We start from the raw sequence: 144,179 nt of genomic DNA on the forward strand, positions 1-144,179 counted from the left end.
GTGAATGTAAAAGCAAACACAAAGAAAGGAACTCACAGTTTACTTTGAAAATTAACTTGTAAGTATCTTGTAAAATTACAAAGAGGAAACTGATGAAATTGAATAGCTCTCAGACAAGGCATGTTTTCTGAATGAGATGCTACAGTATTCTTTCTATAACACAGGTGAAAATTGATGTATTTTGTTATTCTAGAACTTCAGGTACATCCATCGACTCCATAGGATGATGAGAGTCAAAACCAGCCTACATTTCACTGTTAATATCCCAGGTGATTTTGATGGGCAGGGTCTTAATTTTCTCATTAAGTACTTCATCAAACCTTTCACTCTGCGCCACTGTCATCATATTTTTCCAGTCTCCAACAGTGCCTGAAGAAAGAAGCAACAAAGGGGGGTGAGAAGCAGAACATGCACCTGTCTGAAAGCCCGTCTGCTGACAGCGAGCGCTATCCTCACGAAGCTCTTCCTGGCTTCCTCAGCATCTCTGAGCTGCTGGTCCCCTGGGAGAGACTCCGTGTGCTCTTCGGAGGACTCACTTCCAAGTCTAGGTGATGTGAATATAGCGCAGCATATAGTCCTGTCTCTCCATAACGTTACTCAGCTCACTGGTTGTGTTTTTTAGTGATTCCTTTGAGATCAAATATGAGATGGGGGAAAGTGTTAAAAGTAACACCTATTTTTTTTCTTCTTCTTCTTCTCTGACTGCACCACTCTTTAACCCCTAGAGCTCTCATCCTACACTGTGCATCAGGCCATCCTAAGAAAGCCCAGGATGCCTCGTGTTTACCTTGAGGGTAGTTGATAAAAGAGGCTATGCTCATACTGTGAAGATGACTCTTGCCTTGAAAAGTAAGAAAAAACACATGTGAAGGAGGGCTGCACTGTTTTCAGCCTTAAGCAGCCTATCCTGGTAGACCGTCACTGTTCAAATCAAATTCACTCTTGTGTCTAGATGGTAAGTTGGTAAGTCTCTTGGAGGCCTAGAAGCACCACCTTTTTTTTTTTTCTTTTTTTTTTTTTTTTCTTTTCTTTTTTTTTTTTTTTTTTTTTTTTTTTTTTTGTCTGAGAGATGCTTTTCTCCCCAGTGAAAGCTACCTATCCATTTAGCAAATTGCTCATAACCATATCAGCCCCCAGTGAGAACCAAGGGTAACCTTACCGCTGGTTCAGCACAACCCTCAGATCTTCTCTGATATCGTGCAGGCTTTCTGCAACTTCTGTTGCAATCAGTAAAACACAATGTTTTATCATTCTTAGGAAAATGTGGTAAAATCAGTGATGCCTTAACAATAAAACAGCTCTTATGAATTTAATCATGGCTAACCTGACCTGTCCCTCTGATGATGGGGGCATTCCAGCTAAGTTCGTAAGGCCTAGGTACATCTTGTATCAAGAAGAGGAATTAGGTAGTTGTTACATTGGACTGCTTCCATTTTACCTTTTCGTAGAAATCTACCCTTGCTTTTGTCTGCGATGTCATCTGGCAGGTTCTCGTAGTTTGCCCTGGGATCTTTCTTCATGTTCTCAAAAGTAGCCTGTCTCACAACACTTTCTATTTCCTCTTCACTCAGCTTCTTGCCTAGGAAGTTGCAGATCTTCAGCACAGCACTTCTGAGATCCTGCAATAATGTTACTTTGAAGGGTCTTGATGATGCAAAGAACTAAATACAGGATCATAAAAGGGCATGAATTTGGGTTCAAAAGAGGCCATGTTTTTTATGAGAGCATAGTCTCACTTGCATGTCTTGAGCTCTCGAGTTAGGGATGCTGTAGCCTGCTATGGCAGCGAGCTGCCTTGGGGAAAAGAGAAGTTGCACAAAGACACAGGAAGACCCCATAGAGTATTAATTTTCTTTAGTGGAACTGTTATGAGCATATTTTTTTGTTATTCACAAAAGTCTTGTCCTATAATATTTCAGATTTTTTTTTTACAAAATTCTTGTCCTGTACTTTTTCAGAAAGTTTTTTGGTTGGTTGGTTGGTGGTTTTTTTTAGTTGTTGTTTGTTTGTTTGTTTGTTTTGGGATTGTACAGAAGATTACTTTTGTCCTAGTAGAAGGTGATCTAACCAATAATTCTTTAGTGGTTGATACAATCTTGCACCAATTAGAAAAAATGACTTTATTCTGTCAAAAATCTCAATTTGATTCTGCTCCATAAGGGACTAAGCACTTTCCAATATAAAACATAGTTATAAAGAACAATCTGAAAATGCATTTGATATGGGAGGCTGTCCTGGTTTCAGTTAGAACAGAGTTGATTTTCTTCCTAGTAGCTGGTGGAATGCTGTGTTTTGGCTTAGGATGAGAAGAGTGCTGATAACACCCCAATGTTTTAATTGTTGCAGAGCAGTGCTTATACCAAGCCAAGGACATCTCAGCTTCTTGCTCTGTCCTGCCAACAGGCAGGCTGGGGGTGCAGTAAGAGCTGGGAGGGGACAGACCCAGGACAGGTGACCCAAACTAGCCAAAGGGGTATTCCATACCATCTGACGTCATGCTAAACAATATATAGGGGTGGCTAGCCGGGGGAGGGGGGCCGGACTGCTCGGGGTTAGGCTGGGCATCGGTCAGCGGGTGGTGAGCAATTGCATTGTGCATCCCTTGTTTGTACATATTATTAGTAGTAGTACTATTATCATCATTGTATTATTATTATTATTATTATTATTATTATTATTATTATTGTTGTTGTTGTTGTTGTTGTTGTTGTTGTTGTTGTTGTTGTTGTTATTGTTATTTTCCTGTCTTATTAAACTGTCTTTATCTCAACTCACGGGCTTCACTTTCCATTTCTCTCCCCCGTCCCAGAGAGGGAGGGGGAAGGGTGAGCGAACGGCTGCGTGGTGTTTAGCTGCCGGCCGGGTTAAACCACGACAGAGGAGAAAACCTTGAATGCAGTGATATAATTGACCTCACCTTTTTCATGTCTTCATAGGTAAGGAAGAGTATATTGAAATCCTCCGCATGGCCATACCAGCCTGCAACGTGATCAAACCAACAACTGGCAAGCACTTGCCAAAGGGAAAATAATTGAGAGAGAGAGAGAGAGAGAGAGAGAGAAATGTTATTTACAGCTAACAGTAAAACAGTAACAGTATCAGTCATTTTTGGGCCTGTGCAGTATTTTTGGGGAGAGGAGCGTAGGCATTCCTCTCTTCTGTTCCATTTTCCCCAAGACTCAGAGGGCAGTTATGCCCATAAAGGCATAATGAGATGGGCTTTTTACAGGGGGTGTGGGATGTGTGCTCACAGCCTATGGGTGACAATTCTTTATGCTCATGTGGCAAACCACCTCTGGTTTCTGGCAATCTGCACTAATAATGGCAGAAGCAAAAATGTACTTCCTGTTTTTCCTGTACCGTGTCTTTTCCTATGGGTTCAGCTCCACTAACCAAGTGCAGAAGGTGTTAAGAGCTCCTCAGTCATAATGACTATATTCTGAATTGGTATCCAATGCAGATGAGACAAGCAGATTGCACATTGCTGGGGAGCAGCAATGCCTTGAGTATGCTACCACCTTTGGACCCAAGTTAATCAGAAAATGGTGCTAAGCTCAGGCAACCTCTGAAGCTTTGGATCCAGGTTACAGCATAGCTGAGGGTTCTGGGTACTTGTTATTTATTGATGAAATTAATCTCTATTCAATCTGAGGGCATGGGCCAGGATTTGGACTCCTTAAGTAAGAAAGATATCCTACCTTTGCCAGCTAAAAACCTCTCCATGAAAATGTTAAAATCTGGAACTTCCTCTAGTGTTGTGATGAATTTGGAAAAGTGGTAGTAAGAAACCAGCACATCCTTGGGGTTCCTGGTAACATAAATAATCTGCAAAACAACAGGTCTCAGAGATGTTACAGGGCTCTGTTACCCTGACCATCAGTGCAGTTGTCCATAGATGTCCTTACAGTTACCACCAAAAGTGTGAGAAACCAGTCTCAATGTGACTATCATGTTAAGCTTACAGGTAGTATAGCAAATCTTCCCTTTGTGGTGTACTTTCTGTAGGTACTCATGAGGAAATGTACAATAATTTATGGTAAATCAAAACTCAGGTACAGTGTTAACAGCATTCATGCTCTGTGACCTGAACTGCTGTTCCATGGTGCTGGTGCCAGAGGCAGAAGATTGTGAATGACAAGGGGGAGTCCCATCGTCCTAAAGGAAATCCTTGTTACTGTCAAGGGTTATTTTGGCTCTTGCTGACTTCTGCCTCAGGCAAACACTGGGCACCTCCAGTAAGATGGGAACCCTCCTGCCTCTCAGATGGGCACATTGCCCTTATGAGGCTACAGGTGTTTGCAGGGAGAGAGAAAAACCCTGCTCTCAAACTGCATTTCTAACTGGGTAAAATTACTGCATTAGACTCCTGTTAACTGAAAAGTTCTCTGATTGCCTTTAGCAAAACAAAATTATTATTTCCAAGGTGTATTTCCAATAAGGATTCCTAGATACAGTGCAGGAGAACTCAATGAACTCAAATTCAAAAGCTCTGAGTTGAAATCACAGAGAAAAAAAAAAAACTTTCTATGGTTTGCTATAAAATAAGAACAAACTGAATTATGTATTCCAGCAGAGGGGGGACAGATGCCCCCAAACAAGATTTTCCTGAAATCATAATATATTTTCTGACATGTGTAGCCTGTGTGATTTTGGTCAATTTTCCCATTCTTTGCTGGGCATCATTTGGATTTCAAATCCTCTTTTCTTCTTAGGATATTTCTCTTTCAAATTTCACTGGGATTGAGAAGAAAGTGGTGAGAACTCTGCAGTTTTCCACTACACCTGTATCTGTGAAGAACCTAACTGCAGCACTACAGGCTTGCCTCCACAGCTCCCGTGAGCACAGCTCTGCCACAAAAATCACTGAGGCAAATTTTCATCATTGTGTTTAAGTACATTGCAAAAATAACATCACTTACACGCCCTCTTTTGTTTCTCAGGTCTCTTGGAAGTAAGTAGTAAGGCAGGTGCGTGGCAAAAGCACGAGGCACAGGAAGACTTGTATAATCCTTATTTTTTATATTGTATTCCAGCCATGGGATTCTGTCCATGAGCTCCATATCTTCTGTTCCATTTCGGTGGCCTTCATGAAGTATCAAGCTCAAAATGTTCTGAGTCCACACGGTTCCTGAGAAGAAAAGCTTTTTGTTTGAACATTGTTTGATTATTTATTTTAATTTTTATTTAAAGACAATATATTGCCAAAAACACAGCCTCTGCACAGTTGTAGGTGAATATGAATACTTTATATTCACTTTGTGAATATAAATACAGCTTTGCATACTGAAGATAATAACCATAAAAGCCATGGCAGGTAACTAAGCCTTCAGTTCTTTCACCCAGCATACTCAGCTTCCACACAAATTGTGTCTTTCCTCAGGTTGTTGTAGCAACATGAGATGTTTAATTTCTGTGGTCCACACTTCTAAAATATTTTCAGAGGGAAAGATGTGAATGGGAAGGAGACAATATTCTGTGCAATTCATAACTCAGAATCATCTGCCAACTCTTTCCTGTCAGTGGGTGCTACATCACTTTGCAACACAAAGCTCTCGCTTCCAAAGATGTGCTCATCTGAGTGCTGTTACAGCTTTGTCCCTTAAATGCTGCCCTCCCATCCAGACCCTCTGCCTACTTGTACGGCTTGCTCCAGCACCACCTGATGATGAGCTAGCATCACTTGGGCTTTCTGTCCCCTACCACTGCCACTCAGGACCTCTCCATGGGCTTCTTGTACCTTCAAGAGCTCAGCTTGTTTTGGCCATAGCTTGTTCTGAGCACGGAGTCCAAGAATGAGGTAGATCAACTCAGTTGGACAAAAGCAGGCATCCTGTGTCCTGCTGTTCAGGCCATGGCTATGCAGGATTTGTACTTAATGCTGCACCACATATCCTCAGAGACGGTTCATGTCTAAAAGCAAAGCTAACAACCTTAGGCACAGCTGCGATTAGGTGGTTGAATAAAGGCAGATTTATTTCCTCTTCGGAAACAGTTCCATTCTTACCTGATTTGGGATAAGTAGCTATAAATATGTCACTGTCTTTGATTTCAAAATTCTCCAGAGAAGCTACGTGCTCGACTGAAGTATTTACACCAAAGTAAAATCCTTTGTACTTGAATACAAAATCTTTTGATGGTTCCATTGTTAATCTTTAGTCTCTTAGTGGTGAATAAGCTGCAATAAAATAATATGAAATTATAACTTCTTGTTTCATTGTCATCTCACAGGAAAAGAAACAAGCAAACAAACAACAACAAGAAAAACCCCACCTCCCTACAAAGCAAAACAAAACACCAAAAGTGTAATTCAAACAAACAAACAAACAATTGGTTCTTGCAAATTTTGGAAAACTAATTTTGCTACAACAATACACTGAAATTTAACTTTTATATTTTCACAAGAACATCAGCCTATTATCTCTACTAATAATAACAACAACAAAAAAAATTATATATAGCATGATCCTTTATTCATATACAAGTGTATGTTATACACACATAAAAACTAACATAACTAAAGGTAACCTGTGAAAAAAATCATTTGTCAAATTTTCTCTAGGATTTGAGCAACTACAAAGTTTCCTTTGGATTCTCATCATCTCTTAAAAAGAGCTGGCTTAACCAAGCTCTCTTTCTAAATGTTTTGACTGAAATTGTGTTCTGCATGTTTTATTTTAATTTATGTCTCCTACTTATTCTGTCTCCTTATCAGTGCTTCTCCCATAGTAAGCATAATTTCTACAAACAGGGATGGGTAGGCATAAATGTGAGTTTTTAAAAATGCCTACTGGTTTTATGACATATTCTTGTATCTTAATACCATTGCTGTATATTTGCCAGAAAAAAAAAAAAAAAAAAAAAAAAAAAGTGTTAATTATCATTGTTGTGATGGACAGGGAAGAGTGAACTTCCTGACAGCAAGAGAAGCAAAGGGAACAGCAAGAGAAGCAAAGGGAAAAGACTCTTCTAGCTGAGCAAGAGCAACATAAACATCGAGGTTTGAAGGTTTAGGTTTGTGTCCCTGCTACTGCCTTTGAGCTGGACATCCATGGATTTCAGTGGCTTGAACATCCAGGGCTCTCTCTCCCAAGTGAGCACATGTACTTTCAACAATGTACAAGCCTTAGGAGAAACGACCTGAGCAAGTCCATTTTCAGACTTGGATATCACAACCATTATTTTATTTGGGCTGAAAAATATTTGGAAAAAGAGACATTTCAATCAGGACTTTTATTCAGGTTGCTGTTCCCTGCCTTCCCCCTTGCAAAGTATACGTGATACGTCCTTTGTCCTCTCTGCCTGCAGTGTTTGCCCTTGCCTCATCACCTGGCTATTTACTGTAGCTCAGTTTTGCCAGATCAGCAGCTTACGCAATTCCCACCGGCCAAGTGACCCGGGTTCATCGTGGCAGTCAGTTCTTGGAAATGAGGCCACCAATCCTATCCCCTATTGCCCAGCTTCTCTCCTGTTTAGGCTCTCCTGCTCTGTGAGCTCAGCTGGCCACAGGATTGCCCAGCAGTGTTTCTGTGTGACGTGTCTGCCAAGCCATAGCCAGGTACCTTGAGAAACACCCTTGGACTGCCCCTGGTGAGGCACGTGCATGTAGACGGACACCACCCATGGGGCCTTTGCTGCCATTGGGCCCTTGGCGGCTGCTCCACCAAAACGCAGGTGCCAAAATAAAGCAGCAAGGGGCACACAAGCTGCTTGTCCAGGTAACCTCTTGCCATGGTATAGCCTCAGGAGGACACATGGATGTCCCTCAGGCTGGTTCCGTGGCTCAGCCTAGGGCTGATGCTCCCTGCTCTCCTCCAGCTGCCCACCACCAGCATCTGTAGGGGAACTGCATGCCTAGTTGATCTCAGCCACATCACTGGAACAGCCAAGCAAAAAGTTTCAGTTTTAACTATTTTTTTTATATACCTGGGTTCTTTTATAGAGCCAGAATAAATAACCGATGAGTCATTAACTGCACCAGAAACAAGGCTGAAGAGTAGTAGCAGCAGTAACCCCACTTAGAGACCAAGGATTTGGTACACATTTGAATTCAAGTCATGACAACAAAGCTGGGGAAGTCCTAAGACTGAATGGATATGGGGAATGAGGGAATATTTGAGGGAATATTTTTATGGCTACCTAGAGGAAGAATGAAGAGTTTCTGAGAAACTAAAGGAAGAAACACTAGAAGACACATTCCATGTACACAGAAATATTTCTTGATCTTATTCTGTAAAAAAATAAAAAAATAAATAAAGGAGCTTTCTTACACATATGTAAGAAAGCTTGTTTGGAGATCCTATTCATGGTCTAGCATATCTGATGGAAGAAGAAATAGGCATTCAAATATGCTCTTACCAGCCAGATATGAATCTGAACAATGTGTCGAACATTCTGCCTGCAGTTGCAGACAGAAAGGTGTCCCCTGATTCACCTCCTGCACCCGCAGTGACTGTACACTTCAACTCTGCTCATTTGACTGCCTCACAGCCACAACTCCAATCCCTTGCTGAATTGTACAGAAAACCGATGTAAAACTCATCATCCTGCACCAGCTGTCAGACACCTAGCTCCTCACGGCCGAACTCCTGCCCACACAGCCCCTGTGCCTATGCATCTCCTTCCCACAGCGCTTCTCAAAATGTTCGACAAAAGAGGTCCGTGCACAACTATTCTCGCTTTACTGGCAGGGTTGTATAGCATCATTCAACTCACAGATCTACAGTTGCAATAATTAATTTCAGGCCTGCTTACCTTCTCTGCTCTCTTTCTGGTGCCCACGGAGATGTATGTTATTCCTTTCCCATTCGGTGACCACAAATACTTCGAGAGAGTTTTGAGTGGTCACGTTTCCTTTTTAACCAAGGTGTACACCCACAACCACCTTGCTCTTTGGCTTCCATTCAACGTTTGCTTATCTCTAACACAGAGATTAAAGAACTGACATAACCCATGAAAAGGTTAAAGCAGTCCTGAGAGACTGGTGTAATTATTCAGTTGCTTGATTTAATTTTTGTTCCTCTTTTTATCGACAACATTAGTAATTAGGAGCAGAGAGGAGCAGAAGTTAATACAAACTTTTATTTTTATTTTTATTTTTATTTTTATTTTTATTTTTATTTTTATTTTTATTTTTATTTTTATTTTTATTTTTATTTTTATTTTTATTTTTATTTTTATTTTTATTTTTTTTATTTTTATTTTTATTTTTATTTTTATTTTTATTTTATTTTTATTTTTATTTTTATTTTTATTTTATTTTTATTTTTATTTTTATTTTATTTATTTTTTAACTCCACTCCCACTGAACTTTTGCCCACAGTGGTTTTACCTCAAACTTTGAGTTCCAGTAGTTCCATAGGACAACCTGAATCCACTGCCCTACATCTCAGTGGGGTCGAACCGTTCCAACCTGGTCTCAGACAAAAAATGGACTGTTTGGGTTCAACACATGCATGTGCTCCTGTTAAGCTTTTCTGTGAGACAAACTGAAACAAAATCTTGCCTGAGACCTTTCTCACTGCAAGCTGCTTGCCAACCATATCACAAAGAAAAAAAAAAAAAAAGAACATTTTGTTCCCCTGTATTGTTCTGTGTTTTGTGTAGGATTACTTTTTAACCTGGATCAATTCCCCAAGTAGTGCCTGAACTTGCACAACAGATCAGTCAGGTTGGGCAGCATGAAGATGGGCTAGAAAGTGAAGTAGGGCTTTCTTTTTCATCACAGGGGAAAGCCTCAAGCCAAAAGATTAGGCCTGCTCTGCTTTGCTTTCTGCTCCAATCAGGCATTCCTCTAGTATTTTGTAACTGCAATTTCTTCTCTACGCGGTTAATAATAGTGAAAGGCAACAGCTATTGATCCCAAAACTAGGCAGGGAGTTGCTCCACAGGCATTCAGGTACTATGACACACACATCAGCTTCGTGATGTAGCTGGGGAGCCAAGAAGTGTGAGGTAGGGCAAGAAGCAGCATTCTCCAGTGAAAACAAATAGCCTGTAAAGCTACTTGGTCTTTGGACAGTTGGTGAGAGGGGAAAACATACAAATCCCAAAGATATTTTAAAGTGTCCTGAATTAGGACTTGTCCCTTGTCAGTAGCTCTGAATCACAGTCTGTCTGCATGTAATTGTACATAATCTCCATGTGCATTATCTGTTTTGGGACGAATAGTCCATTACAATATTAATGATTAACTATGGGATCCAGATACCTGACATATAACTACCTTATAGGTACAGTTGCACAAAGTTCAGTTTGAGACTGTCTAGGAAAGTAAATTTATGGTTTATTGTATGGTTTAAACTAAACCAACATTCTCAGTGCCATTAACATCTGCCTCTTATGTCCTTCTCTAGTTGCTTCCCCTGGTACTTTCACACAATACATTTCTGTTCATTCTAATACTAGCTTTCCTTTCACAAGGTGTTACAGCAGTAGTAAACTGGTGGACCTAAATAAGCACCCAAGTTTCCTAGACACACAACAGAAAAAGAATCATCTCCTGCCTACCGATACAGTAAAGTTAAAAAGTAAAGTGAATGCCTAAGTTACGCACATAAAATCCCCCCAAAAAACTTTCATATGTTAGTGCAAAATACATTCAACACATCATAGCAAAAAGACCTAATTAGGCCACTTCAGCCCTCATTTTAGGTATGTGTATAGGAAGAGATTGTTGCCCCACCAACTGAGAAGAAAAAAAAAAAATAAAGTTTGTACTATATTCCTTTGTTTTAGACGTTCTTCAGGTACTATGACACCCCAACAACATTCTTGTGTTGCCTTTTACTGCACTAAATCCATGCCAAAGATACATGACACCTGAGTGCCAAAGATACATGACATTAGAGAATTTTCTCAAAAATGTGTATTACCTAAGAGCAATAGACAGAGTCACAGGTTAAATGCAACCATTTCTCATGAGTATGGTGTCTGCTTACTCCTACGGGATTTCTGTCACTGGTATGCTCTGTCTCCCTCTTTCTTTCACTACTGTAATTCACAATTGAATGTGTCTTACCTGTGTCTCTTGTATCCAAGTTCCTATGTTTAGCAAAGGGAAGGGGGTTTTATACAATCTGGTTATGTCCAGATTGTATACGTATGTATATATATATATGCATATATACACAATATATGTATATATAATCTAGCTCTATTTTACAAAGTTCTAATTTTGTATTGCATGAATATCATTACCACTAGATAACTACACTGGCTACTCATTCTTCAAGAAAACATACAAAATTTTCTTCAGGTAAATACGTATAAAAGTGCAGTTTCCATGTTTAATGTTATGAAGTGTATTGTAAAGGATAATTTGACTAACTGGAATTAGAAGCAAAACCGAATCAAAGTATTTTATCTCATTTAATATTTGGAACACCTTAGCAATATTATATTATAACACATTATTATATGTATCATATATGTATGATATATATATACTTTAATGTATAGCAATATATATAAAATATATATTATATAAAATATATATTGCAAGAATATATTATATTAATTATATCAATATGCTCCATAGCCAGCCTTACTATTCTCATTGAGGGCATGTGTCTTGTTATCTGTCATAAACAGATTTAATTTACAAATGCATTGTCAAATGCATTGTCAAAATTACTGCCAATATTATGTATTTTGCTCCACTTATGCTTTACACAAGCTATACATATGCATATTACATATTCCATTGCATAACCAGGTTGTAACTGGCCCCAAAAGTACTCACAGTGCTTTGTGATGATGTCAAATAATTTGTAACTGCAAGTTTTTATGGCTATCTACCTCCAGTATTCTTCTACCCTTTCTCTAAGGATTAAATATCAATTAAAGATTACAAATAGATAGTAGTTCTTCAAGATATGTGAGAAGAGCAGAAAAAGTATAGAAAAACTGCATGAAAATAATTTATTCTTTGCTCATTTATTTTCTGTTTATTCATGAATTAAATCACTAAATGTCTGAATGTCTAAAAAATAAAATTTACCTTTTATTCAATCTTCCCATAAAATCTGGACTGAGTAAGTAGAACCAGAATAAACAGTAAGCAGAATAGATCTGTACTGTTCTCTGAGGAACAAGACCTATGTGGGTTTTCAGTCTTTAATTAACTTTGTTAAATGATCAACTCTCAAAATTCTGAGTATATAAATTTGGCATTCATTAGCTTTATTTTGTCACCAGTGTTTAATTCCTCTTTCTCTCTCTCTCTCTCTCTCTTTTTTTTTTTTTTTTTTTTTCCCATATTTTCTGTGAAAGAGAAAGCTACAACAGGGAATTGTTAAAATTTGAACACAGAACCTGAGAACATCATGTCCATGAAAGCAACCATCAACTGGAAAATGGCTTTTTAAAACATTTTAATGACTTTTTCAATAATTTAAAATACTGAAGTCCACTAGGGTAAAAGGAAACTGAGAAGAATGTTGAAAACTATAAGCATTACATGGTCTTAAATATGTCTGGCCTAAGAAATGTGACAAAACCAATTATGCAACAAAGCCAATGATATGACAATAAGATAATTTTTGAATTATGCCTGAAACGTTCTTTTTGAACAAAATCTAACCACTTACTTTGGTTAGAACTATGCACAAAAATCTCCTTTTCATAAAATACTGTGGGACTATCTCCTTGTGTTTCCTGCCTTACAATAAAACATAACTGTGGTGACAGTTATCCATGTATTTAATTCACACAGAATGTGTGTGTGCACATGTGCATCTTTCAGCAGAAGAAAAGAACCCTTTCAAAGGTTGGGAATGGAGAACTTGATTTTCTTTTCTCTCAGCTGTAATAAGGATCCCAAATCCTTTCAACTGTTTTGCATGCCCAGAAGCTGAAAAGCATTACACCATCTACATATTTTTTTTTCTGTACATACAGCAAAAATTATCAGCTAGATGTCTTATTACTTTTGTCTTTTCCCCTCTAAAATTTCCAAAGCCTACATTTTCTTTAGAACTATTTAAAGTGCTGCTGACTTATGCTGTTGTAATATTATTTGCCTAACCCTGTTACACTTTCTCATATTCATGGTATTTACAAGCACTTGCCTTTTATTGCTCTGCTTTTCTCCCTTTATCCTGATTCAGCTTCTGATATATCAGCTTGTCACTCTTGTTTGCCTTTTGAATAAGAAACTTTCTTCTTCAGCCTCTTTGGCAAGGCCTCATAGTTTGCCTTGGGATCATTTTAATATCTTCACATGTAACCTGTTCACACCACAGCCTTTGGTTCATTGTTAATTTAGTTTTTGTTGTTGTTGTGTTTTTTGTTTGTTTGTTTGTTTCCTTTAGATCCGTAGATTTGCAACACAGTGTCTCTGAGATCCTGCAGAGGACAGAGTAGCAGGAGTTTGGAGCAGGATTCAGTACTTAATGTACTCCATCATGTCCCATTCAAGACCAGGTTTGTCAAGGCAGTGCATTTTAGTTCTCAGTACCACTTTGAACGAGGTTAGATGCCAAAATCTATGTTTTGAAAAGAGCAACTCTCAGTGTCTCTGGCTTAGAATCAATTAATGAGAGGAAAAAAAATATGGAAAAATTGTGCTTAATCTGTCTGCTTCAATACAACTCTTCTCAAAGTGAGCCACCAGATGCAGGCACAGGCTGGAAGAGGAGTGTCTGGGGAGCAGCCCAGCAGAAAGGGACTGGGGGTGCTGGTGACAGTGGGCTCAGCATGAGCCAGCAGCATGCCCTGGCAGCCAAAGGGCAAACAGCACTGAAGGGTGCATTAAGCACAGCACAGACAGCTGGTCAAAAGAGGTGATGCTCCTTCTATATTAGTGCTGGTGTGGCGTCACCTTGCACATTGCATGCGGTTCTGGCCTCCACAATATAAAAAAGAATGCTGTGGTCCTTGAAAGCATCCAGAGGATGGCAACAAAGCTGGTAACAGGGTGTGAAGGCATGTCCTGTGAGGAGAGGCTGAGGACATTTGGGTTGTCTGATCAAGAGGAGACCGAGAGGCAACCTTGCTGCTCTCTGCAACTCCCAGTGCAGGGAAAGTGGGGAGGGAGGTGCCGGCCTCTGCTCCCTGGTCACTGATGGCAGGACATGAGGGAACGGTGCAAAGCTGCACCAGGGAAGGGCCAGGCTGGGTGTTAGGGAAAATTTCTGTACCATGAGGGTGGTCAAACACTTCAACAGGCTTCCTAGGGAGGTGGTTGATGCCCCGTGCCTGTCAGCATTCAAAAGGGTTTTGGACAATGCTCTTAATAACATGCTGTAACTTTTGGTTAACCCTGAAGTGGTCAGGCTGTTGTACCGCACGATCTTTGTAGGTCCCTTTTAATTGAACTATTCTGTTCTGCTCTGCTCTGCTCTGTTCTGTTCTGTTCTGTTCTACTCTACTCTACTCTACACTACTCTCTGTTCTGTCCTGTTCCATTCCATTCCGTTCCATTCCAAATTGCTGAACATCTAAAAATAAGGACAAGACTCTGCACGTTTTTGACTGACAAGTGTTGGACACTGTGGTCCAACTTAGGGTATGATTTTTCCTATGTTAGCAAGTTACCTGCAAGTTAAAGATGCAGCCCATTACCTATATTGCACTGTAAACTGGAGGCAAAATGCAAAGGAGAAAAAAGCTGTAGTGAAAACAGGGTCTGCAATTATATCCTTGTGAATAAAATCATTGCCTGAAAAGTGCACACAAAAGTAAACTGCAAACTACAGAGAGAATTTACCCCATCATCCTGCTTCTGAGGGCAGCAAGGGAAGAGATCAGAAGGGTAACAAAATCCTTCCTTGTCTGTTTATTGTGCAATTACTATGCATAACTATCATGCAGTTATCCTTATTAATCATAGCTCATTTAATTATTCTTCTGTTACAAATGTTCATTTTTTTTAATGCATATTTTATTTCTCCAATACTACCATGTTCATGGATGGATGCTATTAAAAGCTGATAAAGCCATAAATATGAGTTCATATATACTCTTCCTTACACACAAGGAGACTAAGAAGGAAAAGACAATTAATATCACTGTGTTTAACATCTTATATCCCAGATTTGTTCAGCCAACATAGCACCAGACCCAGAGTACAACAAACTGAAATACATGAAAGTCTTGAGTAAGAGCTAGTGATCTGTTTTGCATAAAGTCTGGTTTTGTTTAAAGTTTTTTGTTTGCTAGTTTGTTGTTGTTGTTGTTTTTTTTTTTTTTTTTTTTTTTGTGAAAACAAAAAGAAACAAATGAAAACACACACACACAAAGATAAATAACTAGAGTGAGAATAAGGAATTTTGTGGAAAAAAAATTCTATGAGTTTTAGACAGGGAGTCCTCCGCACAGGACAGTTATAACAAAAGATTCAGGTAGTTCTTATAAGCTATAAATGATTTTCTAAATAGTGTGTGCAGAACATGTCATTTAGATGTTATTTTGATTATTTTATAGATATTTATTTATAATAAAATGTCTACATTGGTGAAAATACCCAAGCTGAAAAGAAATTTGGGTTTTATTTAGTATATCTCACCTTGAGGTCTCTTCCAACCTAGGAAATTCTGTGATTCTGTGATTCTGTGATTCTGTGAGTAAGTGACACAGTACTTCCCCTGCACCATGCACCTTCCATACAGAAACCTTTCCTTCTGTATTAAAGAAACCAATGCTACCATGAATGTCAAACATTCCAAAAGATGGAGGAGGATGTGAGATTGTTTCTCACTGTGTCTGTCACCCCAAAACCCACCTTTCCTGCTGGTCCAAGACTGTAGGCATGTTGTACCCAATGTGGTGGGTACAATATCGTACACCTATATGAGCTGCAGTGGTAACCATACTGTGATTTATAGTGTACAGACACACAAGTAAACCTTCTAGCAAAAATCACTTATTTATCAGACCACATCCAAGAAAATAGTTCCTTGGCCTAAAAATTTTATTTGTCCAATTGGTTTTGCTTATTTTTATTTTCCTTTAGGCAGGCAATCGAGGGTGAAGAGAAGGAAGGACTATTTTATGACCATGTTTGTTCGGGGGTAATAGCACGTCATAAACATGTCTTAACAGCTACCTTTGGTTTCAGGTTATCTAAGTCAAAGTGCATGTTTAAAGGTAAAAAAGTGATAAATTCCTAGTATACAGGAAACAATACTAGAAAGTATTATTTTTTGGCAACTATGATAGGACTGCAGATCAGCCATGGCCTCAGCTATTACTTGACAAGCATTATATGGCCAGCCTCCCCAATGGGGCAGCAAGTACAAAGCAGTGAGTTTTCTCCCCAGTTTTTCTGCATGCAAACTTATCTCTGTAGGTACAGTTTATGGAAGGGATCACTGACATATGATATTTTGTTTTTCAAGGCATTTGAAAATACTATTGGATTCAGAGGAGCCTGAAAAGTATTGTGGACTGCCATGGACCAACTGGTGTGATTAAATTGTCAGAGCTCAGCGCAGCCCTTGAGGCAGCCAAGGCAGAGGAAGGAGAACATCTAGAGGATACTGCTATTACATTATGCTCTTCCCTGTGCTGTCCCAAAGACTGAGCCCTGGTAGAAGATTAAAAAAAAAAAAAAAAAAAAAAAAAAAAAAAAAGCTAGTTCTTAGGGTGCTGCAATAGTGCAATAGGATTTGTTTTATAGCACCAAGCAGGTCCTGGAGGGCAGAGGCATGGGCAGTAGGAGCCTTGCTGGTGCAGCACAGTGCTTGTGCAGCACTCGGTGGTGCTGCTCTCTGGTGGGAGAGATGAGGTCTCGATGAGCAGCCCTTCCATTTACATGAGCTGCAGCGTGCCGTTCTGCCTACATGGTAACTCCTTTTACTGTCTACAGACACATAGTAGGGCTTATCAGAACAGGTGTATTTGGCAAGACAAAGAAATCATCCTGGTGTCAGGTCACTTTGTCCCGATATCATATCAAAGTGTTCCTATCAGCATTGTCTCATTTCAACAAGCCAGTAATATACTTAGAGGTCCTATGTATCAGCAAAAGATTCCCCACAGCTGGAATTACCAGTAAAATAAAAGTTTTAAAGTGCAATCTGAGCACAGATAAGCAATGAAGCTGTCTGTGCATCCAGTTACACTAATGTGTAGGATTGCACTGGCCAGAGTGAGCCGATAGGAAGGGCTGTGGCAGTGTTGTGGCTCTTTCTGCTTTAGCTGTGATGATAACATGGTTGGGGCTCGTAATGTCTTTCTGGTGCCTCAGGGGGTCCAGAGGGATTCAGCGTACCTGCCAAACGGTTGTGCTTCTGCAGGAATGGCTTGGAGAAACACATCTCCTAGGCACTCATGGGTTGGAGGTACGGGCCGAGCACCTTTAGATTGCTGGTTGCTGGATTTTAGGATTCTAGAGTCATGGGTAAACTGATAGGTACACTTCATTGCCAATAATTTTCATGCACATGGACTTTCATATTTCTGCTACAAATGTCTACATTTCAATCATGGGATCCTTCATATAGTATAAAGAAGCAGGTTCCTTTATGTTTAGTGTTTTGCTTTACCAGAAAAAATACTTTTTTTTTTTTTTTTCCAAAAAACAGTCATTGCTCTTTTTGGCTGTTCACCTTTGATATAAGCATTTTGACCATTATTACCTTGTTCTTGTTCTGAGAAATGAAGAGAATGGAAAACTCAACCTCATGTGAGTACCTGCCCTTAAAATGGTCAAACCACAAGCTTCCCACTACTGCTAGCAAACTGAGGTGGCAAAATACGCTAATAACCCATCCTGCCATCTTGTAAATTATTTCCCAGATTCTCACTGGGCTACAAGAGGTTGCACATGGCTCATGACAACCAGCGGCCAGTTCATCTCAGACTCACTGTGATTCACACAGCCAGTGGAAAGGCTAAGACTTCTGTCTATGTACCAATTCACACAGGAGACATTGCATTATAATAACAGTGTCTAAATCAGAGTGGTCTTCAGTCTCTAACAATGGGTAGGTACATTGCAGGTGCTCTTCTTAAAACCATCTTTGGGCAAGCTGGGTCTATTTTTGACCCTGTCACTTTGCATAACAATTGTAATTTAGCACCCTCTAATTCCAGCATCCTCTTCTTATTTTCTCCATGTTTTATTTAGGTTTTACTTTCTTTACTTTCCCACATCCTCAGCATTTCTAGAAAAGATTAAAAAGTGTGTACTCTTAATATCAACAACTTCAGCAGAATTATGTTATACATGAACTCATGTAAATATGCTGAAAGATATTTTTGGCTCTTCTAATAAATAGTACATGCAGGTAAAGCTTGTTTCCTGAAGTTTAACTTCAAAGCCATACATCTTCAAACAAATCATATACTTTTCTTCAACAGCTGAACAAAACAGATGTACCTGTCATTTACCTGTGCTATTTTTCTTTTTTTTTTTTAAGTGTTTTAAATGCTGCAGCAGCAGACTCAAGAGAGACAACATTCAAATGAAGACACCAGGTATAGAAAATGCCATGGTGTCAGTCACTGTGCTGCTATGATCAGAATAAAAACGTATAAAGAAATAAAATGAACATAAGCTGGTGCACAGATATTTCAACAAAGTTTTTTTTCTATAAAACCAACAGCATGTAACTGGCCTCTATTTAGAATTCTGCTTGGAGTTTCCAGGCAATATCTGGAAGGTGCATAAAGAAAAAAAGGGACCAAAATCAGGAAAAGCAGGATTAGTCTTATTAAGGTTTCACATGAAAGTTACAGCTCCTGCTATGAAGGTTTGTGCACATCTGAATAATTTCTGTTCATCATTTAAAGAAACATCATTTGCACTGAGGCAAGAATTGTCATTGTACCACTTCGTAAGTGCATCTCAGCTGCTGATGTGCTTTTTTGCACGTCTGGTTGTAAAAATAGCCATAGGCTCTGTAATTTCTTCCTAAGAAAGGAAAAGAGTCATTCCTGTACATGTACTAACCTTTACCTTCATCTAACAATGAGTTTGCAAATAATGAGTAGAAGGGAATAGAAGAAATAGAAACAATATTTTACTGCGCATACTAATGTCAAATAATAGCATGTGAGTTCCACCAGCCAGGAAGGATATCAGCAGCAAAGTACTGCCTAAAGGGACTTCCAGCTTTTACAGAAGCATAGACTTCTCCCGTACAACACTGTTTTTGTTTGAACATGATGGAGAGAGGGAAAGGAAAAGTCCAGGAAAAAGAAGAGTGTTCTAGAAATACAGATTAGAGAGAAGGAACTGAAAAATAGTTTACACTAAAGGAAATTTTAAATTATTTATTTTTACTTTTGGACTCTTTACTGAGGCATATAAAGAGGTTATTTATTCATCTTGAAAATATATATTAACAAGAAAAATGCCACATCACCAGCATTCACTGACAGTAATGGTAGCACTGCATGAAAATCAGGAAGCTTGATAAAAGAGTGGTTATATATCAATGTTCTGTTCCTGTTTCAAGCAAAATCTTTATATCTCCTCTCATATTTATTTAGGAGAAACCTACTATTTTGCACGGTAATAACTTCTTCACTTTACTTACAATAGATAAAACTTTATGTGTTCTGTCTTCAGAAAATTCTCCAGATTTGACTTCTCTAAATTGGTTATATTTTTGATGAAATGAAAAATGAGATAACCCATGAATTTTCATAATTTATTATTTTTTTTAACTCATTGAAGATACATTACCTCAAAACATTAATTAGGTATGATTGGGGAATGGACACATCCATAAGCATGAATTTATCACCTAAGATGCCAGAACAGGCAGGGATGAATAATGACTTTGTGCTGATGCTAGAATATAATGAAATGCTGATGTATGGCACCTGGCAGCTTTTAGGAAATAAATGCTTCCCAGCTGGAAAGCAAGCCCTCTCAGCATTTGCTGCTACTTGGCAATATACGTGGAATGAAGAATCTTGTTTTCTAGATAGCAGTGTGTCCTGGTTTCAGTTAGAACAGAGTTAATTTTCTTCCTAGTAGCTGGTAGAATGCTATGTTTTGGCTTAGGATGAGAAGAGTGCTGATAACATCCCGATGTTTTAATTGTTGCAGAGCAGTGCTTATACTAAGCCAAGGACGTTTCAGCTTCTTGCTCTGTCCTGCCAACAGGCAGGCTGGGGGTGCAGTAAGAGCTGGGAGGGGACAGACCCAGGACAGGTGACCCAAACTAGCCAAAGGGGTATTCCATACCATCTGACGTCACGCTAAACAATATATAGGGGTGGCTAGCCAGGGGAGGGGGGCCGGACTGCTCGGGGTTAGACTGGGCATTGGTCAGTGGGTGGTGAGCAATTGCATTGTGCATCACTTGTTTGTACACGTTATTATTATTATTATTATTATTATTATTATTATTATTATTATTATTATTATTATTATTATTATTGTGTCTTATTAAACTGTCTTTATCTCAACTCACGGACTTCACTTTCCATTTCTCTCCCCCGTCCCAGAGAGGGAGGGGGAAGGGTGAGCGAACGGCTGTGTGGTGTTTAGCTGCCGGCCAGGTTAAACCACAACACAGTGTTTTGTCAGAGCAATACCTTTCTCTAAACAATTCAGTGTCTGGAATAGGATCAAGGTTTAAAAATAAAATAATTCTCTATTTGCTATGCTTGCATTGAAAATTCATTGTAATCTGTAGGTGTCTGATAGTTCTCTGTACGAGAAAACTGTTCTGAAATAACCAGGAGATGGAATTAAAACTTATTACTTCTCTTTGGTCTATGGCTGTCTCCTGCAGGACACCCTGGCACGTCCCTCATGCCACCTCTTAGTACTCCCAAGGGGAGTACTAATACTGAAAAAATAAGCTAGAAATCACACTGTACAGGTGAACTGTTGTATGCATGTAGGAAATCATCACTTTCAAGGCTGGAAAGTGAAATGAAATTCACTGAAAAATAATTAGACTCTGTTAGTATTATTTTTGTGAGGAAAAACATAGGGCTCACCAAAATCCACATTTTTCACTGGAGCCTTCAGGTAGGAATGTTTATCTAAAAATGCCTAACTATAAAGCACTGTGAATTAGAATTAAAGAATAGAATTAATAGAATGTCCCTAAATTACCAGAATTACTGGAATATTACTAGCATACTAGAATTATATGAGCTGATTTTTTATTTCAAATAGTGTTCAAATAATAGTCCCTATAAGTGCTTAGTATTACAGTATATACAAATATATATATATACAAATATTTAAATTATATATAAGATTAATTGAATATAAATAAGTAAAAATGATTCATTTTGGTAAATATATATATATACAGTTGGGTTTTTTTGTTTGTTTGTTTGTTTTTGAATTTGGAAAATTTTAACATATTTTCCAAGGAGAAATGAATGCATTTTTAAAATTATAGTAAAACAGTTGCTGTTTCTGATGAACCTGAGTGGTAGTTTACCTGAAGTTTTTTTTGAGTTAGGTAATAGCACATAAAAAATCAACTGCTTTAGCAGTCAGTGTATGGCAGACATAGGAGGCATTTTGGTAATCATGTTGTGCTGTTTTGTGTAGATTCACAGACATTCCTTCAATGCTTTCTTAAGTAAATACACTTTGCAGCTGAATACGAGTGACTAGGACAACCAGAGAGGACAAGTGTCTGTGATTTACTTCTGGTTATAAAACTGTACTACTCCTTCTATTGCCCCACTGTCTACAAAGAGAAAACTGGATGAAAGTAATTCATGGAATTTTGGGAACATACTGTAAGTTTCTTCACCCAAGTGGTTATTCAAATATTCATGATCTTGCGAATTGATCCAAATAAGATCCAATTGTTCCTTTGACGCAACTATTTGCAAAGAAGATAAAAAAGTTCTATTTCTGTGAACCTAGTGGAGTCTGATGATAAGAAATAACATCCCTTAAACAGTTATTTCAGTCAGGATTGTGACTAAACATACTCGTTCTGTCTCTCAGGGCAACCCTTGAGTAGCAAATCAGGCTATTTGTCTAGGGTCTCATTAGGGTTATTTTCTGTGGGTTTTTTTTTTTTTTTTTTTTTTTTTTTTTTTTTTTTTTTTTTACCCCACTGGCTTCTTAGTGGCTCCCAGATAATGTTTGAAAGTTACCCATTGCTCTGCCCCAGCTGCAATTCACTGAAATTATCATTCCTAGAGTCAGACTGAAACAATGAGACACCAGTAGATTGACCCTAGGAAATCTGTAATTAGGCCTGTGTTGCTCTGACACTCACAGAGTGCTTGCTAAAACAAAATAAACTCAACTGAAGTTATTGAGAGCTTGGCATAATGTCATGCTGACACAGGGAATCAAATATCCCACAGCATTGGTTGCTGTCCAGATGGTGTCAGGAATTGTCATTGCAGGGGCCCTTGCAGAGGTGTCTTCATCTGGATCAGGTGAGGTTCCCATTCTTTTGCTCACTTACAGTCCCCCATGGTCCTGCACGTGTATGATCCATCAATGTTAATCACCTTAAACAAAGGACAAACATCTAGATATCTGAACTACATACAAACGTTTGTCCTAAGTGATTATTTCTGCATCTGCAGAAACAGTTTCAAAAGCACCTGATCTTGACATAGTTGGTGAATAGTAGGCAGCAAGAACTGCCCAGGGGAAGCTTCAGGAAGTCCAGGTTTCCCACCTGGAGAACTCCTGCACTGGTTAGTGTGCAGGCTTTGCTGTGCAGGTGCCTGGGGGTTCAGCTAGCACCTTTTCCGAAGGTGGTCCCTTACTTCAACTCAGTCCTTTATCTCACGTCAGTTGGCAGACCATGCAGGAAATTAATGACTTAAGTGCCCAGAATATGCACAAGGCACAGCCCTGGTGCCCAGAGACACAGTAACTGTAACTCACATGCCCTGGTTCTTGCTGAGAAATGATGACCACAGAGCTTTTTGGAACAGAAAGTCAGAGCCCATGTGGGAACACTTTGAGATCAGCAGCCAGCCAAACTCAACATATGAGTTGTTATCACCTGAGCACTGATGTCTGTTTGGGGGTGGGATTCCTTTCCCCATCCTGAAAGCAGCAGCATGGGTGAGACCTGAGGTCAGCAGCGCTGTGCCAGTGTGGCCCTCAGGACCTCATGTCAGACCCACTACATATTTGGCCTTCACTTTCCAGTTTCCTCAAAGGTATACCACCTTTGCAGAAACTTAGCCCCTAGCCGCCACTTTCTTGTGTGTGAATGTAAAAGCCTAGGCCATGCAAACTACCAGCAAGTGTAACTCCAAGGCATAGTCAGCATCCAGGTGGTTTTGAGATACCTCACCCACACTGGCAGGCACACAGTTTTCTCTACCTCCAGTTTGGGGTGTCATTAGTGTCCTACAGAACTCTACATTTATCTGCATTGAATTTCTGCTCCTAATTTATTACAACCCCCTTGCCCCCCAATCACTCAGTCCCATCTGGCCCTGCTGCAGTTAGTTTGTTTTCTATTATGCTGAGCAGAAGAGATCAGAGCACTGCACCCTGTAGAACCTCCATCACCCACTGCAGAGAGGGTAGGAGGGGTGGTGGCATGGAGGCACCATTATTTTGCTATTTTCTACATCCAAGGCAAGATATGGAGCCCAGCAGGCAGATAGCCACAGTTCTGTCAGTACACAAGGTGAAATGTACTCAAGTACACATCCTTTTTTTAGCTGAAGGGATAATAATAGAGATGTTTCTCAGTTATACCGTTCACAAACATAGAGGTGTGTCATTTGGCCTTACAAATTAAATTAATCATTATGTAATTATGAATTAATGAGCCATTACTAATCCTCAATGCAATTCACAGTAGCATGTTTTCTCATGACAGAATATGCAGTGGGGTTATCTGAAATGTATGTTAAAAGGTAAGTAACATTAAAAGTGTCAAAGCTTTGTAAGTCATGAAAGTCTGGTTTTAAAGTTATTCAGCCCTTTGTACAGGCAGCCTGACAGCACAACTGCTCGCCAGTTCCCCTGTGAAACCACTGCCTCCTGCAGGGTACAGGGAGATCATAAAAAAGGAAATAGTCAGGGCTGGGTCTGCAGATTCTCTGACTGCTCATTGTACTTGATGAAAGGTGTGCGGGGAATAAGGCAGAGCGCTCGAGTGCAAGGACAGAAAGGAGCTAAGAAAGGTAAAATAGGTTCTGTTCTAAAGAAGAATGTCTTTCTTTCCTGGGCACAATGACCCTAAATAATGCTGGACCAAATCCTTGAGATGTTTGTTAACTAGAAGGCCTTTATTTTCAGTGCCCAATATGAGATACTTAAAAAAAAAAATGTAGAAATGCTGAGCATCTTGTTGGCAATTAAAATTAGTTAAACTGCATCTTGAACTTCTGAAACACCATAAGAATACTAAGAATTTTAACAGACCAGAATGTAGTTTTATGGCATCAAAGATTAGAACTGTAATTCACACAATGAGAGCAACAAGATTTTTGGATGGGACTGGAAGGCAAGCAAAAATTCATGTTTTCTTGCTAGAATTAATACAAAATACATCACTATAAAATTAAGAAAATGTTCCAAGACTGCAAAATTGTATCAAGCAGGGAACTGCCCCTTCCAGAATACTGAAGTCATAATCAAAGCTGTAAGGTACGTAATAACAACATATCTCCTACTGTGTGAAGTTCTGCCACCAGGGGAATTGTGGCTTCCAGACTGAACAGCATCAAAGATCATCAGATAGTTTTAATGGGAAGCATTACAGCTGTATCTCACTTCTGTTACCAGGTTTAAGATGTAAGGAGACATTAGGAGGAAATTCTTCACTCAGAGGGTGGTGAGGCACTGGCACAGGTTGCCCAGAGAAGCTGTGGATGCCCCATCCCTGGAGGTGTTCAAGGCCAGGCTGGATGGGGCTTTGGGCAACCTAGTCTGGTGGGAGGTGTCCCTGCCCATGGCAGGGGCTGGGACTGGATGGTCTTTAAGGTCCCTTTCAACTTGAGCCATTCTGTGATTCTATAAGGTGAAAAGGCCCTGTCATCCTCCCCCAGGATTAGGGAGGCCAGGTTTGGCCTTGTCCTAGAAGCGAGCAAAAGGAAAGCAGGATGTGGTGACAACCTTGGAGAAGTACAGATACCTCTGATGGATAATAGCAGCTGCAAAGTATTTTTTCTTTATAGAGTGAGTGCTTACCAGGAGCTGAATTATTTCTACTCCCTCATGCTGCTGACAGTATTCAGATTTACTGTGTTAGCCCTCAGATTTTACTGAATTGTTTATTTTATTCCATTCCTCCAGAAGGTGGGCAAAGAAAAAAATGACATCCTAGATGTCCTGGCTTTGGCTGGGACAGAGTTACTTTTCTTCATAGAGGCTAACACGATGCTGTTTTTTTGGATTTGTGATGAAAATAGGAATGACACCAAAGGGATGTTTCAGTTGCTGCAGAGCAGTGCTCGCACAGAACCAAGGCCTTTCCTGCTCCTGGTGCTGCCCGGCCAGTGAGGAGGTTGGGGGTGCCCCAGGAGATGGGAAGGGACACGGCCAGGACAGCTGGCCCAGGCTGCCCAAAAGGATGTACCGCACCGTGTGGCACTGTGCTCAGCGATAGCAGCTGGGGGAAAGAAGAAGACGGGGATCGTTGGGGTGATGGCATTTGTCTCCCCAAGGAGCTGTGCTGTGGGGTGAGCCCTGCTCTCCTGAAGGTGGCTGTTGAAGGCACGTAGCAAGCAAAACCAAGCCTGACAGGACAGAAGATGCCCTCCTCCCATTGAGAGGGAAACCTACATGTAATTGCCAGAAAGACAACAAACAGAGCTGTGCTGAGCACTTAAAACACAAATTCACAGTATTAGTCAAAGTTTTTTTTTCCTAAGTGCTCAGTGACCCATGGATGAAAGGCAGACTCGAAAACCCTTAGAGCTGCAGTTAAATTTACTGGCTTTTGGATGTGCAATGCATGTAAATGCAAGGGCACTGAGTCACACTGGGCAGAATATTCAGTCTGGCTTGGAATTAGCACTCTTAACCAGGAATAAACAGCTTCAGTCAAAGGGTGAGTGAGTAAACAGTGCAGAAAGACTGAAGCATATCTGAGAGGGTCTTAGTGATAGTATGGCAGCAAAACTTCACGTGGTGTTAAGAACATGCCACACAAGACCAGTGCTAATAGGGGAGTGGATAGATCACTACTTCCCAGGAAATCTGTCCCTAACATCAGCCACTCGAGGCAGTGTCCTTTATATTTAACCTTTTTCCAATATATAGGTCACTTCCATATACCTGCCAGAAATTATACATTCCTATGATTAAGTTTTTTGTTTTTACTTTCATGCATGTTTGAGATGTTACTAAGGTGTGGATTGCAACATCCTTACATATCCATTCACTAGAGACTACTAGCTCTGAGACAAACAGGTTAATGGTAAAACTCCCAACACTTACATCAAGGCATCAACACGCAGCAATCCAAATGAGAGGCAAGTACCTAAACTCCTTAATAAATGAATGTCATGGGATGATTCAGTTGCTTAACAAAACATCTAGAGCTATTTGCAACATGAGACCCCCTGCACCCCACCCTGGCCTCCAGCTACCAGGCTGGAGAAGCATGACTTTTACAGTCAGAGCAACATCTTAGATACACTATAGCACCTCTAAGACCTAAGGCGCCTGTTTCAGCAAATGGCTCCGTTGTCCTCAATGGCACTAAGCCCGTATAACAGAGCTCCTGCCCAATAGTCATGTCTCAGAGCCCCCTTTGAGCTATAAATCAGAAAACATAAATAGAAATTAAAACCAAAAAAGGACAAAATAAACAATGTTTTTTTAAAAAAAGTATTTTATTTATTCACAGTACAAAAAATACTTTCTTTCCACGCCCCTGCGGTTTGTCTTGCACACACCCCTGGACCACACACACACACCACACTTTGGACACCACTGTCTTCGGTCTCATGCCCCACACTAACACTGACCCACCTCATAAGCACGTTTGTGTTTACAGGTGGTGCATGTAGAGAAGCCAGCTAATTAAAAAGAAGTGCAGTAGCAAATTAATCCCTGGTGGAACAAACCATGCCACGTCAAGTCAGCGAACTGTCTCTGTACTTTGCAAGTAGTTGCAGGAGAAGTTGCAGAGGATGTAATAGATATTTGATCAAATTTTGTAAGAGATGGAGCATTAGCCATAGAGGTGGTATAAATATATTTACAGAGGTAAATTTCAACAGGCACTCCAAAAAAAAGGTAGCTTTTTAAAAAAAAGGTATGTTTACCCACTATTTATTGACAGTGAACTATGGTAAATAGTTTGGTACAGGAAGGTGGGTATTAATTTGCAGTTTAAGCAACTAAGAAAATACCCAGATTTCTACTAAGGTAAGAACTAAAACTGAAGAGTTACAGATTCATCTGGACAGAAGTGTTTTGACTGAAGATCAAAACTACAGGTTAATGCCAGTGTTGTGCTTTTCCAGGGCCCCTGAAACTTAGTTCAAGGCATAATTTAAGTCCAGAAAATGTTACGTTAGGGTCACAGTCCATCCATTTAATGTTTCACACCCAACAGATTCCAGGAAGAGGTAGTAAAGGCATCCTTTAAGGAATCTTCTCTGATGTTAAGACCCGAGAAGCATGGCAGCGAGCCTAAAAAAAAAAGTGTGGGTAGGGGAGCGAGAAAGGAGAGAGAACAGTTTAATGAACTATTACACCATTTTAAACCATTAACTTGAAAAGTTTACTAACATATAAGAGGTTATATTTCATCTGTGATTTTTCTAGATAAAACTCAAAACAAATACAATTTTAAAAATTAAATCAAACCTTTGGAAGGAAGAAACACCCAACCCTACAAGACACACTCCCTTAATTACAGTGACCTGAATTCTAATGCTTTTGCCAGTAAGGGTAAGAGAGAGTGTGTGTCTTGCTGCTATTTCTGACATGTTCAGGGACAGGAAGCACTTAGATAATGTCTCATTTCAATATACAGCTGTTAAAGACACTTCAGCGGGTGACTCAGACAACAGTTATTTCATAATTTACACATAAAGTCTGTCCTTAAGTTTGGAGATGCTGAATACCGTGCATAAGATACCACGGAATGAGAACATGGATCCAGCAAATCGATTTGTTAATGTAGTAAAGTGGAAATTTAAGAAAAAGATTACATCTGACATTCAGCTGAAAGAACTTCAAGGTCCAAAGAACTTACAATGCCCAATGTGAATCATCTAGACAGGATTTATAACAAATGTTGACAGCTTGAACATATTAAGGTAATCAATCAGAGCTGCATGTTGAATACTTTACATTCTAACTACTCTTAGAAAGCAGAACGTGCTAGTTCTAGTACCCAAGATGAAGAGACATTGAGTGGTTAGGCTTCAGTATCCATGTGCCTTTTTCTTCAATTATCAAATGCTGATAGATGTCACACAGCTTTATAAAGTTGAAATAGAAACACCCTGAATGTACTTTTGTGCTATGAATGCTCTGCATGTAACTTATATGCCTATGATAAGCTATTTAGAATACTACAAAAAATGCAAAAAAAAAAAAAGCCTAATTTACATAGACAATCAAGTGCAAGCTTCATAAGAGATTTCTAAGCTGTCAGTTATATCAAGGTAGCACCCATTTACATGCAAAACTGTTCTGTTCTGGATATCCTAATGATTACTCAATTAACAGAGAATATGCAGAAAGTAGAGGAAACAAAGAATGAGGAAACTGAATAGGTGAAAACAAATCACCATGTGACCACACACACATTTGAGTCTGAAAGAGGAGATGCAGATTCTTGTACATTTTCTTACAAAAACTATTTCCTGAAATACTTACCGTTTTCTCTTCCAGTGTGAGGATGCCATCTACAGCAACTATCTGGTACTGCTTTTCTTTTAAGCCACCCACAAATCTCCGAAGTAGTTTGAGACCAGTACCATCAGTGCTTTGTTTTAAGAGTTTCTGCATTTCTTGAGAAGGACATCCCGGGTCAAACAGTAGTAAACATAAGGTTTTATTTTTCTTCTCTTCTATTCCAACAACAGTACGACTGTGACCTAATTTCAAAACAGATTTTCAGTATTTTAGACACACATAAAATCCAATTTACTTGTTTGTAGCATACTATTTATTTTCAAATCAAGGAACATAATACTTGAAATTTAATAAGGTAATTTTAAGTATAGAGCAGACGTCAACATGCTGAGATCCTGCTCATGCCCAGCTTTTCGTTCAGTAAAAATAAAAGCTTTTTAATGTTACATTTACTTCCTAGAAGTTTAACAGTAAACAAAGCTAGGCCTTCAATTAAATGAAGATGGAACGTATGACGCTGCTCTGAATTGCAGCACATATAGTTGAAGATAGAGGATAGTAAGAAACCAGTACACTGTGATGCTGACCTTGATGCTGCAAGTAGACAGGTGGTCTGGAAGTACACACTACCTTTGTAGCACCTTCATTATCTGTAGAATAGTAACGCAAAATCCACTCAAACAAACGAGGGTGCGTACCCGCGGGACCAGTTGGTTTGTGAAAGTCAATAATTTGACACCTATAAAACATTTAAAATAAAAGCAACAGATACATTTGAAGCAGGTTGGTTTTTTTGTTGTTGTTGTTGCTGTTTTTGTTTTAAATTTCACTTCAGTCCCTTCCTCCTACACCAAAAATATTTTGTAAACAACAGTAATTGCAGGCATCAAGTGGTAATTGTCACTATTTTTTTTTAAATAAATACAGGCTTAGAAGATATATACATGTAAGTACAAAGCAATGCAGTATGCACTGTTCAAGACCACAGTATTTACTCAGTGGCAAAGAATTACTCTACTCTGTTCAGCCTAATAAGCTTATGAAGTCTGCCAAAATTAAAACATTTTATTTTTGTAGAATTACAGCACAGAGACAAATTAAGAATTCTAAATACGCAAAGTGACTGGCTGAAATTCAGATTCTTCTTGAGACTAAACCTAGAGCGAAAGTAAGCTTTTAATATTTGATTTTATGTCTATGTGGCACAATTCCTCAACCAAGTCTCAATGACCAAAACAGTTAATTCAATTTACGTATCTGCGTAAGTAGATACATACATTCACACTGAAGTAGATACATAAATTCACAGTAGATACATCTTCACACTGCACTAAATCTTATCCACTTATAGGCAGTTTAAACATAAAGCCACTATGATGGCTTCTGCTTAATAGTTTAATTCTTACCTTAATTCTGACCCTTAAAAGATACATGCTTAATTATCACTTAAAAAAAAACATCAGAAAAAGTAATACTTACTTTATCCTGAGACTGGTTAACAGTGAATAAATTTCACATGCTCCTATCCATGCCTTGGAACCACGTAATCTGTTGTTGAAGTGAGATGCCCCATGAGGATCAAAGCCTTCTTTCCAGGCATCTTCAATCATGGACTGAATCTTCGGTATACTAGGAATTAGTGCAGTATCTGAAACAGAAAAGCTTTTGAACTGTAGCAACAGTTACTGAAATAGCATATCAAACTCATCCAGCCTCTTTTGTAAGAGCTAATTGACGTTACAAAGATAACCCCCCAAAAAAAACCCAAAGGTTAAGCTTCAGCCACATAATGCCTTGCCAATAGTCATGCCTTTGATTCTTTTCACAGTATGGTCTAGTGTCAATAGGAAACATTTAATGGGATACTCATTAAATGGTATAAAAATGGGTATCCCAATGGGTATGCCACTAGTAAGCCTTGTTGTATAAATGAAAGAGTAAAACACAGATCAATAGGTTGTCATTGAAGACGTGCAAAATAAGTAGTCAGGATTCTGATTAATACCTCTCAAGCAGTCACTATACAAGCTGTTTTGCAGCAGCGAGGAAAGGAGCATTTGGAAATTCCTGTAACCACAACCCCAGCCTTTGTCACCCAAAGATGAGTGGAAGTGATCTACTCCTGCTGAAAGCCAAACACGTCTCACATCTTTGTTTTCATTCTGATAGTACTTGCACAATGCTTCAATTACTCCTAGAAGAACAAATATGAAGTTTATCTGTAAAAAACATTACTTTTCCAGAAACAGATTACAACTAACTGAAACACGATATAAAAAGCAGCTATGAATTTTAACAGCTAAAGTAGGTTAGGAAGCAAAACTAAGTAGCAAACAAGCATATTCCCAAAGACAACCTTCATGCAGTAAGAGATTTTCAACTTCTGATACATATTTTATTTGGGCCCTTACCTTGCTTCCAAGGTTTCACAAGTCTTCAGGTTCGATAAAGGATTAAAAATATGTCAAACTTAAATTTAATTATTAAACTAAGTTGTCACAGATTAATATTTGCATCCTAATTCTAATCCTAAGTAATGAAATAATTTGTTAAAAACTGCTTTGGTCATCAAATGCATTGACTAAAAGCTACATGCTTAGTTGCTGAAATGCATTTGTACCTGAGGTTTTTGTTTTCCCATCATCTATACCAACAGCCAAACTTTCCATCATGTCAGCTTTTCTCTTGTGATATTCAAAAGGCTGCATCCTTCCTCTATCAACTTCCCTTTCCATATTCTTTAGGAATTGTTGCTTGTAGCCTCCAGAACTATCCAAGCCATACTGCCTCTGTTAGGGATAGAACGTGCATGATTAAAATCACATTTTAAAAATTCTTGTTTAATGATGTAAGAAGCTGCATGCACAATCAGTAACAATGAAAAGCAGTGAACACTGAGACATAAGATCTTCAGATTTACGACCTTTTAGAGCTGAAGACCAAGCTTCACTCCTGACTAGAAATGCAGAGTTAGGACAGCTATCCCTGGAAGAGCAGACATCTCCCTGCTCCCCCTTGAGCTGACAGCCATTGGCAGAGGCAGTCAATTACCAGGAGGTAGCACGTGCAGAAACCGATGCTATCAGTGCTGTCAAGTAGTAGACAGAGGGAATCTAGTGGTGGGGTACTCACTAAAGCAGATGATGGTGTCCAGAAAGAGGACAGCCAGGATGCTCAAGGCCTCAGGTACTCTGCCAGGTAATATACTCCAGGCTGTGCCAAAAGGCAGAGCACTAGAGCTGGGTGAGGTGCAGTATGGGGTGGCAGGGTGCCTGGTGAGAGCAGTGCAACACGCACAGGTAGCACCTGGCCCAGGGTAGCAGTAAAGTCAAGTAGCTTGAGGTAGGCATGCCTCACACCAGTGCCAAGATCAGGGTTGCTGAGAATTTGCCTGCAAGCCACTCCTGCACCAACACTTCAGCACAGTCTGCCTGACTGGCATTACTAGGTCACACCTGTGCATTCTTATTTTCATGTAATCCAGGAAACAAAACATAACAAATTCAACATGATCAGCTTCTAATGGCACATCTCTTCAACATTTTGCCATTTTGAAACATTATGGTACCTGTAGCTTTTTAAATTCTTCCTTCTCCCGCTTCTCTTCTTCGAGCCTCTGCTGCTTATCTTCTTCATGTTGGAGCTGTTGAGCCAGTTCTAGATCTCTCATGTTTCCACCTATTCAGAAGTAATGATTCAAGAACAGAGGACTTGATCAGGAGGTTAACAATGCTTTGATGGATCATTTAAAGATTCTTTTCTAAGCAGACATAAACTAGGCACTACTTTTCAGAGAGGGATCCCACAGTGTATTAAGCTATTAGCAAGGAGTACTAAACAGGACTGACAACATTCAGTCTACTAAGACTCAGACTCCTGACTTCCACAAAACGTATGCAGAGTCACAGAGCTGTTGCTTGGCAAATAGTTCAAGTAACACCTCTACTATTAGTAAAACTTTCGTTTACTATGTTTCACTTAATTATTAGCAAGAAATCCTAGTTTCCTGAACATCACAGACCTATTAGCTTCTAGGATTGCTGTTAGCAACCTCGTAATGCGGGGACAAAAAGAAACAGGTTCAGAGGACTGGGTAAGGAATCTCTAGCTTATTATTAGCCATGCAAATAAGGCAAACTTATTTTGATTCCTTTACCTTATCACTATGACTGTTGAACAAGCATGAACATTTGGAGTAAAGAATTGAGTTAAAAAAAAAAAAGACGTTATCAAAAGGTATAGATTTTAAACTCTTTACATGGATATTTACCACTCTAAACCCTGTACCATAGGATCACTGAATGGTTTAGGTTGGAAGGAACCTTAAAGACCATCTAATTCCAACTCCCTGCCATGGGCAGGGATGCCTCCCACCAGACCAGGTTGCTCAAAACCCCACCCAATCAAGCCTTGAACACTTTCCAGGGATGGGACAGCCACAACTTTTCTGGGAAATATGTGCATAATCCTCCAACAGAGCTAGGAAAATATATGTAATACTGCTATCTTTTACATATTTTCCGCTCTAAGTTTTAGTTTTGTCTAACACATAGTGAACTTATTTAACAAGCATGGATAGACATACTTCTGCATATGTAGAGCACTTGGGCAAGCAATAATACTTAGTATAAATTTCATTACGGGTGTATTCAGTTCTCTTTTTATAGAAACGCTTACTCTACATTTTGTATGAAATTCTATACTGCAACATGCAAATACTGCAAATGCTTTCAAAGATTATCAAGCTTGTATCCTTTCACATACCTTCTGAAAAGCTATGTTCCTCTAGGTGTAAATCCACGTGTTCTTCAAGAAACTGAAGGTTTGTACAGGTAAGACTGCATATGGGACATTCGTATAGCTGTTCACCATTTCCCGTGTCTAAAAAAGAAATGCAGTTTCTTGCTTAATGCAATTCCTGGTTTTGTGTGGTTTTCTTTTTGAGAGAGAATCATCCCCCAATTGATATATACCGTCTAAAATAAATATACAGTAAGAAATTTTATATTGCCATTGAAATTCCTCACAGAAAGGCAGCACATGCTAAACAGCTATTACTGTTAACCATTTTACAACTCATAAATACCTGACAAGTCTGAAAACCTTTTCCTTCTATTAATCAAGTTTTATCCCATTTAACTTACTACGGTCCTTGTAACATTTTTATTTAGACGTGCCTAGTCTGAATTGCCAGATCTTTAAGAAAAATATCTGTGCTGTTGCTGGAAGAATGCTTGCTTACAAAAATTTAATGTTTGAGTGATAATGGTTAAGTAAAATAAAATAAAGCTGTAATTCCTTGTTAATCTCCCTGGGTTTTCCTCCTGCAGTTTTTGTATTATTATTGAAGAGTACCATAGAACAGTTAAGGCTCAAAAGAACTTCTGGTGATCATTTAGTCCCTCAGATCAGGGTCAAGCCAGACAGGTTCAGGTACTCAGGGCCTTTTCCAGTCACTTTTCAAGTAACTTCAACGACAGAAACATCACAACGTTGTTGGACAACTTGTTCCAGTGACTGACCACTCTCACAGTAAGAAGTGTTCCTAAGTTTAAGTGGTATTTCCTGTATTTCACTCACAGCCTGGCATCCTGTCTGTCACTGGTCAGCACTGAGACAAAGCCAACCCCATCTTCAGCGCTCTCTTTTTGAGTCACTTCCACTTTCTTAAATTCACAAAACACAGGATGTAATATGCTTATGTTAACTTGTTGTGGAGAACATTTGCCCAAGCTAAAAGCTCGTGACTGGCTGGAAGGGAATTTGATGTTATAATAACCTGAGCTCACCTGCAACGTTTTGGATAACACTCCAAGTGTTTCAGGAACCGACATGAATGCATTACGTACGTTTAAAAAAACAAAACAAAACAAAACAAAACAAATAACCACCCTTAATACAGATACTTTGAAAAGAGAAGTTTGTACGTATGCAATTAACTTATTCAAAGCCTGCATTATTTACACCAACAGAAATAATATATAATCGCTACCTCCAGCTGAGAGCCGACCAGTGCTGCAGGCACCCCAGCACCCAGCCGGTTTCAACCCTCACGACCACCGCCACCCCCCTCAGCGGGTCCCCCCCATCCCCTCCGCCGCTCACCCGCAGCGGGGGCACCCAGCAGCCTCCACCCGTGCGCTCCCGGCTCCCTCCCCGCCGCCTCCGGCCGGGCCGTCACTGAGGGCCGCCGGAGCCGCTGACAGGGCGGGCAGCGGGGGTGCCGCCGCGCCGCCTCGCAGGGCAGCGCCCGCCCGCAGCCATCGCACACCAACATGGCGGCCGCCGCCTCAGCGCCTCACAGGGGCCGCCGCCATTCCCCAGCGGGACGCCGAGCCCGGTGCCGCCTCCTCCTCCTCCTCCTCCCGCCGAGGCTGCTGGGAGCGGCTGAGCCCGCCCCCGGGCGGGGCGGCGGCCGCCATCTTACGCCGGGAGCCGGGCGCCGTTTCTCCTGTGGAGGCGGCGGGCGCCGAGCGGCTGCGCCTCGATGGGTGAGTCCCCGCTCACCGCCTCGCGGGGGTGAGGGGCTGCGGGAGCCGCTGTGCGCCCCTGGCGCGGGGCGGGCGTCCTGCCGGGGAGGGGTCGGAGGCTGCTGCGAGGGGAGGGGAGAGGGCAGCGGGCTGAGGGAGCCGGGCTCGGCTCGGCTCGGCTCGGCTCGGCCGGGGGGGTCGGGCCGGTAACGGGGCGGTGCGCGACAGGTGGGGGGGGGCCGTGCTGAGGGCCTGTTTCCAGCCTGTGTTTGTTACTAAGCAGTCCTCGGTACTGCTGCTATTGCAAATAAAAAGACAAGTCTCACTGCGGAAGTTGACAGAGCCGTGTGGCACAGCTGTAAAAGTGTAGTTCAGGTGTTCTTCTGCATGTGGTCTTGTTGTGAAAGAATTTCATACGACTGAGTTTGCTTGGAGTCTTGAACCGTATTTTTGACGGTTAATTATTCCTCAGATGAAGGCTTCGGTTCTAGCTTTGAAAATTAGCACTGGGTTATTAACAACCTTTCTTCAGTCAGTTTGATCATTTTGGTGACAGATCACGTTGTATCGCTTTTATCTTTCCACAACTGATGCGTCTGAAATGATGGGCAGATTCCCGTCCTCTTTATACATCAAAAGAGATGTTAATTAAAATGAGCCAATTTTTTTTTTAACTTAGAATTGAAAAGGGTATGCCTTTCTGGGTGCTGCTGACCCCCTTTTTTCTGTAGAGTTTTTTTCTGTATACAGATTAAAAGGAGACTTAGCATAACCCTTAGATCCTGCTTTGTTTGTGCAATTGGCATTAAAAAAAAAAAAAAAGAAGCAGTGCAGTGGGATGTTAAATGAAGCAGTAATTACTGCAGGTTTTCTTCTAGGATTTGCCCTTATTTTTGAATACACTTGATGTCTACTTTCTGAGAGGGAAAAACAAGCTCCTGTACTTGCTGACAGTTCCTTCAAATCTATGTCAAAATTCAGCAAAATAGTGGTTTTGCTTTTACTGTGTAAAAATTTACAGTTTGCTCATAAGATCAGTAACTTCATCTGGCACTAGCTTATGCCCCTTAATGAAGCGTCTGATCGCTGAGATGACCTGCAATTTAATCTGCAGTTTAGAAATGACTGTCTAGGCAAAGATTTTTCTCTGATTTCTCTCTTGGAGATTTTTGTTGACGAACTGGATATTGCCAACAGCTACAGGTGTACATATAGGTGTTGTTAGATACTTCTGTAGCACAGGAGATGGCAGGTTTGCTTTCTTGTCCTCTTGAAGTAATTCTTTCTCTTTAATAGACAACATGTCAAGCCCGGGGAAGGATAACTTCAGAATGAAAAGCTACAAGAATAATGCACTTAATCCTCAAGAAATGCGCAGACGAAGAGAAGAGGAAGGAATCCAGCTTCGGAAACAGAAAAGGGAAGAACAGGTAAGCACCTCCATGAACTGTTGCCTGTTAAGTGCTTGTGAAATTAAATTCACATATGTGAAAGGCCTTGACTAGATTCTTCCTGTGAAGCAGAATCCAAAGCATGAGGTTTTCTGTGCAATCTTGGGGAGCACCAGGTACCTCTCAGTCAGATCATAAAGCAAAAACAGTGAGCCGAGGCCCTTCTAAATCAGAAGGGTACACGAGGAGATACCTGTGGCTTAAATTTAATCTCTAATCTAGGTTTAGACATGTAGGACTGGGCTGAAAGATACCCTTGTATCTAATAAGGATCAGAAAACCTGGATTCCATTCTAGAGTTTGGACCAAAGATGTAGTGCTAGGGGTGAGGGCAGCTTTCATCTTTGAAGCTGTACTTCAGGTTGTTCAAGGGCTTTTATCAGTAGCCTAGTAAAGTAGCCAACAAAATAGCGGTCTCTAGACTCTCTTTTTCTAATATTTGCAGCTGTCCTTACCGAATTATTAGTGATCCGAGTACATTATATAGTGTTATGGTTGGTGGTAGTTCCTTTTCCAAAGTGTTTAGTAGTTTGTCTGGAAAGTGAGGAATACAGTTTGTTTTTCTGCTTGGTCTAAAGTGGCAGACTTGTGTCTCCCAACACCTAGAGAGTGTCCCAGGCACTGATCTACAGTCTCCTCTGAGGCGGGAATGCTTACCTTTCTCCTGGGAGAGTGGTGCTACTGCTTGGAAAAAGAATTTGTGTTAGTTGGGTCAGATAGGTAAGAAAAGGAAGTAGAATCCTACTGGAGTATTTATCTGTGAATGAATTCATCTGAATTGCAGCTTCTGGTGAAAGTTTTGTGAATTTTGTAATAAATACTACATAGTTAAATTTTATATATAAATAAAGGGGTTGTTTCCCATGCTGGTTTTTGTAACAGTGAGAATGAGAATACCTTAATCTTAATCGTTAGACTAGTGTTGTCAGCAGTTTTTGCACTGTCAGGAACAAGTTTATGCAGGGAAAAGAGACTGTTTTGCTCCAGTAAAAGTTATAAATTGTAGATAGGCCGTGTTCCTGAACAAAAAACAGTTTATGTTTCAAGCAGGATCTTGCTTGTCATTGCTGAATGTTAGAAAGAACAGCTGGTCCTCTAAAAAGAGGAATATTGTTTCTTCTTCCATTTGTGGATTTAAATGTAATTAAAACTTGTTTGTGTCCAGGATTCTGCAGTTGTTTAGTGCCTAGGTTTGTGCCCAATCCAGAAATGTGTTGAATGAGGGAGATAATGCTTTGTTTTAGGTTCCTGTTTGTATGGCTAGATATAAACGTGGAGCTGCTTACACAGTTTTGGGCATATGTGACAGCTGAAATGTAGATATCTATAGACAACTTTCAGGACAAAATGTTCTTCAGAACTTAGTAGGAGGTTTCACTGTTATGCTTAGAGGTGAAATCTGAGACACTCCATGGATTCTCATGTTTATTTTTTAAGGATACCAACATCATAGTCTTAGAATTATTGATTATTACAGACTGTAAGTGTAGTAGTGGATTCAGGACTAAACAAAATAATAAATAGGTTTGGTTTCTGGAAGAAAACAGGGTAATGAATGCTATGTTTGCATGCCAGAAAATGATGAGGCACTCATTAAGTATAGCCTGTTAAACACTACAGTGCAGGTATGTATTTTAAGCATAGTCAGTTCATGAAGCCAAAGTGATTTTTGGACACACAAAACATTTAAGGTTACATAATTCGAAAGTTCACCTTGAAATTATACCATGTTTTCCTCCAACTATATTAAAAGTATTTTATTTTTTCTAAAACTGTGTGCTAGATGTAGGTACATAGGTACATAGAGTTTAGACTTTCCCCCTTTAACAGAATGTGATGTGCTGAAACACAGACTGTGGCTCTGTGTTGATGATTTTGGCCTACGAACGAAGTAGCTTGTGGAATACTATTTTCTGCTTAAATACATGTATAAAGAATTATGAGGGATAAAACAATGGAAGACCTGCATCTGGCTTGCTGGAGTTAAAGAAGCATTTGGACTATGCTCTTAGTCATGTGGTCTGAATTTTTGGGTAGACCTGTGTCTACCAGGAGTTGGGCTCGATGATCCTTGTGGGTCCCTTCCAACTTGGGATGTTCTATGATTCTTTTTCTTACATTTGAGACATTTATAGATCTTTTCTAATTAAAAAAGAACTTGAGGGTTTCCCTCGAGGCTTACAGTGCTGTTTATGTATAGGTGTGTTTTTCTCCTTTCTGTTCTTCAAACTTTACTGTACTCAGCTGTTTGCATGGATGATTGGGAAGGTGAGTAGTTGAAACACTTTGGCTAATATTGGTGGAAACATTTGCTCAAGTCATCAGTACCCTTTCTATGCTAAGTTTTGAGATATTCCCAACATTTTTTTCTTTGTTCAGTTGTTTAAACGCCGAAATGTTTCTCTCCCGGGAAATGAAGAATCTATGGTAGAAAGTCCAATTCAGGATCCTGATGTCAGTTCTACTGTACCTATTCCAGAGGTAATTACTCTAGAATATATTTAGAATATTAGCTGTTTATGTGCTGTGTACTAGACCTAAGAAGTCCTCCTTTCATTTCTAGGAAGAAGTTATTACAGTAGATATGGTGCAGATGATTTTCTCAGATGATCCTGATCAGCAGCTCACAGCAACTCAGAAATTCAGAAAATTGCTATCTAAAGGTATGTAAACATTGCTTTTTTGTTTGTTTATTTCTATGTTGTTATGATTGCTAGTCATATAGAATCAGTTAACATGTAGTTTTGTTTCACTTTAAAATAGTTTGCTGATGCTTCAAGTGTTGTTTATAGCAAAGCATTAACAAATCCATTCAAACCTAATGGCTAAATACAAAAGACATCATTATTCTAATGTTAAATTTTTCAGGCAAAGTAACAAAGGCAAGGATGCTTTGATTAAAGTGTCCAGGGCAGTAACAAACTGCTCACTAACAGTACTTAGTGCTTGTGTCAGTGATTGAATTTCTGATTCTAGTTCTGTGTTTGAGGGGGTAAAAGTGATGTGCCTGTCAAAGAATGGTGTTAACTTTGTTGTTCTTAAAATTCAAGACGTTAAATAAATAGACCAGCAGTCTTTAATGCTGGTATTTGTACAGTCTGCTGTACAAGGGTATGTTTGTTCATATAAAGTAGTATGTAACAGTAACTGCTGATCTGAGTTCCTGATTGAAGGAACAGTGTTGTAACAAGCTACTAACATGCCAATGGGTAATTGTGTGTGTTACTATTATTATACACAATAGGGTGTTTACCGAATTATAGCACTTCATGGAGATGATCCAGCAGTCTTCTGAAGCCAAAAATTTAGTTCTCTCTTTTGAGATTAAAATGATTGCTAAACGTTTATGGTAAGAACTTCCTGAGAATCATATTCTTGCTTTGTGTCGTACTGAAAAAATAATGTCTGTGGTCTTTTCCATTAGACTTGCGCAAATATGTTTGTTTTTGTAATCTAGAACCTAATCCACCCATAGATGAAGTCATCCAAAAACCAGGAGTAGTACAGAGATTTGTGAAATTTCTAGAGAGGAATGAGAATTACACACTGCAGGTGAGTTTGGCTGGTACTAATTTATGGTTCGGAATGGGATTAGAAACATCCATAACAGTTTTGGAAAGCATAATTAAATTATTTTTGTATATCCAAGCTGTAAGTTTTAGTTGTCTGAAGCGTTAATTATTGCCACTGAAATTGTGGCCCAACTTGTGAATTTCACAGTAGTCTTTAGGGTGATGTATTCAGCTGGTCAAATTCTTGGATGTGGAAAACAGGCTTTGCTCAAGAGAGTGGTGTATTGAGAGCATCAGCGTTGATGTGTGAGTGGAATCTGCTTTATGTTTTGGGTATAGCGTAGTACCTTTTTTCTTTCGTGAAATTTTAGCTGTAAAAATACATGAAACCAAAAGGCTAAATTCTTAGAAGAAAATTAAATAACGTGTGATAGGTGTAATCAGTAATTGCCTATTTCTGGTAGCCAGCTAAATCGCACTTCGGCCTGGTGCTCGTGGATATTAGAACAAATAATTCAACTGTATGTAGCATAAACAAAAGGAATTTGTGCCAGTCAGTAAAGATTATGGTAGTTTCCATAGAAGAAAATAACGGTAATAACCACATTGCAGTGGAAAGGAAAAAAGTTGGAAAAGTCACCTCTGAAACTCTCATGTCAAACTGTTTTCAGTGAATTTATTATTTTTTATGCTGAGTTGTTTGAGATAGTATTCTTTCTGCTCCTCAACAGTTTGAAGCAGCTTGGGCTTTGACAAACATAGCCTCTGGAACTTTTCTACACACCAAAGTCGTAATTGAAACTGGAGCTGTTCCAATTTTTATTAAGTTGCTTAGTTCAGAACATGAAGATGTCCAGGAGCAGGTAACTGTTTCCTTTCAGTGTTTTGTAACTATAAAATTAATTTATGAATTTTTTTTTTGTCTGGTTAAAGAGGTCTTGAGTTCCATTTTACTGATCTGGCTCCAGAAAGATAGGAATTCACCTTCAGTGTATTTCTTTCCCTCATGCTATTTTTTCCCTGTTTCTTTCAAGTCCCTTTGAACCTGTTTTTTATTTTATGTTACTGAATACTTTTAAAAGCACCTCACTTCTTGTGCTATTTATAGGCTGAGAGGATCTAAAACACAAAAATACAAAAAATGTAGTAGAAAACAATGTTTGTGGATTTTTTTTCTAAGTTTCCATGCAGCTTAATTTCCTATATCCTTCTACCTTATTGTTTTACAGTCTTCATTAATCTTTTTTTTTTTTTGGCTTGTTTGTTTTTCTTTATTTCTTTTTATGTTTAAGAGAGGCTGCAACTTACTGGCTTTTATTTAGCATGAGTTTGGAATGTTTGAAAATTTAAGTTAGTGATTTAACTTTTTAATTCCTTAAACATTGTGTGCAGCTTTGAGCCAGCTTTAGTACATCAGTGAATGCATAGTGAGCAAATGTAACTATTGAAAAGATTTTATATATGTTTTTTATTGAAAAGCATCTAAATCAGTGTACTTTCAGAACAGAAGACTCTGTTTTCTTGAAAGTATAACTTCAAATGTAGGTAATTTTTTTTTGTGAACTTACACAAAGTCCTATATAAATCAGTAGTCTTCTGAAATTTTATAGTCAGAGTGATGCTGCAGACTTTCATGATTCCATAGCATTTGCTGTAAAAATACTTACATTATCTGTAAATGTTGATTTGCAAGCGTGTATAAACTCACTTGGGTGCTTTACTTTTTAAGGCAGTGTGGGCTCTTGGTAACATTGCTGGTGATAATGCAGAATGCAGAGACTTTGTTTTAAACTGTGGAATATTACCACCACTCTTGGAGTAAGTATTTCAAATTGTTACTGATATAGGTAATGCTAAACTTCAACTTAAAACTTTAAGGTTCTTGCTAAATTGAGAATATTTCTCGTTTTATTTCTATGAGCCTAACATTTTGGATTATCTGAGCTTCGTGTATATCTTTAATTCATCTGTGACTAGAAGCTTTCAAATATCTGCAAAAAGAGAATAGTTTCATATCACTAGTATGAAGTTTCTGTGATGTGTGGAATTCTTTCAGAGTTCTGGATATGTAGACTGGGAGAGAGGTGGTTTAAGTCATACGTATGTTTCTGTGATTCCAGCTGGTTGTGCGGTAGGCTGTCCTCCCTGGCTTCCCTACTCTTGTCCAGTAGCTCCAAGCTCCAGTCCTGCTGTCTATTTGGTTGTTGAGATGAGCTGTGTGGACTAGTTGTTACACCAGAAGGTTCCACTAGGATTATTGTTCCAGTATTTACTGTACACTTATAACGAGATGTAAAGGAGCTTCATTGCAGGGAAAAACTTCACCCAACACAAATACTCTTCAATTTATTCTTGCTTGAAATAAAAATAATAATAAATAATAAAAAATAATATAAATAATATATAAAACATTTGTAAAATAGCTTAAAATTATCTTCCTCAAAGACTTAAGGGTTTAAAGATTTCAAACAATTTGGTATGTATCTGAAAGTGAACCTGATTTTTCAGGTATTGAATCTTTCACAGTCTATTCAGCAAAAACAGTAAAACATTAGTGTGTTTTTTGTTTTTTTTTAGGTCTTTTAAGTTCTGATATTTTATGGACCCTTTTAAAAATTATTAATTTCATCTTCTGAATGAAAACATCAAAGTTAACTTGAAGGTGTATTGTGTTTCCAGATTCCCTATCTGAAAAGATTAAACGATTTACCACCTGAGCAGTGCTTTGCTTTATATGCATATATACTTGATTTAGGAATGAGACGTCCATACAAAATATTCTGTCCCTTCTAAGAGAATACTTGCATCATGTCAGCTATGAAGAGAAACAAATTGAAACTAGTACCCAATAATAGGATTTTTTTCCTGTTATGAGGCATTGTTGGTAATAATAGAAGAGAAAAAGACGTAACTTTTTCAATGAAAAGCGACTATTTTTTAATTAATATTATTGCATCTCTTTGACAGACTGTTAACAAATTCAAATCGTCTTACAACAACTAGAAATGCAGTCTGGGCGCTCTCAAATCTCTGTAGAGGAAAGAATCCACCTCCAGACTTCAGTAAGGTATAATGAAGTACTCATTTCAAGAAATCAGAAAAATGAAGATTTACATTTGTAATATGTTGTTAGACACAATCTTTGAATCTGGAGATAGACTTGATTTTATCTCGTCAGTGTGATCACACAGTTTTGTCCATCTCTTGTATCTGCACAAAATCATCTACTTTGACACCTGTCAGGCAAAAAAAATTAAACTACTTAAAAGCCTGAGATCTTACTTAGTCAGATGCAGGTAGTCATTCATTGCTATGAAATGATGGACAAGTAATTCAGTGAGGACCAAACCCCTTTGAGCTGTGTTTTCTCCAGAACTTTTTAGAGGATGTGAGTTATAACTAAAGCTTTTCTTCTTTATTAATTTTATGGTTGCTTAATAAGATGTGAGTTCATGCTGCAGAAATAAGGTATTTCTTGTAGTCACAGAGCAGAAAATTGAATTAATTCAGACTGCTATGATAGAGGTCATTTGCTTATATGCTCTCCACTTCCACCTCTCTCCAGTTAGGAAGGCAGTGATGTAAAGACTAGTAGAGGTATTAGCTTCTTATTTTGAGTATGAAATTAATTTCTGGTAATGTTAGTGACAATATAAGATAGAATTGAACACTGGATATTATGGTAGATTAGGCCAATATTAAATACTCATTAAAGGTAATTTGGAGAGAACGTGCTGAAAGTTAGGGAATAGTGATTACTGTTATTGCTACTTAAAAATTCTTGGAGAGAGGTTAACAGGAAGGGGGATCTCTGATGTCAATTAATCACCTCGCTATTGCTCTACCCAATTTTTATATATGTAAGTAGTATTTTGTTCCAGTAGCAAAAAAGCAAGGTTTCTTGCTGCTTAAACCTTTTTAACCTTGTTGGAAAAAGGATAGCCTGTGGGTAGCTGCTAGTAAGAATAACTTCAATAGCACCAGCTGGATACATAAAGGAGGCTGAATTGTATAACCAAGGCAAGGTAAAGAATTAAGTTCTACAAAGAGTGTGAGATTGTGAGATTCATCTGTATAGCTAAAACATGTCAGGTTTCAACTGATAGTAAGATGGTCTGGTTCAGTTTGCTCCATATGTTTGTGTGGAGGACATGAGGGTCAGGGCTAACAGTTGAAATTAGGTTAGCCATAGCTTATTTGATTTATTCCAGTGAATGTTGATTTTACTCTGAGATTCTTTATGTTAAAACAACTGTAAACTGGTTATTATAAATAACGTCTGGTACTTCTATATCAAAAAGCATTGTTACTGTGAATTTCTATTCTCTAAGTGATTTTAAAAAAGGATCAGTAATTTCTGATCATCTAGTTACATGTAAAAGTAGGTTTTGTTTTAAGCTGTGCAATTACGTAGATACTACACTAGGTATATAAATAAGTAGTCTCTTAAAAACTTAGCCAATCCACCAATTTGATTTGGTTATCTTGTTTAATCAGGATATGTTTCACCTAGGTCCTAGTTCATTATTGAACTCATGTGCTTTGGCAGTAAATAGTTTTGCAGAGTTATTCCTTTTCAGAATGTTCTCTGAAAGATTAAAAATATAAAACACTGAATTTTGCAACATTTTTCTTTAACCTAGGTTGCTCCTTGCTTAAATGTTTTATCAAGACTGTTGTTTAGCAGTGACCCGGATGTATTAGCAGATGCTTGCTGGGCCCTCTCTTACCTTTCAGATGGACCTAATGATAAAATCCAAGCTGTTATTGATTCTGGAGTGTGTCGAAGATTGGTGGAGTTGTTGATGTAAGTCCCCTCTTCGCCATTAACTGTCCTATAGTGATATTAATATTAAGGAGTTCAAACTTAGTTTTGTTTTTTCACTTGAATTCACTTGAATTTATTTCATGAGGCATAATGAGCTTGATTTCAGTCTGACACCTTTTCACTTGCTTGCTAGGTTTCTTGACTCCTGGAAATTTTCCAGGAATCAATGAAACAATGAAAAATGCTTTCTCTAAAGTAGTCTTTTATATTTCAAAAAAAAAAATAATTCTTCTACATAATTTCACTTACGTGGAAGAATAGGAAGGTGACAACTGAAGATGAAGCTTTAATTGTAACTAAATTTCTCAGCTCAAGTGTTTTAATGTTGTTATATTTTGTTTCCTTACCTTTCTAGGAGATGTAGTTGAAAGAATTTTTGAACTCACAAAGTCTAGAGACAGGCTTGGGCTGCTTTTGAACTATTCCAGTATGTTTGTTTTATGGTTTGTTATTTTCCTAGAAAGGGAGACTAAGTTCCTGTGTTTACGTGGGGACTACAGAGTAGGTCAGAGATGGTACTTCCCAACACTGACAGTTTAGCACAATTCCCTGTGAAAAGCTCATTTGTACAGCTCTCAGGAGAGGGCGAGGTTGCTTTCTCTTGTGTAGATGCTGTAGGACAGCTGAATAGGTTTTCTTCCCCTACATACCATATACTTGAATGTGGGAATGGGGGCTTCAGATACGGGTTTCTAAGATTATTGACTTACAAAAGGGGAAAGTTCTCTTACAAAAGAGGGCTGCTAAGTTTTAGTACACACTTTCTGTGGATGATGCAGGTTCCAGTATTGTATTCAATAATTGAGCTGGGTGAAGTGAGTCTATTGAACAGATAAATTACTCTGTTTTGTCATTCCACAGAGGTGCCCTTTCTTTGGTTGCATTTCTTAAACTTGGTTAAATAGGACAAAATAATGCTGTTTTCTCTATAACTAAAAATTTAGTACCTGAAGTAAACATTTGTTCACTGAAAATGCAAAATTATGCTGTAGCACTTGGTAATACCAAGCAATATTTCTCTCCAGGCATAATGATTACAAGGTGGTATCCCCTGCATTAAGAGCAGTTGGAAATATTGTTACGGGAGATGATATTCAAACACAGGTAAGACTAATTCATTAAAGAAAAATAAGTTGGCAGGAAGAAAAATGGTTACAAATCTTTGTATAAATTATTTTTTTAAAAGCTTGCAATAAAATACACACCTAATACAGCTATTTGTGTGCATCAGTGAAGGAAACTCTGTCCAAATCTATGCTGTTAATTTGGCAGTCAGTTTGAACTGGTATTTTAATCGTTAAATTACTGCAAGAATGAACATTTTCTTACAGCACCGTGTGCAGCAGATTACTTCATTTCTGTATGCAACATTGAATGCTGATTTCCGTTGATAAGGAAAAGAACTTTTTTCCCTTAGTTGGGATTCACTTTTCCATTCTAATTCCCTTTTTCAGGTATTCAAATGTAGTCAGAGTTCTCATTTTTTGGAAGCAATACTCATACTTGATTTGTCCTTGAATTTTGTATGTATGATACATGGTATCTATTTGTATGACAAACCGACTGATGCAATTTGTTATAAATATTTATTTTTTAATCCTAAAAAACAGAATTGAGCTTGAAGCTATGCAGGAAAATTAAGGTCCTTTTTTGAAGAAAATTGTGCTTAAAAGGCTTATAGTACTAGAGTAGAGGGTAAATAATGAAATCAGTTAATTACATAATTTATTTTAAGCTCTTTGGGAGTGGACTTCACTAAAGACTTAAATAGAAAATATCTGTTGCTTTAAAAACAAGTGAGCAAGCAACTGAACAAATAAAATTTACAGTTCTTGGTGGTGTAAAAGTTGATACTCAAGTCTTAAACAGCCTTACATAGCCTTCCTGTCTTTATTCTTCTGGTGTTAACTTAGTTGAGGGCATTCTTTCCAATTTATCTATCCAATTGGATTGTCTATTCAAACACTACCATATTGAGCATTTTAATTTTGCAGGATGTTATCTTTCATACTTCTAAGTAGTGTAAATGTGTTGCAAAATACATTTCTTATGAAGTTATCCATAACGTGATTTATATATGCATATACATACAAAACAATTTTCAATTCTCAAATTTTTCTAGGTGATTCTGAACTGCTCTGCGTTACCCTGTCTCTTGCACTTGCTTAGTAGTCCCAAGGAATCTATTCGGAAAGAAGCCTGCTGGACTGTTTCTAATATTACTGCAGGAAATAGAGCTCAGATTCAGGTATAGCTTGTAAAAGCATTGTTATACATTGTAATATACCTGTTATTAAAGTAATAAGCAATTTTACTTTAAAAAAATTGGAATGTTTCACTGGACTAGTTTGTGTGAAAAGGACAATTCTACCAATTCCACCTATTGGGAAATGTTGAGCATTTGGCTGAAATTGGATGATGTCATCAGTACTGAATTACCTTGTCGTTAACTATGAAATCCTGCCGGTTTCTCTAGGTGTCTGGAATTTCCTGGAAAAAAAGGTTCTGTTTGACAAAAATGAGAAATCAGAATTGGAATACATTTCAGTATGATTTTTTTAATTCTCCTTGAATTAGAGATGAAAATGTTATACAGTCTCCAATTACAGAAATGGTCTTTTCTATGGAGATGACAAACCTGAATAAAATGGCCAAACTTTTGCTGAGATCGAGTGAAGCTTGATCTCCAATTCAAAAACTCAGATTTAGAGCTTATGTTACATGATCTTTTAACAGGTCTATCCAGTAAAAAGGTCATCAACTGTTCACCAGAGAGAAGCCAACAAATTGCAATGTTAGAGTAGTTAGAATTTCGGTTTAGCATTTCTAATTAGTGTGGTGCCTTCTAACAAAACAGCGTTTCTTTTGCTATGAAGAGGCATTACTGACTTCTGTAGTGAGGGTATTGATCTTCTTGCTCTTTGTATACTCAATCTTTAGTAATTATTATTAAATGTCCTCATTTTATCTCTTAGGCTGTTATAGATGCAAATATTTTTCCAATATTGATTGAAATTCTTCAGAAAGCTGAATTTCGCACCAGAAAAGAAGCAGCATGGGCCATAACTAATGCAACGTCAGGAGGAACCCCTGAACAGATTAGGTAAGATTGTGTATGTGTTTTTTCTGCCTAAGTACCTTTTCTGAGGCATTTTTTTTCCTGCAATTGAATCCTAACAAACGAGCAAGAAAAACCTGCAAACTAATTTCTTGAAGCTCTGTGTACATTGACAATCACCTAGAAGCTCAGAAAGATAAGTAGAATATATGCAGTAGAATTGATAAATTGACTGAAGCCATTTGGTTTCAGGGGTGTTATGCCTAAAGCCTTCATGAAGTTATTTTACAGAGTTTGTATTATGTTGTCAGACACAATTTCAACAGTTAATGAACAGTTTCAGTGTTTGGAAATTGAAAGCCTTGGGAGAGTTGTTTAGAAAACTTATGCAGTTGGATTGCATCTCTCTGTGGAGAGGCTTCAGCAAATTTAATGTTTTCTTTGCACACTCTAAAGTCACTGTCAATGTTACATTAAAGCAGATACCTGTGTTTTTTCCAAAATGGAGTTTAATTAAAATTCTACTCTCCGTGGCCATTAAAAATACTACAAAGAGTGGATTTCTTGAATAACCGGAATAAAATGCTCTCTAGTTTTTCTGAATGCCACTAACATACTAAACAATTTGAGTCAGTAGTTCATCTTGAAATGACAGTATAAAATATTAAAATTTAAAAGCCTGAAAGTCCAGTTACGAATATGCATATCAAATTTTCCCATTAGGATAAAGTAGAGTATTAATTGTATTTCAGACTAAGGTTTTAGAAAATTTTTATTTCAGACTTTTTTTTGACAAAATAATAACCAATGTGTGTGAGAGTAGTATATCAGAATAAAACTACTGGTTTATCAGTCCTCCTTCCCCCACCTCCCCTAACCCCTTTTGTTCTTCTGCTGTTCTAAAGGTATTTAGTCGCACTAGGTTGTACCAAGCCTCTTTGTGACCTCCTGACTGTGATGGATTCAAAAATAGTACAGGTGGCTTTGAATGGACTTGAAAATATTCTGCGTCTTGGAGAGCAGGAGTCTAAGCAAAATGGAATGGGCATTAATCCTTATTGTGCCCTTATAGAGGAAGCATATGGTAAGAAATTACTTTAAAACTGCACACCTAAATTTCTATATTTTGGGCTCTAAATCCCTTATGAACCATTTTGAAATTTGTAGGTGAGTTTAATGTAATATTTCTTCTTTTCAAGCATAAGTGGACATTAAATGACTAAAAAAAATAACAGCATGGTGGGAAAAGTGATTAAATACAGAAAATGTTAAGATGTTTTTGTCTGCAGTCAGTTTCTGAAATGTGCCTTAAGTGAAACATTTTCAGAAATATTTAACGAACAGGTAGGTTTTCTAGTCTATTGGAACCATGGTTTGCAAAACTATCGCCCAATCCCAAAATATAGTTTAGTATATAATCCTGTCTGGTAGTTTCATTACCAATAGGGATGAGAGATCAAAGTTTGTTTTACTTCTTCACAAAGTCAACAACTTCTTAGTGTAGTAAATATCAGTACTAGCAAGAATCCACTTCAGATGATAAAATTACTAAGCTTCTGGTTTTTTGTGAAAGTACCTTTTTCTGTTCTTTTGTTTGTTATTTTTCTAAGACTTGGAGTTAAACCGCATATTAAAAGCAGATTATCAAAACTAAAATTGCATTTGTAGAATTTAATGACTGGATACTGCTGATTTAACAAAATTTTTGTTAAAACTGGCTCCTAATGAATCCAGCATTATTTATGGAGGCTTATCTTGTAGTTTCTGATGAGAAAGGAATTGGTAGGTGTTTGTGTTTCAGTCAGCTAGAACTGTTAATAGCTGATGCTATGTTACATCTGACTAGATAGTACTAATTTTTCTGCAAAGTAACCAGTAAATCTGAATTCCCTGTTAAGGAGTTGTATTTCTAAAATCATGCATACCCGAAGAACATACTTTTGCAATCTAATGTATAAGAGGAATAAGTATTGGAGAGTTTAAAGGAATTTATTCTTGTCAAGATCTTGAGTCTGTTCAAAACTTCACCTACTGAATGTTTAGTTCCTTTTTTTGTTGTTAGTTGAGTAGGCAACTGAAACTGTAGAGTAGAACAAGTTCGGTAGGGGAAACAGCTGATGACATCACCCTTATTTCTTTGTCGTCTGTTTTCATTGGAAGGGTTTCTTACAAGCTCTTCCTAATCCAACATAAATGAAAACTGAGTTATCTTAAACAGCTAGAAAGGAGTTCTGAGTCCTAACCTAACTCACCTCCAGGCACTTTTCTGCCAGCAGAGCAGAGGTTATTCCCTCCAGCTTGCAAATGATAAGTCTTTGGAAAAGACAGCATTTTCAAATCATAGAACTAAATTTGAAAAAAAGTAACAGGCTGTGCCCAGAGACACCTCCATAACAGGAGATAGAATTTAGAGTTGTGGAAGACTGCAGGAGTAAAAGAAAAGAAATGGGGATTTTGGAAATTGCTACAGGAAGCAGTGTGTTATCCTGACTCCCTACTTTGCTTTCTTTGTACATAAGGAATGCTTCTTTTTAGAAAGGGTAGCTGCCGTCGCATCTTAACTGCTACTCATTTGCTATAGTTTTAAAACCAGTTTGAACAGCAGAAGGTGCTGCAAAAAATTAAACCTAGAAATACATGGGTTAAGGTATTCCTTAATTTATCCATTAGGATCATTTAGCATGGAAGAAAAGGCATATTACTTGGCAGAAAGAATGGAGAGAGAGGAAAAAAGCAATTATGTGTGAAGATCATTGATATTGAATTAATTTAGATGGTTTGGGGTTGCCTTTTTATTTTAATGTGAGTACCACCACTAAGTCTTCGTACTTACATTAGCCTTTGCATTCATTATTCTTCTGAAGCAATTAGATTTTGAAAATGTTTTGTTTTGAATTTAGGACTTGATAAAATTGAATTTCTTCAGAGGCATGAAAACCAAGAAATCTACCAAAAGGCTTTTGAACTCATAGAGCATTACTTTGGTGTTGAAGAAGAGGATTCCAGTATTGCACCTCAGGTGGATGAAATTCAACAGCAGTTTGTGTTCCAACAGCAGGAGGCTCCAATGGAGGGATTTCAGCTGTAAACTATTAAAGTGAAGACAAGCATAAAATGTAAACACATGTAGTTTTTTTTTTTTTTCTAAAGGTCTTTTCTTTATGGCCAAAGTTAGAGAAGTTGAGTATGTTTTGCAGAAATAGATGAAGAAAGCAGCTCATGCACTTTTATATATTGTTAGATACAACTGTTCTTTGTTTTGTATTTGTGTTTTTTTCATTCTCATATGTACAGAAAACAACCGTGAGTAATGTCTAAAGTAAAGCATTTAAATGTGATTTAACAAGAACTGTTAAGCTAAGACTCGGTAGGATTTTAGGCAGTGGTTCTGACTCTTTCATGTAGTCTCAAACTGCATATTAGCAATACAGTTACTGACAGTTGTGTTTTTGGCAGTAGGCTTGACTTGCCCAGTCTATCAAATCTACCTCTTGTATTGAAGCGAAAACTTTGCTTCAGAACTAAGGCATGAAATAAAGATGAGCTTGTAAGAAGCTGAATTGGAATGTGAAAAATATTTATTTAAATTGTGAAACTTCTTACATTATTTACTTTACAACACACTGTTGGAATTTATTTATAAAATGTATTTAAAGACATAATAGATATATATATAATGCTAATTACGCAATATAACAAACATATTTCTGAATCATTTGGGAAGAGAACTGTTTCAGAGGTTTCCAAATTGGAATCAGCGGAGAGCTTGCTTGTCATTTGATGCGTGCTCTGTAACTAAAGCTGCTAAATGGCATTAGAAGTTAGCCACAAATACAGTACTTTGCTGTGAAAGCAGTTGCTGTAGTTACCACAAGAATGCTGCAATTATGAATGACAGAGATGGTCATCTGCAAAGCTGGAAATACAAAGCGGATGGTTTACAGCTGTCTCCTGCCAAACACCACTTTAGTTTGAGAAACATTGCAATGTTTGCCTCTCTAATAACAGTAGCCTCTTAAAAGTTGAGACAGTAGGTGTTACGTTTTTGACCAAATACTGCTACTGCCACTTGAATTGCTCTTTCAATTAGATAAGTCGGTTTTCATTTGGTTAGAAATACTGCGGTGAAGAATGAATAGAGAATCACTCCAGCTGAATGAAAACTTGTTGTACTGTAAATAGCATTAGGTGTGTGGACACCAAAACTAACTAGAAGTTACTGTATTCTAAATATTTAGGCTCTACAATACACAGTGTTTGCTGTTTAAACACTAAAAGAAACAAAATTCTAATATTGGTATCAACAGTTTTGAATACAGAAAAATGTATGCTGTGCTTGGACTTGCATATAGTGTTTCTGGAATATTAGTAGTATGTCTCATTTGGAGAAATTCTTTGGGTTAACTAAAGTATGTTTCTTTACCTGTAATTAATGTATTAACATCGAACTCCTGGGTTAAGTGAAATCTTTGGAATATGGCAGCATTTCATACTTCATAAAAAGCTGCAATTCAAACACCAAATTACTTATCCTATGGCACTGTGCTTGTCACTAATCAGTATCCTAATGCACTGAAAAATACAGGTTCAAGGTGGTATCATTTACCGTATCATTTTATATTTAGAATTTTTGTATGTGCAAGTTAAGATTCTAAGACGTTTCACTTTGATGTTACAGCAATATATACTATATTGTATTTGAATGTGGGACTTGAAGTGGATTTTTTAAGATTAATGGTCAGTTTTGACTAAGATGTAACTGGCAAGAAAGAAACCTCTTTTTGAAGTCTTTTTACTGGAATTTAGAGGTGTAAGAAGTGTGTATATAAGGAGTGCTGTTACTTCACGAACTCTGGATAATGAGATATTTTAGCAAATGACACTTTAAACCTAGATTTGTACAGCATACAACAATTTTGAGTAGTGTGATAATACTGAGTACAGCTGCCAAATTTTCAGATATTAGATAATTGTATTTGTGCCCTTTTTATCCTTAGAGTTTTAGGATTTCATATACTGACCTTCCTTCCCCCCATTGGTTCAAAGTACAGGGTAGTGATCATGGAAGTCTACCAGGATTACTAGTAAGTGCTAAATTCCAATGCTCTTCTAGTGTTTAAAAAATATATAAAAATTATTCAGGTAACAGGGTATTCCATTGTGTCTAACAAACTTGTTTTGATAATGTTACATAACCAGCTGTGCCTGCTTTTATTTGGAGGACCCTGTAAACATTACATTTATAAGCCCCTCTGACTTAAACCAAATCTGAACTATAAAGATCTTGATTAAAAGACTTGAAAATTTAAGGAGGGGATATATGAAGTATTATATTTGTTTTGAAAAAATGTCTTCACTTTTGTGGATATATTAATCTGTGAACAGTTAGTGACTGCACTTTATGCATTTAGAAAAATATATTTCATGCCTCTGATATATTTAAGTGTAGTAGTTTAAAAGGGAACTAAAATTGATGGACTTTGGCTAATGAAACCATTAATTAAACTCAACACTTGCTTTACCCTAAAGTTAAATATATATATATATCATTAGTTATTCTTTAAACTATAAAATACGATATGGCCTTTCCTGTTTTATCATTGGATTTATTTCATATTTTGTTTAAAAGCACATTAATTAACAGTATAAAGCCAGAGATGATGTCTTATGGACAGCTCTGGTGTAGTCATTTGCACGTAGGGGTGTGAACATGAAAATAGGAGAGGCAGGGGAGTATTTGGGCATTTTATGATGTACTGAAGTGCCCCATTATTTACAAAGTTTGTTTCAAAATCCAGGGTTTTGGTTTTGGGGGGTCTTGGTATTAAAAGGGTACCACTTGTTCTGCTTAAATGTGAATACCAGCTAGCTAATCTATGCAACTATGCAAAGCATAAGATTATTTTTCAGTTCCCTACTCTTGATACACTGAATCATATCTAATTTCTTCATCATTGCACTTTTCTCTGAGGACTGGTTCATACAGCTTTTTAATTTTCTAGTATTTGCTTTAAACACTGTTGCTAGCAGCAATCAGAAAACAGTAATAATGTTGGCACAGAAATAAGTTAGCTGTAGAACAAGTTTGCAACTGGAAAATATTTATTGTCGGGTCTGTCTTCAAAAAAATAAAAAAGATGCACTATTGTCTTTCTTATTATTTCTCAGTTGGTTTAAAGTTATGAAATTTTACAACTGAGGACTTTTGTAATAGGTCTACCAATTGATATGTAAAGTTTAACTTCGACCTCAAGAGTTCACTGAAATTTCAAATGAGATATTTTAGTTACTTACAGCACAAGATCTTCATATAATGTGTAGAAACTAAAATACCTGTATTGACTTCAGATAGTAATAGTGCATCTTTAAATCCAGGCCAAAGGCCCATTACTGTAACAAAACACATGAGTAGTATGCAATATTATGGAATGTTAAATCTCCAAATACCATACAGAAAACAATAAAACCTATTTTGCAGAAGTCTATTGTATTTATTTAATGTTTTAATAAATGCGGCTTCTTAAACTAGGAAAAAATGCAATTTTGAATACAACATTGAGGCAAATGAATTCCAAATGGCTGTTTTCTGCACTGTAAAGCTATGTAGTACCACCAGACAGAAACCTTCTTGGTTAGATATTTACAAAACATATTTAAACACATGCTTATATGATACTCACAGCCCTGTCTTCACATGCAGAACCAACCACTTGTGGGAATTCTCATGAATTTTGTAAGGACTTCAGAAATCATGGGATTACCAATCTGTTTCCCTTACCCTCATTTACCCCAATCTCCCTTCAGTATATGAAACTCGAAATGTTCTGGCTGATAAATTTGTTATGTACTTAGAATTGCATGTCTTATTTTTGCAATTTCAGTACTTTCATAGAAGGGCTTGGATTGGAAGGGACCTCAAAGATTATCTAGTTCCAACCCTCTTGTCATAGGCAGGGACACCCACTAGATCAGGTTGCCCAGGGGCCTCATCCAGCCTGGCCTTGAACACCTCCAGGGATGGGGCATCCACAGCTTCTCCGGACAACCTCTGCCAGGGCCTCACCACCCTCTGATTGAAGAATTTCCTCCTAGCCCTTAATCTAAATCTCCCCTCTTTTAGTTTAAATCCATTCCCCCTTGTCTTATCGTTATCAGACTGAGCAGAGTTACTCCCCATCTTTTGTAAGTCCCCTTCAAGTACTGAAAGGTTGCAATAAGGTCCCCCCCCCCAGACTCTTCTCTTCTGTAGGCTGGACAGCCCCAGCTCTCAGCCTTTCTATGTAGGAGAGAACTGCTTGGTCTTTGCTGTATTTAATCTTTCATTCCAAAAATACAACTAATCTTCCAGTAAGGAACTTTAATCTGTGTAACAGAGCTCAAAATCAAGGCTGAAAGAAGAGTTTTAGGGCAGACAGTGGAAACTAAGTCAGCCCATTACCTTCCATACTTGGGAAACTACCTCATCATCTTTGATATTAATTACTGGTTTTAATCATATGCAACAGGTAGGTACAGTATCTTTTAAGAAGACCTCACTTTCTTTCTGTGATCTTGTAATTACTATTGTTAGCTCCGTAGTGTGTGTAATAGTGCAGTAATAGTTGCAGTTGGTGAAATCCCTAACTGTTCTTGATAACAGTTAACTTTCCTCGTACAACAACATTTGGCACCTCACGTAAAGTTACTTCGTCTTTGACTCCGCTGCTAGCGCAGCCTCTTCCCGCCACTTGGCCTTCTTTGCCAAATTCAAGCTTGTTAACGACTCGTGACGTGCAGCAGCCTGCAGAAGGAAAGCACTTCCTTAAGAGTAATGTTGTGAATACCATCACCTGGGGAATGCTATCAGATCTTGGGAACCACCACCCACTTACTGCTTTATTTCCAGGGTAACAGGAACATTACCTGAGATTATGGCAGCTGTAAGTTGCTGCTCTTTGAATTTTCTCCATTAATTTCTCTCTGAATTACATCATTTCTAAATATGCTACAGATTAGCTATCTAGCAATGTACTCACCTTCTTTGCTGAAGCAATCACTGCAAAACAGGCAACAATGGAAAGGCCAATCATGATGTAACAAGCTTTAACTCGAGCTTTGTTCCTTGCCCTGTCTAGCATCTCTGGCCTGCAATTAAAGTTTTTGAGTTGAATCATTTAAAAAAAAAAAAAAAAAAAAAAAAAAAAGCATTTCTAGACATCACAAACATCACCGCTACAGAGTAAAAAATAAAGTGGCTTGTAAAGCAAGCATCTTTAGATTGCTATGATGTTTAGTTTTGTGCCACCCACGAGCTTTGTATTTTGTGACCCTAATCCATTTCCAATAGAAAAACAACATCTAGTGCATTCAGGAACATTTTGAGCTAGGAAAAAAATGTTTATTGGTGTAGTAAGTATTTGCACTTAAATACTTGGGCTAATTGTACCAGAAATCCCACCTTAAATTCTATATAAACATCGTGAAATGGGGGGAAGGTTATCTATTTTAATCTGATAGAAGAATACATGTATATGTGGTGTTAACAAGAAATGATGGAAGCAAGTTCCATGATTATTCAAAATAATCTTTATAAATAAATTGCTGTCGTACCTAACCTGTTAAGATGTCATCCTGTACACTGTAGGTTAGGGACTTTACATGCTTAGATATGTGATTATAACAGTCTGTGTTGCTCTGAGCTAGAACTTTTAGTCAGTTCTTTAAAAAAGCCGCAGCTTTATTGTTTAAAGTTGGCAGTTGATGTCAGCCTGCTTGCTATTACAAGAACGCATACCTAAAGATTAATTTTCCTCATCATCAAAGGCAAAAGTAATGAAATCCGCCCTTGCTTTTGGCTGTAGTTGCTGTCAGAGAGGCATTCTGCAGCCCAGCAAGCTCTGTTGGTGCAGCTCCCGCTCACACAGTTTTTGGTTCCGAGTTTTTGGCTGCGTGCTGCTGAGCACCAGGAGTGCGGGACGTCTCCGTATCACTACAGTCCTCATAAGGCTTTCAGCTAAGCCATCTCCTGAGCCAGGAGTTATACTTGGGAGTACTGTTTTTAGGATTTTCCAATGTAATACTGGCTAGTGTGCACAATTTTCATATTTTCTTAAATTGACTTTATATATGCACGCATATATCCATTACTTCTCTAGAAGGCTTAATGGAATGGTGGAGGACAAGTCATGAGCAGCTATGCCACACTACCCCCATGCCCAACAACACACACACACACACACACGTTGTGTGTGGCAGGTTTCTTGTTGATAGCTGACAGTGCCTGCGGTTTTAAGTCACTGCTTCTGTGGTGTACAGTGGTAAACACAACCTCTTTACAACAAACCACACTACAGATCAGTGCATAAAACCATTAATCTAGGATCCATTTGTAAGAACAAAAGCAAAACTGCAAATGTTATTAGTCTGGCTTATTAACGTAATCATATTTCGTAGTACACTAATTGAAAATCTTCTGAAGCAGATTTTCACTTTCTCCTTGCTTTCTGCCTCTGCTTTAAGGAAAGCAGACCTTATTATCATCTCTAATTGCACATTAGGGCCTGTGTTACTCAACCCTTCATCGAGACTCTGGTTAAACCTGTGAATTCATAACAGCTCTTTGCTGTTTTTTTTTAAACATTTTGACCAAGGGCTACAGATTTGAGCCTTAGTACAAAATATCTTCAGTGGCTAGATTTTGTTTAAAGGTAACAGTATCTTGCATTCTTTATTGACAGTTAAAGCAGTGACACTGTTCAGCTTCAATGTCATAAAATTAGCTTCATTTAGCATATTATGATGATTTTTAAAAAGACATCGCTTGTGCGGAAAACAGAAAGTGGTGACATACCTGTGAGGCCAGAAGCAAGTTGTTTGCATGTGTGTGGATCAGCAGAGGCATGTGCCTTTACAAACACCTCTCCACTATTTCAATTGTCCAACCACTCAAAGCTTTTATAGCTGCCTGAACCTTTCCCTAAGGGAAGACTGTGGGATAAACACGGAGCAAGAGATGTCAGACCCTCTAGAAAGCTGCTGCCCAGCTTGGGAAACAGCAGCATTGCAGTCAGGAACAAACAGTAAGAGGAGCAGCTAGAGGATGCACTTGCTGTGCATAGCTCTGTATGCTGCTTGTGCTGAACCTACCACCCTAGGCAGGGACATACTGCGATGACAAAAAGCCATGTCCCGGACAGAGACACCATGGCAAGACACCACAGCCTAAGAAAAAGGCAGCAGTTGGCACTGCAGGGGTTTCATACCTTCCCTTGGGGAACAGTAACTTCCACCAAGTTGAGGTGAGAAGCAGGTCAACGCAAGGCTAAGACCATGTCAAGTACTTGGTTTTCCTTGGATTTGCCTTGGGGAGGAAGAGATGTTTTTCTCATAACCTTTGTATCTATTTTTTTTTCCCTCAAATTCTTCTTCAAGCAATAATAAATTCTAATTTGGTTGATGTAATCATTCTGGGACTGTCAGCTCCCTTAGAGCCTTTATGGGAGCTATAAACAGAACACAGTTTACTAACAACTTCCTTCTCTGGTTACACATTAGGAATAAACAAAATAAACAAGCCATTTTATATACACACACACACACACATTATCTACATAAACATACATGTGCACACAAACACACACATATATATATGACCAAGGCTATCTACCCATGACCCAGTTCTTCAGCATAGGCTATGAGGTCTCCAGTAAGGGATTCTTTTTCTTTCTAACCTATAACCTGCACAGGAAACTCTTCTGCCCTCTAATTTGTCTCAAAGCTTTTGGTATTGGAGCTGCTGGCTGGTTCAAACCCCTCGGAAAAGCTTCAGCTCAGGCACACCCCACCTCTTTCCCTTCGGCTCAGCAGGACCATGTCAGGACACTTACGGGATCCTTGGAGGAATCTCTTCTTCCGTCTTGAAGCGGCCGGTCCAGAGGAGGATTTTTCTGTCGAACTTGGAGGGTTTGTAACTCGCAACCACCTTGTGAGCCTGCTCAGCTTGGAGATGAGAAACAAACAGCCCATGGCACCGAGGGAGCCTGCCAAGGGTGGGGTGGGAAGGGAACCCCCTCTTCCAGCCCATTCTGGTCTCTGGGGGACTCAGCCCCCAGCGGGCATCTCCGGGGCTCTCCCCCTCCCTCCCACCTCACCTCTGGCCACCTGGGCCAGGAGGCGAAGAGAGGCGAAGAAGCCCCGAGCTGCCTCGCCCCACACCGTCCCCATCCCGCCTGGGAGCCCCGGTCTGACCCCGGCCCCCCGCAGCACCCCTGCCCTTACCGCGGCCGGCTCCGGGTCCCCGGGCGGGCCCCCCTCCGGTGGCGGCCGGGCGGCTCGGCGGGGCCGGCAGCAGCCGCCTGGGGCGGAGGCACGGCGGGAGCATGGCCAGGCCTGGCTCTGCACGGCGGGCACGGACACCGACACGGACACGGACACGGACACCGACACGGCCCGGGCTCCGCCTTGAGGGGCCGCCGGGGAAGCCGTCCCCCGAGGGGGGCCGCGGGCAGCCCGCTGCGAGGGGCGGCCCCTCGGGCCTCGAAGCCGGCCCCGAGAAGCCGCCTCTCGCCTCGCCTCGCCTCGCCTTGTCCGGCACTGCCCTGCAAACGTCGAGATGAAAACCACGCGAAAAGGGGGCCTCGGCTCAGGGTTGGCCCGGGTCCCTCAACACAGACCCGCGCCCATCACTGCCCCCGGGGGTCCCAGCACTGCCCCCGGGGGTCCCAGACCTCACACGACACTCTCTAGTGCTTATTTTAGTTGGAAAAGGGGGTTTTGGTGCTGCGTTGTTTTGCTTTGGGGATTGGCTAAGTATGTATTTGCTTTCAAGTCCTGGTCAGAGTTAACCTTTATTTCAAATAAAGACCAAAAATATCATCGGGGAAAATAAACAAGCAAACAACCGCAACAAATACTAAGAGAAAGACAAAAAGTCAGTGTAGAACTGAAGGCACGAGTCTGAAGCCTTGCATCGTTGGCAAGCCAGAACTTTGTTCCCTGTTTTCCAGCAACAGAGCCTGAGGTAGACAGCTCTTTCTGAAAGCAAGTTGTTGAGTAGAGAAAATCACGATCTTTTTCATCAGAATGGGTTCTAGCATCATTGATATTAATCTATATATATACATATATATCTTTTGAACAACATTTCATTCTCGAAAAACATTCAAGAAAACTATTTTATTTTTTTTTTATTCAGTAAATAGTCCTGTGTTGATATTTTCTTACTCACACGTAGTTTGCATTCTGAAATCATCAAAATAACAAAATGTCCTTATTATTGGAAAACCATCAAAGCCATTCCATTATCTAATACAAAAAAAAAAAAAAATCCTCCCACATTTTATTTTGGAATTGAATTTCTTCCTGAAAACGAGCCATTATACATACAGAAAAACACGTTTCTTTGAGCCCTGTATAAAAGCCACACTCTGTCTTTCTCTTGTCTATGAAAAATACTGGTGATGAAGAACAAGTGCCTCTCTGCACACACACAGAGCAGCTCTGCCTTGTTTCAGAATGTCCTGAGGGAGACGGAGGAGCACCAAAAGAAACAACCTAGAGGATAAGACCAGGGTTATAGTCTGCCTGTAGCTCTTCTTCCAGCTCAGAGAGGCATAACATCATTCCTTGCTCCTGGAGATCCAGCTGGGAAGGGTGGGAAGATCCAGAATGGCTGGGGTGGGTCTGCTCAGCTCCACACACTGTGAGCAGCATCCCAGATCCTGCTCTTAGTCACTAGTAATGCTGGCACCCTGTGCTTTCACTCATTGCTGTTCCAGCTGCAGTTGGCACAAGTGTAGGGAGGAAGCCTAGAGCTCAGGTAAGCAGTTCACAGCTGTTGCCAAAGGACATCAGAGCACAGAATGGTGCCAAAGATGAGGGACACCTGTGCTCCTGACATCTGCTGCTGCTGACATTGCTGCAGACATCTTCAGGGAATTGTGCCCTGGAGGAGAGGGCTTGAGAAATTGGTGACCTTCACAGTCTTCATTCTCTCTAAGGATGTTGCACAGTTTCTGATACTGGCTTTAGAGGGCATTCAGTATTATTACAAGAAATAACATAAAACCATAAATGATTGAATAGAGCAGCCTCCCACGGACGTCAACAAACAGCACTTCTATGCTTGACTTCTCTGGACAGCACTGTATTTGGGGACCATATGTCCTCTCTATCACTTTCAGAATTGAAAAACACAAAGATGGATGCGTTAGCACTCTGACCATTTGTGTTGGGTTCTTTTCAAAGTAAGAAAGCAGAGTGTGCCCTGAGCCAGAAAGAAGAGCAAACCTCTTCAGCCTACGCAGTCCGACCAATACAGACATTTAAAAACATACACAACACAGCTTGGTATCTCTCTCCCTCTCTCTTTTTCCTGCCAAGGCTAGCTAGTAAATCTGTTACATCCTCTCATCTAGATCTCATTGATTGTGCTTTACAGAGAAGATATGAGTAGCTGGAGAGGCAGACATAGCACACAGAAGTCATTAACAGAGGGGACTTGGTGGCACTACTGAAGTGGAGAAGTTTGTATGGAGTGGAGAGCTTCCTAGGAGAGGAGGAGGCATGGGATGTATTTAAAACTAGATCAGTAAGAAGAACAAAAACTTTTTTTTTCTTTTTTTTTTTTTTTTTCTTTTCTTTTCATGCTTATTATTTTATGCTCTTCCCTTGGAATTCTGCCCCATGTGATGCCCTTCCTTAAAGATCACCTTTATAGACACCTTCATAGTGCTGTCATAGCTCTCCCAAGGCACTTTCCTCTATGTCCTGCAGGGGGAATCGCCCTCCCATGCTTGGCTGCCAACCTGAAGGACACTTGTAAAAAGCTCACAGATCTGCCAGGTGGAAGCACTGCTCAGGTAGGTGTGTTGCTGCAGTTCAAGGCCAACCCAAAGTTCATAGGGAGAGGTAAGGAAATTAAATAAACAAGCTCAATGTTAAATAACAACATGGCTTTAATCATCCCGTTTTTCGAGACATGACATGCTCACCACTTTTGAGAACAATAAATACACATACAACATTCTAGCCAAATTAGCTTTTCTAACCAGCTTAGCACTGAAAGTCACTGTGTGATGTAAGCTTCGTTTTCCTCTTTGAGGGAGAGACATTTTGCTGCACTGGCAGCCAAACTGTAGGAACTTTAACTTTAATCATACATAGCTTTGTATACCGAACAGTACTCATAACAACTGATGCATAAACAGCATTTATCACATAAATGTATGTGCATAAACCTTCATTCTTCTAATCAGCTACAGAAATTACATAACTGCTGAAATTTATATGTAAATTGGACCCTTGCCATTTAAATTACTTTAAAATGTCTTCACAGATGCATACAACGTATATGCTGACATCAAATAATTTCATTACCTGTGTCCATTGCTGAAATGTGATCCATAGATATTTTTAACAGAATCTTAGGAAAATCATATAGACATGGGTTGCAACATATAAACAGAAATGATAGAAAAACAGATATATTGTAGAAAACAACGTTTTATGTCTGTGTAACATCAAGTCTACTGAACTTCATTCTGGCTTGCCAGAGTGTCCAATTATTCCTGATCTAAACAAATGGACAAAACTGAAGAAGTTAGCATTCTTTCCCAGTAACATGCATAGAACTTAAAACTGCAAACCATGATTTCTCTGGTCCAGGCTAGGGGCTTTATGAACACAGACAAGAGCTCTTCCCAGTCCCAGACTGGCACCACTGCTCTGCTATTTAGTGTTTGAAGAACCCTTCCAGCCGTGGCCTTCTCAGCATGAGAAAGACTTTGCCATTCTTTGCCTTAGAGAGGCAGAACAGTTGTCCACTGAAAAATTCCTCCTTCTCGGAGTGTACCACTCGCACAGAAGATGCTGCGTACCTATAGTCACGGAGCCTCAGAGACTCTGCCAGTGCAGTTGACTGCAGTTCATTCCTGCATGATTTTGATGTATTGGAATAGTGCATTACTGTGTTCTTGTTGAAAATTAGATTTTTTTTTTAAACATGTATCAAGGAAACTAAAATTCCCAGGATGCATTCATGTTGATTCTGGTCATTGCATTATTCATGCTAAATTGATGTTCATAAGTTTTGAACTAACAGCACACCTGGGGACATGCATAACAGGTCCTCTCTCTGCATGAGTCACAGGAGTTGCATGAGATGAATCAATGTGTCTCCTCTTAGTATAGGTAAAAAGTAGATGAACACACATTTAACTATAGAGCACCAGAGAAATCCTTCAATTTTTATATAGACCTATCTCTAGCTCATTTTCACCCTGGTAAATACATGGAATTTTGAAAGTTGCTGTAGCACACATCTGGAATAAGGCATGTAATTTTGGGCAGAGATTTATTTATTTATTTATTTATTTTTTTAAAAAAAGGATTCACATGTACCAAATGAAAATGGTTACTCTTGGATGTTCATAAGAATGGAAAGCTTATCTTAAAAGTGGAGATTAAAGGACTGAGCTTGTTTATCCTAGCAAAACAAAGGCTAGGAGGGAGCTCTGTTTGATCTGTAAAACAGACCTGGGTGAGAAGAAAACCTCCTTAAGCAATTGGGCAGCAAAGACATAAGAAAAAGTGGTGTAAGCCCATATGTGCATGCCTATTTTTCTGTGAGAAGTAAAACCTTCCTAACACTTCTGCCTGGCTCAGAGGGCCTGTGGGTTGGGAGTGGGATGGGGAAAAGGAGGGAGATGCTGGACCCTGTGACCAGGCAAAGCCTTTCAAGCTTATCAATGAGTAACTACTAAAGTGCTGGAGGAATTTCGGGTGGTCTGTTCTCCTTGGGGGGTACCGAAAGGAGGGAGACCTGAAAAAGGAATGGCTCACTAAAATAGCTTTTCATCCTCCAATATTTCAGCGCTGACCAGTCATATGCTGGACAGTCTTTTCCTGGACACACGCCTTACTGCACTTTTAGGAAGAATTTTCTCTTTTATTTGCTTCTGCCCAGGCACTTGAAAATGGTAGTTTCCATTTGCAGAGTTTTTCTCGGCTTTACAGGAGCCTGAGACAGTAGCTTGGGAACTGGAAGACTTTGAATCCAAGGAAATCTGGCTAACAGCAACGCTGCCTGCGCTCTTGGAAGAGTACGTGTAAATCATCTTGAGAAAGGCAGACTTCGTGTTTGTTTCTTGCTTGTAAATTATGATATAGCACTTAGGAAGAAACGTACAACAGAGAATCCCATAATTGGATATTAAAACAACAATGATTTCCACTGCTGGCAGGTATTTGCCAAACGTAGTTGCATAGACAGGGATAAATACAATCCATGCTATAAAGTAGATTAGCATGCCAAAGGTTATGAACTTAGCTTCATTGTAGTTCTCTGGTAACTTCCTGCCTTTAAAGGCAAATATGAAACAGATGAAGGCTAGAGCAGCTATGTAGCCCAACATAATCCCAAAAGCTACAATAGAGCCCTCATTACACTCCAGAATTATTGATCTTGGAATTGAGAAATTTTGCATTACGAAAGGCGTCCTAAATACTAGCCAGCAGGTGCAAATGATAACTTGAATCCCAGTGCAGGTGACCACAATGGGAATAGGTTTATATGCACATTTCAGGACATTCTGCAGCTTGGGATCAAAACTAAAGGCTAGTAAAATTTTTAGCGACTTTATTAAAATACATGAAACACAAAGTGCAAAGCTTATGCCAAAGAGGGATTGCCTAGTTTTGCATTTGAGTTCTGTGGGTTCACCTATGAAGAAGACGGTGCTTAAAAAAATGCAGAAGTGGCTGAGGAGGATAACATAGCAGACAGTTAAACCTCCGGATGCCTTTACAACCGGCGTGTTCAAGTTTTTAGTAAATATGATACTGATGGAGAAAATCAGCACAACCCCAAAGCTAGAGAGGAGGAGCAGGAAAATAGCAAACCAGTCAGTCCAGCTGAGGAACTGGATCGTCTTCCTGTAGCACGTAGTACTGTTCACAGGAGCCCAGTAGGTTTTGTTGTGGCACCGGTAGCAGTAATCCATATCTGAAAGCAGAAAAAAGGAAGATAAATTCGGAACCCACAGTAAATCTGATGGCTCTGGCTGCTGCTGACACAGTCCTGGCAGAGGAGCTGGGGCCCCAGGGAGCCAGCAGTGGCTAGCTCTGGAAAGACACAGTGAAACCAGGGTGGTAGTTTGGGATTGAATTGGTTGTCCACCCAGAAAGGAACTGTGTTTCTTTCATCCACCTAGTCTTACAAGAAAAAAATACTTTCTCTTCTCAGAGATTTTTTGAAATACAACAGCAAGAATAAACATTGCTGTAGATTATGCTTTCAAAGAGAGCTTTTTCGGTAAAATTCCTATTGCCCAATAGGGAGAAATTTCATTATTATTTGAGTAGAAAAGGGGATAAAAAGTAATTTCTTTCTGCTAGCTATCAATATTTTTAAAGACACCAAATTTCTTAATTTCTTCTCTCTCCTCTGTATTTACTCTCTGACCTTTAAAAACCTTACTCACACTACAAATGAACCAGCAGTAAAGTACACATTGGATTTGACACTAGAAAATACTACTGTATGGTCATATCTAACTTCACAGTGCTCCTGTTTAAGATTAAAAAAAAAAAAAAAGTGCCAGCATGCAAAATTGTTAACTTCATATTTCCACTAGGCTGGCTATCCTGCAGAAAGATATGGAAGCAAGGCTCTATTTTCATGTGGTCTCAGGAATGTCAGCCAGACTTTCCATCCAAATCAAGGATAGTGCTAGTCAACTGTAAAATCTGATTGTTTAAAGCTAGGTCTTCTAAAAGTATTTAAACCAAGTTTTATATGTTGAAGAGTGTTCTTCCCTTTCATATTTCTGAAACCAAGCATAAACAAATATTTTAATCTCATTCCAAAATTATACCCAAGGTTTCCAAGGCTCGTTATACACAAACCAAACAATTCCATTGATTTCTAAATCAGCTTTTATTTGGATCACAATTCTTTTACCTGTTTGATTGCTGTAATGGTTTTCCGGGCAGTAAACACATTCGTAGCAGCATGTGTGTGGACTTTCTGTAACCTTTTTCATCTGTCCTGGTCTGCAGTGCTGGGAACATGTTGATCGAACCTTCTGCAGTGAGCAGAGAATGAAATACATATCAATCAGCTCAGGTGTTACTAATTACAATGAACTCTTAAAATAGCCCTCCAGTAACACTATGGTTTGAAATCTCTTTTTGTATCTAACATATTGTAAGGGAATCTGAAAATGATGTTGTAAAAAGGCAATGTAGGCAATGTTTCTTGCATTTTCTCCACACTCTCAAGAAGTGACAGGATGGGGCATTATCTACCTGATAATTTTATTATTTTTTTTGGCCCTACTTCAGTGTGATTTTCTATACCTTTAAAAATACACATCCAGCTTTGAAACTAGAAGTTAGGCTTCTAGGATCCATATCCAGATCCAGAGAAAGCCCAGAAGCCTCTGAGAGGGGAGTCGGGTGGACCACATCACAAGTGCGGTCCTGACACCCCGGGACATACACCCCAGCTCTGTGGGTGCATTGAACCACAGCTCTAACATGCCACACCCTCAGCAGACCACCCCTGAATTTCCAAGCCCCACTCTTAAGTGTGTGATCAGGGCCTTCTCACAAGGCCTGAGTTCAGGTCCTTCTTCAAAAGACAAGTTTTATAAAATGGAGAAGCAGTCCTGAGGGACACTGCTGTTTCTTCTCCCTCCCAGATGGGGCTCACAAACAGATGGAGGCATTTCCTTGCCATCCTGGGCTGTGCCACAAAAAGGGACAAAATGTGAAGTCCTCTTCTATCCTCAGCCTTTCCTGCTGGCTGAGGCTTCACATAAAAACTGTATTCTTCCCACCCAGTGAACTGCCTTTCCTCTGTCCTATTAGCAGCGAGTGCTTTGCAGCACAGCCACATTCGGTTAGAGCTACACAATAAACCAAAGCCTTCACCCATGCACAGATGACATTACCCAGCTGGAACTGGCTGGGGCCACCCACCAGTCCTGTCTACACTAGTGCCAGGGCTCCAGATGGTGCTGCCTACCTCATACTCTTTCAATTGTGCTGACCCCAGCTCTAACAGGAGTAAATAATCAACAAGACTTTTTTTTTTTTTTTTTTTTTCCCCAACATTAAAGTCAGCAGATATGAGTCTTCATGTACAAAACAAATGGTTGCCTTATGTAAGAGAGGGTACATTTATAAGTATTTTCCATTTTAAAACCCAATTTAAGATTCTGGAATAGCATCCTTAGGACAGATTAACTTCGAAACCTCTCAAGAGCGTTCTGGAGAAATAACTCAATTTCAAATCACTGAGCCTGCTTACAGGCTCAAGTACTTCTCAAAATATATAATGGTAGTTGAATATATCCAGAGAGGATGCTTCACTCCAAATGGAAAACATGAAAGTACATGAGAGATTTCTAGCTGACACATATTTTATTTGTGACTAACAGAGGAAGAAAAACACATATGAAGCAAATTTCAGCTGTTATGTCAACAAACTGAAGGTTACCTTTAAGTTCAGAAATTCTTTCTTTTTCTCATCATCCTCAAAGATAAAGTCACCTTTCTCTGTGTCGTATTCTGCCATAGTGGTGATTTCCATGTGACCATCAATTTCTTTCCAGAGAAGTACGTCATAACTAGTTCTCATATCTCCTTTGGAGTCAAACTTGATTTTTTTATCATCATCGATGACTCTAACTTTTTTGAGTTCTTCAAGGAGCTGAACAGAAGAAATGATGACATATCAATATCATTTCAGTGGGATACACTCAATACTTTTAAATATATATGCTAATATCAAATGAAAAAAATATATTGCTTTTTAGGAGTGAAAAAAAATCTTAAAAGGGATCTGTATAACTGTTAATCTGACATCCTATACAGATTTACATTATTCTGACAATCCTGTTGGCTTAAAAAAAAAATACTATTAAGCACAAATAATCATTTCTTAATTCTATGCAATGTCTACAAATAGCCATGTTCATATTTTCCTTTCCAGCCTTGGAGGTTTTGGTAAAATGTTGGGAAAAAAAAGATTTTGCCTTCAGGAAACAATGGCCTTGGGACTTCCCTTCTTGTAAAGAATGACTGTGAATGAAGCTCCTGTTGTTACTGTACTGTCAGCAAAGTAGATATGGACAACATTTCCTTCCAGAGTAAGGAAGGAAATTGGCAACCCAGACTTCTTCCCCCAGACTTCCTCCCCCAGGGTCTGGAAATATCTACTTTAGTATTGTTTTCACCCGTGACTCTTATACTTATTGCAAGGTGGGACACCAAGTCGTGAAATGAACACTAAATGCCAGCTTGCTCAGATGAGGTGGTATACAATAACAATGGACAGCAAGGCTATATTTGATAAATCACAGGAAATATCAAAGCAAGCACTCTTTGATAAGACAACTATCCAGCTTAATGTTACAACCCATTCTGTACAGTAGGGTGAAATTTCTCTTTACATTATCACAAACAGTTTAAAAAGTTCTGTGTGAATCTAGAGAAGGAGAGATTAAGGCTCATATTACCTTCTCCCCATTGACAAGGAGACCATAAAAAGTCCTTCATTAGCCACTATGGCTCCTAATTAAAGCAAAGGCTTTATCCCTTTGCCAGCTTAACAATTTTTAGTAATAGGGGTTAATTAATGAGAAAAAACTCCAAGGTTTTGGTGAATGGCTGAATGTAACTGCCTTTTGAAAAGCACAATCTTACATAGATCTTTCTGTGATAGTCGTAGCATTTAAAGAAAATGCTGACAAATATATGACTTTAAAAGTCTCTGGCATATATATGTATAAACAAATCTGGCATGTGTTATTTTTTTCAGATATAACATCACTTTTATGAGAGTTCATACATTCTCACTGCATATCTACAAATTTATGAAAAACGTAAGTGTGCTTTTAAATGATATTTCATTTTAGTTGAACATTGCAAAGTCTTGTGGGATTGAACAGGATTTTTTTATTGTTGTTGTTCTGTATCCTCAGGCTACTCATTTATTTTTTTCTCATCTCCACTTTTTCAATTTCCCTAAAAAACTATGGAAACAATAGAACTTTTGGAATACATCTTGAGCTTCAGACAGAAAGAGCTAATAACTAGCTACAGTATGATTTAATTGATATTTATTTTTGCATGTGTTTAATAGCAATAACAGTGCTGTTTCTCTGTATGTGGAGATAAGTGATAAGGATTAGTTGCATCCCTAGCTTTAAGTATGCTGATTTCTGAAGGGTTTTAGTTTAGTGTAGAGAAAATGTATTATGAAAACAGCACAGGGAGAATAATTCTCTTTTGGTTTACTTCATGAGTTCTAAGCCTCTTAACAGGACTTTTAATTTAGGTGGTTTGGGATTTAATTCAGTAATGATGAATTCAACATCCCCTGTAGACCAGTCCTGAATTTGTCCTATCTGCATTTACAAATTCATGTAGGAGTTTGATTGTTACTGGGTGTTTTTTTTTGGGGGGGGGGAGGGGTTGTTTGTTTTTTTTCAAATCTCCTATCTTGGTTTGACCTGCCCTGACCCATGATAAGAGGTCAGAGCAAGTCAGAGTGGTTCAGTAGATGTTTGACTTTTAAATGAACTTTTGTTTAATCCTCTGAGTAAAAGTGTGTAAAAGTGAATACTTCTGAGCAGGTTCTCAGGTAAAAGGTCAGGTCAGGTTTACTTGTCTGATTTTTCCTGTCCTTTTCCCACTCAGTAGAGTCTGATAACAAGTACCTAACCCATCTTAAGAATTGTGCCACATTTTCCTACCAGTCACTTCAATATAAATCAAGATCAGAAAGAAGAATGGTCTGTTGCTTTTTCAATTTCAAGTAAAGATTCGTTATAGAGGTATATAAGCTGGACATGGACAAACTGGGGACACAGAGGGGGAAATTGAAACTCTTTGGGAAACTCCTCTTCTGTACCATCCCTGTCACTCAAGAGCACTTGGTGCTGAGTGTTACAGTGGTTTGCAGCAACAAGGCCAACCATCAGTAGCAGAACAGATGATAAGTCAGCCATAGATTGACTATAGATTTCTATTCTATCCTGCACAGGTAGCTAGTAAGTTAGCAAGCAGACTACAGACTGGAGCCTTCATCCAAGCTGGTGCCTTCTCTGCATGCCCTTTAAAGGTGATGTGGGAAGAGTTGGGGTAGCTATTGAAGCCCAGCAGCTAACGATCCCATCCACATTGGTGGAGACAGGCATTTCCAGCTGCTGCTGCTGTATCCATGAGGAAGGAGATGGTGGGTGTGAATTGCAGTAATTCTTCTCTATCTATAGCAGGACACAGCCATAGCTTAGCACCTGGAGCTTCTGTGTCTGCAGGGGCCAAAACAAGGAAGGCAAAACTGGCTCTCAACACTGCAGCAATTGGCAACTGTTGCTCTGGCAGAAGGATTGTGATTTCATTTGGCCCATGCAGTGGTGAAGAAAGGCAGGAACAGGAATAAAAAGGCATTTTGGTACAAGGACCAAGCCAGCAAACCCAGGAATGTGGGAGGAAAAATGAGAAGGAAGTTATGTAGAGAGAATGACACCTGAAAGAATTAACATCATACCTCCCAGGGAGTGAAAGCAGAGGGATCCTTGCAGTTTCTGTCTTTGCATTGCCCTTTAATGGCGTGAGCAATGGCATAGACTGCAAGTATAGTACTATGGATAAATCCGGGTTCAATGTTGGCATTCAAAAAGTCATCTCTCCAGATGTGTTGTTTATTCTCAACATTTTGCATCAGATCATCCTGGGATTGATTTGAAATGCACATTTGAAAATCATAATATTCCAGGTGTGCACAGACTGACAAAAGCATAATATATTCACCTAAAAACTTGTTGTTTTCAGTGGGCTTTTCATGAAGGTTCTTCAGAAAGTCTTGGAATGTGGATATGTCTCCACTCTTAAATCCAAATCCCACAACAGTTCCCAGCTGTCTGATATTGGGCATCGTACTGATTTTCACTGCTGTTGACCAGTTATCACTTGCAATCCAGATTTTATTTACATTTCTCTCAATTGCCTTCTTAAATAGCTTGAGCACGTGGAACTGTCTCATAAAGACTACAATAACATTTACTCTGGTTTCCTTGACAATCTTCTCGACTGCATGATCAACTTTGGTGTGAAAGGTTTTGTCAGAGAGATAGGCAGGCAGCAGTTCTTTAAAAGCTATGCAAACATTGTTTGACATGGCCTGGACCCCAAAGCTCTCCAGAGCAAAGCGCCCGTTGTCATCATCAGTGGCTATTACTCCGATCCAATTCCACCCAGACTCACAGATCAGGTGGGCCATTGCTCTAGTCTGGTGGAAATCACTGGGGATAGTCCTGAAGAATGAAGGAAACCGGATTTTGTCACTGAGGATTTCAGCTGACGATGCAGGACTGACCTAAGGAGGAGAGAACAGTTAGGTTATGGAAGAGCTCTCCTCCAAAGGATGCTGAGACACCCAAAGCTGCTACGACTTCTTCATCCCACCTGACCTGGGGCTCCCTCCTCCCGTGACTGAGCATGACCAAGGTGCACCCAACTGGGGCAGAATTCCTCACCCTGCTGTTAGGATGCAGACCCATGCCTGGTACCATTTCCACTCTTTTCATCCTCATGCACCTAATTGCTTTGTTGAAGACAGAGAATAAAACCTTTCAAAATACCTATGACAGGTATGCTGGTATAAGGATTTTGCTTTAATCTGTTGAGATACCATCAGCATGCTGTTCAAGACAACACTTAAAACACTAGAAGTGCTCAAATGTTGTTGGAGTTATTCAAATTTCTAGTACACTTACATTTTGCAGTATTTTTCTAACACTGAGTATATTATGTTTCACCCACCATATACTTTCTCTCCAAAATTTAATTAGTGTGTTTTAGAGGGGTCATAAGGTCTGTTAGAAGAGCCTACTGAAAAAAAAAAAAAAAAAAAAAAAAAAAAAGGTACTGAAGAATAATATAATCATTCTTAATTCTTTCATGTAAAGAAATTATTCTTTTTTGTTTGTTTGTTTGTTTGTTTGTTTTCTCTTGTGAATGTAGCAAGAAAAAATATATTTGGAAAGTTTTTATTAAAATCTATTTGCTTTTTGATACTTGTATAATTCCTTCCTTCCCTACTTCCTTCCTTCTTTCCTTTTTCCCTACACTTGTGTTTCCTACATTGCTTGACAGTTCCTAAAGAATAAATCTAAACTTTCCAAAATGAGAGCCACCTATTTGGAGAGGTTGCCAAACTTAATGCTGTCAGCAGATTACTATCAGTATTAATCTCCTATTGATAGTAATCTACTATTGACAATGTCAGATGTTATAGATGAGAAAAATCTGCTGAGTCACCTTTTCCATCTCCATGTCACAATACATATTTGTTTAATCACTTGCCTTTTAATTAAGTTGAAGTGTGGCATTTTAATTTATATATCAACTATAGTTCCTACGGTGAAGCTGGAGATCATAATTATTTCCTACAATTGCAGAGGAAAAGATTCAGTTAGAATTATATTTAGTTCAGATTTTAAGTATTTTGCAGGTTTATTTAATATGTTGCTACTTTGCAGTAAGATAATATATGTTAAATTACCATACCTAACTTGTGGCAGAAGATGGTGTGGCGGTAGATCTCCTGTTTCATTGTTGACAGCAAGTCCTGGCTTTGACCCCAATTTCTCTACAGCAGTTAAAGTGGTAGCAGAAGCACTGGCCTAAGTGCAAGCATGGGACTGTATGCACTAGTACTAGCACTAGACAGGTTGGAAATAGAGAAGGGTGTTTTGGGAAGGACCAGTGCAAATCTACAGGGTTGTATTCCTTCTCTTCTGCAGCTCCTTGAAGAGCAGCAGAACTAAAACTGTATTTTAGAGCAACATTTCTCTAAACATTTCCAGACTCCAAAATCCAATCTCTCTCAGGCAGGAGAGAATTTCCAAATTCTGGCTGAATTAGATTGTGCCTTGGCTTTTAACTTGGGATTGGGCATTTTTATATTCACTGCCAGCTAAACTAGACACAGCGGGTGCAATTTGGTTGCCTGAACAAAGGCACTGAGTGGCAACTGAAGTACTCTAAAGTAACCATCACAGCCAAGCAGGACAATCCAGTGGTGCTGCCAGGCTGATAAAAACACAGTGCCATGCTTGAAGACCATGTGGAGGGGTGTAACTTGGGCATATAAAACAGCCCTACCTGCCTTTGTTTAGGCAAGTGGATCAAGCCTTCCATTTGGAGTTCAATCTCACCTCTCCTGATGTTCTCAGGTTGAGTCAAATCCTGCTGTGTAACAAAGATGTGACTCACAATCCCTCTAATCAGAGCCACATCTTCTTCTAGCCATGGTAAATTTGACCCTCTGTCCAAAGTGAAATAATTCCCTCAGACCTACCTGTGGGATTAGTTGCAATGCCAGCAGCCTTGAAACTGCCATTGACACCTCAGAGTAACTGGCTCCAGTGACTGCCTTAATTCTTGGTATGTAGTCTGAATAGTTACACTTGAACTCTACAATATCCTTAGAAGAATTGAATTTAGACAGGAACCTCAGAGTAGATGCCATGGCTTTTGTAACTTCTGCACAGGTGTCATAGATTTCATAGCCCAGAGTAACTCCAGATAATAATGTCGAATTGTTGATCATTTCAATAGCATGTATCATTGCAAGTGTCTGAAGAAAAACTTGAATTTCGAAGCTGTCAGGAAACACACAAGTTTCATTTTAGAAAAACATTTCTAGGATTAAGGCTGAAGCACAGTTTGTTTGTGTGTTTGTTTGTTTGTTTGTTCTTTGAGCATATCCTTTAGAATTTGACAGTTATTGAAAGAAAATTACATTTAATGCAATTTGCTTGGGTTTAGTGTACAAAACAAACAAACAAACAAACAAGTGAACAAAAAAACAGAAATCATATCTTTTGTCTCACCTAAATAGAAGAACAAGCAAAGTAAAAAAAAAAAAAAAAAAAACACTTCAACTATGCTTGAATAAAAATGCTTTTCTGAAAAATTGGTGCTAAAACCATTTTTTTTTTACAGTATATTAAATTTTGCAAGTGATATCAACAAGTATTTGTCAAAGCCAGTGGGGCTGTTGCAATTTGTTCCATCTGACCCAGCAAGCATATTTAAAAAAAATGAATTTATTTTCAACAAAAGCTTGAAGCAAAGAGATGACTAAATATTTCAGAATAGAAGAAGAAATTTCATAGAATCATAGAATAGAATTCTTATCATAGAATGCTATGATTCTATGATAAGAAATTCCAGAGGTTGATGTCTTCCAGTGGATGCATAAACATTCCTAAATCCTCTGTAAACCTGACAAATTTAGTACAGCTTTTGTCCTTCCTGCCAGTGACATGATAACACTTTCTTAATCAGAAATGTGCTACAACAGGCTGCCTGCAGTGCAACCAATGGTCATCTCAGGTTAGGGTTTCTGAAGTTACAAATCTTACAAACCAAAATAAATTTCAAATGGTCTTGAGACAACTTAAGACTTATTTTGATGTACATTCTAAAGCTGAACTCGCACATGACATGGTGTCTGTATTTCCTATCCTGTAACATAATGTCATAATTTTAGTACAAGATGTAATAACTACAGTGATTACAACAATTACAATCTAGTCAGCAAAGTGCTATCACAGATTATAAGTGATCTGCCCTGTGGGGTGAGCGACATACTTCTATATGTGCTTAGATAAAATAGAGAAGACTGCTTGTGATCAAACCAGCTGGTTGCAACTTCATAACAAACAATGAACTGCACAGCAGACTAGTTTAGACATATAGCCAAAAATTGGTATTTACAGGGCAATTAAATGATTGTTCAGCACAAACCTCAAAGGCTATTTGATTAAATATGAAGACTGAAATAGGATCAAATAATCATTCCCTTCATCAGACAGCCATAATGTTTTCTACTGTAATTTTCCCATTCTTTGTCATTGTGTTACATAATTATTGATTTATTTGATGTCTAAGGTCTTCTTAAAGACTGAGAAATGCAAGAGAAACAGATTTTGTTGATCTTAATATGAGAAGTGTAAGCCAGATGCCAGTGATCTCTTCTGTAATGTATGTAATTTTCATGTTACTCACCCAGCACAGTTCTGAATGACTGGCTTGATGGGATGCTCTTCTGGATGCAGCATTTCACTGTGAACTGCAAACAAGCCTCCTATAACAATGTCTCCTGGAGAACTGGCACCCACAAAGTCATCTGTATTCTGGCAAGAGGAGGCGATGTCAGCGCTGATCACAAAGCAGACGATCAGAAAGCTAAATATTGCCATGTTTCTAGTTCACTTGTTCACTACCAGCTTTAAGTCCATTAAGCTAGCCACAGTGCCAACAAGTGTTCCTATGTCATCTATAAACAGCAGCGAAAGAAAAAGTCTGTGCTCAAAAGTTAGTCACACCTCATAAGGTGCTTGTATTTGCTTGACTGACTTAGGCTATTTTGCTGTCACAGAAAGCGTGAGGGTGCAGGGGCGTGAGAGTAAAAGAGGGAGGGAAAAAATAAATGAGTTCAGGAGGAAGTGCTAAACGTTGAATCTATTCTGCTGTGTCTAAAGATTATTGGACTTACATGTAATCTGAAAAACGCAGTAAGTATTTTGGTATAAATGTGGGCTTGTCTTGAACGCTTTCCAGCTGAGTGCAGGGCAATGAGTCATCACATAACATGGCAGTGATATTACTGTGGTTAGGTCTAGTCCAAACAGTACTGCAAAAAAAGACCCTCTCACCACAGTGGGCTTTAGATCAGACTGTGGTCTAAAAACAGGCAAACAGGAAAAATTAAAAATAAATAAATAAATAAAAATCTACCTTTCTCTTTTTTTTTCAATCAATTTTATTTTATTTGTACAAAAATGGTATGGAAAAGCATATCTTCATGGTTCTGATGCAATGCAGCTTTCTGTGACTTCAGCCAGCTTTGGATCAGGTTCTGTATTAAAAACCAGCCTATGAAAGGGGGGAAGCACACTTTCTTCCCCCTCTGTCTGAGGACACCAGTACATGTAAGCAGCTTCTGTACCGGGGAGGATCAGCTGCAACCCTTCTCAGTGCCATCATTCCACTCAGATCTGCAGGAATTCCACTTGCAGAATAGGATTCTGTGCTAGGAAGGAACTGAAGAGAAGCAGAGACTGGACATTCAACTTTCATAGACTCCAACCGCAGACGTCAAAGAGAACCTCTTTAGGACAGAAACATTACTGATGCTGCTAAACAATACCAACTTATGTAAGAGACACAGATTTGACAATAACTCTTTTACTGATACTGGATTTTCTATTTACGTATAATGTCTTCTTCATATTTTGCTTCTTTTGGCAGCATGCCAAAACAGTGTCAAAGGAATGGGGTCAGTCATAGTACTGATTGTCTCTGACTGTATTATAAGAAAGCTGGCCTGTACCTAGAAATTTTGAATCAAGCTTTGTTTTCTTGCAAGCAAAACAGAGAAATGGGGTATCTGTTACATATTCTTTCTGATAAACACGATGCATACTATATAACTGATTTGGATTATTACATTTTGCCTTGTTTCTCACTAGTCTCTTTGTAATTACAGTACCCATTTACAACAGAGACACTACTTGCAAATGCAAATGATAATCCCCAGTTAAGTCACCATTCAGCATCTTTTTTTTTTTCTTTTTTTTTTTTTTTTTTCTTTTTTAATCATATAAAAGCTTATGTTTCTTTCATTTGCCTTCTTTCTTTCTGTGTGATATTCTCACTGCTGGTTCAGGGCAAACAGATGCTTGCATTTTTCTTAATGTGTCTAATGGCTTGTGTTTATGAGGAGATTAGTATAGCAGTTTATTCTGCTTCTATACTGACTTGTAAAAATTCCATTTATTCCAAAATTATTCCTCTTGACTTATAGCAGCATAAGTATATTCTGATTCTGACCTTGACTTATGAGATCCACTTGCAAATATTCATGTACCTGTTTCTCTCCACCTAAGTAATTCTCACTCAAGCCTTGCTCCATATACTCAGGTGTTTCATTTTCCCTGACTTTGCATAAAACTTCCTCTAAGCTTTCTGCCAAATAATACCTAATGTAGTTAAAGCTTGGGAACAGAACTAATCATTTTGTTAAGCAAGCTACAAGAAATATTAAGGTATATGCCTCTAGTATAAAGTAAAGCATTTGAGGAGCTAAGTATTGCATTAAAGATTCAATCGAAATACAGTACTGATAATTTGAAACTTTACACTTATTATAATCTATGATTTGAAGCAGTAAATAAACTCTACTCTGCCCAGTCCCTAGAAAGCTATTAATTTGTATAGAGGAGGATTTTACCTAGAAACAAAAATCATTACTTGGTCATTCTGGAAAGTAGAAGTTGACAAAATAAACATTACATATAGTTAGTGCCTAATTTCATGTTATGTATAAAAACACAATGAAATGAGGCGTGCTTTAAATTCAACTACATTGGATTTGTGTCACAGTGTAACATATTTTCACAGGGAGGCATTTTTTTATTATTTATTTTTTTTATTGTTATTGCTTGTTTTCAAGAACTACATCTCACAATTGTTAGTGGTGAGAAGTACTTCAAAACACTATTGAGATAGGTAAGCCTAATCGGGTACTGCAGAATTAACAGGAAGTGTTTGCAAATAATTTTTCATTGATTCTTAAGTACCGATAGAAATAAGTGTATAATACAAAATGTTATTCACTTAAAATTTAATTATAAAATTTAATTATTATTTAAAATTATTATTATAGCGTCAGTAGAATTTCACAGTTGTCTGCATAGGAGTATTTCTTTGGAAAAATATAAGAAGATGTGATACCTCCATAAGTCAAATGCAAAATGGCAAGCAGAATCAGTTGTAAGATTCAGGGGAATTCTTGATGTATCATCATGTCTAAGAAGCAGCCATTAATGAACCATGGAAAAGCAGAAAAAATAAATAAATACCAAACCCAAAGATGTAATGAGAGTCACAGTTGAATTCTACGAGCCTTTAAAGGAACTGGTGGCATACAGAAATACTCTGTTAGGGTCATTGTATGTCCCAAAATTACCTGCTACCATGCCAGAATGACTGCTTCTTCCACCTGGTCTTTGGCTTCCCTTGGAGAAGGACCAGAATAGGTGGTTTTGAAGAGAGCCCTGCCAAGTTCAGCGTTGATCCAGCAGGTGACTTCTTGTGAATTTACAGTTAACAATTTTTTTTTGCAACAGTGCCACACCTTTGGCAAAGTCTTCACAATCCAGGATGTGCAAGAGAAGCCAGAGGGCTATCATTTGTAAGGAAGCTAATGCTGACATGAGTTAAGAGGAACCACCTCTTCTCACATTGCTCCCATGGAAATTATGAGCCACAAAATGAGGAAGCTAAGCCACAGTTTTAAAGCCCTGAACTGAGTAGCTTGTCCCCAGTTCTACCACTAACTTGTGTCTGATCTGCACAGACTTCCAACATAACTTCCCAACCCAAGCCTGTCATTTACAGTCAGGTTTCTGAAAACCTCCATCACTCTCTCAAATGAATTAGTACTGAAATGCCTTGAAACTCTAGAATTAACCTTCTATTGATGTATATCTTATCTGTAAAATGACAGACAATATTGCCTTTCCATTTAGATCATAAGCACCATAGAATAACTACTGTCCTAAAGTTATGGTGAGCCCCCAGGTAAAGTGGGGTATTTTGATACAAGTAAGAAATAACATAATGATAAGGCAGGACAAAAACAGCTAAACTAAGCCAAGTCCGTGCACTAATCAGTGCTACATTAGAGGAACATACCTTACACACGCATAAGCCTTAACCCCCTAGAGAGCTGTTCTGTACCAATGCCGGTGACTGCTGCCATCTCCCACCTACCCAAGAGATGACACAGCATCCCTTTGCTTTGGCCAACAAGACAATCCTTGGCTTGCCTTTGTTTGGGGGCAGTAAGCAGCATGCATGTAAGACTCACACGTGGCCCACAGCTCCCTCACAGTCTTGCTGAAGCCCATGGGAGCTGCTGTGCTTCACAACCATAGATGAAAGGCTGGTTGAAGGCCAACATACTGATGAAAAAAAGAGTCAGCATGGAGCTCAATATATATTGACTATGAGTACCTTGGTACTCTTCAAAAACCTGAAATGCCAAGAAAAATAGTGTGGAACAGTTCTCCAAAATCACCACAAAAAAAAAAAAAAAAAAAAAAAAAAAAGTGCAATTGGAAACAACATTTGTTTCCTGCAGAGAAGCCATTACAAATGAGTGCATAACACCTTCCAGGCTACCAAAACGGTATTGTCCCTTGCGAAATCATTTTATTTTCCATTAATTAATTAATTAATTAATCCAGTTTAAGGAGATGTTATCTTTCAGTATCATAGTCTGCATCTATATTAATAAAGACAGGAGAGAGCAGTGAAGTCAAAATACCACAAGGAGACAATATTGGTTGGGATTGCCACCTTTCTAGACTAATAGAGCTGCTGTATTTTACCCAAAGATTTTATACTGCACAGTTTTTGTGAAGAAAGTTTACACAATGGAGCAGAAATAGAGGCAGGTATTACATTACTTCATTTTTATTATCTTTAAAAAAATATCTACTAACTGAGAACTCTCTAAGCTTAATATCAGATAATAAAATTAAATAATAGAAAGGAAAATATCCATTATTTTTATTTGTATCCAATTAAAAAAATAAATAAACATTACCAAAAAAAAATCAACAATGAAATGGAATTTGGATGAAAGCCAAGCAACATTAATTCCTGAGAAACAAACTAACTCAATTTTCAAGTTCACTGGGTTTGTCCTCTGGAGCATGTCAGCTGAGCTGCATGATGGAGAGGACAAATCCTTTTTTTCTCTATTAGGTCACAGTATTGTAATGTGCCCCTTGATGTTCTCTGAAAGTTGGATTTCCTTCTAGTGTAAATGATTTGGTTGCAGTAGTTCTGGTAGACAGCTGAAATGCTGGAATATTTGCCTAGAGGAGAGCTACAACAGTGCCTTTAGCCTCCTGCCCTGACTGTTGGGGCAGTACTGAGCAGCCCCACAGTAATTCCTTTTTCAGAAAGGATTTTACTCAATAGTCAGTGATGTGCATGTTCAGTGCACTTCTGCTGTTTATACTGCCATAGACCTATAAGAAACTGAAGTAGTTCTGGTTCAGCAGAGTCGCAAAGGGAGAAATTAAAGCTTATTTCTACAATATTTTGAGTTCAGAGTGAAGATATTAGTTTCTTTCAACTTCTCTAATATCTTAATATACTTAGATTAAAGTTCAAGTTAAATATATTCTTGAAATGAAAAGAAATAGCTATTCCAATTTTCATTTATTTTCTATAAATAAATGTTTTTTGTTGTTCGTTGTTTGTTTTGTTTTGTTTTCAAAATATTCTAGCAAGTCTGTTCCTATCCTACCCAACCAAGATAGTAATCAGCTGTGCAGGACAGATGCAGAACAATTTTTCATAAGTACAGCAAGGTAGTCATGACCCATTTGATCAAAGCAACTTGATTGCAGAATTATTCACCAGGTTTAATTTTTCTCCTTTGTTCCATCTCCTCTTGTCTTAATTGGAAAACAAGTGAGTAAAAATGTCATTCACCTATTGACAATATAAACATTTGAGCCCAACCTGTAGTACAAGGGCCATCCAGAGGGAAAGAAAACCTCTAGCCTAGATATTTGGGCTTTCTCCCAAAAGGCTGAAGGCCTGAGGGGCAGCCCTTCTGTCAATGACAGCTTGCTGTTGGACAGTGAGACCTTTGCTACTTAAAGAAGGGGTCTGAGATCTCTTGGTCCCAGTGCCCCATACTCATTGAAATGCCACTGAGGATTTTTTTTGAGAAAGTCCTGGTAGCCTGATAATCAGGCACCCTCCTCAGACAGTCATTATGTTCAGAAATTCCTTGGTGTGTACTGCTTGTGGTGCCTTGTGTATTATTCATATTCTAGAAAATCCCACGTGCAAGAAAGTCAGACTGGGAGTCATTTCACATGAAAATATCAGGAGCAAGTAGGTATGAAGTTGATGTTGATTCTCTCAGTGTTATTAGTAATGAACAAACCTTAAAATAGAAAACAAGGCTTTTAGTTTTTGAGTTTTAAAATATAAGTGGTTATGATTTTTAGATATCTTAAAATGAATTGGTTGTGGAGATTCTGAGGGTCTTAGCTTTGAACATAGACTCTTCAAGGGACAGCTAGTTACCTAAATCCAAATAGTTGCCTTGGTGACCTTGTGCTTATTCTCACTAAATCACTTTTGCAAATAGTACTTAGCATTTTGTTTGCTTGTTTGTTTGTTTAACTCTTACAGTACTTGTCCCGTATAAGTTCCTCTAAAAAAATGTGTGTTTTTCTTCAGCTGTTTTGGAGCTGGTATAGATTTAATAATATTAAGCAGTAATTAGAATAAGAGAAATGAAATAGTACTGTTTTAGGAGCATGGAGTGAAAGTTAGGTAGACCCTATTTTTTAGGGAATGCCTTCAGCACTAAGAGATATCGTGGAATTATTCGCATTCACCTTGGCCAGAGCCTTCAATTATTCAGTGCAAATACCAGCACAGGAAAGAATGATAACTCATTTTCATCCCTTTCTCAACATACTTTATCAAGTACAATTCTGGAAATTATGAGTTTAAAAATCTTCAGATAGGAAAATAGTAAATAGGAAAATAGAGACCATGTTTCCAAAACATGTTGGCTGGCAGTATCTAGTACGGTACACCAGGGAAAGAACTGTTTTTCACATGCCCTGATTTCATGGAATCATAGAATGGAAGGGACCTTAAAGATCATCTAACTCCAATCCTTCTGCCATAGGCAGGGATGTCACCCACTAGATCAAGTTGTCCAAGGCCACATCCAGCCTGGCCTTGAACACCTCAAGGATGCCCCAAGAATGGGGCATCCACAACTTCTCTGGGCAACCTGTTCCAGTGCCTCACTACCCTTACAGTGAAGAATTTCCTCCTGAAGTCTAATCTAAATCTATCCTCTTTTAGTTTAAGGACATTTCCCCGTGTTCTATCATTATCCATCCAGTGAATAGTCCTTCTTCATCCCTTTTATAAGACCTCTTTAAGTATTGAATGGGAACTTAATTTCATAAAAGTCCCCTTCTTGTTACTGTCTTGAAAACACATACCTGAGCCAATACATATGTGTTTACCTTCTTCCAGAACACAGCTATTAGAAACAGGGAAAGATAAGTTAGGGTTTGACTGCATGATTTCCAGAGGTCCTTTCAACTGCAACTATTCTCTGATTCTGTGATAGTACTGCTTCCAGCAGTGTTTTGAGGGAAGGACTGGTGTCCATTGGTGCTGAACTATAGAAGAGATAATTGAGATTTAAGGCTTTTCTCAGTATTTATTACTGGCAATTGTAGGCAGTCCTGAGCTCAGCTGGCTCATCTTGGGGGACCCCATTTCAGGGAATCTACACCTCCTTCACTTCATACTGGAGACCAAGGTCTTGAACTGAGCTGTATGGAACTTTGAAGGCAAGCAAAGGCAGAGAATTACCTTATTGAAAGTAAATAGAGTTTGCCGCAGCTAATGTAGTTCAAGTTTGATATTTAAATACATTTTAAACTGACTCCAAAAAGTTTGGACACCATCTCTCAACTTTTTTTTTTTATTATTTTTTTTGAGAATTGGTTCAAGGTTGTCACTGTCACCCTTTTTCTGGACTTTTGAAATTTATTTTCTCTTTCTTTTGAAATCTTAAAAGATCTCAGCTCACCTTACAAGGCTGAACTGTGTGTGTTATAAAAGTAAACATACATCTGCAAAGAGAGTACAGGCAGAACAGGTGACACTCGTAAAAATTCCTTTCAGATAAGGAAAAGAACCCCCAACAGCAAACCTGCAAGACACACTCTGGAGACTGACTTCAATCTTCAGAGTGAAAGACTGAGAAAAAAAAACCAACAAAGTTTCACAACTTAAGACTATCGGGAAATGTTCACTCTTAAATCTCATGGAGTAGCATTCAACGTTCTTTCTACAGAATATTTTACATTGTCAATTAAGGAGGGTTCATATACACAAAAATACTGCATAACTAGCTTTGGCTAAACAAGGAATGGGAAAAAAATCTGCTTGAAATTGTTCCTCCTCACTGACAATAAACTGTCTTTGAAGACATACCACAAGAATGGACAAAATCAGTAATCTGCAGTTACATCTTCACATGTGTTCATCTTTATTAAATACAGTACAAAGTAGTTAACAATACACAAAAATATTCTTTATCTTAAACTTGGTATTAAACCTCTTTGCGATCATCCAGCCTCAGAAGTTGTGGATGGTAGAACGACTACCATTACCTTCATTAATGGGAAGCAGGAATAACTCGTGTCAACAGCTAATCAAAAGACTAAAAGAATTGGCTAGAATCTACCAAGGTGCAAAGAAAAAAGCATCTGAGGAATCGGCTATGTGATTTTTGAAGCTTTTTAAGTTATATCTCTCCAGAGTAGATTTTCAGGCATTCAGTTCCCTGCAGTTTTCAGGTTCCCTCATTGTGACCAATATTGACAAAACCATCATTTTCACACTGAAAGAGTGAAATCGCATGATTTCATAATTAATTAATTAATTAATTAATTAAAAAATTAAAAAGAAATGCAGTTGTATTTTTGGTTGGTTTTGTTTTGTTTCATTTTTTGTTGTTTTCAAAGTTGGTATTTTTAAAAGTTTACTTCTTTTACCAATGTTTTGTAATAAATTGTCCCACTTTAAAATCTGAAAGGATAATCATGAAACTTTTTGCTACAAGTTACTTTAACAACTTCCCACGCTTCAACAGCAAAGAATTTTGTATCAGCTTTGTAATCCCAAGAGACAGAGAGCAAAAAGAACTTCAGAAGACTGAGACCACTGCACGTAGTGCTTCCCCATCTGTTTTGTTCTTATTTTAAAATCAGCATGGTTTCCTTCTTTTCACACATCAACTTTTTTGCATAGATTTCCATCACTCACTGGGAAATTCCTGTTTTCACTTTGTTTCTAGTGATTAGAAAAATCATATTTGTGGGCACCTTAAAAGACCAAAATATGAAGTCAAAAAAAAAACCACCTCCTGATTTAAAAGAAATGACAGCTGTTAATTCATAACCAATGGCTGCCCAAGTTCTTGTCCATGATGTAATAATAACTTCCATATCCAGAGCAGTTAAAATCCTTCACCTACTTCTACTACATTGAAATGAGATTTATTACAGTTTCCAAGGACTATAGAATAAATGTTCTAGTTCACATGAATGCAAAATTCTTTAACATATATTTGTCTAAGAATTTGTAGGTGGGCAACAGGTTCTGGAGGTTTTGCTTTTTACAAGGTAATTTCATTATTATTTTCACAATAAAAATGTGATGATGGTGATGATGGTGGTGGGTTGCATTTCCATCAGTTCTCTGGCATGTAAGTCAGTAGACTCTGCGAATGTATTTATAGGTTGATGAAAGGTGATACATAATTACATGATTCCAAGAAGTGAGGCAGTAGGAAAGGGCACACAGGCACAATACCTAGTCCTATCTCATTAGCGAAAAAATAGGAAACAGAAAACAAAATTCTGTTCTGAATTACACCAGAGCAATTTACAACTTGACTCTGTGGAGGTGTCTTGTTTCCACTAGACTGCTCTGTATGCTCCAGGACTGAAGTGTGACAGACCTTCTCATGACAGATCTTGTCATGAGTACAACTTATTTTAATATAGTGTTTCAGATGCATCATTCAGTATATGTACATCAAATAGTTCCTTATTCCTGCCATCCAATGTCCTTCCACAGGTTGTGATCACACACTGATGATTCATGCTCATTGGTTGACTGGTTTAGAAGTAAAACAAAAATGGTTTTGTTGTTGCTGTTGCTGTTTGATTTTGTTTTCAGGAAAAAGCAAGAGGTTACCATACATAAAAGTAGACAATGAGATGTTAAGTTTGAATGCCAGTTAGATGCCGCCTTATTTGTATTTATATATTCCAAGATGACAATAGTACTATTACAGGTTCTCTTGCACAAACAAACAAAAACCTTCATCTACAATCATAAGAGAATCTCCTTAGTAGGAATTATTATGCAACCTTACTTTTGATACTAAATGACTTGTCCACTAGTGGATAAATAAATCCCCTTCCCTACCAATACTGAGAAGAATTGCATCAAGAACTAAATTGGTTTATTAACAACAGAACACTTTTAAATAGTACATTCTCTGAAGGGAGGCATAAAGAAGAGGTGGATGAATACATGAACTTGATCTAACTTCTTCCCAGATGCCCAACATGACGTGATATCCTTGAGCCAAACAATGATGGTTGTATCACCTGTCCTACCTTTCATCAATAACAGAGAAACTCCTTTAAAGTAAGGTAACAAAAATAAATGCTCATCTTGGGCCTGTTCACCTCTGGACAGTGATCTCCACTAAGAATGGTGAAATCCTCTATAGCAGTTTGCACAGAAAATCCCAAACTCTGGCCGCAGGAGGTTGCAGATAGCATGCTTCTCCAGGTTTGAAATCACCCTGTGTTTTCTGGCACAGTAACCACGTAGTAATCAGAGAATACAAATGGATGAGACATTCAAAACTAGAGTAGAGGGCATCTATTTAAATGAATATTCACTTTAAAAATAATTTCATTCTCTGAGATAAGAGGATGAAAGGAAAACATTTCTGGTTCATGTTCACTAATTGGAAAATTGTGTTTCAGAGGATTTAACATAGATGCAACATCTCTAGCAATCTCTCTCCTAACTCCTTTTGCACATTTTGTACATGGTTTCCTCTATGCTTACATTACAGATAATAACCTCATTTGAAGACTAACTTAGGCACACACATTTTACAAGTAATTCTTCAAACTGCCTTTCCAGGACTACTTTAATAGAGGATTTGAGGAAGTTATTGTTGTTTCTGTAATCATTAATATGTCTATTGTGAGATATATAAAGTGCCAGAGGGAGGAAAAAAATGCACTTGTAGGTGTTTAACAAAAATCTCGTACGTGAACTTTTAGAGTTGTTTATTCTCATCAATACAACACAAAATATTTTGAAAAAGAAACATCATGTCCAAAGTTTCTCATCATGAATTTAATTCCCAAGAGATCTTTCTCATCAGGTCTGGCCCTTTTTCAGTCTGTTTTATTTATGTTCTTTCCCATTTGTAAACAGTGCATGTCTAAGTGCCTTGCTTTTAATGAAGTGTATCAGTAGCATTTGATTGGAATTTAGATAAATGAGAAGATAAATCCATCTGTTTTCTTCAAGTTTATGTGCATATATATGAGAAATTAAAAAGGTAGCTAAATAAAGACACCAAATGCTGGTCTTTGTTACAACGTCTTATCATTTTGCACCCCAAAATAGACAGGATAAACAAATTTCTTTATGAGATTCCCCTTAATTTTGAAATAAAAATGTTATCAAATAATCTACTGTGGAGTCCTTATAAAGGATAATAGGAGGATTGCATTGAAGAGTCAGAAAAATATATATATATATAACTACAAAAAGAAGTTTGTCTTGTGCAAAGCAATTGTAATAGTTCTTCTCATAGATATCAGTATGCACTATTGCTTGTAATACTTCTGTAGTCTGAGACTTTGAGGAAGCACTCCGCACAAGAAGAAGTAGTTCTTCCCCTCAAAGATTTACAAGCTATCTGAACTCCAGGAGACATTTAACTTTATTTTACAGACACGGCAGGTGACTTTTCCAAGGGCAAATCAGACATACGGAAAGCAAGCCATAAAACCTGTCTTTTATAGCACCCTTTGCCATGTACCATCATAATAATCCACCCTTTTCTGGCAGGCAACAAAGATATCCCTGTCAAAGCTTTGACAGGAAGTGTGTGGACAGATAAAAGTTTGGATGAATCTCTGCTCAGAGGATGCAAAGCCACTGTAATTTTTTTCACTTTCAAGATGTGAATCAAGACATTTTACAGAAGACTTCAGTCACTCAGGAGCTGATGCATAATCAGCCTGCTGGAAGTGTCTTGCTTTGTCAGGATGTGGGTGCTGGAATGGAGACGGAGAAATACTTTAAACTGCGGTATCATTTTGGTACACCATGAATCAGAGCATGCAGTCATTCAAATTACTGTGGGACGGGGTGCTCAATCCTGCACAAATGTCCTGTTCACTCATTCTGTTTATAAGATACACAGCAAAGACCTGTCTAATGTTTTCACAACATTTAGCAGGTTGAACAGGTGCTGGTGAAGGTGTTCTAGGTAAAGGAGGGAACTAGCTGAGGCTGGCTGGGTCCGAGGAGGTATTCAGCCTCCTTCGACTCAGTGTGTTAAACAGAGTAGGAAATAAGCAAGACTGCTTGTTTAACGTTGGTTGTTTGGAAAGTGCCCTGCCTACCAGCAACCTGACCATTACTTAACATATCTGGTATTCTTCTACCAAGCAGCACAAGTCAACTCAGATCTCTCTGTCCTCTGCAACATGTGAGGCTCCACACAGCTCCCTCCCCCGGACACAGCTGGTTTTCTGCCCACTACCCAAGCCCTGATTTAAAAATAAAAAATAAAAGGTTAGTTAAATGTGTTACAGCAAGTGTAATATTGCACAGTATCTGTGCGAGATAATTTGTTCAAAGAAGGCTGCATGAATCTAATAAGGATCTTTTGCCAGATGCACGTTACCTGTTACAGCCATGAACAGGTCTGTGGTTCCACACTCAGTTTAGCAGATCTAGCAGCTTATTGCTGCACAAGACAGAGAGAAGGAAAACAACCCTTTTTCAGCAGTGGTGAGCTGTCTGTGAAATGCAGTGTCTTATGGAGCTGCTTATGGGCTCTACCAACTGGTGGTAGAGCCCTTGGGACCTGACTTTACATAAAGAGAATAGTCCCTTGACTTTAGTGTTTTGCTTCTCTTAACACCTATTTAGCAGTTATTTGCAGATAGGCTAGATATACAAGAACAAGTGTTGCTAATAGCGCTGTTTGGAGTATCTACAGAAACTCTCAAGACCACTTCTTCAAGGGTGAACATATTCTCTAACCTCAGCTCTATTCTTGGATCATTCCCAGAAAAACTGGAGATGTTTGTATAGCTGTCCAGATTAAAATTCAGCTGGCCTGTGACTTTTCTTCCCATGGATGCTGCCCACCAAAGCACAATGCAAATACACGAATAGTGAAGTGGCTGTTCAGTCTGCAAGCTTGTCGGAGCATGTACTTGTATGAATACAAACATTTTCTCACAATCTGGCAAAGAGAAAACATTTCCTCTGAAAAAAAACAGTGTTTTAAAACTAAGATAAGTAACCCAAGATAACTAACGAACCCTTGAGAGAGGTAAGCATAGGCAATTTTTACTTCCATGTAGCTCCATAAGGTCAGGCTATGAAGTCCCCAGCTGTGGTTTGCCTTGGCCCCCTACAGACTGTGGAATCTCCTTGGGTTTGTAGAGGCTGGAGACATGTCAGCTGTGAAGGGGCTACTATAATACAGATGCATAATGATGGTTTGTTTATTTCGAAGTCTGCTTGGAGAGGGGGTGGTGAACACACAGAACTATCAACTTCTGTACAAAAGAGAATGGTTTTTAAGTTACAGGTTTTAAGAGCAGGAAATAAGTAAAATGCACAAGTAAAAAGAGAGGCAGACAGGTCTGGCTGTATCAGCTGGAGTGAGAGCAGAAAATACATTATTAAACATCACCATCTACTGGATGCCAACATCTCTTCCTTGCAAAGGGATCCCTAAGCTCCTACAGTGAATTACCTTGTCAGGCAAGCCTCTGCTTTCACTGACCTGAGACTGCTCATGCAGTTGCTGGCAGGCCAAGGTCTGTGGACCTTTTTAGCACTAAGATGGAAAAGCTTTTCAATGATTTGAAATCAAACATGAAATATTCCGGGTGATATAATACAGACTGAAATTGTTGATAAAACAGAATGACAACTTAAAAAAAAAAAAAAATCCATGTTTTTGACCATTATCTGCCCACTCTCTTGGCTGCACAGCTACTCCCCAACCACATTTGTGTGATTTTGCACCATCAGAACTAGCAGCAGGGCTCACAGAGCTTGCTGGGGCACTCATGCAGGTTGTCCTGCCTTGCTGCAGCATCTGCTCAGTGAAGGATGCTCCCTCATTTCCCCACAAAGGGCAGAAGTCCCCAGCCCCACAGTTGTGTTCTTGTTCAAACTATTGGAAATTAAAACTGTTCCTAGTAATGAGTCGCGGGGAATCAGAAATGGATTTCAAAAGCATATTTGAAAAGTAATAGGTGTTAGTGCACACCAAATAGCCCTGACATCAACACTGTATCAGAGCTTCTGTGTAGTTCATTTTCCTGGGGAGGATATGAAGTGAAACAGTTTCCAACACTTACGTAAATATCATGAAGTTACACAGGAACAAATCAATAACAAATTGTTTTTCTATTGCTTCATTTATCTTCAAAATATTTTTCAGTTAAACACACAGAATCCCTCAAGATGTTATTGGCAAGTCACACAGATGTAAATGAAGTTGAAAACATTTTTCTGCTGTGTGATGTGTTGGGAAAACAATAACAAGGGACACTGAAGCAAGATGAAATGCTGCAATACCTGGGTGCTGACATAAAAGTTGTTTCACATGTAAATCATAAACAAGAACTCTATTGTGCTACAGATCACATATATCTGAGCATCTTATCCAGATTGTTGAATTTTGGTGGGATTAAACCAATATAAAATTCATATAAAACCATGTAAGGCTTCCTCACTACAGACAGGGAAGAGAAACAGATTTGTGAGAGGATGATTTCTTCCAAGGGGTAATGTGACTCGTATCAGTTATCCCTGTGAGACAACCTTGTTTCTCCACTGGCTGCAAAGGGAGACTGAGGTGAGAAGATGGAACTCAGAAAACTAACTCTGAGGCAGTTACACAAGATGTATTCCCATGCTTCCTGTCCAGGGACAAATAACATGATTGCAATTTAATAATAATAAAAAAGTGCAATTTTGAAACAGGAAAATAATAAAGAAACAGTTTCTGTGGATACTTCAACAGTTTTACTTCATAATTTATCTTTCATTCAGCATTGATGAGACCACAATTCTCAGTGTGCACAACACCAAATGATATTAAAATTCCTAACAATGCTCTAATGTTCATGCTATTATCCTGTATGTCCCCAGGTAGCCCAATTCTGCATCTGCACCCTTCCTTCCATCTCCCAAAGACCAAGATCACAAATCTTGGGTAAACTGTCCACAACAGCCATACAGGGCTCAAATGGGAGAGTAGGATTGTCTAGCTGCCTTAGCTTTTGGTGTCTCTCCTTTGCTCCAGCAAAGAGCTGGAACACCTATTTCCACTGCTCAGGATTGGGTATGTGGATCTCAAAAGAGGTTGAGGTGGTGATTTTGTGCTGGGTTAGTCAGCCTCTGAATCCCAGGAATGGGAGAAAAAAAACAAGGAGGTTTTATCCCCATCTGCTACATTATTTGTTAGATGCTGCTCTACTCAGATGTATGCAGGGAAAAAAGTTGTTCCTGCTTCAGGAGGGTTAGTCCAGAAATCTATTCTGATTGTTAGATGGGCAACAGATCAAAACTTGAGCTAAATTGTGAAGATCTGTTTCTAGCATGAAAACCATTCTGAAAACGTCAGTTTTGCTGTTCATAGATGTTTGCTAGAAAGGAGTCAGAGCACTTTTCTAGTCATGATACTAGCCTTGGAAGACAGGACACGGATAAGAATACTAAGTGATAATGAAAGCACTGTGTTTTGTTTATATGAAATATGACCTTTCCATCAGGATGAATGCTTCTGAGATTGCATCAAACAGCAGAAAACTAGGAATTAACTCCTTCAGGTAAAAAAGAGTATTATAGAGTGTGATAGTTATTTTGCAAGAAACCTTTTCAGTTGCCTTAAATCAACACTTTCAATAGGCAGGTGTGACAACTTCTCACTTTTAAGGTTCAGTAAACAGAAGATGGACTTTTGATAGTTTGCTAATGCTGGATTAAGTGCTTCAGAATGCATTAGTGAGGCAAAGGCAATAGAGAAGCCAGGCAAATAAACATAAATAATAGCAAAGGTGTCACTGAAGGCAGAGCTGAAACGAGATCTGCTCATCAGACTGGTAAATGGATTTGAAAATGGAAGTGATGTGGTACAAAGAGAGGGGTAGGAATTGTCTGAAAGAAGGTGGAGGGGTGAAATAAGTAAGATAAAAGGTGAAGACCAAAGCAAGGGTAACTCTTCTAGTTCCAATAATGTAAAGGCATCATTATTTCTGAGGAAGTTACAATGAAAATTGCAAAGTGGCAAAAAAAATTACTTGCAGGCTGCAAATCTGTGGACAGCTCCGTGGGCTATTTGGCTGGGTTTGCCAGTCCATGTCAGGAGTTCCTCAGTGCCAGTAAAATACCACAGATGTCCCACACCAGTATCTGAAATGTGACATTTAAAACTACTCTGAGAACTCCCTGACTACAAAGCATGACACGATGACTGCTGAGCAGGTATACTCTGAGGAATGGAAAACTTACATGGTGAAACAAAAAGGTAAAAATAAGTTCAGGAAAAGGAAAAAAATATGTTCCTTTTCCACTCTGCTGTTCAAAATACTATCACAAATAAGATATAGCCTGCTGGGATAGAGGAATATGGGGTGTTGGAAGGTCTTTCCTGTTGAAGGGAGATTGTTTGACACCAGTAAACATTTTTTGCTGACAGGTGTTCAGGATATGATGTGACCTGCCCTCACTGGAGAGCTTTAAGGACCAGGGAGACAAACTGTTCTGGGAATCATATAAAGATACCTGTTATAATCCTGCCTTGTTTTCATGGGAAGGGAGGGAAGGGACAATATGATTTCTTTCAACCTTTTGTCTTTTGGCACTACTTTCCATTACTGTGAAAGTGATGCAGTATGAGAAAACAAGCAAAATTTCAAGAACACTGGCAGGAATGCTGTAGCAGAGGATAAGACACAAAACAAGCTAACCCAAACTTCATGATTGTACGTCCTCACGACCATGCAAACCTACACACTAGTGCCAATAGGAGGGGCACGATACATCGTGACAAGAGTAATAGGCTCTGCTGGGCAGCAATCCCTGTGACTTCATACCCAGACACAGCAGCCATCTCCAACCTTGTGTACAGTAGACAACATGGAGAAAAATATTTTCTTTAAAGCAGAGGGATTTGGTTATAATATTGCTGTATGAGCGAACAGTTCAAACACAAGAATTTCTCTTTGCATACTGGGATTAATCTTCCTCTCCTATTAATTAGTTTCATTGTCAAAGATTTTGTATGGAAACTTTTACCAAAATGGCTCTTAAATCATCAATTTTAGGTAAAGCTAATTAAAGCAGTTTCTGGCCCTCAGAAACAGCAGGAAGGGACTATAAATGGTCACTGCCCTAGGGTGCAAACTAGCTGGTCCCTGGACCAGACCCCTCACACAGTTAATCCCTGTGTGGTGATGGCTGGAATTTGTTAGTGTCATCAAAGATGTTCTGAAGAAATGGTAAGAGAGGATCCTGCTCTTACACAATAAATGATACATTTAGTTCTATACTACCAGGAAGACATAGAATTGTGTAGATTCATCACAACAGTTAGTAGCTGGGAGGTTTTATTATACTGTAGAAATACCGATCTTCAAGGGTCAGGCTCTAAAGTAGTCAGATCAGCCAAAAAATCACAGAGAAGTTAAAGGGCCAAATGTGATTTTGCTGCAACTTCAAAACAAAGCTATCAAAAATAGAGGCTGAACTGTCTCAAAGAGTTATGCTGAGAACTGATGCACGGGCAGAATTTTGTGCGGGCATAGCCATATGGACAATGTCAATATAGCATCACATATGAAGTAAGAAGGAGACGTGATAACTGTGAAGAAATGTTTAAATAGAGCAACCAGTAAGGAAGGAAGTTTATTTTACATAGGTATGGGCAGAGGAGTAAATGGCAGCAGCAGAAAGTTCGTGCTAAATGTCATTTTTGACTCTGGGACTATCCCACAGGTGTTTGTCATTTCAGAAGCTTGTCGCTCATCCTTGTGAAGCCGTTTGAGGCCTTTGGCAGATATGGGCACAACTGTGGTTTTGTTAAATATCAATTCGATAGGTGATATCTGGTCTGCTGATGTATCTGTGCAGGAGTGGAAATGATAATATTTGATCGCTTTGTACCGCTGGTGGGACCGATGAGCTGAGGCATGATGGAAGAGTGGAGATGGGAGAACAGCTCCTTGCAAGCCTCGTGCCTGTGACAGCCCAGCACTACCTCAGGGCTGGAAGAGCCTCTGACATTCATCTGGCAGCACACCCCAGGGCTGGTCACCACCACAAGCCATGCTGGAATCTCCCAGCCTTTATATAGAAAAGAGCACAGGGCCCGGGATTTTGCTCTGACGAGGACGTACTAAAACAGGGGATGCTGCAGTGGTGATGCTAATTTTGCATCCAGCTGACAGCTGTCGAGTAGAAGAAGCTGTTCCATCTTTCTGTTATGGTCCCTGGCCACCTCTCCGGGTGAAAAACATACTGAAAAAAATACTGAAAAACACTGGCACGATTTATTTGCGCAAACCCAAGACGTGCTGTTCCAGCACCAACAGTTAAACCAGGCAATAAAGAATCACGACGACTTAAGGAGCAGGTGCCGGGGGGTGCCTCCTCCTCGGCCCTCACAGGCTGGGGACGAGCAGAGCCCCCCGGGGCCGCCCTGGGAGGAGATGGCGGCGGGGCGCCGCTCCCTCACGCCGCCGGCAGTTAATCATTAAGCCCCCCCCGAGCCTCCCCGCACCTCGGCCGAGCCCCGTCCCCTCGGCACCGACCTCCCCCGGCTGCCGTGAGGAGGGAGGGCCGGCCCGGGGGCACGCCTGCCGCTCCTCGCCTCCCCTCAGGCTCCCGGAGAGCCGCTGAGGAGCCCATGGGGCGCGGCAGGTGCCGGTGAGGAGCATGGCCGAGGGAGTCGAGGCGGAGGGAGCTTTCCTGCGCCTCCCGGCCGGGCAGGACGAGCGCTACGCCGAGCTGCTGGCCGCCGGCTTGCTGCCCTGCGCCCGGGACGGGGCGGGCGCCGAGAGGGGGCTCCCGGAGCCATCCGCCATCAAGTCAGGTAAGGGGCCCGTGGGGAGGGCGCCGTTAAACGGGAGCCGCGGGGAGGTAGCGGCCCTAACGGAGCCCCCCCCCCTCCCCCCCCAACCGGGCATCTCCGCTTCTTCCCTTCCCCGGCTCGCAGAGCTCCGTGCGGGCAGCGACAGCCTCTCGGAGGACGACGAGGATGGGGACGGCCGCGACGGCAAGCTGAAGGGCGCGGGAGGCAGCCCGGCGGCGAAGAGGAGCGTGGCGCAGATGATGAAGGACAAGAAGAAGCAGACGCAGCTCACCCTGCAGTGGTAGGGCCGGCCGGGCGCGGGGCTGCCTCTGACAGGGGGCTGGGGGCTTTCTGGGCTCACTGCCATCAGCCCCGGTACAAAGCAGCTCCTCCTTCCCCCTAAATTTCCGATTTTTATTTTTTTTTTAATTAGCAGAAGTTTATTCGTTAACAGAGATCTCTGTCACACCCGCACTGGCTGGGAAAAAGCGGGAAAGACCGAATTTATGCAAGAGAAAAATCACCAAGTATCGGCTTACTGCGCCTGAACCGACGGTGCAAGCATCCAGCAGAGACCTGGCAGGAGCTTACAAAGCTTCTCGTCCCGGGTGTGCGGGAACACGGTAGTAATCAACACATGGACAGCCGATTATACGTTATTTTGTTCCCGTAAAATCGGGTTATTCTTTCTTCCCAGAAAGGATAAACCCAAAAGTCTTGAAAAATGCAGAAATGAAAAGTTACCTCAGGCTTCCCATTTGCAAATGGATGCTTTAATTACCTTGTATGTGCATGGCTGTTCGGCTTCCATCGTCTCACTATATATATTTTTACATTATATTCTACCATCCACAGACACCCTACCTTTATTTTATCTGGGCAAAAATTAAACAAATAGGAGGTCAAATTCTGCAGACTTCAATTCATACAGTCTTTACTAAAATAGTCCTGAAGTTAGGGAGCTAATATTGAATTAAATGGGAACTTGGTTACCAAGTACAGACTGTAAATTTAGAGTTTTCCTTCCATCTGAAAAACAAACAAGAATAATACAGATAGCCCAAATTTTTAATTTAGTTTACATCTGACTTCTTAGAGCAGACATTAAATTGTAAGGAATTGAGTCTTGTGAGTCAGTGCAAAATTATTTGGCATGCATTGTTTATTATATAGTATTTTCATATATATTGTTGTAATTTGAAAAGAAACAAATTTATTACAAATCATTCTGGGAGTAGCAGATAATGGAGACTGATAAAGAAAAGAAACAGACAAGAGTGGAATACCTAGCTGTTACCAAGAGTTCAGTTAAAGGGAACACAGACAATTTTTACTTGTTTTTAAAATTAGACTTTGATGACCTTCGCCTAAGCGCTTGGCTTTTGTAAACTGATGTGTAAAATGCATACCCTCCAGAAAATGTCAGATCTTTCATTTTCAGTATGGTTTGGTCAAGAAATAGCTTCAGGTCCAGTGTGGAAATTAAAAAGCAAAAGTAGGAAGAAAAGAGACATAACTCTAGGTATTAAAGATAGAGAAGGTGTCAGTTCAAGCCCGTGATCTGGTCAGAGGACAGCCTTAAACCCATTTTTTTCACAGTATAGTTAGTACTCATATTTTCAGAGTAAGGCTGCCTCTGAGGTGGTAGTCTTTTAAATCAAAATTATTTAAAGCAAAAGTGTATAGACTTTGAAAAAGGCTCATTAAGAATAAGGGACCTTATGTTTGAATAACATATATGTTATATGTTTGTAATATGTTTGAAAACCCCATGTTTTCCATGTTCTGTAACTACCGTAAGCATGAAATGTGGAGTCAGTCTTTTGTGCCTGTCTTGTTCGTTAGAAACTCATCTGTGTGCTGTCATGGATATCTTCAGTAAAATGAAAAAGAGGGCAGTGCCATAAAAACAGAAGGAAAGTAAATTGGAGAGACATGATATGTTGCTTTTTACTCTTGCAGTTTCTTTCTCTATACAGGCTGGAAGAAAACTACATTGTCTGTGAAGGAGTTTGTTTACCGAGATGCATCCTTTATGCACATTATTTAGACTTCTGCAGAAAAGAGAAGTTAGAACCTGCTTGTGCTGCAACTTTTGGGAAGGTAAAGAGTAAAAGTCTTCATAATTCATTAGACTAATTGTCAGAGATTCTAAAGCTAATAGTTTAGTACACCTGTGTCAGGTACACCTGTTAAATTATTTTTATTTTTTTTCCTACTGCTAATGCAGATGGAGTCAGACTAATTACTACTATAACATATGGAAGGATTTCATGACAACAGCTTTAGGGGAATGAAACTGAAGTTCCCTTTGATTTCTCTCTTTTTTTTTTTTTTTTTCTTTTTAATGGTGACATTAATAGGGCTCATTCCACAAAAACAGATCTGATATGGAAGACACTTTTAATTATACTAAAGGCAGTGTAAAGTGAGAAGTGACACAATAAGCAATATAGGAAGAGGAATAAAAATTAATAACACAAAGAGCTCCTGAATAAAAAATTGTTGATTCATCCTCTTTTCTACCCTTCCCTACAATTAATCCTGAAATCATTTAATGAAAGGGAGATGTGAACTCTCCAAATTAAACCCTGAGTAGTTAGTGAAACAGGAAACCAAAAATGTTTCAAGGATCATCTTTTTTTAAACACTCCTGATCTGTTCATTGTTCATAGATAGCAAAATGCATTAATTTAATTAAATAATAATAATGGATGTAAAATCCAGTTAATAAAATGAACTTACTTTTTCCTCTCAAATTTGATATACTGAGAAAGTATATGTCTAATTTTCATTACATAGTTTCAGTATAAATGAGGAAGACTGTAGCTTTCCATTTAAACATTGTTTTGACCATGATCTAGCTTTTAGATCAAGCTGTTAGTTCTACCTCTATTACTGAATTAGTTTTTTTACTTAATAAACTGTTTCCCTTAAGCATCATTTACAGGAAGAGTGGAATATTTTTAGGACACTAATCTCAATCTCAGGAGTCCAGTGACTGAACAGTTTGCTTGATTTGGAATAAATCACAAAACATGATTTTTTTATATATGCAACATGGAGCATAACCAAAATTTCATAGGGTTTCAGAGTGGATAAGTATGTTTAAGCCTGTGCAGCCTTTTGATAGTGAAGGAGATAGAAATGCCCACAGGGTAAATATTTGCTTGCCTTAATCTTCAGATCACAATTTTCAAAACAGAAATCACTTTATTTCTAGCTATTTGACTTTCAAAATGGAATACCTAGCAGCCAAATCTTTCCCTCGCTTCTGTTTAGATCCCTGAAGCGAAAGACACAGTTGTACTTTAGGGATCTGAATGGGGTAGGATCACAGTGAAGAAAACTAGACTTCGTATTGTAAAAGGGAAAATTGAAAGGAAGAACAGACAAAAAGGGTGGGAAGACTGGGGGTATACAGTGAGATGGACAAGGATGGAAGGACCCCTGCAGTGTAAAACATGCTTAACTGTTTATGTTGTGGCTTACATGTCACAAATACTTATTCATGAAGTACAGTAGATTGCATATTTATCCTCCGATTTCTTCCATGAAGAGTTTGCTTTAAAAAAAAAAAAAAAAAAAAAAAAAGTATACCATTGTGAGAAATTAATACTGTTATTTTCTCTTTAGACCATTCGCCAGAAATTCCCTCTCCTTACCACAAGGCGGCTTGGAACAAGAGGCCATTCAAAGTAAGGCACAACTATCTGTGTATCCACTTACAGAATACATTCTATGAATCAAATACATTTCCATGCCTCCATAATGTGTAGTAATTGGTAGAGGAGATATTCAGATGGAAAACTGTTAGTGTTAACTTTCATGCACCTGATGAAACCGATACAGTGTTTGAATTTGAAAACATTACTGCAGGCATAGTTACTAAAACTAAACTGATTATGCTTCTAAAACATCATCATTTTCAAAGAGCCTTGCATTGGTTGCAAATAACGTGTCCAGATGTTATATATGTACATATATGTATAAAAAAATCATATAACATATTGTTACAGCCGTTCATCTTTCTATAAATAATGTGCTATTTAACTGATTTGCCTTTTGCAAATATGATAATTTTCAATCTGTTCTCTTGATAACAATAGTGATTTAATTCAAGACACCAGAAAAAAGTATCTTCTTAAATTTAGAAGAAATTATATATTTGCACTTTGTTATGGATAATTTTTAAAAGCTCTAATCAGTACACAGTCTGTAGTGTAGGCATTTCATGTATAATGTATCCAGTTGATTTGTATATTTCAACTGTGGAATGTTAGGCTGTGGGAATAGATATTTATGCATCAACTATGGCAAAATATTTTGCTAATTCAGGTTCTGGCATTATGCTTTAGGCCATGACAAAGTTAGTGTAAAACTGTGGAGAACAGTTGGAACAACATCTCTTACATCCACTGTCTCATCAGTGCCCTCATACCAAGACTGCTGAGGAAGTACTGCTGAACTGTCCCCAGTCTGACTTTTTTTTTTTTTTAATTTAGAATGCTCTTTCTTAAGGAAATAAAATAATAATAATTTAAAAAAAAAAAAGTGTGGTGTATTGATGTAAAGAACATAGAGAAGTCAAAATAATGCTGTAGGGTATTGCTGATATCAAGGTATGAATTAGGTAATTTTAGGAAACCTCTGCCCTTGTTTGGGGAGTCACGAATACAAAAGTGCTATGTATTGCTCCAAACCAACACAGGTTCTGAGCTTTTCTTAGTGTTGTTCATTAAATTGTAGTTTCAATGTTTATTAATCTCTGTTTATTAAACAAACAAACAAAAAAAATGTTTAAACTTACTGTGCCTGTACCATTCTACATAAAATAAGGCTAGTTAAATAGTTTTATTCTTTTTAAGTAACTTTCAAAAAACTTTAAATTTGGGCTTTCAGTCCCAAGTCTAATTCAGATCAGATCCTTATCTGTAAATGTCTATTGATTGCAAAATAGGTTTGTCCTAAAAATAAGACAATGCTATGAGGAGCAAATTAAGACAGGTATTGTGTCCAGCTTTCTGTGTATACATAGAAGTCAAACATTTATTATTAATGCTTATATTTTGAGATATACATGCCTTTAAAAATGCGAGTAGGATTGTTCTCATGCTTAAAATTACAAATGTTTATGTAGATTCTGAGTAAGACTCAGGAAATTAGCCTTATAAAAGAAAGTATAAAGAGTTGATGTTTTACTAAAGCATAACTGGAGAGCAAAAAAAATATCAAAGAACAACTTTGCTAATCAATAAGATAGAAAACTAGAATATTGGTACTAAAAAGAGAAAAACAGCCATTTGCTTTGTTTAGGAAAACTATTTCTGAAAGGCTTAGCCTTAAAAGACAAAGGTACTCTTGTCTTTCATTAGTCTATAAGCAAAACTTAAAATGAAAGGAGGCTGAAAGAAAAAAAAAAAACTTACAAGATTGTGGTTTTCCTAAGTGCTTTGTAATATAATAGGAATGTCTGGAAGATGCACTGTTTACTTTTACAATTCTGGAGGGGTTGTTTCATGTTGTTATGCTCGCCTCTTTTCCTACCTTAGAAATATCAGAAATAAGCAGGTAAGACCACCCTATTTTTGATGAAGAATGCACTGGAGATGCAATTAACGAATTTTAGGTTTTGTTGTATATACAAAGATGGGAAATAATTTCAATTACAATTTTTAAAAGACATTATTTCTTTAGTATATCTCATACATTTATTTTAATAAATCATTAATAAAAACAAATCCAAAGGAAAGCCTACATAGAATGTTTTCCTTTCTATAATACAGGACAATTATTGTTTAGCTTCTGTCACAGTCTTACAAATTTGTAATCCATTGATTTTTTTTCAGGAAAAAGTAGTATAAAATCTATTTTGTAGTTGCTGAATAGAGAATTTTTGAGAAGAGTTACATTTAGAAGGGTAGTTTATAGGGGAAAGAGATTTAATGGAGTGTCTGCTGTGGTGAAGTTGAGCTATAGTTACAGGCATAAGCTACTGTAGATTTAGTCAGCTTTGCAGATGGACAATTGCTGTTGTGTTTAAGTTTTTAGGAGATCTGGCATTTATAGTCCCCAGGAATATTTGACAACCTACTTGTTCGTCAATGTCTCGGTTAAGTCTTACATTCATAACCCAATGTATTTGGAGAACTACTTTCAAGTCATAATGAATGAGAGAATACAAGGGGAAAAGTCTGCCAAATGCTCATTATATTTTTGATCTGACATATCTAATACATTGATAAACAAGATCCAATCAGGATCCAAACTTCCAAAAATGTCATGTATCTGCATAATTTAAAGTAAAGTACATGCTTCAAAACATGTTTTTGACATGGGAATCTCACCACAAAATTAATCGTGTCAGTGTAATTCACTTTTCTCCAAGACTATCACAGAAATGGGCAGCTTTTCTTCAGCAGATCCAATAGTCCTACTGACCTTGGTGGTATTATGTGCCATATTTTCATATGGATTAACTGTTCTTGAGCAATTTCCTCAAAGGGATGAGGCATCAGCAGGTTTTGTTTGAACATCTGGCATTTGTTTCTCCTTTTTTTTTTTAAACTAGGTTTTTCCTCAGAGACTTTTTGTCTGCAGTTCTCTTTTCCACTACAGTAGATTTACATTGTTCTGGCTGTGCAGAAAAGAGCCTCGTAAAAGGCACAAGTGACAATATCTCCAGTTCAGAGACTGAATACAGCAGCAAGTAGTCACAGAGAAGCAATAGTATAAGCAATAACCAGTATCTCTGATGTTGTGGATCATATCAGAACCATAGTCTCACTAATAAGGAACAAAGTCATTTCTGCTTTGGCCAGGTAGCAGTTAGTTGTACAAGTATCATTTATGGAAGTATTTCCATTAAATTAATATGTAAGGTAAGGGGCAGTTCCATTAAATGACTAGTTACTCTCTGCTTTTATCAGCTTGAACTCTAGATGTTATAAGCTGTGTTACTGGGACTGGTAAGAGACACTTCTTACTAGTGGTTAAATTCTACTTTTTTAAGCATGATAGTGGAGTGACATTGTTTTAGTTCTGTTGTTACTGTCGTTATTTTGCTATAATATTATTAGGAGTAGTAATAGAACTAACTATTCCTAACAGAGATGTTTAGTGTGGTGGCATTGCCTAGGAGGCAATCAATGTCCAGTACTCAGATGTTGCAGAAGCATGAAAGGAAAAAGACAATTACCTTCTAATGGAATTGTTATTCTTATAGTGCTAAGAAAAGCTACCTCCCTAGGAATAAAGCACCTTACTGCATACTGTATGCATACTCAGTAACACACTGATAGAGCCTGGCTGTGGACAGAAGAAAACAAAGAAAGTCGGTTCCCTCTTCCAACCATTCCAAGGTGACAGCCATTGTTTTTCTTCCACACCAAAACAAGTCCAAGCTCTTTCTAAAATTCACATGTACTGAACTTCAGAAAGCATTGCTGATCTAAGCTGAGACACAGGTGCTGCTCTAATGTGCAAGAACTTACATCAATGTTAGTTCTGAGCAGCATTTGTCATCTGAGGTTCTGGATAAAGGAGGGCCTTAAAATGGCTCTAATAAATACTTTTGATTACTTGAATACTTCTGATTATTGAGAACTGTCCTCAGAGTCTCTCTCCCTCTGTGTTTACATACAACCTGTTTGCACAGAGTGCACACACTCATTTAAAGAGTTGACCAAGAAAGTACAAAAAACTAAACTCAATTTTGTTAGCAACACTACCCATGCTGCTTACTCCAGATTGCTGAATAGCAGGGGAAGACTTCTGTATCCCTGCTGAATGGCAGAAGACCCAAACGTGGAGCAGGTTCCAAATCCACCTTTTTGCATAGGCAATGTTGAACATGCTATGCTACTACTAGAATTTAGTTATATTTTTCATGGTACATGAATTACCTGGAGCAGCTATTCAGGAAAATGAGCATACTGCTCAGACCATACACACAGAAGGCTGTTTGAGCTCAAGTTACAATTTAATTTCTTTGTAGACTTTGATCAATGTTGAATCTTAGCTTTTATCCATGATGTCTGAAAACTATTATCTTATTTATTAGGAGTGATTTAGTGGGTTAATAAAACTGATATGGCAGCTGGCCCCATGATAACAAGTTATTGCAAGTCCCTGAACAGCTTAAGCCTATCATTTCCTTATCAGCTATCATTTCTGTCAGTGTATGCTAAAATCAGGGCTACTAGCTACATAGGAACATATGTTATAATAAGCCACTGAATTTAAGAGAAAATTAGTTTAGTTTGTTCTTTAAAAGGTTTGTTACAAAAATAGGGAATAAGTTCCATATGATGACTGTTTTCCTTTTATGAATTATACAATAGAAATATGAGTGGAATGCACATATACTGTACATAAACATATAAATACACACATAAAGAGATAGAAGGTACTTGAAGATGTAGGTTAAATGAGTCTACTTCAATCAGCAGGGAGTAAAAAGTCTAAAAAGTCAAAAATCAACAGGGAGTCAAAGCTATTCTTCTAAGAACTTTGGAGTATAAGAGAATAAAGATCTTTATACCTTATTCCTCTGTGGAGTACTCCAGATAGAACTGAATTTATACTGAATTAGATGTGAATAATCTAGATATCGAATCCTAACTTTGTAAAGAGTTACTGATTTTCTTTGGCCTCTGGCCCACTCCAGCTTTAACAGCAGGGAATTCCAATTTTGTGGTGAAAGTGTGAAGTTTTATTTTTAGAATTTACAAAATGACATGTGATTGAGAGATTTGGTATGTTGGAATGAGATGCAGGCCACTGCTTGTTAACATAGCTAATTACAAAGAAATTACTCTGCCTGTAGCAATTTTAAAGAACTGGTCACAGCTCTATTTAGTTTTTCATCCTGTGCAACTTCAAGTTGAAATAAAAGCTATTATTTCAAAGGATCCATACTTACATATTTTTAAAACTTCTTGTGTCACATTTAAACTAACTGAATTTCCAAGAAAGAGGAAAAAATGTTCATGCCTTTAACATTTTTGCCAGAACTCTGTCTAATATTTGGAATTTTCAGATTCAGGTGTTTGGCTCAAGTCCATCTGTTTAATACCCATAAATCAAAGCTGTTGGTTTAAAACCTTCAGGACTTTAATTCATGACAGAGATGACGCACTACTGTATCTGAGATGGAGGCCAACTGTCCAGCATTATGACATTTAATGAAAGGTCACATTTAATGAAAGGCATCCTAAACCACCTTGAAGTGTCTCTTTGATTTGATCAGTCAGCTCTGACTTCACTGGGTAAAAAGAGAACTGTACTGAGCAGATGGTCCTATGAGCTTCTGAGTATGAACAGATATTTTAAAATGCTCCGTTCACCACATCACCATTCATCAGAGAAATATGTTAATGGGGAAAGAAAACTAACAGTAGAGAAATAATCAAGAAACTTTTGGCCTTCCTAAGTGTCACCAGGTACCACTGTGTTCCGGTGGTGTTACGTATACTCATCAATTTCAGATGAACAATAAAATCTGTGATGCCATAGGTTTAGGCAGCCACTTTATGCCACAGTTTCTTGGCTATAAAATCCTGAGTGCATCCAACAGACTGTCCAGAAACAGAATGACTCTTTCTGCCAAGATTTTCAAAGACACCTAGGCTAAGCAAACATATTACCCTAATGAACATCTCCTTAATTATCATTTGTATCTAATGCCTTTAGTCAGCATTGTACGTGTAAAGCATTTGAGGTTTTTGTATTTATCTGCAACTATCCTATACAAAAGCAAGCAGAAAGATTGTGAATTTTTGTTTATTTTTGTTTTAAATGGGCATCACCAGGAACAGCAGAGATGAGCTGAAAACTCGTGTGTTCTATAAACTATTGGCCAGAGGATTTGTGTCTTAGGAGTAAACTTTGATGCAAGTCTTTGAGATGTTTCAGTGAAATTAGTGCAATGATGTTGCAATGTATGTTATGTTTGGTTTGCAAGCAAGGTACTTCAACAGCAAGTGGTACTTTGAAGCAGTTTGGTTAAACCTAACTGCTATGGTGTTTTCAAGATGACTTTAGTTAAAACCAAATGATCCTTAATATGCAGTCCATAACATTCTTAGACAAGTTTGGTTTAACTCCACTTTAAATGTACTTTGTTGAATTTATAAGACAGGGCCTATCACCCTTGATAGATGAACTCAAGCAAACTTTGCTATGACTGGAGAAGAAAGAGCTGCCCCCAGCTTGCTCTCCTGCCCTACTCCTGAAGGTCACTTCTTTTGTAGAAAAATCAGTGGAAAGCAGTATCTACAGCATAGCTAGTTTTCTTAGCACCAACCCACTCTCTTCAGTGTCTTTGGTTAAGATGTGCTCAGAAATGCAGAGGCTGAGCAATAAACACTTCCTTCTTTAATTTCTGTTTTTGGAGCAATAATCTCCAGGAGAGCAATGAGGGAAACAATTGATAACTGCTTAAGCAACTAAATAATGAAGCAGTCAGTCAGCCTACAACCTGAGAGATGAGTGGATGAATGAGATATTAACATTTCTAGTCGTAGGGGGCTGAACACTAATTTATAGGGGAGCAAATTACTGGGGAGTTATTTTTAACTGAAAAGTGTTCTGTAGAAGTCTAAACATAACAGTGGTAAGTCTGATAGATTACACCTGATGGATCAAACCCTTGCAACAAACAAAATAAAATGAAAGAGAAAGCATGTCAGGGAAAAGAGATGTAACATGTTTCTGGGACATTTGTTCTACCAGAAACATTCTTGAAAGAGAGAAAATGTTTTAAATTTACAGAAGATGCTAGCCTTGAATTTTGGATCAAATCGTGACAATACTGTTTTCTATGAGACCAGATTTTTTCTATGTCAGTGAAAGGAATAAGTGGAAACTATAAAGAAAAGCTTTCATGTAGCATCAAAAAACAATCTGACAGTCTGTTTTATGTCACACAGATATAAAAGCACTCCTTTTTTTTTTTTTTTTTTTTTTTTTTCCTTTCACAGGTATCACTATTATGGCATTGGCATTAAAGAAAGCAGTGCATACTACCACTCTGTGTATTCTGGAAAAGGCTTAACCAGGTACAATAACATAACATCTGAGACATAGCTTCTATCCCTACTTTAGAAAGATGGTCAATAAAAATGTAACTTTAAACTTCCCTGAGGAAATTATAGGACGCTAAATGATATCAGAACTAATATTGTTGTATATGTCAGTGACTGGCATTCACAGATTTAGGCAATGGTTTACTCTCTAAAGATACTGATTTAATTTAACATCTTGATCTAGATCTTTTGCTTGTGTCTTCCAGTATGGCCCCATTGAAGTCAGAGTAGAGCTGCATCAGTTTATATCATAAGAGGATTTGTTAGTGTAAAGCAGTAAAACATGGTTTCCAGAACACTTGTCTCATTTTGTTTGCTTGTGTGTCACCCTCCGATTTCTTTCCCCAGGACAGCTTCCCATTATGAAACGTCTGGAGAACGGTGTGAAGCTGGCACCTGTGGGCAGGAGGGAGGGGTCAGTGTAGATTAATATTTACAGATCCTTTGACTGGCTAATATCAGTTTAAACCTAACCCAGGAAGCTCTAATTATATTTATTTAAGGGACAGCTAGCAGGATCAATACGTTACGATAGCTGCCTGTTGGTTTGCCAAAGATTAATAGTTCGTAAAACAAATGTCTCTGTTCACATATGGCTTGAATGACGGCTTTCATTGTCTACAGCAGTGTGCCTGTATATGTGGGGACTCTGAGAAAAGAAAGGAATAAGGGATTTTATAAACACACACAGAAAATTCAGTTGCTGGCAGATTCAGGTTATATCCAGAGACTTTTTCCGAACAACAGGGCAAGTGTAAAAATTGAGGGTAATGTTGCCAGTAATGCTGAAAAGGTGGGATCTTTCTACTGCAGGACTTAAGGTATAAAGGACTAGAATATGCCATTTCTCTATCCATTATTTATCCAGAGCTGTAGTGGTGTTCCTGGTACACAGCTAGATGCAGTTTTTTCTGTAATGCAGCATTATCTTGAACAAATTGCTCATTTAATTGACTAAAAACAGTTATTTTCACTTAAAGGAATATAGTCACTCTTAGTCCTCAGCTTTACATCAGACAGTTTTCATGAGTATTGAGTACATCAAAATTTTCATTGAGTATATCAAAATTTTCATGAGTACTTACTGTTCTGTCAACCCCTATTTCAAATGAAAGACTCTTACACACCTTTGAAAATCCCACCCTCTACATATCTGTATCTTTAGGCAATTTATGCCAAATCCACCAAAGGAATCATGTCTGGAAATTCCTAAAATTCGGGTAAGTTTTTCCCCCAAGAAATGTACAGATTTCTCTAGTTGTCCCTACAATCATTGTGAAGTGCTTTAAAAATGATCTCTAGAGAGATCAGAAAATAGATAAGTCAGAAGAGCATCTAAGGTGCATCAGTAGCATTCTCACAATGTGTAACAGCACTCTTGATGCTGAGGAACTGAAGCCAATTTGAATCAATCCATCCCAGACATATAAACTGTAAGACGTACTTGGGAAGCTTGTTCTGAATATTGTGCTGCTATTGTGCTGTGATTTCTGATACAGCCTTTATAAAATAGCTTTCTGCTGTACTGCTAGCATTTCTGTTTCACTAACCAAGGCAGAAAGAAATATGAGGAGAGGGACTAGATTCTCAGCTTATGAAGATAAACTGCTTAAGATTCACTAGTAAGGAACCTTTTAGTTGTGTTAGGACTTATGCTCTCATGTTGGAGGTGTTGAATTTCCAGGGTCCAGCAGACACTAACTGGTTTAGAACAGAATCTCAAATACTGACTCTGAACACCGTGGGCCATCACTGTGTTTGGATATGGCTATGTGAAGACAATGATGCGGTAGCCTGGGGTTAACAACAGGCTTCTGAAGAAGAAAAGTTAGGTAGTGTAAGGATTCAAAATAGAGAGTGAATGTGCCAGTTGCTGGATGCTGAATATAATGATCCATCTTAACCTCTGCCCTTTGCCTGATATGTGTTCTAGTAAGTAAGCTATAAAATTGGTTTCTGAGTCAAACTTGGAGCAGAAGTAGGCAGGGAAAATGTATGATTTGATGATGGTATCAGATCACACCATGCCTACCAGCACAAATAATGGCATATGGAGGTCTTTACTACAAGACTTGCATATTAGATAGCAGCTTGTCAAAAGATTAGAAGGGGCCTTGGTTTAGTTGCCTAAATATAGGCCTCTACTGCCATTTCAGATTTAATTGTCATTCTAATATTGATATTTAGGTAATTGAGCTGAGCACAGTAGTCCTTAAATGCAGGGTTGTCAATGCCTGAATCTTTAAATTCTGCTGTAAATTGACCTCCTAGTTACTTTAAATATCAAGCTTTGCAGTGTGAAAGGACCATACCTAACACCAAAATTGTTGGTGTACACATCATTTTGAGAAGCTATAGATAGTGATTAAGGCTCTGGAGGAGTAATGCTAGCAGATGCTGTTTAGTGTTTTTATTGTACATTCTGCGTACTTCATGCCGTACACGTGGAAATCCACAGTCCCTAACAAAAACATTTAGCTGTGAAGCTAATTAGCAGCTCACAGTCAACTGAGTTACACTTTCTTTCATGCTCATCTATCAACAAATCAGGAAATTCTGAAAGTAACATATGATGAATCATCGCATGATGTAAACTGTGCCTAGCCTGGGCAGGTGGAATTCCATAGTCCCTCTGCCTCTGATTTTCTTTTCTGTCAGCAGAGCATTTGAACAGTAGGAAATCACAATATTGCTGCTAGTAATTATAAGACTTCATATTGCCCACACTATCTTATCAGCTAGCAGAACAGGAAATGATGATCAAGCAAGCTGTAGTTATCTTGCGCATCTATTTTTAGACTTATCCTTTAGCATCTCTATCCTTACACACTGTCTAGTGAAGCAACGACAATTTAAAATGTGTGTTTTCTAATTTTTGCATTGAAGAGTTGCCTCATAGTCCAATAACGTCATTGGGAATCTCTGAATTGGACTATTAATAGCACAGTCACTATACTGCAACATATTTTTGACAGCTAATGAATCTTTCATCTCAGAAATGGATTTTGCCTGCATCAGAATAATACTGTGGTGAAAGAGAGTGAAAGATCATTAAATTTTCTTCATTTTTTTCCAATAAGCGTAAATTCTAGATTATTTTTTTCTATTCTGAGTTTTCTCAGCTGTATCAAGAACATTATGAATTTCCTGGACTCATGGACCTGCACCTATGATCCCCTTCTGATATTTGCAAAGTTGCAAAGATTCAGAGAAAAATTACTGAAACTGAGTTTCATACTTCATTGTTTGTCGATGATCTGAATCTTCATGTTCAAAAGATATCTTCAGCAGGTTTCCCTGATACCCTCAGGCACTTGCATGGCAATGGCAGAAGTTAAGAAACAACAATTTTATTATCATTACATTTGGAGAAACCTAGTCATTTTTCCAGTTGACGTATTTTATATAACTATTTTATATGTATATATAGGTATGTATGTATGCGTATATGCTTGCACGTATGTGTGTGTATATATATGTGTGTATATATGTATATATAAATAAAAATGTGCTTATGAAAAAGTAATTAATTATATTTATTTTCAAAGGTTCTCTGGAAGCAAGTTGAAGAATGAGGTAAGTGCTGTAGTCAGTTTCCTTTCACTTCCGTCATAATCAAAATAGTATTTGTGGCCTGTGGTTTTGTTCACATTCATTTCTTTTAAAATTCCAACAGTATCTTGCATTAAAGATTAGACTGCATAACCCTTTTTAATGATGACGAGTATCTGCTCTTCTAAATACTTTAAGAAAAATCAGATTAGAAGGCAGATTCCAGGGTTCATGTTCCAACCTATCTTCCCACAACTGCAGAAGTTTGTAATAGACCCTCCTACAAACAAAGGATCAGTGTCTAGTTTCTTAATTTTTTGCATCAATTAATTTTGTAGGACTTTTTCAGAATCTCATTGGTCTGATTGGAAGTGAGAAAATGCTTTTAATAAACTGAACTTTATACCTTTTCACCAGCACTATCTTTTTATATTTTTGGCTCATCATAACATTTTACTATGATCCTTCTTTATACTGCTTTTGATTGCTAGACAGAACAAACAGCAACTCTATTCACTTTTGATTGGCCTTATAGCCTTTCACTATACTTCACATTTTAATTTTGTTCTAAAAATATATATATAAAAAAAAAAAATTGTAAAAGGCTTTTTCTAAAAGGCTCCAATTTTTATTGGAAATATCCCTTCTGTTGAATCCTAGAGCTGTGTGTGTGTGTTTCACAAATAACCTACAGTTTCACTACTTTACCCTCTGGGACAGTCACTGTCATTCTGGTCATATTTGTATTACAAAATGACAAATTCTTGCATTCCTATATTAATAGTTAAGGATTGCTCACAGGATCATTCTTTGGCACAGAGTTCAACTACAATGTATAGCCTGTATCCATACTATTAAACTCCTAATCCTACAAAACAACATAGTCACATCTCAGACACAATGCCAAGGAGAAAAGCCCCTAGTATGTAGTAGCTGTTGAAGCGTGTCTGGGAATTGTTGGCATGAGCAAAAACAAGGCCAGGAATAATACTGAATAATACCATTCCAATATTGTCTGGGAATATTTCCTGACTCCATTTAATTTACCAGACTAAATATAGCCTTTGTGATCAACTGATACACAACTGGTTTTCTCCTTTTTCATTTCCAGATAAGCAATTCCTAGCTGATAGCAGAAATTCTTATTGGTCCCTGAGAGTGTAGCTTTACTCTATTGATTTTCACCCCCTTTATTGCCATTATCTCTAAGCCATCCAGGTCTTTCTACGTGACCTCTTGGTCTTCCTCTTTACTGATGATTTCATTAGCTCATGTCAGCAAATTTAATCTATGAAATATTCAATGCCATCAGTCCCAAGTCTGATCTTTGAGAATCTTTACTTCAATTCCTTTTCAGCCCACAGTTTTCACTGTCAACACAATATGTTAGCATTACAATTAGAGTCAGTTTCTTAAACATTTTACATTCTTCTACTAATCCCTATTCTCACCAGCATAACTAATCATTTCCCATAGTGACACCACGTCAATTATTTTAGTGAGGTTCCAGATTAGATCTGCTCTATTTTCCCCATTCAGATAATCAGCTATCTTATCAAAAAAATGATAGTGCTATGCTGGGGATATCCCCAACATATTCAAGGATTTATGAGCACTGCTAAAACATTTGTTCTTTCAGGGTTGGAGGATGAAAATTTCTGGTTCCCTTGGCATAAATGAATGAATACACACTTTCCTTCCATCTCACATGTGGAATTCTCAATCTATTTGAGAATTCACAGTCCCATAAACCTGTTTTGCTTCTGCCCCACAGTTCAGTGTGTTGGTCCTCCCAGAAAAAGAATCACAAAGAAGTCAGTGGAAATAAATGGCAAAAGATATACCAGTATGAGGTTTCAATTGTGTAGCTTTATGTTGTCTGAAATTACTCAGACAGGTTTAAGAGAAAAACAGGCTTCTGTGGTCAAAACTGAATTTCAGTAATCTCAGTTTACTAAAAATTTGGCAAGACGCTTTCCATTAAAGTGAATAGGTGATATATCTTTATTCATTTGCTTGAAAGCATATGCAATTAGGTATTCCAGAAAGATTTACAATGATTGCATAAGGTATAATTCCCAGTAAGAACATAAAGACATTGAAAAGATGTTAAAGCACTGATTGTCTAAATATACTGAGTAAATGGCATTTGAATGAACACTTATTGAGTGCCAGGGACACTGTTTACTTCTGGTATGTTTTATCACGTTTTCTAGTATTCTCGCTGTAGGGGGAGATATCAGCAAATTCTTTTATCTAAACCAGTTAGTGCACCATTAGAGTCTGCATGGTTAATTAGGCAGATAATATTACTGTCATTATCTTAATGTTAAATGGCCATTAGAAACAGATGGCATTAAATTGAAAGGGCAAGTGGCAGTGGGTTAAAATATTAAGCCTAGAGCTGAGGCACAGTCATATAAGTCCATTAGCAAGGTACAAAACATTGCAAATTATCTTCTTTTAAGCCACCCACCACCATCACTGCCTTCTTTTAAAAGAACTAATCTCTTTTAATCAGACATTTTCATATATTTCATGGGTAATTGCATAATAAAGTAATTGAAATTACTCCTATTATTAAACAAAACAAAACAAAACTCCTGATACTTATAAGCAATTACAAAACTGCAAAAATATTGATGTGAAGAAGTACTAATGCTTTTAAATTTCTCTAATTTCTTGGACTTAGAGTGTATATGTACTTAGATAGTAGATAGCACAGGCAAAGTTTTTTTACATAATGCAAGTACTCATCCTTGGCTATCTGTTTAGGTAGACACACCACCCTATAAAAATAGGGGGTTATATATATATCGAATAAACCAGGTACAGCTATAGTTTTCTGAATTCAGTGTTTGAGATAATTTCACATGAAGCCAGCTTCCAACTGGTGAGTTTTTGGGAAAATATTCTCTTTTGCACTCCTTTATGCTACATTTATCTATATACCTATTATTCCCAGTTAAGTGAAATCTGACTGTATGTAAAAGGGTAGCAAAATACCACTTCAAGTACTATTCAAATGTCTAGGGCATGGCCATAAATTCCATCCATTAGTACAAAAGGAATCTGCATAGAAGTAGTGGATTTACTGCAGGAATATGCAGCAGGCATGCTCAAGCCCCTGTGCAAGGCCTTGACATGAGAACTGGGTGGACTGAAGTGGAACAAAGGGTTTCAGCCAAATAGTCTTCTCTGGATTTGAATGCAATCCTATGAGAATAAGCATGATTCATTCAGTAAGGACAGTATGATAGTATAGATTTCATTGCTTCTCTTGAGGATGAGGGTTTCATCTTATATGGTTTTAGAGCTTAATAAGCATAATGTGGTATGCATTATTAATATAACCATAGTAATATCATGTAACTACAAAATATGACTGTTATACTTTACGGAGAAAAAGATCAAACCAGATTCTGCGAGAGTATTGTTACAAAACTAAACGAAGATTGATTTACCTTATATTGCTTCTGGTTAATACATGCATGTACAAAGTGGCTGTTGTTTCTTCCTTGGCAAATTTCAGCTCTCCAAAGGCTCATATCTAACTATTCAAGACGTTTTCTCAGTCTGTAACTAGTACAAAATGTGTTTATGATATTTCAGAAGTTACAAGCCAAAGAGGCTAGAGAGGTAAACTCTAAGAACTGCAAGGAACTCTCAGATCAGCAGAATTTAATATGATTCAAGAAAAATTTGTCTTGTCTCCAGGTCAGTGTTGACAGTGCTTCAGCAAAGCAGCTAGAGAACATGAAACCTCTGGGAATACCATAGTTACTGACATATAAAACTGAGATCATATTGTTAATAACCACCCTTTCTATTTTATTTCTCTTTGTTGTTGTTAAAGAGTTAGCTCTAGCAAAATGATATATTCCTTTCCTGTAAGTCCCTTTGAAACTGCATTTCCTCTTTCCAGGCTCAGTCTATGACCTCTGACTTGGAACTTCAGGACTGAGTTGCTGTACAGGGCTCTTTCTATTGTGTAAATCTGTGACTGTATGTGCCTGTACTACCCAGGACAGTTTTATTCTGTTCTTATGGACAAAAGCAAAATGCTCCAAAAATGTTCACAGCACCAAGTCTAGTGTCTCTGAGGTGAATGGCCAAACTTTTCGGTCATTTCAACAGATTGTGAGGAAGCCAGTTAAAATCAGTGTCATACCCCAGGAGGGCATGCAGCTCAGGATCCTGCCTTTTTTTCCTACAAAGCTCTTGGTACATATGTTTATGTGTATCTATTTCAGTACAGTAGGTGACAGAACTGGAAGATATTTTCTGGTGCTTCATATCAAGTCTTCCACAATCACAGATAGCTATATAACAAATACATCATTCAGTAATGTCCCTAGGCCCTACATACCATCACACCTATAATGCCATAAAATATTATCAAATTTTATGATAAACTAAAATAGTGGTTATTGTAATAAAACAGCAGAATCCACTACTGTAGTGCTATCAGAGAGCGAAGAGCAGATGAGATCAATAATACCACCAGTACCCTATATCCTTGCACAAGAAAGATACATATTCAGTAAAACTTAGTGTTGCTCTGAGGATGTCACAAGCCTATACTGTAGAGGAGAGTAACAGATTATATTCTACTTTAGTTTATAAACACAAGTTAACTTCAAAGCTTGTAGAATTCCATGAAGTAATGTGTCTCAAAGGCTGTATCATTCTGAAAACTCAAATTGGTAGAATTTAGATCTAGGCACATCCTTAATTGCCTTTCTGAGCAGAAATCCAGATCTGGATAAGTATCATTATTTTGAAGGATGATCTGAATGTAAATATTCTGGAATGTTGAGAGACCCTTTAAACTTCACAAGTTTAGTATGAATAGTTTGACTCAGTTGAAGCTGTATTAAGTACTTCAATGTTACTGTTTTTCTCTCACATTTCAGGGTGGTTTCACTCGGAAATATTCTCTGAGTTCCAAAACTGGAACTCTCCTCCCAGAGTTTCCAAGTGCTCAACATCTTTTGCTTCAAGGGTGCGTTTCTAAAGACAAGGTAAAATATGAGCTACTTCTCTTCTAACTTACAGATCAAAAATTGCCACAGAATGTTTCTTCGTATCTTAGCCTTTGAGGTATTGACATGAAAGAGCCAGAAATGTCCACAATCAAACAGAGGTGACTGATTTATAGAGGGGGCAAACCTTTACTAACACCGATTAACTGGCTCTCCACTGGAAAGGTGGTTGAATTATTTACCTATTAACTGACCTAGTATTTTACAAACTGATGGTATGTAAGACGGGGAGAGCTAAACAAACAAATAACTCAGAGTTGTATTCATTCCAAATGCCTTTGGATTTAAGGTAAATTTTGTTCTGATTAGATCAGAACAAATAATTCACAACAAATAATTAGGTGAACTTTACACTCATTCATTAATTGTTTGAAAAGAATCAGTGAAAATCTGACTGTATGGGATTTTTGAGATTATCCTAAGGGTCAGTTAGAAGTATTTCTGTAGTATGTTCTATGTCTGACTGATTGCATATGTGTTAAGTCTGTGTTATATTTCTGATCTGCTAAATTCCTGAACTGTGCTAGACATCTTTCTGGTACAAATTGTGAACTCTCCAGTTTAAACACCAGTATGGGTCCTGATGGTGGTTGTCTTGAGATACGTTGCTTTAATGATTTTTGTTTTATAAGCCATACATTGCTTTTAAGTTTGTTCTGTAAAAGTAGTGAAGCCCGGGTTTCCTGATGTGAAAAACTAAACAAAAGGAGCCATCTGTAGAACACAGATCTTAGGTGGAAATCTTACAGGTTCTAAAGAAAGCCCAAGGACTGGTGTCCTCAATAGTGTACATCACCTGCTGCAGTAGACTACATTAGTGAGTTGACTTCTCTCATATATACAGTGTTCTCGTAACACATAAATCTGAGTAGAATTTGAGGTTCCTACAGATCCAATACAACATTGTAAGAGAAACTGGATTTTACCCCTCCAGCAATGAACAAAAAGATAAAACACATTTTGTCTTCATTTTGAATTGTCAGTGTGCAGCTGCTCTGGTGTTGGGACCAGGTGACCCAGGGGCCCAAGAGAGCCTGTTGTGGGTGATTTCCTCTGGGAACAGACTTCTGGAATTACAAGGAAGCTGTGGGAAGAGAGATGAATTTATGTGTGTGTCTTCCTCTTTCTCCTTGTTACTTTTTCCTCATTCCTTGTTCTTACTTCCTGTTTTCTTTCTCTATTGTCATTCCCCTCACTCAGCTTATCTGGCCAAGAGTTATTGAAATCTCTCCCGCAGTCCACACTGTTATCCCTTTACTTACAGTCCCATCACTCAGTCCCCTAAATTAAGATTCATCCAAAATACTATGATTACAACAATATTTAAAGCTCTAACAGAGGACAAAAGTTAAATGACCTTTACAAGTCTTTAAAATCAAGGAAATGCCTAAGTGAACTTTAGATACTCTGTTGAAGTATCCACACATGAAGTTAGACTCCTTCATTAAAGGTTTTAAAAATTGTAACTGATTTTTCTGGAGATTGCATAAATGTATCAGTCTGCACTAAAACAAATTGATAATTTCTGCATTTTATGTTTCTGAAGAAAATAACCCAAAATTCAAATTTTTCATAACCCCCCCCCCCCCCAAAAAAAAAAAAAGCCTCATAATGTTCTTGAATCTCAGCCTTTACCACTGTTTTTCAAAGACATGTAGCTACAAAAGCAGCTGTGAAAGCCAGCAAAACACATTCCAAAGAAATCTGTATGTGAGACCTATTGAAATAAAGCTGTACTAAATTCATTCAAAACCTGGGACTGGTTTGCTGGAGAAGTTCACAAACTGTAACAAAACTTTTCATGATTCTACACAGTAAGAATGGGTTTGCTAACATCCATCTTTCTTTCCTTCAAATATTTAACAAAACTCTTGTTTTGTAACTTACTACAAATTTTAGGACTTACTGTAATTTTTTACAAACTCTTGTAATATCTCTTCAGGGTTATTAAAATAAGGGAACACTCCAGTCAGATAAATTAGCCTGATGAGATGAAAAGGAGTTCTGCTTTTTAAAGTTCAGTTCGTGTAAGGCAGTGATTAAACTTTGACCAAATGACTGGCAGCTATTTTCTCATTTGTCCAACTAGATGATGTTTCAGAACACTCATAGACGCCTATAGTAGCCTAATGATTAACTTGCACTACTCTTTAGGATTAATCTTAGCTTTCAGAAAGTGAATTTACCTTGCCATCTGACTAGCTAATCTAGCTATTGTCTTACTTTGATATCCACATGTTCACATTGTATACAGGATTCAAATGCTCCAGTTCTGACAGTAACATTGAGACTTAGAGATGTGGATAAAAAAGAGAGATGAATGATGTCATCACTTCAAGATATACAGACCCTACTTGTAATTATGCATTGTAATACAGTTTATATTGTATGTTTAAATTCTAGCTACAGAAAGCTACAGATCACTGTAGCAAGAAAGGAGAGAGGGCTAAGAAACTGTTTAATCTTTCTTTCTTCCAAAATAGGTAGATACCCTTATCATGATGTACAAAACACACTGTCAGTGTGTCCTTGACAATGCAATTAATGGGAACTTTGAAGAGGTAAGATTGCTTGAATACACATTCTTGGTATATATGCACAGGCAGACAAGAAAGCATTGTTTATGTCCATGATTCTGGTTCTTTTAGATTCAGCATTTCTTATTACATTTTTGGCAAGGAATGCCTGACCATCTTCTTCCCCTGCTCGAAAATCCTATCATTGTTGACATCTTCTGCGTTTGTGACTCAATTCTGTATAAGGTAAGTTAGGTATTTAGTTCAATGGATAATCTCAGCCATAGTATAGCTTTTGTTTGTGAAAAATAATATCAGTTAGAATATCAGGATGCCATGTTATATAGTTAGAAAGATTGTCATAACCTCTCTAACATGTTTGACAACTACCTGTCAATGGGAAGAAATAATTAATGGCATAATAAAAAACACCTAGCAGTCAAAGGAAGAGAGTTGAGGCTGTTTAGCACCTACTACCTTACTGTCATACATTTGTCATTCTTTAATGTACAAAAACAGGGGAAAAATACACAAAGGAAAAAAACAGGTATGTCTTAGAAACATATCAAGCTATAAAGTAAGAAGGTGATTAGCACTGAAGATCATAATTACTACCCTGGAGATGAGTCATTAAGCCTCATTTACTTGTAGAGGTTATATTGTACCTTGTGTTTATGAGGCTTTTCCTGCTATAAACCTCATGTCCCAGTAGATCAATACTAACTCTACTTGTAATAAATATGTAAAGTGACAGAAGAAGAAATACTGCAGGAGCCCGAATTAGAAAATTGATAAGGTAGAATTACTCAAAAATCATAAATCTATCATTCTCTCTCTTGTCCATCTCACCATTTCTCACTCATAATCATGTTAGATATTCTTGGCAGAGCAGCTGCCAGAAAGGAGGGGGAGTACTACTGTATTTTTATCAAAGCATTTACAATGCTGGTGGAAACAGATTTTTGGAATATAATCCAACAACTTTGTCTCCTGCAATAAAATGCCCCAGGAGGGAGGCCAGTTGGCAGAGTTTTTTGCCAACACAGCTCCTCACTGCATTTAGCCATAAGAGATTTATTCTAAATCCTGAACACCTTCAGTGCCACATGCAGTATGGTAAAAGAATCAAACTGCTAATAGCTCTTGAGAACTTGGGAGATTACTGTAAGATGGGAGTGATAATACTTTATTGTCTTTACCAGCATGCTGCAAAGAGGCATATATGAGGGATGGGAGATAGCTAGGTATATAATAAATATATATAATAAAGATGTTCCTATCTAATAGTGTTGAGAGAAATCTGGACAGTAGGTTGAATGGCTTTATTCTGTATAAACTCCCTGTCCTTATCACTTTGTAATCTAAGTAGATAAGACATTAATGAGTAAATAGCCAGTGGAAGTTTGCTATCATTTTCTGTTACCTTTTTAAAGGTCCTTACAGATGTACTCATCCCTGCAACAATGCAAGAAATGCCAGAAAGGTAGGTATAATAACTCCATATTCTGATTGCTAGGCATGTTCCACGAAGATATAGAGTAAATAGCAGAAATTATATATCCTAAAGAAATTTTCTCACCATATTTATGTTCATTTTTATAACAGTAGAATGTGTATGACAAAATACTGTCAGCTTTGAGGACAGCTATAGAAGTAGAATGGCCTTAAAATGATAGACACTATTTTAATATCCCATTTCAGTGTCTTGTTGAATATCTTGAAATATGTTTCTTCTACACTAAAACCCTAGAAGAGGCCCTGCACCTTCCCTACCCCCCCCACTACACCCCCAAAATAAAGGCTCACATTGTATAAAGATACTTTTTTTCCAGAATACTTCTCAGGTTTATGTCCTATGCATAATCATGATATCTAAGCATTATTTTCGGCAAGATATTAATAAGAGGATTGTTATAAATTACCTCTGAATCTTCTCACTTTTCCTTTTTTTTATTTGGAGGTTGTTATGTTTGGAGTTATATGTCTAAGACTTCAAGCTTCAAATATTGCTAAAAGTTCTTGGATTTCTTATGGTTTATTCTTAATGCTAGTGGTTTTCAACCTATTTCTATTAGCATGTGGCTTACTTTTTTTTTTTTTTTTCTCTCAGAGTGGGTACATATCAAAATATAGTCAGTTTTAGTCTTATGATGATCAGACATCTGTTTCCTTTCAGGATTACCTGAGGAATAATTCACAGATCTGTCCAGAAGCCTGTGTATCACAGACTGAAAACTTTTTTTTTTTTTAATTAATGTTTCTCTAAAACACATTTTTTGTTGTAGTTTACTGGCAGATATAAGAAATTTTGCAAAAAACTGGGAACAGTGGGTTGTTTCTTCTTTGGAAAATCTACCAGAAATCCTGACAGATAAGAAATTGCCTATTGCACGAAGATTTGTTTCTTCCCTGAAACGACAGACATCATTCTTACACCTAGCACAGGTAAAGAGAATAAGACTTATACATCAGAAAATTGACAATTACATTCAGTTCATCTTGCTGGCTAGGAGACGTAATGCATCGTTTTAAATCTTCAACATTAGCCATGAAAGACATGCATCTTGCCATTTTCAGCACGTAAGAAAGAAGAGGACAGAAGTAGATCTTATCAAGACATTCTGAAATTCAAAAGAAGTAGTAGGAAAGAGAATAAAAAGAGAGGAAAGACTGTGGTTATAGTGAATTACTGTCATGGGAACTTTAGGCAATCATATGATAAAGTGGAATTTTTGATATTTGTTCTAGTTCTAAATGGGAAAATATCAGATAATCCTTCACACCTAGCAAAGTTTCACTGTCTTGCCCATTATGTGAACTTACCTCTTTTGCAGTTTGACTGAAAGGAATGTAAGTGATAGGTAGCTGAGTGCTCCAACGCTAAGTTGGCAGGATACAAGTGTCTTCAATTGGGAGACACCTCGTAGGATGGTTTGTTGGATTGTAGAAAAGGAAACAGTACCTTTCTGGGAGCTTAAATGCTAACAGCTTGGGCTTTTCAGAGTGTAGCCCTCATGAATAACTGTAGATACACTATGTATTCACCTTGAGTTAGTTTTCTGTTGTATAAATATTAAGACAGACTTGTGTGTGACATTGTGAAAATGAGCTGAAAGGAAGGCACATTAGAAAAGCATCAGAATTCTAATGGAAGAGAAACATTATCACATTTGACCTATGAAATAGCCATGAAAAGACAACTCATGATTCTTCTCTGAGAATTCTTTCAAGCTTCTCAGCATTTTACTTGTTTTCTCTTACAGATTGCTCGGCCAGCCCTGTTTGATCAGCATGTGGTGAATTCCATGGTGTCAGATATTGAAAAAGTTGATTTGAATAGTATTGGCTCTCAGGCACTCCTTGCAGTCTCAGGGAGCACAGATTCTGATGGGGAAGTCTACAGTGAATGTAAGTCCATGGTGATATATTTGTAACATTAAAAGAAATCTATTCTTTCATTCCTTGCCATGCTACTCTACTTGAAGATGGACTGAGAAAGGGCACAGTGATACCGCATTTTCTGATCTAGCTCAGTGTTAACATTAGTTTAGGAAAAGCAATTTTTTGTCCTAGTATATCCTACAAAAATAGAAGCTTGCACTGGGAAGTCATCCTGGGTAGATGATTTTAAAGAGTTGTTGAAAAAATATTTTTCATGTCAGTTGCTAATTGTAACAAAATCCCTTTTGAAGTTTTGTCTTGATCCTGTGGGGATATTAGCAAAGATTCTTGAAAAATGTCTCAAAAGTCTACAGTAATTATAGCTTAATTAAATAGATACTTGAGCTAGTTTACTTTTTTTTTTTTTTGACTGAAAGTTGATCTTTAAAAACCCATACAATTATCTGTGAAGTGTAATAGCTATTTTCATAGACAAAATAGAATGGAGTAAAGTACAAATTCTGAGGGTGTGGTTTTTGTTGTTGTTGTTATTTTTTACATGTTGCTATACATACCTATTGAAAAAAAAATAGGAAAAAAAGAAAAAAAAAAGATTTATCTGTCTTCTAGTTTGAAAATATAACTTTTGTCATAGGAAGCATGATGATCAGAGTTTGGAGAGCTGAAAGAAGAGCAATAGCAATGTGTCATCTTCTAAGGAGTGTTACTTTGATATGAAAGTTTGTTCTCTTAAATAATGGTTCAAAATCCTATTCACATTTTAATTCAAGTAGTCCATTTCCTATTTCTTCTGTGATTGCTTTCTATTTTTCTCTTCTGCCACACCGGCTAAGAAAAAAAAAAAAGGAAAATAACCGGTCTTTCAGGCACTTTCTCCCAAATGGGAAGTAGGGAAGTTAGCTTTACATTATATTGTGAGAAATTTGTAAAACATAAGGAAAACCTTAAGACAGTGTATAAGTCAGCCACATCACAAATAGATCTGTTCTGCTAAACTTAGCAATAGATAATTTTTCAAGACTGAACCTAAAAATGAACGGAAATAGTAGTGTTTTGTGGTTTTGTTTTTTTTTCTTATATCTTCTTGTAAATTTATACTGAATCACAGTAATGCTAAAATAATTAAAATGTGTGTGATAAATGTGCGTCTCTTTACTTTGCTGAATAATTATTCATTTCTTCACTGCTCTAATTCTTTGCCTTTCCTTTCCATGCTACAATATTGTCATATGGCTGGTGAGTGGCTTTTTCTCATGTTCAGAATAGCATGCAATGATATGTTCTCCTTTTTACGTGGTAGATGACTCTATTACAGTGTTCCAAGAACTGAAGGACCTTCTAAAGAAGAATGCCACTGTGGAATCATTTATTGAATGGTTGGATACTGTGGTTGAGCAAAGGGTTATCAAGGTACCTGTCAAATATTCTGCTTGACTCAAGACTAAATTCTACTACCCTTATTCTTGATACAGTCCTTTAACTATGCAGTCCCACTAACTTTCTATGTGGGACTCTCATTTCTACTTCCATATCTTCATAGTGACCAGGGTGTTCTTCATTTGATGTGAAAGGTTTCAGTGCCGTTAGTTCTAATTAATCATGTTGAGTGCTGTTGAAAAAACGAAGTCAGTGAAAAAACTATGTTTGTGAAAAAAATATGTATCTTAACTAAAACATGAAAGTCAACACTGTCACAAGCTCTACATGGAAAAAAAAATAACTTATCTGTGCATGCATGCGGAATTACAGGGGTAGTGCCCAGTGAATAAGGTGAGCCAAAGCTGTTCTTTAGAAAACAGATCTTTCCTTCATATTATTCAGATGGTAGTGCATGTGGTATAGGTTAGTGTAGCAGATGGTTTCAGAAGTAGCTAACCTGCAGAAGGATTTCTACAGAAAAAGATGAAAGCGTTTTTAGCTTTTAAGGTGCTTAACTTGGTAATTGAGACTTTTGGTGGGATTTTTTTCCCTGATTTACAAGATGCTTTCTCATCACAAGTATTTTATATGGATGTAGTTATAAATGATTACACTATGGTTCAGAACAAAGTGAGTTCTCAGTTATAGCTCAAGGAAGAGATATTAACCTAATTTGCAACACTAATTAATGTAAAGTAGCAGAAAGAAATGTTACACATGATATTGCTTACTACTAACCCTAAAGACTGGTCTTCACATCAGGTACTGTTCTGTCTGGAAATTAAATGTTATCTTGATATGAATGGGTGCAAGAGGCAGAGGCAATGCAGTTAGCTTTGACTGGCTTGCAGAAGAGTTCCTCTGCCACCTACAGAAGTGGGCATGTCATTTTCCCTTTCTTCACCTGTTTTCCCAAATTTCAGTGGAGAGTCATATCTTCTTTCTTTCTAAAGCAGTCTGAATTTACTAATATTTACTGTCATATGCTAGCAGCACAGTGAGGTGCTTTGGGTGAGTCAGGGCAACAAAACCCAACCAAGTCTTCACATGCACTTGCCTAGACACAAAATTCCCAGTGAAGCTGAGCAATCACAGCTTGTTTTAGAACTGACTGATTACAGTCCAGAATTAATTCCACAATTTTAAAACACAATTCTGAATAAACAGACCAGGCAGAAACATTGAAGCCCTCTCCTATTCAGCATCTTCTATTTAGTACTGTATTATTAAAGTTAACAGGTATGTTTCTTAGCATTGTTTTCCTGTAGTTAGGGGCAAGAAATACCAGCAAGTCCTCAGGAGTCTAGATCTACTAAGTAGGAGCTAATCATTTACAGAACATTGAATTACAGAGACTAATTTTTGTTCCCTGTGGAATAACATGGCACTAGAGGGTGTTTTGTTGTTGTTTTTGTTTTCTTTTTGCTCTGTATACCCATATATTTACAGAACAATTTGCCATCTTCAGTATTAGAATGTAAGCTAATTTATGTTTTCAGAGCACAGCCAGAACCCAAGTGGTAAACAGTTTGCTTCATCTAACATGGTCAGAGCTCTACTCTGTTTGCACTGTAAAGAGTGAATGCTGCTGTTTATCACTTTAGGACATGTGTTATGAAAACAGTTTGATTCAGGCAGCTTGATCTACTCTACCACATTAGCCTGAGTCAAGAACTCCTTGAACTCTCAAGAATATTCAATTCTCCTTTATCCTCTCCTATGTAGAAAGCAAGTTAGCATACCTACAATATTTTACTACTTCTGTCTTTCAGGCAAGCAAGCAAAATGGGAGGTCATTAAAGAAGAGGGCTCAAGACTTTCTTCTAAAATGGAGTTTTTTTGGTGCTCGGGTGATGCATAACCTAACTCTAAACAACGCATCAAGTTTTGGTACCTGGACTTCGTAAAAACACTCATATTTTGTACATAAGTGCTGGCATTTATCTACCTTCCACTACTTCCTCAGCAGAGAAGCCTGTCATAGTCTAAAGATTCTTTGATCAAAGCCACAAATACTGTGTAATGTGCTTTTCAAACTAACATTTTACAGTAAATGGTAGCAGTAACTTATTGGTGATCTGTGTCACATGTTCATTTTCTGAAAGTATTTTTCTTTTGAATTGTTGTTTGATACTGCTTTGCCATTTAAGAGCTAGAAGCTGTGTTTTGATATGGCACTGGAGCTATAACTATGTATCTCAGTAGAAGACTAAAGATTTAAATTACTAGTTTTACATGTGGACCAGTTTGGTAAAACAAACAAACAAACAAAGAAACAAAAAATTGCTGTTCTTGTGCAGGATTTGTTTTCATAATAGCACAATGAATTTGGTAGGTTGCTGGTGTTATTTAATTCTGGGTTCAGCAGACATTTAATTCGACAGTATTTGTGGTTTTAAAAATTAAGGTTCACAGGTCCATCCTTAGAAATGTTTGGCTGGGGAATTCTCAGAATATTTTTTAAAATAGAAAATGTTAGAGAAAATTAAATCAATTTTAAATCCAGTACATCATTTCCCAAGTTGTCTTTGTAGTTTTAGGTACATAATTATCTAAAATTCAGAGGCTATTTGAAATAGCTGTAAGGACAGACACATTTTTAATGTCATATATCCTTGAAATGAGGCCAAAGACTTCACCGGTTATTGTCTGGTTATTTAGCACAAGGCAAACAGAAATAGAGAAGAGGCATTCTGGCAGACTTCAGCCTTATCTAGCTCCACTGTGTGCCCTCTTCAAGTATAAAGCATGTCTCACTTTCATCAGTATTTTTCTTTGATGTAATTAGTGGTCAAATAGCCTACAGGACAGTAAACAATTGAGCTAGGTGGGCCAGTGCAAAGAGAGATTAGAGCTAGAAGTTAGGCACTATTCCTTGTTGGTCTTGCCAGGTCATTTAAAGTCCACAATTATTTGTTTGTTTCACCAGCTTCTTGTAGAGTGGTGAGAGATGGTCACAAAGATAACTCAGCTACTCTCTCTCTCTTTCTCCTCCAAAAGGTTCTTTTCATTTGGTCCGCATGCTACTAGATGAGTACATCCTGCTTGCCATGGAGACACAGTTCAATAATGACAAAGAACAAGAACTCCAGAATCTACTAGACAAATACATGAAGAATTTAGGTAACTAGAGCTTGTTTCTTTTGAATGTGTTCCTGCATTTTTAGAATTTTGCATATTTGTTGAACTTTAAGCAAAAGCAGCCTTACAGTCTTCTGAAGGTGTAGTTCTACGTGACATTGTCAAATTCACCTGAAAAGGTTGTGAACATTCACTCGGCAATTTATTCCCACTGTCAACCATGGTTCACTTAATAATGTTCTGTGGGAATGTGAATACACAGGATTACTGAAGTGATCTTGGGTGCTTCAAACACTTTAGTGGATGCAACTGAAGGACCACAAACTGCAGTGTGAAAAGAAGTAAAATAGAGAGAGCAGGAATTCTCAATCCAGTTTTTCTGCCAAAGCTGAAATATGTAATTACACCTTGAACTAGGAATGTATTAAATGTTAACAAAATGTGAATGTCCCTGCAAGACTGGAACACAAGTTGGAACCCTACTTAGCATCTGACTGAAGTATTTACTATGTGAAAGAAAAACAAAAAGAGCTTAAAATAGTATCTTATATATTTTCCAGCTACCAGGCTTCTTCAGAATTAGACAGTTTGAAGACATATGCTCCAGGTCTTTTATAAGAAATGGATCAAATTCTGGTTCAAGTTAATCCCCCAAAATGCAATGGAACTCCACTGGGTTCTGTTGAATCACTTTTGATTGACATTAACATCTGTAATCAGTTCTTATGTCTTTGATTGTTGTTACTCTAAATCTGCATTTTGCTGCAAGAAACTTGCATAGGATTTATCTGAGAGTAGATGGATGCACTTTTTATTTTAAATCATCCTTCAGGAAATTCCTTGTCCTGTGTAGCAATTGCCTTCTCCTTGAACGCTTAGGTGAAGTGCTTGAAACCAGAGCGTGAAGTTACAGTTTCCACTGGAAAATAGCAAAATTTCCACTGATTTTATCAGTATTCTGCAGAAAAATGAAGAACAACCGAGTATAACAAATGCTTTTTTCTATACGTCTGTATGAAAACAAACGGACTTCAAGCATTCTAAAACTCCAATTGTTGATTCTTCAGGCTGAAGTATCATGAGCCTTAGCGTAATTTGCTTGACTTCATTGCTGACATTTATTACAAGGAAATAAATTTGATCCATGTCTTTACTATGATGACTTCAGTAAGGAGCTGATAACACCAACAGCATCTATTTTGTAGATCTGTGGTCGGGGAATATAATTCAGACAGTTCCTCTGGGAAGATCAAGAGTAGAGCATATTTGTTTTTGACTGCATGCAAAAGATGGAGGCTTCCCTGGGTTTTAAAATAAGCAAGTGAAGTCATGAACAGATCAGGCAGTTCATGTGCTGCCTATATACTAGTGTTTAATTTATGTGCAATGAGCGCTCAAAACAGCCACCAACACTTTTCACTTACTCTTCCAGATGCAAGCAAAGCCACCTTCACTGCATCTCCCAGCTCATGCTTCCTAGCAAATCGTAACAAAGCTGCTCCTCTGACCGGTGACACTTCAGTCAAAAATGAGTGCCTAGCAGAGCAAACCTATGTGTCCTTGTCAGCTAGCCAGCCCAGCACTGTACCTTCAGGTCTGAATCCTTTTGCCACAGGAGACAGTGAAAATATGCAGCTGACAGGTATGTATCTGTTCTCCTAATCTCTCTTTCTCATATTTGCTTCTTACTCTTTCAGACTACAGTATCACATTACTGTAAGAGTAACAATGACCATATGTATTTCTGAGGACCTCTAGTAAATAACATTTCATGAACTCATCTTCTGCACTGATTCATGGAAGAGAGTAACTGTAGAGCCCTGCCAGTAAGAGATCCTCTTGGTACAGTGGTAAAAAATATCCTACATGTCATAGCTTGATGAGGTTCTTGTGAGGTGTGAACCAACAACATCTTGAGAGCACAAGGCTTGTATCTGCTGGAATTTCACACTGAATGTGGAAGCCTCCAATCTGGAAAATGAAATTGGGAAGTTTCCTAGCCCTAAACCATGAATTAAAGAACCAGCATTGTATGAGTGGGAGCCAATGCTGTAAAGGTTTCAGACGGTAACATGCACTTCACCAGTGGATTAGTGTCTTAACACATTCCGTGTACTCAGCAGTACTGCAATAGTAACACTACTGATGGCTAATGTTTATTATTCCAGGTCAGATGGAGTTGTCTGAAAGCACTGGTCACCTGATGACTCCACCCATTTCACCCGCCCTGGTCAGCCGAGGAAGTGTTATCAACCAGGGGCCGATGGCTGTGAGACCTCCAAGTGTAGGCCCGGTGTTATCCACACATTCACAGTGCTCTTCCTACTCAGAACCCCTTTATCAGACTTTGTCACAAACTAATCAGAATTACTATGGAAACAATTCCAACTACCAGGCTATGTTCAGAACTCAGGCCCATTCCACGCCAGGAGTTTACCACCACAGAGCAGAGCACAGCCGATTCAATGCATTAAGTGAACAGCAGTTCTCCAGAGACTACTTCAACAACAGTTGTGCTGTATCTCCATACAGTGCCAGATCTCCTTCCAGCTATGGTCCCTCATCCATGCCTCAGGACACTCACAGTATGCAGTTTCTGAATACAGGGAGCTTCAATTTCTTGAGCAACTCAGTGTCTACTTGTCCAGGAGCAACTTATGCCCCTAATGCTTCCAACGGTACTAATATATACAAATATATTTTATTTTTCTCTTCTGTTTCTCTTTCTTTGCCGGAGTGAAAGAATCTTTCTATGCTTTCCCCTATGGAAGCATTTTTTCTGCTCTTACTTATACCTTCCCATTTTCCACTTCTTTGATGGCACACATAGATTGCAAAGCAGCTTAACGAGCTACTTCAGGATTTATTTTCCTCTGGGGAATCCTCAGTTTGCCTCAAATGCCTCTGTTGCACCTATGTCAATCTTCTTCTAGTACCATTGCTGTGTCTTGCACAAAGGAAGCAAAACCAGGATGCCTTTGTGATTAGCAATCTTGTGAACAGTCCCCAGAACACCTACTTTGAAGCAGAGCAGGCATAAGATAACTTACTTTGGGGATCAGCATAGTGGGCCATTCTAATCACGGGGTCAAGATGGTGAAAGAGAAATTAATAAAAATTTGCATTAGCATTAGCTTGAGACTTTGGCCCTAATATTTCTCATTCTTCAAGTGTAAAGTTGTTGCCACAATCTGCTTCAGTGATATAGTCAGCAAAAGGCCACTCTCTTCTGGAGGAAAGACACAATGGAAATATTGCTTATATATGAAGTTTTGTATGCTGTATTACCATGCAGAATTTCTATCCATGTATATTTTCCTTGATTGTCAGCTTCAGAAGGGAGCACTGAACTCCCTTCCATGAGTTCACATGACTGATATGAGTCCATACAGTGTCTCTTCTCTCCTCTGATAACAGGCTACTCTTTAATTCTGAACTTAGAATGGAGCTGCAATTCTGTGCTGAAAGCATGACTGCACTCCTAGGATTTTTTACTCCCTTGTTACCTACCCGTCTTTTGGGTCAATCATTGCATGAGCTACTGATGTTATTAGGCTATACGTGTACATAAATAACCTTATTCTTGAGGGATTCAGCCAATAATTACCTATTCCTTTATTTTCAATAGTAATTTCGCTCTGCTGTCTTTTTTTGTCTTTTTTTTTTTTTTTTTTTTTTCAATTTCCTGTCAATAGGATATTATGGAAACAATATAAATTATCCAGAATCTCACAGACTTGGATCAATGGTTGATCAACATGTTTCTGTAATCAGCAGTGTAAGTAGCATTCGATCATTGCCATCATACAATGATATACATGATCCACTGAATATCTTGGATGACAGCGGAAGAAAACAAACAGGCTCATACTACACAGAGTCCCCACCTTCTATTGTCTGTCGGACTCCTATGCGTAAGTATATCCAGTACTGAGGAACAGCTATGAACTGTTTGGCATCTTAACAAGTGCTGAGAGTTAAACTGTAGCTCACATACACCACATTTAAGATGCAATATAGAGATGAAACAGCTAATACATCACCTGGAATGTACCATAAGATATTGTTTCCTTAAAATTGCAGGGCAGTGGGTTTAATAACTCTTTGCTCCTGTTAAGAGGGCTGTGATATGTTGTCCATGAGGATTGTAATGGCTGGCCTGAACTGCAGGAAAATTGATATTAGGAAACATTTTCTAACTGTTAAGTGAGCTAATAATGAAGTGGGGTCCTCTAAGGGCTCTTTATGATCCTCTCTGTCAAGCAGATCAAATGAACCCTACGTCAGGGAAGTTTACATACATATTTCCTGTAGTATACTCCCTTTCTGTCCTATGCTTCAACAACCATGTGCATTAGGCAAATCTCCTACTGACAGTGAATTTTAGGTGAAATTACCTAATTTGGTATGTGTATCAAACAAATGGTAGCTGAGTTTGCTTTTATATTGCCAAAGTGCTTACAAGTATTGCTTGGAAGATGTAAACTAGGGCATAGCCTGTTCATTTCTCCTCAAGGTTACCTCTTTCTACTACTTACCTGTTAAGCATGCACAGAAGATCAGTCATTACTTGAAATTTTATGTCTCTGCAAGAATTCAATAGTCAGTTCTTTTAAGGATGCTAAAGAAGGGGAAAAAGACAGCACCATGCTGAAGGGATTGTGCCCACCAAGCACAGTCTGTGTTGTATTCTGTGTTGATATGTTCCACGTGTTGACAGTGGTACCATCAGTGAATATGGACCTGAATGATGCAAGATATGGAATAATGAATATAGCAAATGTAAATAGCTTAGCACTAGAAGATGGCTTATACTCAGCCTGTAATTGTCAGGTCTGTAGCAGGATTTTTAGCTGAGTTCATTGACATGTGATTTTGACCTATACCCTGATGGTTTGAGGAGCCACTGAAGAAAAATTATAGAAGTATAAGTAAATTGAGTGAAGTGTAAGACTGTTGAAATTTCAGTCCTTCAGATGATGCACCTGGTAGATAAGTGCTTCCATCAGATTAAATTGTACCGTGTTTTTTGTTAAATAAAATAGATAGAAAACTTGCAGTGATGATAACCTTTTTTCCCCACAGCTTCAAACATGCAAACCACATCTTCTTCCCAGTGTATGTATGGCACGTCTGGTCAGTTCCCTCCTCAAGAAAATATGGAGTCTCATGGCCCACCAAGCAGAGAGATGGTATCATCTTTACCACCAATCAACACAGTCTTCATGGGAGCAGCTGCTGGGGGAACCTGAACTGGGACAGACATATCAGTGCCTTAAGCTTACTTTCCAAATTCAGACATGAAGGCTATGATGACAATCTTTTTATGCTGATGAATTAGAAAAGTATTATACATAGGTGTAAAAAGAGCCATTTTAGAGATACTAGCACCCCTCCACATGGAAAAGAAGCTATATTCAGATTGTGTCGTGCTTGTGAATCACTCAGGATTGGTTTCATTACAGCTTTTAAGCCAGAAATTCAGGGTGAGCATAAAGAACCAGTGATTCTTGAAAGCAAGACTAAGTTGTAAAGAAATGATTACATCTCTTCCTAATTTATTAAAAATGCTATTTTAGTCTTTCACTTATATCTTTTTATATAAAAATGTTTATTTAATGCCTGTGTTGCTCATTATTTATTAGGACCACAGAGTAACTGTTTACTTTCTCTTATTTGACAAAATTGTCAAATGTATGTATCCTACCTCCTATGGAAATGTTTACAAGGTCAATTTTTACTGTTTTAAATGAAACTAAACAAAATTCTTTTTTTTTCTTTTTTTTTTTTTTTTTTCTTTTTTACCTGTGTTGTGCTCTGGAAAGTCAATTTCAAATGTCTAGTGCCTACTTGTATAAGTGAAAGTCCTCAGGAAATAAATAAAACATATTGTGGGATTTTTTTCTTTTAAAATGGACCACTTTCTCTTAAAATAAAACCAACAAAACATGCGGATATTATAAGCTAAATAATTTCAGTGGCCTGCTACTGTAGCGGGATAGCTGAAACAAATGAAACTATGCCACAAAATGTCATGGGATTTTGATATTACTTGTAGTATGAGCAACAAATTTCTACTGGTGGAAATCCACAAAAAGATGTTCATTGACTTTCATGGGTATAAGATAACTGTGTATATTCAGCCCCAAAGTAGTAAAGATGATCAAAAAATTTTGCAACCCTCCAGATCCACTGTTTTAATTACAAATATTTTACAAGTGCCATGATATTCTACATATAAATAATTCATTTATGTATTTTTTGAAGAAGCCAGGTGAAGAATATTTACTTAATGATATTGAAGAGGACAGAGAAAAGAATATACATATAAAATAAGCTTCTTGCTACACATTCATGAAACTACAGATGTTATTTTATAATCAGATGGACCCAACATTAGATTTAAATTTGAATTTAAATGCAGCCTTCTGAATTGAGCCTATTTAATGTCCATGTTCCTTCCATGTTTTCTGTAATGAAGAGTCTGACCACAGGGGGAAAAAAAAAAAAAAAAGTAATAAAGAACATTGATAGGGTTTGCTAATGAATAATTCATGATGTGAAATATTTGATGCAGAATTGAGACACCATAGTTCAGTAATTAAGATGAAGACTCCAGCTCAATCGCTTCTTAATTCAGGGTGAAGTCTTATGTTGCAACCAAAAATGCTCTACTGATGCAGGAAAGTTTTGGTTTCAACAAAAATTCTCAATGATATTTTGTGGTAATATGAGCAAATATTTATTGGGCAGGGCTTTACAGCAAGTGAAGTAACTACTGCAAAAGAGTTATTGCTTCATAATTATTCAAAACAAGAATAAATTCTCCTAAATTCAGGATCTCCATCTACACTGGTCAACACAGATTTCATCTGTTGTTAGTGCAAAGATCCCTCCCATTCCAAGTGGGATAAAATGGGGAAGGGAAGTAGAAAGGGAAGAGATATCCCTGTTCTAAACTACTTGGCTCCCTCTGCTGACAAATGGCACGGCCTAATTACTTTAAACTGGAAACTCCTAGATCATTGAATTTATGAGAGTAAATATGTATAATTTAGAGGAAGTAGGCAACCACTAGCAGAGGGGGTTTTAGTCCATCAGGTCCTACATAAAAAGCACAGTTGGTGGCATATAGTGACTCATATGTAATTTATATGCGTCATTTTCTCTTTTTTTTTTTCATGTGAGCCATTTTGCATTGGGGCTTTTTTTTTTTTTTTCTTTTTTTGGGTGGGGCATAAACTACATTATCTGCTCTGCTCTTTATCTGAGATAAGAAACAACAGCCTTAAATGTGCCGATTCTCATGATGGCTGCAAAACTCAGAGTACCATGAAGTATCACACTGTTGTAAATTTCAGTCCATTATAAACAACAAAGAGCAGGGAAAAAAAAAAAAATCTAATATTCAAATAGCCAGTTAAGAGGAGTCTCTCACAGAGTCACATAATAAGGAAAAAACATGATAAATGTATCTAACAAAACCAAATGAGAAATGTCCATCTTATGACCAGTTCAGTCGAATATGTGGTTTGATGAATGGAGTAAGTTTTATCTGTGGGAAACACAATCACTCACAGCTTTTGGGGATACCCCATGGGAAGATTCTTACTTTTGGATGTGTGGCAGCATTATAGTAAAATAACATTAAGAATTAATGGAGTGGCCACTTGGTGCTCTGCATTACTCAGTTCAGTTAGTTACACTTTTGTATATGCATTAATATATTGTTTCTAATATATGCATGCAAGGAAATCTGAGATTTAAAAAAAATGTAGATATTGATCACAACCAGTGTCAAATGAATATTACTGAAAAGTGGATCTTTTTGGTGTTTGTTTTGTTTTTCCATGAGAAGGAAAAACAACAAGTGAAATCCTTCTGATCTATTTGCCAATACCCTATATAAAGTCTCAGTTAGTTTTGGCATTAGGGTTAACTTCAGGGGTTGGGTCAACATGGAGTTGAGACCATGAGTAAATATTAGATTTAGAAGCATCAAGCTCAGCTTAAAACTGCTGCTTACAGAGACTCACAAAATGTGCTTAGTTCTAAATGAAATAAAATACAGACCTAATCTATTAATATAGATTAATCTATTAATATAGATTAATATTATAGTTAGAAGTAAAATTTACTTTGTCAGAAAGTGGTGAAATGTGCATTTAGCAGGGACTGTTGAACTCATATGAAACCTGTTTCCAGACCAACAACCTAGATATAATTTTTTCAAGGTCTAGTCTTAAAAGTAAACTTCAAGTTGATTTGAAGTTTACATCTGGAGATGAAAGAAGATGGGCCCTTTAGGTTAAAGTCAGGCCTAGAAGAAACTTTCTAAGTGAGAATAACTTGAGGAAAGCTCTGCAGGAGGATCTGGATAGGCTGCACCGATGGGCTGAGGTCAACTGCATGAAGTTTAACAAGGCCAAGTGCTGGGTCCTGCACCTGGGGCGCAATAACCCCAAGCAGAGCTATAGGCTGGGAGAGGAATGGTTGGAGAGCTGCCAGGCAGAGAAGGACCTGGGAGTGATGGTGGATAGTGGGCTGAATATGAGCCAGCAGTGTGCTCAGCTGGCCAAGAAGGCCAACAGCATCCTGGCTTGTATCAGGAACAGTGTGACCAGCAGGGCTAGGGAGGTGATCGTCCCCCTGTACTCAGCTCTGGTGAGGCCGCACCTCGAGTACTGTGTTCAGTTTTGGGACCCTCGCTACAAGAAGGACATCGAGGTGCTTGAGCGGGTGCAGAGAAGGGCGACGAAGCTGGTGAGGGGCCTGGAGAACAAGTCCTATGAGGAGCGGCTGAGGGAGCTGGGCTTGTTCAGCCTGGAGAAGAGGAGGCTCAGGGGCGACCTTATCGCTCTCTATAGGTACTTCAAGGGAGGCTGTAGCGAGGTGGGGGTTGGCCTGTTCTCCCACGTGCCTGGTGACAGGACGAGGGGGAATGGGCTTAAGTTGAGCCAGGGGAGTTTTAGGTTAGAGGTTAGGAAGAACTTCTTTACCGAAAGGGTTGTGAGGCATTGGAACAGGCTGCCCAGGGAAGTGGTGGAGTCACCATCCCTGGAAGTCTTCAAAAGACGTTTAGATGTAGAGCTTAGGGAAATGGTTTAGTGGGGACTGCTAGCGTTAGGTCAGAGGTTGGACTCGATGATCTTGAGGTCTCTTCCAACCTAGAAATTCTGTGATTCTGTGATTCTGTGAGGCTCTAGCTGATGGAGACCATATTGTCAACCACAAGTCTGAGGCTGGCACAGGGGAATTTAAAGTCATGGCTGGGGTTCAGGCCAGCCAAAACAAATGAATCTGAACTAATTATGAATTTAAGATTAGTTAGAGCCTTAAAATTACTAAAAGCCACAGACACAGTCATTAGCTTCATCTAAGAGTTGGAATAAAAAGCTAGGCCTGGATCAGTAACAGTGTGAGCTAGGATCAGTGTTAAGTCTAGGAGGCATTCCAGAAAAGGGAGAGCAGCTTCCAAAATGTGAGTCTTGGAGTAAATTCTAATGTTATGTCTGGGCTAGTGACTGGCTTTACACTTAGATAGGCTTCAATTTAGGACTGGGGTTTAGATTACCTTAACCTGGTAAACCCAAATTATTTGCAAGCCTGAAAGAAGTCATCAAGCCAGAATAAGGGTCGTTGTCAATGTGGTAGTTTAGCTATACATAACTGACAGGGTATAAGCTTAGGTACATGTATATGGTTAGATTTTGGTTTAGGGTCTGATCTTTCTGAAGTTTTAATACAGGACAGACAATATTGACGGAGGAACTCAGTCTATTCCTGGAGCTGTAAAGAGCTTTTAAATTAGTTTCAAGTCTATTTTACTTAAACATTCATAGAATCATAGAACATAGAATGGCTTGAGTTGGAAGGGACCTTAAAGATCAACTAGTTCCAACACCCTGCCATGGCAGGGATGCCACCCACGAGATCAAGATGGCCAAGCCCCCATCCAACCTGGCCTTGAGCACTTCCAGGGATGAGGCATCCACAGCTTCTCTGGGCAACCTGTGACAGTGCCTCACTACACCTTCCAGTGAAGAATTTCTTCCTAATGTCTAATCTAAATCTACCCTCATGTAGTTTAAGACCATTCCCCCTTGCCCTATAATTATCTACCATAGTAAAGAGTCCTTATCCACCTTTTTTATAAGACCCCTTTAAGTATTGAAAGACCTCAGTGAGGTCTCCCTGGAAGGTCTCTCTTCTCCAGGCTGAACACCCCCAGCTCTCCCAGCCTTTCTTCATAGGAGAGAGAAATGTTGTTTAAAGGAACCATGTAGGTATTTTAAGGGAAAAAGCTGAACCTAGATATAAGTTACTAAAGTCAGCTTTACTGAGATTTGGGGATATTGCTGCAAGGACCCACCTGGTTACATTATCCACACTTGTGTGCCAGATCTGTCATGAGCACAAATTGGAAATCTAATTGCACAGGCAGCCATAGAATTTTGATTGTGGCAAGGGTATTAATAGGTTAATGTTGCAAACAGAGAAAAATGTGTGGATGTGTAAATATAATATCAGGAACTGTAAATGGATGCAAAGGAAAATATCAGAACAAGAAGAGAAGTTGATACCATAAGGTCTGATAAGCAGTGTTCCTGGGGAGTTAAAGCAGAGGTCTGGAGAACAAGAAAATTATTCTGGGTGTTTCTCAGAAGATGAGCATAGCCATGAAGAATTACAGGATCAAAGAAAATACCAGGTTTGTTTGTAATTTTAAAATGTGAGTGATTGATGCTGGAGGCTGGCTTGTTTTACTTTTTTTTTTTTTTTTTTTTTTTTTTTTTTTTTTTTTTCCCTCCTTGATTTCAAGAAAGATCAAATTTGGGTTTAGGCTGAATAATTCTGACAAAAAGTAATGCCACATTCTTCATCATAATCCCCTAAATCATTTATTAAAATGAGGAAGGTTGCTGATCTGTGCTGTTCAGAGCACTCTCCATTCAAACACCCTCAAACTAAAAGTACTTGGAATCCAAAGTTCGTATATTGCCATTACATCGTGATTGCAAGTAGACAGTAGAGAACTGGGCAGATTATCTCCTATTTTTTTCCATTATAAAGACCTCATGTGGAAAATCCTGTCAGAAAATCCCCACTTTTAAAACTGGCTTTTTGGTTTTTAATTTCAGCAAAATAAAATGACTGTGGGAAACAAAATAGATTTCCATCACAAGTTAAAAACTTGCAGTAAATTATATGAATCTGAAAAAAAACAGAGGGAGAAAAATAATTTTCCAAGTTGCTCCTGAGCTCATTACCTTCCCATCCAATGCTATAACCAGAGGCATGCTCCATCCGTCTATCTCCAAGAGAGAAAGAAGAGCTCTGCCCGGAGTCTCAATGCCAGCCATTCATGGAGACCAGAAATCACCCTCATGATAAGGAAGTCAGAGCCACTCAGCCTCTTCACTGCTCCTACAAACATTTTTGGTCATGTGAGTTATGTTGAATGTTTCCTTCCTATGACATTTAGTACCTCTGGAATCCCAGATAAATTAAACATCCTTCAGTGTTTTCAGAGCAGCTCAGCACATTTCTAAAGAAGCATGGGGTGCTTTGGCACTTGGTTGGAAGATGAAGTTGGAGAATGGAAAACAACTGGTGCCTGCAAAGTAGGACTTAGAAGTCTTTACACTGGTTCTCAATGGGGGCTTCAGGAAGGAGGACAACTGGTCACTGGCTGTTTTGATATATCTATGTGCTCAGTAGCTGAAGATGCTCTGCTGGAAAAAAGGCACATTTTCCACACCCCTAGGTGAGAATGATGTCCCTTATGAAAGGACTATAGGTATCTCTAGCCTCTAAAGAGATGCTGCAACATTGCTAATGATTAGACTGCAGATAATCACCATTACTGTGATGGCGAAAGACCAGGAAAGCAGGAGATCCTGCCACAAAATATGCTGCTTCCATGGTCACCACACTTTTGAAGCAATTACAAGGTTCAGCAGAATCAATTCTCACTGAGCTTGTCAACAGAGACATGAGCAGGGAGAACAGGGGAAAAGCAGGGCTGGGATCTGAAATGCAGGGAGGCAGGACATTGTGCCCATTTCATAATTAGTAACACCAGATACCATTTCTCCATATTTTGGGTCCTTCATTATTTACACAGTTTTCTTCCCATTTAACAATGCTGCATGTAGCAATGGTTACACAATTGGAAACACATAGAAGATTATATTAGCAGTTGAACTAGGAAAATCTACTTTCCTTCCTTTTGGCTTAGTTGATTATTATCCTTGATCAAATAAAGGGCCACATGTTCATACTGCCCTTGTGCCCTGGTTGCTACAGTAGAAAGAGACATACAGTGAAATTCTGCATTTAGAGTTTGATATTATTCATCTTTTTTATTCTTGTCATATTTAATTCTTGCATCATTCAAGTTTTTTCAGAAGATGACTTTTTATGTCAGCTGTTTCTCATCAAGATACATGGAAATCACTCAAAATTTAATTAATTAAAATAATGTGTTTTAGAGTATCTACACTACAGCAAAAATACCAAGTCTATATAATACAAAGGTGAACTATAAACAGCCCTTGCTTTGTCTCTAATAGAGTCTTTCCAGGCCTCGTCTTCAGTGCAGTCAGCCTTCAGATCTAGCCCCAGTGTACAGCATCCTCTAACAGCATCTTTACTTTGACTTTACATTTTTTTTCTCAAGTAGGTGTGCCATCCACTGCCTGATAAACTGAATGTACATTAATTGTAGAGATTAATTGTAGAGATTAAGTATTACATTAATTGTAAAGATTACATGGCCAACCTCCTGGCATGCTTACGATAGCAGCTACCCAGATTCTGGCTCTTGAAGAAGAGCTGAAGGACTACCTTCAGTGCTCCAGGTGTAACAGTTCTCTTTCAATTCCACTTCTACCAACACTCATTATTGTATAATTGATAATATAAGTAATTTTAAAAGAATTTTAGAATATAGGAAGTTAGCTATACTAAGATCACGGTGTTTGCTCACTTGGAAGAAAATCAGATCTCAGGTCTTCTCAAGTTAAAGTTTACATGAAGTGGAACTGTGCCAGCAGAAGAAACTAAGGCCAAATCTGTACTGTCAGATTGGTTTGCCTCTCTGCTTTGTGGAGTGGCCTTTTTCTCTTCATTTTACACTCCATCCTGTACATGTATATCTGCTGGAGTACATCTAGGCTTCACCCCAGAGCCAAGCAGTTCCCTCTGCAGGAAAGTGGTATAAAACAAAAGTTCACCTACTCCAGGGTCTACATGTGCTCTATCTTAATGATATAAACCAGAATTTGCTCTCCAGCCCTTTAGTTTTCCAACGGTATCCTCACAGGTCTCCTGCTCTCTTCATGGAGTCAGAAATTAGGTGCACAGTACTTCTGCCAGCAGTCCTGAACCACTTGGACAAGAGTGAAGCTGAACTATGTAGGCCTGGAGCTGTGGCCCTCTCTCTTCTACCTCCCAAGCGGGTATCTGTCCCTGAATAGTACTTTTGCTCAGCAAATCCTTATGCTTAGCACCTGTTCCTCACACAGATTCTTACAGTTTTGACTCATAGGATTTCCATGTGAAACCCAAGCCTGTCCATGCATCATATGGGGACCTTAGACCCTTCAATTTATGTTGATAAGTCTGGCTGGCAACAGCCCATGCGGTAGTAATGCAGTAAGGTACATGAAAATCTTTACTCCTTTCATGGCCATGGGTCCTGCAAAGTCTCAGTGCAGTCACAGAGATGTGGGCCACACCATGAGTCCCAGCCCCAGGCTGGCTGTAGCCCTGCAACAACCCAACCAAAGAGTGTAACGCCAACCTCAAAGAAATACAGAGCCATTCAGCCAGGCAGATTGAACTGGGCATCACACATCATGTGAGCTGAAACTGGATCATGTCCAGACAGTGTGCGCTGGAGAAGGCGTGTTTTATTAACATCTGGCTATATGTTGCCTGTCCTGGGGGCTAAACTCATGATGAGAAAGATAAGCTAAAAAGTGCCCAAACATTTTTGAATATAGACTTTGGAGTCTGACTTTATTAACACTGAAGGGTGTGAAGAGCTTTTGCTACATGTGAGGATTCAATCCTTAATCCTATAAGTACACAGAAAATACCTACTAAAAATATCAATGTGTCTAATTTAAAGAAAACTTATTCCTATAGGTATACTTATCCAACCATCTTTAAAGAAATATATCTTTCCCTTTCCAGGGCTGAGCATAGCAACATACTAAAAAATGTAAAAAACAAAAAACAAACAAACAAACAAACAAAAAACCATGCAACTGTAGGTCTAAAGCCTAAAATTGCTAGCTTTGGTTCTTTCAGCTTACTGACAATTAAAACAGTAACTTAAGGCTTCTACATCTGCATTTAGTTTCTCAATTAAGCAAACAGTTTTCCTAAGGTGTTGCACATTCAGCAGTTCTTGCTTACTGGCATTAATGAAATGAATTTACCAGACAAGGACATGTTGAGGAGCCACAGAGATACAAATAAAATTTGCAGGATGGCGTGGGTGGCTCACACTGTCCTTGCTTCATGTTACTGGCCAACAGCAGCATTGGTTAAAACACTGCCTTTTTTCACAATTACAGCATGGTACAAGGGTCCTTGTTTAGAAAAAGATATAAATAGAAGCATGCCTTTTCTTTAAGGGGAAAAGAAATTGGTGAAACCCAGTATCATCAGTTCCAGTCTTATTAGGGCACACATAAAGGATGTTAAAATGGTTTGTAAGGAGACAGCCAGTGGAGAACTCACAGTGGTTACTGATGTTTTGTGGGATTAAATTAGACAGAATTTCTCACATACCTACAATCATGCTGCATTGGCCAATTTTCTTTCAGCTGCAGGAACTTTGAAGAAATTTTCATTTTCCCGAGGAAGTTTTATAAAGTGAGTTGGTGTGTCTGGCCATGTAAGACACCTCAAAGGGTGGTCAGCCCTTTATCTGCACCTGCAAATGGATTCCTAGTATGTCTGCACTGCTTAACAGCAGAAATCAGCCTCTCTTGAGCACTGTTTTATCTGCTGTCCTCCAGAAGAGCTTCAGAAGCTATAAAGCCAAACAAACTTAGGCTCAGATGAAAGCACAGGCCTATGCAACATGTGTGGCTGCCACGATACATGGGAGAACAATTGGATCTGATATTCAGGTATGTAGGGTGTTTGCTGTCTGATTTTAGCACCTTCATCTGTTCTGGCAGAAATTTCTTCTTTGTTTGGCAAACTAAAAGAAGAAAAAAAGTGAATTCTATTTAATACAACTGGGAAGATTCCCTACCACTTGTATCTCTAACTCTCAGTCTCCCTGTCTCTTTAAAAAAAATACTTTAGGTTCATGACAAGTTGTGAGAGCACATTTCTCTCATACACTGCTCATAGGAGGTCTACACAATTGACTGCCAATAGGAAAATGCAGGTGAATGCACAAAATCAAGGCAAGGTGAAGCAAAATGAAAAGACACTTTTACCTAATGGGTGCAGAAAGATCTCTGATTTAAATTTAGAGCAGTGAACCGAGAATCAAGAATCCAAACTTCTAAATAGCTTTGCATTTGTAAAACTGGAAAGTCCATACTTTATCTCAGTACATATTTGATACACATTTAGTTCTGATGAAACTGCAGACCAAACAAATGTGGTGAAGCAAAACAAAATAAAAGAATCCCACACAAGTGGGAGAAAGGAAGACATACCATTAATTCATTTTACAGATGCAGAGAAAGACAGCCTGGGGTTTCATACCTAGCAGTATTCCTATCAGAATTGTTTCAGCTAAGATCTTTTCTGCATTGACTTCATGACAGTTTTGTAAGTCCAGAATTTGGTGATGCCAGGTGCTAGATCAGTCCAGTTTATTTCTGTGGTAATGCCAAATTGTTAAACCCCCAGGAAGTTTTGCTATGGCTTTCCCCATACAGATTTAGTGCAGTCTGCAGATTAAGGCAAATCCTCAGTGATTTGCCCAGCTTAACACAGGCAGTGATGTTACTGCTTAAACAGCATCAAGAATTTCAGAAACAAGGTGCTGGAAGCCTTGGTCAGATGGGGGGATATCCAGGTCACTCATCTGACACAGGTAACTTCACAGAGCCTGCTGCTGCTCTGTCTTCTGCCTTAAGGCTTCCTTCCCTCCCTTTCTCAAAGCACAAGGAGCTCGGTGGTCCCCACATGAGTCCCTCCACCGCCCTGAGTAAGGAGCAGGCAGAGCTCAACCTGCCAAGGAAGGTGTCCCACCAAGAAGCTGGCTCCTTTACTTCTGGGACCATGGATCAGGAGGAGCCAGGAGTGGAAGTCCTACGTGCACCTCCCCTCGTGGTGACCGAACACTCCGTGAGCTTTGGCGCGTTGTCTTAGGAAAAGGAAATGACCCTCATTTTCCCTGCTACCCCCATCACAAGAGGGGCTGTGGAGCTTACTGCTTTGCAATTAAAAACGTTATGGCGTTTTGTTCCCGGAGAGGGGGTGGGGAAATCACCCATGTACCATAACAGATGGTTTAAGTACGGTGATTACAAAATCCTGAAGTTAAAATAGTTTAATTACAAAGTCAATACTGCCTCCAACCTCTGCTAAGCCTTTAGTGTAAAAACAACAGACGGTATAGTGCAAACGGTAGGACAATATTTAACCAGAACTTTGCATTAGCTACTGCAGTACAGCTCTCCATCAGGCCTTCAGTAAACGGAAGATCAACTGATTTTCCCAGCTTGTATTTGTTAACCATCTCTGCTTTAGTATCAATGGGAGGCTGTGAGAGTCACAAACAAACCCAAGGAAACAAAATCTGCAATACTATACCGCAAGCTGAGGCTCAGCAAGATTGCGTTTAAAGTCCAATATTGCAAGCATACAACTGAGATAAATATTAGCACCTGACTAGTAATTAATATAGAGAATAAGAGAAAAAATAGAGCATGTAGGTAAAGTTATCTAGACACAAAATGAAAATGTAATTTGGTGAAATAAGCAACATTTTATTTCAGACCATGGATTTTACAGTAAAAAAATAAATAATAATAATAACAGGACATGGGAAGGCATAGGGCAAGGAAAAACTGGGAATGGTGACATAAATCTGGCCATTGCTCCTAATTAGAACCAATGCCACAGCTGGCACAAATTCGACCTTTCACATGTAGGCAAAGCAGCAACTGTATACATCATATGCTAGGAAAGTTTCCCTAAGCTGTGCTCTTGCAGCTGAGAGAACTGGCCCTGTTCTTTCCTGAGTGTGTACGTATTCTGTATATTTAGTAGTTGCAAATCCTCCCTCTGTTGGCTTGTGTCCCTTATAAACATCATCTCAAACACAAAGCTGCAAGAATCAGAGGAAAGCTGACTCTGCTTTATTAGCAATAAGCTAAAATCTTGTCCCATCTGCTTCCATCGTGACTCATCTTAAGATACTCACCATTCAGACTATGTACAAAGCACAGTGAAACACTGGACTGTTACCACCCAGGACTGATAAAAGCAGGGTCTAACATGCTGGTGACAAGGCATATGGACTCATGAAAGTAAAAGCAAAAATGGACAAGTGTGAGATCATCTTCAACATCCCTTCTCACCCTCTCTGACCCCAAAGCAAAGTCAGAACAGAAAGCAAGAGGGGAAATGGGCTCCAAAAGTTACACTACAACACTGAGGAGTTCTCACAATTCTGTTCTCCCTTTATAATCTTTTATAGCATTTGAGAGATGAAGAGAGTCTTTGGATGTCTGAGATCATACTTGCTAAGTCATATAAGAGTTTCTAGCAGGTGATCTCTTTTGGGTTCTTAATAAGGATTAGAGAGCTGCACAGGTTAAAAAGTGGGGGCAGAAAACACCCTTGTGAATCTAAAGAAAAATATTCTTTAATTATTACGAAGAAAGAATAAAAATTACTAGAGCCTGGTCCTGCAAATTGCTACATATTCCAGTCCTGTTTTTATTAAATTAACTTTACATACATGAGTAGCACCATTGACTTTCAATTAAGACTACGTGCAGGACAAAGTGTTTCGTTTCATTAGAGTGGAACTGATTCTCCATAATAACAGGGGAAAAAAAATAAAAACATGAACAAATATTTTGTTGGAAATCATACGATAACTCTAGCATAGCACTGACAACACAAAAGTAATAAAAGTAATTTGCATTGCTATTCCTTTATGAATGCTTTTGTTACTATATATAATAATAAATAGTCCTTCAGAGCATTTTGTAGAGGCCTTCTGAATTTCTAGGCATTTTTATATTCTTGGACTCACCTCCCTTTTTACCCCAAGTATGTACTTAGTAACTAGGATATCAATCCAAAAAAATTAGGCACAGTCATAGCATTTTTAAAAATCTAAGCCCAAGGCAGAATCCACAAATTTGTGTTAGATCTTTGTCTCTTCCCACAGTGCATGCAGGGCGCAATTGCCATTTTTGCTGCTGGGATAATTCTGTATTTAAATGTACCACTCTTTAATGACTGCTCTAACCCAGCATAATTATGGCCAAAGTTTAGTACACAATGCCAGAAGCAGAACAGGAGATGAACCTGATTCTGGGTCTTCCCTTGCCTGGGCAGATCACAGAATCACAGAATTGTAGGGGTTGGAAGGGACCTCGAGAGATCATGGAGTCCAACCCCCCTGCCAATGCACGTTCCCTAGAACAGGTTGCCCAGGTAGGTGTCCAGATGGGCCTTGAATATCTCCAGAGAAGGAGACTCCACAAACTCCCTGGGCAGCCTGTTCCAGTGGTCCATCACCCTCGTTGTGAAGAAGTTCTTTCGCACATTGGTGCAGAACTTTCTGTGCTCCATTCTGTGGACATTTCCCCTTGCCCTGTCCCCACAAACTGCTGAAAAGAAGTTGGCCAAATCCGTCTGTCTCCCACACTTAAGATATTTGTAAACATTAATATGATCCCCTCTCAGTCTTCTCTTCTCAAGGCTGAACAGACCCAGGTCTCTCAGCCTTTCCTCATAAGGAAGATGCTCCAGGCCCCGTATCATCTTTGTGGCCCTCTGCTGGACTCTTTCCAGGAGATCCCTGTCTTTCTTGTACCGGGGAGCCCAGAAATGGACACAGTACTCCAGGTGAGGCCTGATCAGGGCAGATACTTCAAGGAAGAAGCTGTCAAAAGAAAGTTCCACTTCCTTCCCCTTCTGAACTCTAAATGGGAATTAAAAGCAAAGGCTGCCTTCTATGAAGAGCCAATTTCTACTAGCAATTGTCAGGTAGATTATATATCTAGTTAAGGGAGTTTGAGTACCTAAATTCTAGCTGGGGTTTGGTATTTACATACTCCTCATCTCACCTGAACTAACACTTTACAGCTGTTTCTGATTCCATTTTTGTTGTTATTATTTGGTTTGTTTTGGTTTTGTGTCCCTACCCTCCAGCCCACCCCCAATATCACATTTAGTGCCCATTGTTTCCCATTGTTTGGAAAAGGTGTTGTACCTTGAGCAGGATAAGAGAAAATACACTGATTTCAGTGATTTCAGCTTAGAGTAGATATTGCTAACCAGAGACATGCTATGAGTTCTGTAGTTAGGCTGGGAATTTTGGCTACCATCATTACTGTATAAGCACGTCACCAGGAAAAGCATGCTAACATAGCAGTTACAACATTATTCAAGAAGCAGCTCCTTTGAAGAACATTCTTCTGATGATCAAGTATAGCACTATATCAAGTATGGCACTATTAAGTCAGGCTGTCAGACAGCAGTCATTTCACATGAAGCACATTCAGTAAAAATTCTGTGGTCCAGCTACAAACTATGCCACCCAAATTCTGCCTTCGTCTGACACACTAAGTCTTGATTTTACTCAGGATTTTGTTAAGTGGACCAGACAGAATTTGGTCCTAATCACAGAAGCGTTGACTTCACACACTTACACATGAGAGTACTGCTGTGGCGATCATGCCATGTGGGAGCTCTGCATTCTGAAGACAGATGATTTCACTCCAAACTCACTGGCACGGCTTTGGATGCACATTGACCACACAAGTGCTATCGGTGCCGT

At 38.4% G+C, this 144,179-nt stretch overlaps 6 protein-coding genes across 6 annotated transcripts; 2 read left to right on the plus strand and 4 right to left on the minus strand.

The window, feature by feature from the left end:
* Positions 1 to 244: 244 nt before the first annotated feature.
* On the minus strand, positions 245 to 7,403 carry LOC116487473 (amine sulfotransferase-like). Its single transcript, XM_032184466.1, is given in 7 exon segments — positions 245 to 369; positions 1,439 to 1,619; positions 2,918 to 3,012; positions 3,699 to 3,825; positions 4,920 to 5,128; positions 6,005 to 6,175; positions 7,382 to 7,403. Coding segments are annotated over 7 exon segments (930 nt in total).
* A 19,307-nt stretch (positions 7,404 to 26,710) lies between these two features.
* ZUP1 (zinc finger containing ubiquitin peptidase 1) lies at positions 26,711 to 35,010 on the minus strand. Its single transcript, XM_032185743.1, has 9 exons — positions 34,790 to 35,010; positions 33,449 to 33,565; positions 32,253 to 32,362; positions 31,305 to 31,473; positions 30,690 to 30,878; positions 30,164 to 30,332; positions 29,272 to 29,423; positions 28,706 to 28,926; positions 26,711 to 27,508 (listed from the first exon to the last, which is right to left on the minus strand). The coding sequence occupies exons 1-9, from the start codon at positions 34,959 to 34,961 to the stop codon at positions 27,461 to 27,463; spliced, it is 1,347 nt and encodes a 448-aa protein (XP_032041634.1). The 5' UTR covers positions 34,962 to 35,010; the 3' UTR covers positions 26,711 to 27,460.
* Positions 35,011 to 35,097: 87 nt separating this feature from the next.
* Positions 35,098 to 54,480, plus strand: KPNA5 (karyopherin subunit alpha 5). The gene is made up of 14 exons (XM_032184625.1): positions 35,098 to 35,175; positions 36,451 to 36,584; positions 38,985 to 39,086; positions 39,169 to 39,268; positions 40,063 to 40,157; positions 40,849 to 40,980; positions 41,847 to 41,935; positions 43,085 to 43,184; positions 44,761 to 44,924; positions 45,971 to 46,049; positions 47,068 to 47,193; positions 47,921 to 48,048; positions 48,909 to 49,087; positions 50,904 to 54,480. The coding sequence occupies exons 1-14, from the start codon at positions 35,172 to 35,174 to the stop codon at positions 51,089 to 51,091; spliced, it is 1,620 nt and encodes a 539-aa protein (XP_032040516.1). The 5' UTR covers positions 35,098 to 35,171; the 3' UTR covers positions 51,092 to 54,480.
* A 749-nt stretch (positions 54,481 to 55,229) lies between these two features.
* Positions 55,230 to 59,362, minus strand: FAM162B (family with sequence similarity 162 member B). Its single transcript, XM_032184467.1, has 4 exons — positions 59,260 to 59,362; positions 58,869 to 58,980; positions 56,019 to 56,127; positions 55,230 to 55,783 (listed from the first exon to the last, which is right to left on the minus strand). Exons 1-4 carry the CDS (start codon positions 59,360 to 59,362, stop codon positions 55,685 to 55,687), a joined length of 423 nt encoding a protein of 140 aa, XP_032040358.1. The 3' UTR covers positions 55,230 to 55,684.
* Positions 59,363 to 63,863: 4,501 nt separating this feature from the next.
* GPRC6A (G protein-coupled receptor class C group 6 member A) lies at positions 63,864 to 75,263 on the minus strand. The gene is made up of 6 exons (XM_032184468.1): positions 75,070 to 75,263; positions 73,355 to 73,658; positions 70,541 to 71,368; positions 67,484 to 67,696; positions 65,942 to 66,065; positions 63,864 to 64,984 (listed from the first exon to the last, which is right to left on the minus strand). The coding sequence occupies exons 1-6, from the start codon at positions 75,261 to 75,263 to the stop codon at positions 63,864 to 63,866; spliced, it is 2,784 nt and encodes a 927-aa protein (XP_032040359.1).
* An 18,673-nt stretch (positions 75,264 to 93,936) lies between these two features.
* RFX6 (regulatory factor X6) lies at positions 93,937 to 129,426 on the plus strand. The gene is made up of 19 exons (XM_032184469.1): positions 93,937 to 94,093; positions 94,217 to 94,373; positions 96,052 to 96,175; positions 97,709 to 97,770; positions 105,055 to 105,132; positions 108,708 to 108,735; positions 113,628 to 113,735; positions 116,240 to 116,317; positions 116,405 to 116,518; positions 117,706 to 117,755; positions 118,558 to 118,717; positions 119,536 to 119,680; positions 120,975 to 121,084; positions 122,866 to 122,983; positions 124,094 to 124,216; positions 125,607 to 125,816; positions 126,343 to 126,852; positions 127,870 to 128,088; positions 129,260 to 129,426. Exons 1-19 carry the CDS (start codon positions 93,937 to 93,939, stop codon positions 129,424 to 129,426), a joined length of 2,718 nt encoding a protein of 905 aa, XP_032040360.1.
* Positions 129,427 to 144,179: the final 14,753 nt, after the last annotated feature.

The sequence above is a fragment of the Aythya fuligula genome, chromosome 3, assembly GCF_009819795.1.
Source record: "Aythya fuligula isolate bAytFul2 chromosome 3, bAytFul2.pri, whole genome shotgun sequence".
Lineage (NCBI taxonomy): Eukaryota > Metazoa > Chordata > Aves > Anseriformes > Anatidae > Aythya > Aythya fuligula.

Excerpts from the sequence above, each read along its gene's own strand:
- GPRC6A (XM_032184468.1), bottom strand. The coding sequence starts at position 75,263 with ATGGCAATATTTAGCTTTCTGATCGTCTGCTTTGTGATCAGCGCTGAC. Across the intron at positions 73,659-75,069 it reads GTCATTCAGAACTGTGCTGG|CTTCGAAATTCAAGTTTTTC; the intron begins GTGAGTAACATG and ends GTTTCCTGACAG. Across the intron at positions 66,066-67,483 it reads AAGAATTTCTGAACTTAAAG|AAGGTTCGATCAACATGTTC; the intron begins GTAACCTTCAGT and ends TGCTCACTGCAG.
- ZUP1 (XM_032185743.1), bottom strand. The coding sequence starts at position 34,961 with ATGTTGGTGTGCGATGGCTGCGGGCGGGCGCTGCCCTGCGAGGCGGCG. Across the intron at positions 33,566-34,789 it reads GCTGGGTGCCCCCGCTGCGG|ACACGGGAAATGGTGAACAG; the intron begins GTGAGCGGCGGA and ends TTTCTTTTTTAG. Across the intron at positions 32,363-33,448 it reads GGAACATAGCTTTTCAGAAG|GTGGAAACATGAGAGATCTA; the intron begins GTATGTGAAAGG and ends ACTTCTGAATAG.
- RFX6 (XM_032184469.1), top strand. The coding sequence starts at position 93,937 with ATGGCCGAGGGAGTCGAGGCGGAGGGAGCTTTCCTGCGCCTCCCGGCC. Across the intron at positions 113,736-116,239 it reads GGTGCGTTTCTAAAGACAAG|GTAGATACCCTTATCATGAT; the intron begins GTAAAATATGAG and ends CTTCCAAAATAG. Across the intron at positions 128,089-129,259 it reads TGTCTGTCGGACTCCTATGC|CTTCAAACATGCAAACCACA; the intron begins GTAAGTATATCC and ends TTTTCCCCACAG.
- KPNA5 (XM_032184625.1), top strand. Across the intron at positions 39,269-40,062 it reads CAGAAAATTGCTATCTAAAG|AACCTAATCCACCCATAGAT; the intron begins GTATGTAAACAT and ends TTTGTAATCTAG. Across the intron at positions 46,050-47,067 it reads GAGATGATATTCAAACACAG|GTGATTCTGAACTGCTCTGC; the intron begins GTAAGACTAATT and ends AAATTTTTCTAG.
- FAM162B (XM_032184467.1), bottom strand. The coding sequence starts at position 59,362 with ATGCTCCCGCCGTGCCTCCGCCCCAGGCGGCTGCTGCCGGCCCCGCCG. Across the intron at positions 58,981-59,259 it reads GGGACCCGGAGCCGGCCGCG|CTGAGCAGGCTCACAAGGTG; the intron begins GTAAGGGCAGGG and ends CTCATCTCCAAG. Across the intron at positions 55,784-56,018 it reads TGATTGCTTCAGCAAAGAAG|GCTGCTGCACGTCACGAGTC; the intron begins GTGAGTACATTG and ends TTCCTTCTGCAG.